This window comes from Adiantum capillus-veneris, chromosome 2 (genome assembly GCF_014529385.1).
Source record: "Adiantum capillus-veneris isolate H3 chromosome 2, ASM1452938v2, whole genome shotgun sequence".
In the NCBI taxonomy this organism is placed as follows: Eukaryota; Viridiplantae; Streptophyta; class Polypodiopsida; order Polypodiales; family Pteridaceae; genus Adiantum; species Adiantum capillus-veneris.
Window position 1 is genome coordinate 155,451,180 of NC_140932.1, and position 144,179 is coordinate 155,595,358.

The 144,179-nt window shown below is 43.7% G+C and overlaps 1 protein-coding gene and 1 pseudogene across 9 annotated transcripts; one reads left to right on the forward strand and one right to left on the reverse strand.

Moving 5' to 3' along the window:
* The first annotated feature begins 8,017 nt into the window (after positions 1-8,017).
* On the forward strand, positions 8,018-9,447 carry LOC147463904 (uncharacterized; annotated as a pseudogene).
* Positions 9,448-18,174: 8,727 nt separating this feature from the next.
* Positions 18,175-98,733, reverse strand: PMS1 (DNA mismatch repair protein). Of its 9 annotated transcripts, none has more exons than XM_086491876.1 (13): positions 98,594-98,733; positions 95,822-96,151; positions 95,397-95,720; positions 94,172-95,308; positions 93,835-94,085; positions 93,620-93,749; positions 87,556-87,675; positions 69,855-69,923; positions 69,692-69,765; positions 69,509-69,574; positions 19,342-19,445; positions 18,568-18,794; positions 18,175-18,470 (listed from the first exon to the last, which is right to left on the reverse strand). In XM_086491876.1, the coding sequence occupies exons 2-13, from the start codon at positions 96,050-96,052 to the stop codon at positions 18,348-18,350; spliced, it is 2,856 nt and encodes a 951-aa protein (XP_086348002.1). In that variant the 5' UTR covers positions 96,053-96,151; positions 98,594-98,733; the 3' UTR covers positions 18,175-18,347. The 9 variants fall into 9 exon arrangements, 7 of the variants coding, with proteins under 7 accessions (XP_086348002.1, XP_086347988.1, XP_086347993.1 ...); XM_086491862.1 differs by having other exon boundaries at positions 93,620-93,752; XM_086491867.1 differs by lacking the exon at positions 98,594-98,733 and adding an exon at positions 96,249-96,553 and having other exon boundaries at positions 93,620-93,752.
* Between the last annotated feature and the right edge of the window lie 45,446 nt (positions 98,734-144,179).

Here is a 144,179-nt window from a genome sequence, read left to right on the forward strand (position 1 = left end):
ACATTCATCATACCAACTATTCAAAGACATAGAACGATTGCCATGTCTCTGTGTACCACATGAGTGGGAAAAGGTTGAAGGTGCAGCCACATGAATAGCATTTGTAAGCTTGTGGATATGCTCTATCAAAGGTGCATGGGGATCCATGTGTGCTAACAGTCGGTTTTCATCCCATCAACTAGATTTAGAGATCGATGAATTGATACTCTTCTTCATTATGCACTCAATGGGTTTTTGTTGCATACTTTAAGTATAACAAAAATCACCTTCCATAGGTCATTCTGTAATATTACATTGATCTCCTCAGTGGCAGATTTCCTAGAATGTCTCGCACAATCTCAAGCAATGATAATTTGTATCCTCTCGTGTATACCTCGCCTATGAAGAAACGTTCAAGGCCTCGAGTGCTAAGAATGGCAAAGCTCCATGGCCCAATCAAGTACTACTCCTCTTTTCAAGAAGGAATCTGGTAGTGTTGCTTGAAAGTCTCACGAGTAATTTCGTGAAAAAAATACGTAACCAACATGTCTCTGTGTGTTGTTCTTTTGCTTCTCAAGAGGTGTCTGTGTAAGCTGATGTCTCATCCTCCCAATACCTTCACCATCTTGAGTAGTGTATATCCCCTATCAACTACCATGGTACGAGGATTCTGTTTTAGTTGATTTTGGGGATATATGTTGTCATAAAATCTAATACCTAACCAACCCAAATGATTTTCTCATATTAAACTGATAATGTGGGAGAATAAACAGGAACAAGGGTTAGAGCTTAGACATGTGCTTATGGATCTATCTCAACATTGGGCCAAAGTTAAGGGGTCCAAATGAGAGATGGTCTGTCAAAGAGCAATGCTAGCTAATGGAGCTTGAAAGACCTTAGGGTTAGCTTCATTAAAGACCTCCAATGGTTAGTGAAAACGTCCTTAGACCTTAGGCAAGCTAGGGTTGTGCTTGAGGTGGGAACGCGGCCTAAGCTTGAGGTGCTTTTCATGCTTGCAATGAAGGTGCTTGAGGTGCTTTATGAATAAGGTGCTTGCGGGGCTTAAGGTGTTCCTAAAGTCAACCACATCCCTACTCATGGGGGAGGCGAATCCTAATTGTAGGGGCATGAGAGAGAACACACACATTGTCACACAAGGCAAGCCTAGTGTAAAGAAGCAACAAGAACACATGTCAAGTTCCTCTCCATGTTGCCCTCATAAGGTGCCTAAAGCCTATTGGTTGGCCTCTAAAGGGGTCCAATGATAATTTAGCTAATCAAATTAATTGTTTACGCATTTATCAAGTTCTCTCTCTCAAAGGGGAAAGGGGGAGACTTGTCCTTATGCTAGCATGGTTGCTTGATATGACAAAAGCATGTGATTGGCTAAGCTTGTAGGGGTCCAATCAAATTAAAGCTTGAGCTACAAGGAGGGGTCGACCAAGGAAGCTGGGGGCGTGCTTGCAGGGTATACTCCCCCCCCCCCCCCCCCCCCCCCCCCCCCCCTCGCGCCCCCCTCCACTCTCTCTCTCTCTCTCTCTCTCTCTCTCTCTCTCTCTCTCTCTCTCTCTCTCTCTCATTGTAAAAAGTGCAAAGTGCAAGAGCTCTATCTCCTTCTCTAAGCTTGTTGAGAAGTTGAGATCCTACACCAACACTCTTGGCTATGGAATACAAATCCAACCAAGAGCCATGCTCCAATGCTTAAGCTTGTCATCTTCTTCTTTATCATTATTTGCTATTATGCTATGCTATGCTATGCAAGAAGAGTGATGATAAGTGAGGAACTATCTCTTTCTCGTATGTTACTTCTTCTTCCTCTTCCCTACCCTCATTTCCCGCTAGCTCTCTCCACCTTCGAAGGTGTTTGAGGCCTTGAGACTGAGGCCGGGGATGGTTAATGCTTTTACAAAGTTTATGTTATGATCGTGTTGCATGAAGTTTTCCATCTTCATTGCATCACCTAGGCACAAGGAACACAAATATTGTATTGTACCAAGTATCTCTTTATGGGAGAATCTATAATACAAAAGCCTATTGGAGGGGGAACCTGCTCCATGTAAATCCAGTTCTCAGTTGTTGTCATGTTCTCTAATTCTCTCTCTTGCAAAAGTATTGTTTATGCCAAGTTAATTAAGTATAATGGTTGTGTTGCTACTGCTAATTAAGTTCACCCTCTATGTTCTCAAAGTAGTCTTATAAAAATGCTCACTATAATTCTCTTAATTCCGCTATCCTCAATGTTCATAGACCATTTCATTACATTGGTATCAGAGCTATTGTTTTCTCTTTTCTTGCTTAAGAAGAGAGGTCCTTAAGTTATCTATGAAAGGTCGGACATGTTCATTGCAATAGGGTAAGTGAGACATGGATCTATTATCTTGGTTGAAAAGGACTTAGTTCGAGGTACACCATTGGGAACTATAGTCTTAATAATGGAATCTCTCGAGGCTTGCCTTTGGCTTAACCATTATTGAGCTACTAGCAAGCTCAACATGAACCGTAATCAATCGAGAAATGTTAGACCCTCTCCACTAGTCTTTGCAATCAACAGTGTCTAAACCATGGGTGCGACTACTTGAGAACTAATTTTCAAAGATAAAGAAGAGTAGCGACTAAGGTTTTTGAGGGTACCAAAGCACAAAGTAATTTATACATAAGTTTAATTAGCATGGCTGGCAACTCCCAACGGCTTGGTTCTATCATCAAAGTACTCCACCACACTATGGTTGCTTCACGCATCAATTTCTAACAAGGGGATAAAAGGAATGCCAAGCCCATGGAAGACAGAGATCGAAATGATGCAAAGGGGAAGAACAATGCCCAAAACTCTTCCCAAGGCAATTCCAACAACAACCAGTCCAAGGAGAAGGGAGTTTACAAAGGTAAAAATAAACTCTCTCCTGAAGAGCTAGAAACTTTTTGTAAGGACCACAAATGCTTCAAGTGTGGGGAGCAAGGACATGGCTATTGTTCTTGCACCAAAAGAAATGCCCGCAAAGAGACTCCTAGAGCTTCCATGATCAAAGCTCCAAAAGAGGATGTTCATTGCAAAGGATCACCTCTCTCCTATGCTTGGGAAAAGGTAAGGGAGCATGATGCCTTCATCCTGTTTGACCCTGGCTCTACTCACAATTTCATATCCACAGAGTTGGCCACCAAGTTAGGCATTCAAGCTCATGAGATGGGAGATGTTTGTAGCCAATGGAGCCTTCAAGGGGCAAGAAGCCACAGTTACCCACTTGATTGGGAAGTTCAAGCTTCATGTCCAAGGGTATGTTAACAAAGAATATTTCTTCATCTCTCCTCTCAAGAATGAAGATGTCATCTTAGGGGCACCATGGTTTGACCGTATGGCTGTTAATGTAAAGTTCCCTGAAAGAAGGTTATATTTCAAGTATAGAAAAAAGAACATGTATATAGACGCTAATGAGCTTGGTCATATCATACCCCTTGTAAATTCTCCTGCTTTTGACAAATCGATGAAAAGCTCAGTCTCTGCGTACATGATTTTTGTCAAACAATCTATAAAAGGTCCTAATGTTTTATCAAATGAAGATGGTAGGAATCAAGAAGAGATCAACTTGTCTAATTTTTCAAATGGATTTCAAGATTTTTTTATCAATGATATCCCTATGGACTTACCTCCAAAACAAGGGGACGATGACCATGGAATTCAGCTCCTACCAGGAAGCTCACCGCCTAACAAGCCTCCTTATAGATTTTTCCAAGCTCAAGAAGAGGAGATCATGAGGCAAGTACAAGGATTGGTAGACAAAGGGATGGTGAGACCTAGCTCCTCTCCCTTTTGTTCTCTAGTCGTTTTAGTGCAAAAGAAAGATGGTACATACCGCATGTGTGCGGACTATCGAGGTTAAACCATATCACTATCAAAAAAAGATTTCCCGTACCACGGATAGAAGCTTTGTTTGATAAGCTACAAGGTTTGACCTACTTCAATATGATTGACCTTAAAAGTGGCTATCATCCAATAAGGATAGTGAGTGAAGATATTGTAAAGTCCACGTTCTGTACAACATTTGGTCTTTATTATGAATATCTTGTCATGCCTTTTGGTTTGACAAATGCTCTAGCCACATTCAATCGTTTGAAGGAGAAAATCTTTAGACCCTACCGCAAATTCATTGGATTGTTCTTTGATAATATCATCGTCTACTCCAAGTCCTTGGAGGAGCACAAGCAACATCTCCAAGTAATTTTTCAAGCTTTGAGGGAGAACAAGCTTTTTATCAATCAAAAGAAGAGTGAATTTTCCTTCAAGAGATTCAATACTTAGGTCATATTATCTCTTGTAATGGTATCTATACGGATCCATCTAAGTTAGAGGTAATAAAGGCATGGCCTAATCCAAGGAATCTACATGAGCTACAAAGCTTTATTGATATGTGTGCATACTATAAACGCTTCATAGCGAAATTCTCTCAAATAGCAGGACCATTACATGACTTAACAAAGAAGAACGTTAAGTACTCATGGACTGCTAAAGAGCAAAATGCTTTTGACAAGCTCAAAGAGAAGATTACCTTCTAACAATGCTTATGCTTCCGCATCTCTCAAAGCCATTTGAGGTCCATTGTGGGTGATTGCCTTGGAGCAATCTTGCTTCAAGAAGGGCATGCCATAGCATATGAGAGCCGAAGGCTCAATATGGATGAATGGGTCTTGAGCATATATGAAAAAGAGCTTTTAGCTATTTTACATGCCCTAGACACATGGAAGCACTATCTATTGGGGACTCCATTTATTTTGCAAACGGACCACCAAAACCTCAAGTACATCATGATGCAAACCAAGCTTTTCTATAAACAAATGAGGTGGAAAAATTTTCTTTCGCAATGTTATTTTCATATTGCTTACATTGCTGATAAGCAAAATCAAGTGGCCGATGCACTTTCACGACGACCAAGAGTCAATGCGATGTTTATAGCAACTCACAATGATCTATCTTCTATGATAGATGAGTATGCTAGTGACCTTGACTTTAAAGATATAATGCTAGCCCTTGCCTTGGGAAAGAAAGAAGAACCATTCACCTTGCAGGATGGTTATCTTCTCCATGGCAATAGGCTATGTGTTACTCACTCTCGTGAGAAAGTCATGTATGAATCCGATGCTCCTCCCTATGCAGGCATTCAACCTACTCTTTGAGGTGTAGAGACATACTTCTATTGGCCTACCATGAAAGTAGACATACAAGAGTATGTTTCAAAATGTGTGGTATGTCAAAAGACCAAGTATGATAGAGGGAAGCAACTTGGCTTACTCCAGCCACGGCAAATCCCTAATTCACCATGGGAGAGTATATCCATGGATTTTATCTTTGGATTGCCCAAGTCTATCCATGGGAATACCGGAATATGGACAATAGTTGACAGTTTTAGCAAGCAAGCACACTTTATTCTTGTCAAAACGACTATTAAGGCACACCAAATCGCAACTCTCTTCATATCTCAAATTTTCAAACACCATGGATTGCCAACATCCATTGTGTCAAATAGAGATCCTAGAATGACTACTAATTTTTGGAAAGGTCTCTTTGAAAAGTTGTTCGGCCTATCACCCACAAACGGATGGTCAAAGTGAGATAGACAATCTTACGATACTCGATCTACTAAAGACGTAGGTTACAGAAGTAGATCAACGCTCACAACGGAAAAAGTACTTACCTCTTGTAGAGTATGCGTACAATAATATTTTCCATACTACTATGAGAAAAGCACCTTTTGAGATCATAGAGGGAAGACCTAAAAGTCCCTTGCTACTTAAAGTACATGGGAAGGTCTTCGCTGCCTATGAGTATAGCCATGACCTACAAGAATCTTTCCAAAAGATTAAGGAGGCTATATCTATCTCTCAACAAAGGCAAAAGGCTATTTTTGATAAGCACAGAAGGGCCTTAACGTTCAAAGAAAATGATTGGGTCTTACTTAAGTTTCCCAAGGCTTGATTGAGGCAAACGATGGGTAAAAATCTTATGGGCCATCAAAATTATTATGCTAAACTAGCAAAAAGATACTCTAGTCCTTTTCAAATCTTGAAGCTCAACTCCAGTTGTCCAACCACTGGCTCATACACAATGCTTTTCATGTGAGCCTACTTAAGCTCTACTATGGAGAGCCACCAATAGACTTAATTATTGAAGACCCCCCAGAAATCGAAGACCAAGAAGAGGTGCTATAACCTGAAGCTATCCTTTGGCATGAAGACAAGGTTCTACGGCATGGTAAGATTATCCGACGATATCTTATTACGTTCCAAAATTATCCTTTGGAAGATGTTAGATGGATGCAAGGAATACACCTTAAGGATAGTATCAACTTTGTCAATGCTTACAATTCTACATTAGAGTAAGCAAATGTAAATGCTTCTTTTAAATGATCAATGTTTTTCTCTTATAAGACTAATTCTCTTTTTCTTGTGCACAAATTTAAGTAGTATGCATGCTTAGAATCATGTTTGTGATGACGATGTCTTTCAAACACCAAGTAGAATTTGTCACTCTACTTTGGGAGAATGAAATGGACTCAAGGGCAGGCATGCTTGTGCCAGCTAAGTCTCCCAAGCCCTAAATGGATTAGTCATTCATCTAGGAGAGAGATGAAAACCAAGACAACACCAGTGATGAGTCTTGAACTAAAGATGTTAGCGAGGACAAGAAGAAGAAGAAAAATTTTAGCATAAACAAGGAACAATCCCAAGTGTCTTTTGAGATCTATCCCATGAGTCTTGAACTCATGACACATGCCGAGAGAGAGAGAGAGAGAGAGAGAGAGAGAGAGAGAGAGAGAGAGAGAGAGCAATGGTAGTTTCAAATTTGAGATACAACACAAGCAAAAACATACACAAGGCAAAACATAAACATATCCAAGATCAAGTACATGCTTGTGGTGAGGGTCTAAGCATTGGCAAGATGTCAAGAGGATTTTCCGCTACCTTAGTGGCACTTTACATCTTGGCTTGTTTTATCCCAAGGGGGGATCATTGCCGCCAGACTTACATGCTTTTTCGGACTCAGATTGGGCTGGTTGTTTTGACACGCGAGTGTCCACAAGTGGTTTTTGTTTCATGCTTGGCAGTTCATGTATATTATGGTTGAGCAAGAAGCAACCTATTGTGGCCACTTCGAGTTGTGAGGCTGAGTACAGAGCAGTCTTCACAGCTACGGTTGAGTGTGTATGGCTCAGACGCCTTATGGCTAATTTGGGTGTTGGAAAGGACACTGCCAACACTATCTACACTGACAGTCCGAGCCATTGGCAGCTGCAAGGAACCCATTTTTTCATGCTCATACAAAGCACATTGAGGTGCATTGCCACTATGTCAGGGAGAGGCTGCAGGAGAGATCAGCTTGGCTTATGTGCCAACACGGGACAACCTTGCTGATCTTTTCACAAAGGCATTGTCTCGTGAGAAGCTTGAAGCTTTCCACAAAGCTGTGGGCTTACTCCCCTTTGTGGACTGATCATGTCCTCAAAGCATGGCACTTCCCTTTACTCATGTGCCAGCTCTCGTTCACCGCATCACTCCAGGGGGGATTTGTTACCATATACATGTGGTAGTGATGTGTGTGAACACACTACGACCGCCGGGGCATTTTTTCCCTCTTTAGGAGGTTTTTTCCCCGAAGCATTGTATATACGCCCATCACTCTAGGGCTATCTATCTTTCCATTGCACACTAAGTAACACACTCTCTATTGTGTGCCTTGAGCTTCCTTCGTCTTCTCCAAGCTGTGCGTTTCTCTGCAACCCTAATTCCAACACATGGGGTGGTGGCAGGTGACATCGATTGGACTGAACATATGGAATCTATTTCTATGCAAAAAAGGGCTAGATTTCTCGCAAGCTTCATGCCACCACCTCAATGGCATCATTAACAGAACTACTAGTACCTTTGTCATAAGCACTGGCTTCTTCATCTTTTGGAGGGATCGCACCTTAACAGCCTTCAAGTTGCATCCTTTCAGTAGAGATGGGGACACCGACCTCAAGATGCCCATTATCATGTGCAGTTAGGAAGCATGATATATAACGCAGGTTAGTCAGCAAGGAGGCAAGAAGACATAATTGCTGACCGAAACAACTTACAACACAGAGAGAGAGAGAGAGAGAGAGAGAGAGAGAGAGAGAGAGAGAGAGAGAGAGAGAGAGAGAGAGAGAGAGAGAAGGTTGCATGCCCATGGTTGCCCCTTGAGAAGCATGAAGTGGAGACTATAGTCATTTTGCATAGGCAAAAAACTTCAAATTGGAAAGAGATGGCGAGAGCTTGCTATACATGCGGCACCCTCTTGCACATTTTGAGATCTCTCCCACGAATCGTGAACATATGACACATGTCGCGCGCACGCACACACACACACACACACACACAAATTGTAATTTTAAATCCAATAGACAGTGCATGCAAAAACACACACAAGGCACCTCTGTATAGAGAATAAGATCAACTACATGCTTGCTGTAAATCCATCGTGATGGCTTCTGCTGCTTGCTTAAGGCAAGGGGTTCTTGTTTGTACACACACACACAAACACACACACACACACACACAAGGTTGCATGCCCATGGTCACCCCCCCCCCCCCCGGAGAAGCATCAAGTGGAGGCTATAGTCATTTCACATGGACAAAAGACTGAAGAATGGGAAGGGATGGGAGAGCTTGTGGCACACTCGGGTCTCATATAGCCTCTTGCATACTCATGCTCAGCACTCTCGGCCAGTGCCCAACAAGTCTCTCCCACCCTTCCTCTCATTCTATCTTTTGGCTTGCCCCCGCGTTAGCTGTAATAGTAGCAGAATCTTATCTTCAAATGGTGCCACCGTCTTGTTGTCTTCTCTTTGATTGTGAAACTTAACTATGGAGTCTAACTTTCTTTCACTCATCCTATAGGCGCGTGCATAGTGCTAGAGGCCTTAGTTCAGGGAAGCAAAGTTCATTTAGATGATTTGTTCTTGATAATGTCAAAAAAAAAATTGTCATCATCTTCTATTCAAAATACTTAGCTGTGTGATTCTGCGAATCTTGCACTTTGTTTGGCAACTGATCTATAGCAGCAAAGTAGGGCAACATTGGAGAGCATGATTGGGACCATGGAGGATGGTCATAAAGCCTTTTTTGTTCTTTCTTTTGATTTCTAGTTTCAATTAGCATGAGGAGTTGCTTCTTTGCATAGGGTAGATAAGATGTGGACTGCTTTCTCTCATTCCAAAACAGGATGATTATGCACATGAATGCTTAATGTTTTAGGTTGTCCATGAATTGGATGTTGTAAATAAATTGTCCACCATTTTTGCTACAACTATTGGACATCATACACAAGCTGGATTTAGATGGATACATGGAGCATCCAATAAAGATGAAGTCGGAAGGTCTTTATCCCTAAAAGGTTTAGTTAATGGGGATGGAAAATTTGGCCCCACAACCCCCCACTCTCGTTTCCTTGATTTCTAACAATCTTTATTGATGGCCTCCTCTCAGTAACATTTTTCCCCTTGAGAGTCAATTCTTTTCTTGTCCATCTCTCATGTATTCATGCCCATTCCAATTATCAACTGGTTTGACTCATCTCTCTCTCTCTCTCTCTCTCTCTCTCTCTCTCTCTCTCTCTCTCTCTCTCTCTCTCTCTCTCTCTCTCTCTCTCTCTCTCTCTCTCTCTCTCTCTCTCTCTCTCTCTCTCTCTATGACACTCATTGTACAATCCTTCAATGGCTTCACTCCTACCTATTCTGAATTTTGAAATTTGGCCCCACATTCCCCCACTCTCGTTTCCTTGATTTCTAGCACTCATGTTTGTAGGAGGCCTCCTCTCAGCAACCTTTGCCCCCCTGAGAGTCGATTCTTTTCTTGTCCTTCTCTTAATTACCCATGCCCATTTTAGTCATCAACTGGTTTGACTCGTCTCTCTCTCTCTCTCTCTCTCTCTCTCTCTCTCTCTCTCTCTCTCTCTCTCTCTCTCTCTCTCTCTCTCTCTCTCTCTCTCTCTCTCTCATTTTTGGTACTTTTTGGGTACTTAGACATTGTATCAAATTCACCGCGTTGTAACTTTTTGGTCTCATAGGTCATCTTGGCCTTTTGAAGATGCTAATATAACATTTTATTTGATTTCATTTCTCTCTCTCTCTCTCTCTCTCTCTCTCTCTCTAAATTGCACGGGCTTTCATGGCATCCCTCTCCACCTTTTCCTTTCCCAAAACCCTAAATGTAGTCCTCCACACACACACACACACACACACACACACACACACACACACTAGACCACACAATTATGCCGCACATTTACGTACACATACACACCTATGGGGTGGGTTACTTTTTGGGAACACACATGAACAGATTTTCTAGGCATGGCAGTAGAGGGGACGGAGGAGATGAGGAAGCGAACTTTGCAAAAGCTAGTTGTGAGCGCGGAGCTTCCCATGGAAGCTTTCTATGCACCTATCAATAGTTGCGGATGTATGCTCTGCCATTGTGAAGGTGTGGCCATAGAGCATGGGCTTTGGATAGTTGAACTCTGATTCTAAGGCCTTCTCTTCATGCATGAAAGCTCAACCTTAAAATTTATACACGAATAAGGAAAGAAACCTCTCTGGTCTGGTTGAACCTTTTCTCACATGAATGCAAGTTTTTGTTCTTGTTCTTATCATCTTAAATTGGCTTGGAGTTCTACCATTTTATGCATGGGCCCTATCTTTCTCGTGTATGTGGGGTGTATGGATCTCACCCAATGGTTCACTACCCTACAAGGGCTTTCGCGGTTCAGATTGGAACTCATATGTGCGTGATGATTGGGGCCTATGGTTTTGCAGTCCCTTTGTGTTTGGCTTGGCCTCACAACTAGGGAGAACCTTGCTCACATTGGATCTCTTTTTTTTTGTGATATTGTCTTCAATGAAAATGCATATGGCACAGGTCACGAGTATTAGTTATGAATTGCCACTTTGGAGATCAAGGAAATAGGAAACAAATGTCTTATCGTATTTGCACACTTGCCAGGTGTCTTCAATGGGTAGTAGCTTCCACTAATAGCGATGCTTGATTATTGAAATCCTTGTATTGAAGTCTCCCATCTTTCAAGCATGGAGGAGAATCTTATAGAGATGGGCCAGTTGTAATGGAGCTAGTTCTATCTTTGATTAAGTTGCCTTTTTTCCTTTATTTAAGGCGTACATTGGAGGACACATACTTCATTCTTCTATAATCCACATACAAGATGGTACATTTGAATCATTTTTAGCACATGGCCCATATTATGTGTGAGTCACTAGATAAAGATATGGTTCTAGTGTCTTTGGGGTGAAGACTTGAAGAAATGTTAAAGCCAAGTATGTTCGTGGCTATATAAGGGCTCTTCTTGTGCATGTTTGTTTTAAATTTTGAACATGGTTTTTCGTGCACAGTTTTCCAATCATATAGTTTCCATGCACATGGAAAATTGATATGCACAGCAGCGCAATGCAATATATGATGCACATAAACATATGGGTGTCACAAGCTCATGGTTGTGATGCAACACGATGCTTGTTGGAAGACCTTGAATATTTGACATGTTGAGTTGAAGAATTGGATTTATGAAAACATGTATCTTACATAAGAAAAGATCTCTTTTGTGCCCAATCATTAGGAAGAGAATGAGGTCTAGGAGGGCCTCCCTCGGGACTAAGTGACACGGGCAAGGGAGGGTGGGATCTATGACAGGGGGATTGTGGGCCGTAGATCTGGAATGTTGTAATCGAGAGTAAAAAGTAATATAGGGTACCCGTGTTTCAAAAGTAATCTAGGGTACCCCATTTTGCGAGTGTGGGATTTGAACCCGTGACCTCACCCATGAGAGACGCATGTCCTATCCACTTCGCCATGTGCGCATTCTGAAGCGTGGGGGGCCTAATTTACTTAAAACACGTATGCAAAGTGGCAACAGCCGAAATTAATCTGGGGTACCCTATATTACAAAAAGTAATCTAGGGTACCCTAGATTACTTTTGGTGCCGCCACCCAGATCTACGGCCCACAATCCCCTCGTCGTAGATCCCACCCTCCCATGCGCGTGTCACTTAGTCACGAGGGAGGGCCTCTTTATTTGGCAGTTTAAGGAAGTCAAACCTTTAGTATTAAGAAAGTAATCAAAGGAAAAAGATTGAATTCAAACATGCAAAACGACTAGTTTATTTGAATTTAAAAATTTCCCCCGAAATGGAATTCAAATCTAGCGGGTAAAACCATATCATGTAGCATATCTATGGAAAGAGCTCAATGTGTAGGTTGAAAATCTATAATCTCCGCTCAAATTGAAGATCATATGTGGGAGTTATGGAAGACCAAAAATCATAAAGTTATCCACCTCCTTTTTGGAGGGAAAAGTGCATCCTTTGAACACTCTTACACAACTCTTACACACCCACCATTCTTGTACACATGGCATGCACCTATTCATCAAAATGTTAATCACCTCCATAGGCTCATGGAAAATAAAGAGGCCCTCCTAGACCCCATCCTCTTCCTAATGTTTCATGTTTTTGTAGCATGACATGTTATTGTAACTTACAACGTGATTGCAGGTATGGGGCAAGTTCTTCGGAAAGGCATATTGCAAGGTTAAAGTTGTGCTAGATTGAGAGGCTCTACTTGTAGCATGTAGGTTCCTCTTGATTCCAAGTGGTATAATCTCTTGAAAGTCTCGATCAAAAATTGCAAAGGACATCGTAAACCACTTTTTTAGCATCAATTGAGATAGCATATGAATTAAATATCACTACAATGGCAGTAAAGGCCTCATATCTCAAGATGGTAGATAGGGTAGAAATTAGATGAGACCAAGGGAAAATGTAGCTTCACCTTAACAAATGTTGCTCATGTGGCATTGGGCAATAACGAGGGCTTGCACACATGATACCTTTCAAAATGAGTTGGATTGAAAAAGGTGGGATCTTTGTGTATAAACGGAAGCGTTTTGTAGAAAATACTAATCAAAGTTGTGAATATCAACGTTCTCTTACATCCCATCAAGGGTTTATGATGCACCAAAGATTATGTACTTGAAAACCATGCTAGTCACTCTTTGTGAACGAGAAGATGGACCACCAATTGAGGAATGGTCTTGTAAGTTTATCGATAACCTTACAACCCAGAAAGTCATTTGTTGATTTCTTTTGGAAAATTTTATAGCTTCTTCCTCATGGGCATTTGCGAACGAGAACAACATCATCACGGGTATTGGAATCACTATTGTTGGACCAGTGGACCTCAATGTGGTTACCATTGTATATCTCTTAAAGATTTGGGGAGTGAGGATAAAATGGACACCTCTTCCAACAACAACACCCAAGGTGCAACTCCATGCGAGGGAAGTATTCGACCTGGTTGATGCAGTGGGTTGAGTATAAAAGCTCCTATGACAACATGCTTACCATCACAATCTCCAAAGGGCAAACCTTGTGATTTAATCACTTGTTTTTTTCATGATGTGGTTATGGTTTCCTTTAAAAACTTCTAAAGTTTCAATTTTCAATAGCTTGGTCAAGGGTTCCCTAAAGCTTACATATAGAACTTAAAACCTTTCTCCCATTCTCTGACACATGGACCTCGGTGACACCCCCCCCCCCCCCCCCCCCCCCCTCTTTTCTCCTTTTCCCTCGTTGAGGTCAAACTTGAACTATCGGGTCGAGGACATGGGACATGACGCAAGTGATGGTAGTAGCAGACAAAGGCATGAAGCACAAGATGGACATGACGCAAGTGTTAGTTGTAGCACAGGTGAGAGCGTCAACATGCAATGAGAACCATCTATGCCTGGACCATCTCCTCGATCTTTAAAAAATCTAATTATATTTGGAACTATATTATTTATATTAAGATCTTCTTTACAAAGATGATCGACTATGTTTATTTATTATAAGAAGGGTTTGAAATTATACATAAAAATTACATAAGGGAGAACTTAATGCATCCAAAAACTTACATAGTGTTTTTAAAATGGCCTCTTTTTCACAAGTGATATACGGTGTTTTCTCTAAGTGGACACCCCGGGATTGCAAGTTATTGCAAAAACTAACAAGAACTTGGAGAAAAAAATCATTAATGCTTGAGGATGTAGCAACCAACTACACAATGCTAATTGTTGAAGGGCCTCAAGATGAATTTGATTGCTCATATCCTCCCTTCTTGCACGACAAGAAAAATGGAATAGCTGAAGAGATGGAGACTAACATGCACACATTGGCGAAGTGAAACATATTATTGTTCGCATAGGTTCAAGCCAGGCTAGATCTATTGGCCAATGAATGATTTTAAAAATGTATAGGAATTTTTTGTATCTGGACTATATGAATTTTGGCAAAGTTAAGATTTACCAGTCCCCCCCCAAACACACTTATGGTAGCCATTGGGAATAAGTCGGGGTTACCCCTGTTGTATACACTTATGGCACCCTATTTAAAAACCCCCCTTCCTTACATTCACATGATACCTTACAGAACTAAATCGTGAATCCCCCAGATTTCTTTATGGGAACTTTTATGCTCTCCATGCAAACTCCCACCAAACCATAGTCGTTTTGAATAATGATGGAGTTTTGTCTAGTAGACACATCAAATGTGATTGGCAAGGTTTAATTTCATTTTTTCAATAGCATGGAATTGTGTACTAATGATCTCAAAAATTAATGCAGCTTAGAAAGTATGCATTAGGTTTCTAAAATATGTTTGGCTTTTGGGAATAGATTTTTACCTTATGTCACTAATACATGGGCTTATTTTGTCATTATGATGGAAGATTGACACCATGTTGTTTTACTACCATCATTTATATCTTTGCAAAGGCATTAATAAGAATGATGAAATCCTTGTGATACCTCCCTCAAGGGATATTCTATGCTCTCAATGGAAACTCTCAGCATACCACACTAACTTTAAACAATGATACAACTATGTCTTAGACACATCAAATGTGGTAGGTAAAGATTAATTCTATTTTAAGTTAGAAATCTCTACTAGGAAATTTAAAAAAAAATGTAACTCAAAAGGTGTGCATAAGATTTCTTAGGAATGTTTGGCTTTTTAGAATAGAATTTTACCTAGTTTTGCTAATACATGGGATTATGGTATTGTTATGATGGAGACTTGAGATAATGTTGTTGTACTACCGTCATATAAGTCTGTGCAAAGGAACTTATAAGAATGATGAGATCCTTGTGTTCCTCCTTCAAGGGATGTTATATGTTCCAAATGCAAACTCACACCATACCACACTCAATTTAAAGAATGATAGAGCTATGCCTTGGACACAACAAATGTGGCTGGTAGTATTTGATTCTATTTCTTCAAATGTCTACTAATGATTTCAAAAAAGTAATAACATTTGTTCAAGGATTCTCATTAATACTTGGGCTTATTGTGTTGTTCTGAGGGAGAAATGAGATCATGTTGTATTACTGCCATCTTATATTTCTTTGTATAGGCAATTATAAGCAAAATGGATTCCTTGTGAGGCTTTCTTCATGAAATGTTTTATATCTATGAAAAATCCCACCATGTAACACTAACTTAAATAATGATAGAGCATGGAAATGTGTACCAATGAATCTATACTAGTATAAGGGAGGCGGGGGGGGGGGGGGATTCCGGCCCCCTCCCCCGGACACGTGGCAGCAGCTCCTTCAACCGGCAATGTCTCCTACAACTCTGGCAACATAGGGGAATGAGCGCCTGCACACACACACACACACACACACACGGCCTTTGGCCATACTAGTTCTAAATAAGTATAGCGTAGAAATGTGTGCTAGTGAAATCAATGGAATGTATTATCATGTTGATTTATTGCCAGCATATATTCCTTTGTGAGCAAAAAACTTAAAAATTACACAAGATGGAAAGTCACATTATCAAGTGACCATTGCAATCATCCAAGGCGGAAAGAATAAGATGATTGCTAGAAAGAATCGACATTATTCACCTCATCTCTTCCTTGATAAACCTCACTCTCAGTTCTACATGTATTAATATTTCTCTTCTTTCAGGAATAATTATGCCAGCTACATTGATGGCCATCCCATTTCTCTCTCAATGCTTATTATCGTTCAAGTGCTTGACTTGCTTGTGTGTGTGTGTATGTGTGTGTGTTCTAGGCAACATAATATTTGGTTTGCAATGTAGTATGCACTTGCATACAAAGAGACAACACTGTTCATTCTCACAAATGCTTGAGGCATCCTGGGACACTCGGCACCCTATGGTTTGCCTTGCTTAAGATGATAGGTACAACCCTCATAACATCCTCCATTTGCAATCATTGAAGCCATTCAAGGGTCTCACTAGGACACTAGGAGCCCTAGAATCTCATATGTTTTTTTATTGCCATCATAAATGCCAAATTTTCAATTTCATACGTTCTTTTATTGTCATCATATATGCCAATTTTTTTATTTTTGGAAACTCTAAACAAACAATTGATAACCTGCAACATTGTACCCTTTTGCTGATAGCATTGAACCCTCCTCTCTAAAGCCACAAAGTTTTGCACAGGCAAGCCTCGTGATCTACCCTACTTGCTCCTACGCTTATCTTAAAATCTAGTTGTTGCCCTTACATGTGACTAAACTAGGGAGGCACTTTGCAACAACAAGCCTTGCTCAACCCGTACAAGATTTGATACAGAGTCTTGGGAAATCATACCCAAGAACGATTCAAGCACAAAGCAACGAGGAGTAGGTGTAACCACCTTGATCTCTTCAACTATAGAAGGGGCCAAATGTGTTGGGGTTAAAGCCGATACCCTAGACGATGTCCAACCGCCCAATGACTACATTGACTTACCCTTATTCTTTATATACATAGAAGAATATTTATTCTTAGGAGCGAGGGCTTCTTGCCAATCTACTCCACCTCTCTCTCTCTCTCTCTCTCTCTCTCTCTCCCCACCCCACCCCTCCCCCGCACCCTTCAACTTGATTTACATTTAATGGCTATAATGGCAAAAGGAATCTAGGGATCTTCGCAACAACTCAATCGAAGCAAGACCTCCAAGGCACTCAAGCAAGAAACCTGTGTGGCTTCAAGAAAGTGTGGAGGCCAACGGTACATCAACTACAAGAACAAGCACCATACAACAAGAATTGGCATGAAAATGATCAGCCAAAGTGCAATGACTTACAACAACTCTTGCCAAAAACCATCAAATACATGCGTAAGCTCTGTAAGGTATTGGTCCTTGTCTATGGAATTGAAGGCCCGCCTTGAAAACATGTTGGTCGGCTGATGAGCCTGTTTCAAGAGTACCAAGTTAATATGGGATGTTGAAAGGGTTTTCCGAAGAGTAAACAATTGAAACTAGTAACAAAAATAAATGGCAAGAATGCGTAGGAGACCATAAAAAGAAATGCACAACTATCCTGACCCACGATACTTTGTTATCTGTAAATTTCCTTTTTTTTTTTGTTTAGCTTACCACCTGTCTGTGTTGAGGTTATAAGTATGCAACTCTTCCATTCTCTCTAATTCATGTTTTCTTTTTCCCTTTTTTCATCATGGTGTAGACCTGCTAAAAGAGCTCTTATTCTTCGCTACACAAAAAATTGTGCCCTCACAACATCCTCCATTAAGGTGCATAAAGTGACTATCCAATATTCAAACCCACTAAAATGCTCAACAAGGACATTCATCTATGATTAAACGCACAACTTGAATCTGAAATTGAAATGTGTGGTGTGATTTACTTCCATTTTCGTTTCAAAAAATGTTATGGCATGCAGCTCCTCAAAATAACTGTTGACAAACACAGAAGATCGCCTTATCAATTAGTCAAAGGCCGTATTTTCTAACAAGGACCAGAAGGTATATAGTGCACTTCCACACTCTCCTGTATTTACCTTCATCTCCAACTAGTGCGAGGAAGTGCATATAGCAGATCTCAATCATATGAGAGATGCGTGTCCATATACCTAGGGTGCACAATAAATCCATCCACAATAGTGTGAAGAAGATGCTTCCAGTAGAAAAGCAATTACAAACCAACCCGGAGCATTTGAGTAGAAATCTGTTATTTTTTGAGATGTAACAAGCATGGCATCAAAAAGAAAATAAATATCTGTTGTTACTCACAGCATATAATTTGAATATCATTGGTTATTCTAAACAAGCACATCAATCCCAAAATAGAGTGAATTATGCAATATCTAGTTCAAGCTGAGGCTAAAGAGGCAAGGCCAAAAGACTGCATATTAAGGAGCACAATTACAGCGTTTGACAATTCCTCTGAAAGAGAATGTCCAATTTCACAACAGTGCCACAAAATTCTCTCTTTAAAAGTTCTATGCTCACTAGTGTACAATGGAGTTTAAGGACATGTATCTGTACATCCTAAAGTCCTGCATTTAATCTAGTATACATTTTTAAGTTTGTAAGATCAGCTAAATGTCTCATGGTAGGTCTGCCATGCGGGCAATTCCATGGAGAGTCCAGCTCAGCAAGATTGCTTAGAACCTGCAAAGAAAAGCATCAAAATTATGGCAACTTTGCCCAAATCATGGAGAAGTGAACATGCAAGATACATAGGTCTGAAAGGTGCAATCTGCCTTGCCTTTTGCATTTCCTTTTTGCTAAGTGGATCTCCTATCATAATCGAGCTCCGACAAGCTCGTGAAGCTAACATTGCTCGCACTCTTGAAGGGCGTATGAGTGACTTGACACAGGATAGACTGCAACCTTGCGCTTGAGAGCCATCCTCCTGTTGAAACCCTGCCTGATCATCATAACCACCACCAGAGGTTGGCTCCTCTGCGAGCAAGGAGACCAGCTCCTGCACATCTGCACCATTGCCACAAGCTTAAATTTGACCCTTCCATGTGATTGCATTATTCAAGCGCTCAACTTTGATGAGCACACCCAACATTTCAATATTTGGAGTGCAATGCACTCATGCACACCATTGCCTTTCTTTGGTCACTCAACCCTCAGACTCATGAAATAGCAGACATATCAACCTATTTTGAGTTAGTTGTTCTTTTTCTGACAGAAGGTTTATATTGTCAATTTTTGTCAGTCGAAAAATTATACATGCTACAATCATACATTCAAAATGCTCCCTACGACGCTTGACACCTGGAAGACACCAAGGATAACAAAAATTGCATATGGGAATATTTTTGGTGTCAAACTTCTGATACATGAGAGACTGCTAATCCATGACCTGATAAGCATGAAGTGCAGAAAACAGCTGGTGATCTTCATTATACCACTTCTCCCAGGCACTATCACATAGAAAAACTTTAAAAGATATCACCGTTGATCACAAACACATGCCTTTAGGTGGAGCTTCAAAAAGCAGCTAGGCTTATCAAATGTAGTATCATACCATTGTTGCCAAATGTGACATTCTTGCTGAAAGGAACAGCACTCAAAAACAACCGTCGACCTGGAGGTCCGTCTCTTTTTTCGATAAAGTCGAAACCATTTTTCCTGGATAAAAGAAAAATAAGATATTGTTCGTTTGGAATCAGGAACACCAAGGTCGTTGGATAAACTATACACATTCATAAGCCTAGTGTGCAAACCTTACTTAAGGTGTAGAGAAATTTTCACTTTGGAGTATATATAGCAAGGGAACATAACATAGGCAACATAGAAAAGTGAGTTGAGTGTGTGAATGTGTGTGTGTGAGGGGTGTGCGGGAAAGCCTCCCCTGCATGCCGTCAGCTTCTGCGCCCTGCCCAAAGCCCTGCACCCTCTGCCTCTGCGCGCTGTCCAGCATACGACCTGCCCTCGCTGTAGCCTCTGCAGCACTACTCAGTTCCATGCGCAGGCCTCAGCACGGCTCTGTAGCAATTCTGCGAGCAGATTTCAGCACAACCCTGCTCAGTTATTCGTGCATAAGTGTCTTCTGCTCTAGCCATCGGGTTCCTTTTTGGCAGAGGTTATCAAGGCAGTGCTCGATTGCAGATGTATGCCCTTTGTGGTGGATGTATATAGAATTGGGGTTTCTGTACATAGTTTAAAGTAGACAAAAATCAAAGCACAGTTCTTTGCAGTGTATGTTTCGCTAGGCTTGTTCTTTAGCTGGGGTTTTGCTACTGCATGTCAGAGTTTCCGTGTGTGTTCAAGCGTTCGAAAGCTATGGATAATTCTTCGGAGGCCGCCTCTGAAATCAAAACCTGTTTGTATTAGGACGCCGAAGAGGCACAAAAGACTTGGAATGGTCAAGCACCTGCTCTCAAGGTGTGTATTCCTGTACACTTGAGTCGACATGGCCCGGCGTAGTTCCATGCCTAGAGATATTGGCCCCAAAGACTTGGAATGGTCAGGCATCTGCTCTCAAGGTGCGTATTCCTGTGCACGACCTTACGGACCCAGTTGCGCAGTGTGCCATGAATGCAGTCGTCTTGTTGTTCCCGGGCGAAATGCCTACTGCGCAGGATGTCGGACAAGGGGTTGATTTTCTTCTCAAACGTCATGCTATCCGTGGCGTTTATTTTGGTGCTCCTGGATTTTATGAAGTCTTATTGACAGATACTGAAGCCAAAAACCTTTTATTGGAGATGTCTCCCCTCTTTTTTGGTACGTAGACAACTCATGTTCTATCGTGGGCACTCACTAAAGATTATCAAAGTCTTATCGTCACGAATGCCCGGTGTGGGTGGAAATTGTTGTTTTCTGTAACAAACTTGGACACTCAAAGTCAAAAGATTCACCGTGACACAACAGAGATTCACTTCAAAAACAGTTCACAATACACACTTGAGTCGCCACGGCCCGACGTAGTTCCATGCCTAGAGATATTGGCCCCAAAGACTGGCGCCCCTTTCGGGTTTTTTTTTTTATTAATCTGTGTTCAAAGTACAAAAGAGTGGATAGGTGCTCACTCTCAGACTCTGCGTCCAGATGCTCTAAGAATTGAGGCCCTACCCACTTATTTATTGGTTACAAGGGATGCCCAAAAGCAGAGCCCCAAAAGCAGTAAGTGAAAAGCTTCTAAAAATACAGCATTGGCGCCAAAAGCTGCCATTAATTTTCAGCTAGCGCAAAATCAGGAATTCCCTACACCAGCATAATAGGCGGAAATCCGTATGCTTTGCCACGTCAGCAAGTCAGCACAAAAAGCAGGATTTTCCATACGGTATTGCCGCGTCAACCTGCCGCCACATTTTACGAGCTTGTACCCTACTGCCAGCCGGTGTGAGTGTGTCCGGGCATGCCACGTCACCAGTTTGTGACATACCCCCCTCTTGAAAGCATTGTAATCGCCCTCGATTACGCCTACAAAACAGACAAAGGCCATAAACTGTCTTAGCAGACACTAGCTGTTAGTACCGACGCACTAGGAACAACACATCTAGCACATATACCAATCGACAGTCACATCACAAGACATCACATGATAAATCACATTCAAAATTTAGTCCAAATCTCAGACCATAATTAATCAGCAACGTATTTAGCAATCGCATCTAAATCCTGTCGAGACCTCACAGGTGTCCGATTAACTAATCCATATTGCAATCATGTCTATAGAGATTTATGAGACCGAAATGCTGCAGTCATTTCGTCTATCAGTTCCTGCACCTAAACAAGTTAAGTACAAATCAATCAGTATCATTTTCATTATCGGGAATTCCACTGCATAAAGTCATACAGCAGAATACTGTCAGCTCAACAGTATCCCTGAAACCCAAAGGGACATCAATGACTCTATATCAAAATATCGGGGCAATTTGTCGACAAAGGAGAAGAGTGACTCCCCTCTTGTGCAAACCCGCTGCACTAGATTCGTCCATGCTGAAATCGGGGTTCTATCAGAGTAGACTATGCTAAACCAAATGCTTCAAGGTAAAGTTCCACAATCTGAGGAGTATCTGCTAGGTCCTCCTCCATCCACTTCGCATCCAAAGCGGAATAGTTCTTGAATTTAACCAAGAACCGCCTCATCACTTTACCTTTTATCTTTCTATCTTAATGTGTCAGTATCTGTTCTGGAACGAGTATCTCCTCACTTTCCTCCACTTCGGGTTGCTCATCTGGCTCCCCATCATCGCGCACATCGCCTTTAAAAGGCTTCAAGAGACTCACATAAAAAGCATTGTGAATTCTCCAAGTATTGGGCAGCTTCAGTCTAAAGGAGACATCATTTATCTTTTCTTTTATCTGGAAAGGTCCATAGTATCTCATGCTAAGCTTTGGAAAAAGCCGCTCCTTTCCCTTTTTCTTTCTCAAGCGTGCCTTCTCAAAACGTAAGAGCAATCAATCGTCTCCCTTTAATTTCAAATTGCGACGGTGTTGATCTGCTGCCTTTTTGTGTCTTTCTTGAGATTTCTCTAAAGCCTCCCGGACCTTGGCAAAAGCAATGTCCAAGTCCCTCGTGTACTGGTCGGCTTCAAAAATCTTATCTTTCGTGCTTAAGAAGGGTGGAACCTTCGGAGCATCTTCAATAATCTCAAATGGTGCCTTCCTTCTCAAAGAGTGAATCGTGTTATTGTAGGCAAATTCCACCAAAGGCAAAAACCTTTCCCATTGAGTCTTCTGATCCGAAATGTAAGACTTCAATAAATCCAGTACGACTGAATTTGCAATCACAGATTGCCTATCTGTCTACGGGTAGAAAGATGACGAGAACAGCAACTGTTTGCCAATGTTCTCCCAAATAGCCTTCCAAAACAAATTCGTGAATCGGGGATCTCTATCAGAGACAATTGTCTCAAGCATGCCATGTAATATGAATATCTGGACAATGAACAGTCTTGCTAAATGATCCGGCTTGACTGTTTTCTTCACTGGAATGAAATGAGCTTGCTTGCTAAATCTATCACTAACAGTCCAGATACCATCGTGGAACACTCTATGTCTTCGGGAGATTAAAAATGAAATACATAGCAATACTTTCCCAGGGGCGGGTGGGAATGGGTAAAGGTTGTAACAATCCCTGTGCTTTATGCCTGTCAAACTTGACCTTCTGGCATACCAAGCAACTGCGTACAAAATCGTCCACGTCCTTCTTGAGTCTCGGCCAAAAGAAGTATCACTCATGCCGCGGTGACCCGTAAATGGTGGACAGTGGCATTCTGTTAGAACCTTTTCTCTCAACGGCTATGTAACGCACAACATCGTTTTCTTCATCAAGTAGCCATCCCGAATGGAATATACCGCTACTACCTCCTCATTCTGTATTCGATTGAATACATCTGAAAAATCTGGATCTATGGCGTACTGATCGACCGTGTCCTCGAAGCTTCTATGATGTATAGCGGAAATAGCCAAGACCAACGGCTTCGGGACAAAGCATCTGCACATGCACAATCTGGAAGTGAAACTGTGACAAGATGTTAGCCCACCGTGTCTGCTTTTCCAATAGCTGCTTCTGTGATAAGTAGTAGCGCAAACTCTGATGATCAGTGAAGACCGTAAAATCGGCTCCAAGTAGGTAATGTCGCCACTGAGTAAGAGCATGGATAACCGCCAAAAGCTCTTTCTCATAAATTTGTGTTGTCAATTCCGGCCTTGAAAACAATCGGCTCTCATAGGCAATGACATGGCCTTCTTGCATTAAGCCGGCACCCAGACTACGACCACAAGCATCACAATATATTTCGCATGACTTTTGCAAATCCGGCAAAGTCAAAATTGGTCTTGTAGTCAATTTCTCTTTCAAAGTCTGAAAGGCAGTCACCTCTATGGGTCCCCACAAGAAAGGGACTCCTTTTTGTGTCAAGATATGCAAAGGGGAAGCAACCTCTGCAAACTTTCTAATGAACCGCCGGTAGTAAGAACATAAACCCAAAGAAGATTCTAACTTCATGGACATTCTTCAAATCAGGCCAATCACAAATAGTCTCTATCTTGGCTGGCGGATCCATTTGCACTCCTCCTGCTGAGACAATGTGTCCCAAAAAGTGTATCTCTGGTAGGAAAAATTCACTCTTCTTTGCATTGATCACCAACTTGTGATCTCGCAATGCCTAAAAGACCTGTAGCAGATGTTCTCTATGTTCTGCCTCATCCTCATAGAAGACTATAATGTCATCAAAGAAAGTGCCAATAGAAGATCTGTACTCTCTGAAAATCTTGTCCATCATTCGGTTAAAGGTCGCTGGAGCATTGGTAAGGCCAAAAGGCATCACCAAAAATTCATATAAACCAAAGCTCGTCCGAAAGGCTGATATCTCCCGGCGCGATTCGGATCTGATGATATCCGCTCTTCAAATCAATCCTGCTGAAACAAGAGGATCCCTGTAATCTGTCAAGAATATCCTCGGAATAGGAAATCTGTTCTTGATGGTGATTTTATTGAGAGCTCTATAATCAATGCACATTCTCTAATATCCGTCTTTCTTCAAAACCAACAACACCTGAGAGCAGTAAGGTGAAGTACTCGGCTGGATAAGACCCTTTTCCAAGAGGTCTTTCACTTGGTTCATAATCTCTTCATTTTGGGCTCGGCTCACACGGTAAGGTGGTCGGTTCGGTGGTGTGCTTCCAGGTATCAAATCAATGGTATAATCCTCAGGACGAGCTGGTGGCAACTCGCCTGGCAGGCCCTCAGAACAGCAATCGACATGAATGTGGAAAAAATCTTGGCATTCTTTATCAAGTTCGGACATATTTGTCTATGTTCATCATTCAACTCTTTCAAAAAGATTGAGTAAACAAACAGACTGGATTTCATTAATTTCGAAATAGCCAAAGCCGATACAATAGGGACAGACTCGCTCTTTAGTTTCACATCAAGTACAATGTTTCGGCCCTTTTCAATAGTCAATGTCGCTTTCTTCGCCCGATAATCGACCACGGGTTACCAAGGGACTCCCAGGAGGACACCACAACCTTCCAAGGGCATTATGTAGAAGTCCTCGTGCCCCAAATACCCCTGACAATGCAACCGAAGTTTGCCAATGACAGTGTAATGGCCACGTCCTTGTCGGATGCCGCTAGAACTGCCTCTGTTTGTGGTCCCATCCGATCGGGTGTAATCTCGAGCCGCGCCGCCAATTTAGGTGAAATGAAGTTGGCCTTGGTTCCTCCATCAAAGAAAATCAGGGCTTCTTGATCTTTCACTTTGCCTCAAGCTCGGTAAAGTTTTGTACTTTCATCAATCGTGCTTGGGTCAATACCCATGCAATCTGAAACCAGTCTAGCTTTCATCTTGCCTTTTTGTCCACGTTCCTCAGCTGCTCGCGAACTTTCTGGCCTGTCTTCATTCTGTTCTTGCTATGCCTTTTTAGGGCACTTCGTCGAGATGTGTCCATGTTCCCCGCATCCAAAGCACTTCCCCTCTTTGATGTAGTTGGCCCTCTCCCGAAGAGTGAGCCGGGGTCATGAATCCTTTTCTTGGGGACTCTTTTTCTTTCTACTTCCAATATTAGAAGTCTGTTGTGTTCTCTGAGTTAAGATCTCATTAGTGGGGTAAGTTAGATTGCCTGAATGTATGGCAAAACCCCGTTTCGCATGACCCATCAATTTTTTAATAGAATTTGACTTTTGTTCTAAGCACTGATCTCGGATCTCTATAGGAAGTCCGCAGTAAAACCGCTCAATCTGTTCTTTAAACGAGATCTTCTTAAATGAAGTAGCTAGTAGAAACGAGCTCCAAAATCTCTTGCAATATGCGTCCAAAGAATCTCCCTTGATCATCCGAAGATGATTCCAAGCAAGTCGTATATCTCGTTCGTACTCCCGAGTCAGCTAAGAAGAAGTAAAAAGCCTTTTGAATTTCAACCATTTAACCAGGGCTTCCTTGTTCAGTAGAAGGAAGGACCACCATGTTTGAGCATTTCCCTTGAAGAAAGAAAGAGGTAGCCCTCCGAATCTTGGAGTGCTCTAAGTAATGCCCTCCAAAGAAAGCTATGTCAAACTGTTGTATGAAGGCCAAAGCCCTCGAAGCATCTCGAAATCCAGAGAAAGTGTCAAACTTAATTGACTGTCCACCTTCTTTAAATTCTCTCAAATTTCTTGCTTTTATCTTCAAGGAAGTCATACTGGTTGGCTTTATAGAAATGCTTCTTCTTAACGTAAAACCTGTGATCGTCAGAGTCCGAACTATCTGAGGATGAGTCTCTATAGAACTGTCAGAAACTAGGCGAAACTTAGGCTTCTTTGCCTTTTTCTTGCCGTTTCCGAAGCTTTGCTTTTTGCTTTGCTTTTTCCCTTTCCTGTCTTCTTCGCTCGAGTCAAAAGAGCTAGAAGAATTGTCAGAAGAAGAAGAAGAAGAATTGGATAGTCCTTCAAATCGTACATGCTTCTTCTGCTTTCTTGCCAATGCAAAAGTAGATTGACGACCCAAATAACATGGGAAGTCAGTTCCTTTCTTTTGCTTTTTGTCATGCTTTTGGGCTTTATTGTTCGCGTTCAAAAGCCGACTGATCCACGTATCAACCACCTCTTCCAATTCTTGATTTGTAACCATCCTCAGAGCAAGAGGTTTCTTGAGTGCCGGTTTGATGGGTGGCTCTGTGGCCTTCTGCCACTGGGTGTACACTTCTTCGAAGAATTGCCGAGTCAAAACATTTTGCAAATTTTGGATCCTTCGCAATGTTACTCATCATCTTTGTTGCGTCGTCAACCAATTGTCGATGTTCCATCTCTTCAATCTTTGCCTGAGTAGACCGGGGTGGGCCGTACTCTTCGTGAGAATCTTCTTCGTGATCTCTTCCCACATCCCCAAATGCAGAAAAAGTCGATTGTTCTCTGTTGGAATCCATAAGTGTCGCGAGAAAAGGATCAGATTTCCCGATAGAAGAGCAATCGGTCGCGCTCTGATACCACTGTAACAAACTTGGACACCCCAAGTCAAGATTCTACCGCGACACAACAGAGATTCACTTCAAAACAATTCACAATCTACACTTGAGTTGACACGACCCGACGTAGTTCCGTGCATAGAGATATTGACCCCAAAGACTAGCGCCCCTTTCGGTATTTCTTTTTGTATTAATCTGTGTTCAAAGTACAAGAGAGTGGATAGGTGCTCACTCTCAGACTCTGCGTCCAGATGCTTTGAGAAGTGAGGCCCTACCCACTTATTTATTGGTTACAAGGGATGCCCAAAAGCAAAAAAGTGAAAAGCTTCTAAAATAAAGCATTGGAGCCAAAAGCTGCCCTTAATTTTCAGCTAGTGCAAAATCAGGAATTCCGTACCTCATCGTAAAAAGCAGAAATCCGTACGCTCTGCCACGTCAGCAAGTCAGTGCAAAAAGCAAGATTTTCCGTACGGTACAGCCACGTCAGCCTGCCGCCGCGTTTTACGAGCTTGTACCCTGCTGCCAGTCGGTGTGAGCGTTTGGGCATGCCACGTCACCAATTTGTGACATTTTCCCTTGCATGTGAAGATATTTCCTATCGTTGTTGGCTGCACAGCTTGGTAAGGTGATTTGTCCCCCGAAATTGGATGCGAACACCAATAGATTTTACATTCTTTGGATTACTGACAAACAAACCCTTGAAGGAATTATGGTTGATTCAAAGGCCCAATGGATAGGCAAGCATCCTTTAAACTTAAATGGGGCAAATTTGCAAATTCTTGCTTCCGATGTGGCAAATTCAATCACATGCAATCTGAATGTCCAGAACCAGTCTTGCAACCCCCTCTTTCAGCAGATCCTTTGTCTACCCCAATGAAGCTAAGCAAAACGGAGTCTCTACTGCTAAGGTGGTTACCAATGTGGAAAAAGGGAAAAACAAGACTCCTCAGTCTGCTCATCCTGGGAATAGGAATGCTGTGAGAGGCAAAAATGTTGGGTCCAATGATGCTAACATGTGAGTGGTGCCTAAAAAGACTGTGAAGATTCGCACCCCACCCTCCTCTCGTAATTATGTTCCCCCTGTTAATGCTAATAAGAATGCATCGTTCAAACAACTTCCATGTAATGACAATCACACGTTGATTGACGAATGGGAAAAGGCGATGCATTCTTACAAAGATGTACTTCTTGGTGAGGCTTCCACCCTCATGCAAATCTGATGGACACCTTTCCTGCATTGACTCAACAGAGGGTTCTGGTATGGATGTGGCGGATGGAGATGTATCTATGGGCACTTCTACTTGATTCCTATGTTCTTTTGCCTCTTGTATATATGATTCCCAATGCATAAACGCATCAAATGCATCTCATACAATGTGCGTGGGTTATGTAACCTTGAAAAATGGCGACCGACCTGGCACTATGTATATACATGTAGGGCAGACATAGTTGTTTTGCAAGAACATAATCTGCATGAGTTTACTGGTCAATGTTCTTATTTTGCCGGTTATTGGATTGCGTATGCTGGCTTGCATGATTATTCGGGTTTATTGATGCTGGTTCGTCAAGAGCTTCAGCTTGTTCTAGTGCGTAACAATCCGAGTGGCTGCTGGGATGGTTGTGCAATGCTTGTTGAATGATCAGGTATATGAATTTGGAGGCATACATGCGTATCTAGCCTCTGGGCAAAGGGCCGCTGTCACAAGACGGGCATCACGTGCCAATAGAAAAGAACAGAGTGAACAGACTTTTAGCACTTCAATAACAACCGAACTGAGGGAGACAGAGAGAGAGAGAGAGAGAGGCGACACGCGACAAGTAGAAGTGCCGAAATTCCACCCCAGAGAGTATTGGCCCCAAACCTTAGCACCCCTTTCGGTATTTCTCTATATTGCATAAACACAGTACAAGCCGGTACTCCAAACTCTCCACCTTCTCCAGGAAGCATCCCAGAGAATGAGCCAATGGCCTCATATCTAAAGGCCCTCGGCCCTAAAAGTAGTTTACATGAAAAGCCTTCAAACTCAAAAGCATCTGGTCCAAAAGCAATGCCCAAAAGTTTTTTTTTTTTTTTTTCCCGAGAAGAAGATCCTTCTATTAGTTAATGAAAACTGCCCATAGGGCTACATCCACCTCTGCAAGAGAGGGCTACAACAAGCATGATGGGGAGACTCTCCCAATGAAAAAACAGCATATATACAATGAGGCTAAATCAAGAGATGGGAGGAGGGAAGAGCCACACAAGTGGACAGTAGTGCCATCTGAGCACCCCCTGGACTATGGTGTAGAAAGGCCCAGAGCGCCAGAGTCAAAGGAAAGCCTCGCGGCGCTCCCGCAAGCGGTCGGAGCTGCCCTGTAGTCCCTCAAGCTATCCTCTGAGAGTATGGATCAGCTCTAGCCAAAAGTCATGGACAGTCTCTGCTAGTGGCACAGGGCGAGCCTCAAAGATACGGAAACAGCGGGCCCGCCAGATGAACCAGAGAGCTAGGCCACTGATGAGCTCCCAACACTCCTCTCTCTCACTGCACCACTCCTATGGAGTAAGCTCTGTAGCAGGCTGGAGTGTAGGTCGCCCCCCCTGCATCACTATCATCCTGCTGGTGGAAGATAGCTCAAACTGAAGTGCCGGGCCCGTGAGGGTGGACCAAGCCGCTGCCCCCCAAGTGTACAGTCGAGCCGTGGAGAGGGCAGGCATCAGCGGAAGAACTCGTAGCCACACCTGCAGGGCCGAGGGACAGTCCCAAAGACAGTGACACTGACTCTCCACCAACTGGTCACAGGCTGCACATGCGGCCGAGAGACCACTATGCACAAGCCAGCTCCCTACTGCTGTGGCTCTGTGTGCAACCAGCCACTGGAGCAAAGTGACGCGTTTCGGCTGTCTAGAGTCCCACAGCCTCCGCCAAAAAACTACCAAGAACTCGACTGTGAGGCCCTCCTCCTACCAATGACGTGCTGCAACGGGGCGGGCCTCTCTTTGTGCTGCAAGTATATGACGTCCAAGCCGAACAGTGTACTGAAAGAAGGGGACTCCTGGGCGGTCTGCAGAAGAGAAGGGGTCCCTCCATAGCCACTCCCAAGATCCCACTGTACTTGTGCAAGTGGACAACACTCCCAAGCCCATAGCCTCCAGTGTCCAGTCTCAAGAGCTGCTGGGTCAGGGTCTATGACGCAAGTCCTCCCACAGATACCCACAACTCGGATCCTCTGGAAACAGCACTCTGCTACCTGCGGGGCCTCTAGTGCAACTCGTTGCAATCGTCCCCCACCCTGAAGCTCGAAGAACAGGGCTGGGACAGTCTCTGAGCAAGCCCTGACTGAAATGAGAACCTCCAGTCGTGTAAAGGCTCCCATCGACCGGGGTGCTACTGGTCGAGAGGCGTGAGCCACTCAGCTGGAACTGACTCTGAGATGTCCTGACACATGCTCTGCACCCCTCTCATGCCCTGTAGCTGGACAGCCTGCACGTCCTCTGACAAACCTGTGAACTCTAGCCAGTCACCTAGAGAGCGCGCTGGACCTGCTGCCATGGGACCCCAAGAAACATGAGGCCAACTCCCAACCAAGTGGCCTCTCTGAGTGCTAACCATGGGGTTCCAGACGAGGGGCTGCCGTAGGCGCTCCTCCGTGTACTCTCCTCTAGGCCACGCCGTAAGAGCTCCCAAGATCGAAGAAAACTCACAACGAATCGGTCCTCCAGTCTCCTGCTCAAACCAACTCGGCGCAACTCTGTAAAGATCCAGCTGGTCGAAGGTTGCCAAGGGCCTCCTGACTGAGGCACCTTGGCACGAAGCCTCTGCAGCAAGAACTCCTTCCAGGGCTCCTCGCCTGGAAGAAGTCCTCTGACGACGAACTTCCCAAGAAGGGCTCTGCTCTGCTGTGCAGGATCAATGATCCCAAGCCCTCCCTGAGAACAAGGAAGTGTGATGACCGACCAAGCCACCTTGGCTCGGGCAATCTGAGTGTCGCGACCTAACCAAAGGAAGTTCCTGATCAGCCTCTCTACCTGGCTGATATAAGAACTCGAGAAGATCCAGCAAGAAGTGATGTACCACATAGTCGCCAACAGCACCTAGTTGGCAACTACTACTCTACCAGCCAGCGAAAGTCGTGCTGAGCTCCAATGTAACAGCTTTCTCCTGACGGACAGGAGAAGAGGAGCAATCTGCTGCTCGGGGGACAAGTCCAAACCAACCTGACAACCCAAGTACCGAACTGCAGTCCCTGGAGGAATCCACGTGAAACCCTCTCCTGGCATCCAATCTAGCACAAGAGCACTGCCAATCGAGAAAGCCACTGTCTTTCTCCAGTTGATCAGTGCGCCCGATGCACAGCAGAAGGTCTCCAAAGCCTGCTCACATCTGAGTAGATTGGCTTCCTGGCCCTCTAAGTACAAGGTTGAGTCGTCGGCAAACTCAGCGTCCAGAAGCTCATCTCCCCGTATAGGGAGTGCTAAGCCCCTCATACCAACCTGCTGTGACACCAAAAATCTGCTCATCGCCTCCGCATAGAACAGAAAGAGAAAGGGGGCAAGAGGACAACCCTGTCTGACAGATAGTGTGAGCATGAAGCGCTCACCTCTACCTCTTGCCAAAAGCACCTGACTGTGAGCCTGTCTGTACAAAGCTGACACCCCTCTGATCCAAGCATCTGAGAAGCCCATCCTGCGTAGCGTGCCCTCTAGAAAGTCCCAGTCAACTCTATCGTATGCCTTCTCAAAATCGAGAAGAAGAATCACAAGGTCCTCCCCACGGAGCCGTGCCAGGGCAGAAGCCTCCCAGAAAGTGAAGATGTTGTCAAGGATACTGCGTTCCTTGACAAAACCTGTCTGAGTCCCATGTATAAGGCTCTCCAAAAGTGGCTAAATCCTCAAACTCAGAGTTGAGGATGGTGATGGGGCGCCACTGTCGAATCTCACCCAAGGAGCCACCCTCCTTTGGAATGAGGTAAATCAGGCCCTCACTCATGCTATCCAGCATCACTCCTGTGTGTAGAATGTACTGAAAGGCACTACAAAGATCTGGGCCAAGCAGGTCCCAGTACTCCAAGAAGAAGCTGGGAGTCAGCCCATCCTCACCTGGACAGCTACCACGAGGGAGGGCCCTAAGAGCCGTGTGCAGCTTCTCAAGCTGAAGAGGCATCTCTAGCCTCTGGCGCATCTCCTCAGTCACAAGACAAGGCATTTGTGCCCAAACCTGCTCCCTGCATGCATCCTGTCGCTCTGACTGGGGCTCAGCCAACAATAACTCACGGTAAAAGTCAATAGCAACTGCACGCATATCCTCGGGCTCACAAACAACTGACCCATCGAGTCTCCTCAACTGATTGACCTTGGCATGCGAGTGCCGAGGTCCCACTGTCTCAAAAAAAGCACCTGTCACTCTGTCACCCACCTGAGTCCACTGAGATGCCTGTTGGTGAAAGGCAAACTGGTGACGCCTCTCCTTTGTGCAAGCAAGCTCCTGTCGAGCCTGCTGTAACTGCTCCTCCAACCATGGACTGTCTGAATGTTGCTCCTGCATCCTCTGTAGTGAAGCAATGCCTCGTCTGAGACGTTGCTCCTCCTCTCTCGCTGCAGCCCGTCAAGCCAGAGACTCCTGGAGAAAAAAGTGGCTAAGCTGAGCTAGGCCTAGGACCACTCTGTCTGCAGGTAGAGCCTGGTTGTCCATGCCCTCTGTCTAGAGAGCCTCTACCCTCTCTCTCAGTGCTGAGTCCAACAAGACCCGCTCTGGGATGCGAAGCATCGTGCTCCCACTCCTCTACCTGTCTGCCACTATGAGGATCACTGGTGCATGGTCCGAGAAGGATGTCCCTGCCAGGATGCCCACTGATCCCCCCAAGTCACTGAAGTGGTCACTAGTGTAGAAGCGATCTATCTGCGATAGATTCACTCCTCCCACTCTGCGGTCCGATCTAGAGAAGGCAAGACTCTCTGGAGGCCTCACAAAGCCAGAATGTTGCCTGCCATGTATCCGAGACCCTCAAAGTCATACACAACCTCTCCCAAGCTGCTAACTCGACTCCATGCACAGTAGCATGGCTGCCTCCGATCCTGTCAGAAGGGTCCTCCAACATGTTGAAGTCCCCTCCTACACACCAATGGTCAACCTGTGGCAAAGACTCAACAATCTGTGACCAAAACTCTGCACGAGCACTCGCCACATTGGGCGCACAGATGTTTAAGAAGCCCACAAGGCCACCCTAAACCTGCATAGTAATCCATTGAGCCCTGCCTGGCACAATAATCCCTCTGCCCACAATGGCCTGCTGCAATGAGTCCGCAATAGTCATACATACCCCACCCTGGATGCCTCCAGGTCCAAAAGCAGCTGACCAAAAGGTATCATAACGTCCACGCAAAATCTGACCACATCGCCGAATGCGGCTCTCAGACAAATGGTGCTCTTGAAGCATAAGGAGATCAATCTCTCCTCCCACAAGGCAACGCTGAAGCTCCTGACGCAATCGGCCCCGCTGTCGCTGAAACTGGGGCCCACTTAGTCCCTGCACGTTCCACGAGACGATCCTCATGGGAAGCGAGAGAGAACAGATGCTGTCGCAACAGCAAGACGGGCTATCTTCGAGGCTGGCTTGGATGGGGAGTAATCCACATCCAAGCGTCCTCTAGATAGGCGAGACTGCAGTGAGTGCCTGGCCCAAGCCCAAGCAGAGCGAGCCGTGCGTAAAGCAACCTCCTCTGTCCAGGAGTCCTCATGAATGTATACATAGCAAGGCAAACACTGCATACCAGCAAAAAAGTACACCACAATGTGCCTACATCCTGCTGAGTCTGGGGGTGTCACCGCAAACTTGGCCAGTGGCCACAAAGTCTGCAGCAAATCTGTAACTCCAAGTTCTCCCATGTGATGAGAGAACTCGAGAACCTGTGTATGCAACCATCCCACCACTGAGTCGAGGGACCACTCTGTCTCGGTCCTACCACAGAGGGGGAAGGAGAAACCAACTGATGAGTCCAAGGCCTCTGTCCCCCTAGCGACGAGGAACAAAGCATGGACCCTGAAGCAAGCTGCCTCGTGGTCTGCTGCGAAATCGTCGAGCAAGCGAGTGAACCCGTAATCGAAGAAATCCCAACGGCGTCGGAGGTCAATGCTCGTCAGACCACGAGGGATAGCTGCAAGGGAAGATGTCTGAAGCTGCAGAGGGGGCCGCAAGAAGGGCTGACCCTCTCTCGCTAGGCGACTCGTGGCAAAAGCGCTGCCAAGAGATCTCCTAGCCGCCGGCGAGGGAACAGTCTCCTGAGTCGACTGTGGTACTGAAGCAGGAGGAGGGAGAGGAGCTGGAGGGGGCGGAGTAGAAGAGAAGCGGGGTGGGGCGACAGAGGCAAGGGGGCGAGGTGCAGAGTGGACGGGAGCAGAGGGCGGGGGGGGGGGGGGGGGGGGGGGGGGGGGGATGAGGAGGAGGAAGGGAACTCTCAAGGTGGGGCGGCTGGCGAGGGTGAAGCGGAGGTGGAGGCTGGCGTAGGGGGCTCCTCCTGCTCAACAGGACCAAAGCGGTTCCCCGTGGGAACCCACTGCTGCTGAGTAGGCACCTGAGGGCCACTCTGAGTGCCAGGCTGTCGCTCGAGCCCCACGCTCGGAGGGTGGCTCTGAATCTGTGCGCTGTGCCGCTGGCTATGGCTGCGGCTGCGGCCTAGCCTTGGCAGGCTGGGGTTGAGGCTGAGGTGCAGGTCGTGGCCTCCTCCGTGGACAGGCCTTGGCTACGTGGCCCATCTGTCTGCAAATGAAGCACTGGTTCGGGAGACCCGAGTACTCCACACTCTGTCTAAACCAACCCCCACTCACCCGAGGCAGAAGGATGACCTTCGGGAGCGTGTGGGTATCTCTCACCAAAACTCGAACTGAAGGGATGCCAGCCGCCTTGGTAGCTACTGATGCTGCCGTACAAGGTGTCTCCAGGACAGTCCTGATGGCGGAGCCAATCGTGGAGAGAAGTGGAAGGTACTCCCTCCGTAAACCCGGAAAGCAGACTGAGATGGGGATGTCTGCCTCCTCTACTAGCACATCCGAAGTCGGGTCAAAACCATGTCGCCACTGTCGAAAGTGGGCACGTGATGCTCGGATGGCCAGTGGACTCATAGCTATGACCTTGGAGGCCATCTCGGAAGTCTCGAACTCGATCTGGTAGTACCCCCGTCCAAGAATCTGGACATCCAAGATCTTGCCCACCTCTGCGAGAAGGCGGGCCTGGAGAAGGTCTCGCAGCTCTCCTCTGCTAGGTCGGGTGCCGAGAACCTTGCAGATGACCGAAGTCGCCTACAAACGCTCTACCTCTGCGGCAAGGCTCGCTTGCTCTGTCGGCGAAAGAGCAAGTCGAATGGTGGGCTCAGCGGGGTCGGGCGAGGGGGCTTCAGGCGAGTCCCTCTGTGGCGAAGCTGGAGCCTCCATCTGTGTCTACTGCTGTGGCGTAAGAAGAGGATGGCGGGCGGAATCTGCAACTTGGCACGCAAAGCACTGCCCCAAAACGGAGTTAATGCTGTATGTACCGATATGCAGGATGCAATTGTGAGGAAAAAGAGCACGCGGGGGGGGGGGGTGGCAATGAGTGGGGACGGCTAATGCGGGAGCGCTAGCAGCAGCGGGCAGGGGCAATGGTGGGAGCGGCTAACAGGGGGTCGGTAGCGGATGGCAGCGGCGGCAGGGGCGACAGTGGCGGGCGGGGCTGCAGCAGCGGCAGTGTCGCGAGCTGCTACAACAGAGGTGGGGCAACGCGCGGACAAGCAGGGCAGCGAGGACTGGCGGGGGGGCAGAGAGGGCAGCCGGGCAGCGCTGGAGAGGGGGGGGGGCGATGGCGCAGCGTAGGGGGGACAACAGCAACGAGCTCTCAGCAATGCCCAAAAGTTGCCAGCGGGATTTAATGAAATCTGTACAACTGCCACGTCAGTAGTCAACGCAAAACGCGAAAATCTGTATGGCTTGCCATGTCAGCATTGTCAACGTAATTTCCGGAGCGTCCGACTGTTGCCACGTCATCAGCTGCGCGTGTGTGTGTGGGTGGGTTCTGCTTTATTTTAATTCCTTTATGTCACTGGGGCCCCATCGGGACGGGGTCCCCATAAGTTGGTAGGACTTCTTCTTCTGTTACTTGTTCTTCTTAGAGTTTAGGCCCCTCGGCCAGGATCTGCAAGTTGGCTCCATTCTTCAGGGCTTTGACACGTCAGCAGTTTGTGACATCCCCCCTTCTTGAAAGAAAGTAATCGTCCGCGATTGCAGCATATCTACAAAACAACTCAAGTTCGCTCAAAAATTTTCCGAGGGACAATCAGTTCGCTCTTTTTTTTTTGTTAAGGAGTTTGCCTCTCCTTTCGGCTCTTTTGATCAAGGAGTTGGCTTCTTCTCTCGGCTCTTTTGATCAAGGAGTTGGCTTCTCCTCTTGTCCAGGTCGGAACTCTTGATATTCCGGCGTAGTAAAATTAGCCATCACACCCAGACCACACTAATCTTCCACGAGTGTCTTGATGCACTAAAATTACATACCCAGGCAATCTCATCCAATTAGGAAATATTTAGTGGTTGGCACATCACAATGCAACACAAATGCTCATATCTGCATGTTACAAGACATAGAAACATAAAGTCGCCGATCAGCACTCCTCCTGCATAACCTAACAAGGTCCGGGCCGGAAGATATTCAACGACTCCCTCATCACTCCTCCCGCATAACCTGAAAAGGTCCGAGCCAAGAGATATAGAGGCCTTTTACAACCAAACGCCCCCCAGACTGCAGCCTGCATCGTTTGGAGGTGCTAAGAGTAACCACTGATCAGACTTCTTAATACTCCTCTCGCATAACCATCCAGGTCCAGTCCGGGAGTCACAACAACAATATTTTTCAAGCATACAACCAAACGCTCCCCAGACAATCCCGTCTACGTCATTCCGAGGTTCAAACAATACCAAAAACAGTATTTCTCACTTCTCCACATGGGAGCAAAAATCACCAATCAATGAAACCAGTATTAAAACCAGAGTCAAACATTTCAAATCGGCACAAAAACAGGTTCAAAACAGATACCATACATTTCAAACAAATTCCAAACAGGACCATCAAACAAGTTCAAACAAAACTCAAACTTAAAAAGCAATCTCGACATCAGTCGAGCTCGAAAAGTCAACTGACTTTCCATCCTGAAACCTGCATCAAAAATTAGAGTTAGGTTCCTTCCATAAGGTCGTAGACCACCACAGCATGGTCCATCAGCTCTTGGACAGATAGTGTTCCTCTGGCGGCGATGGTAGTCCCAAGACATAGCAATCACACCGAACCTCCAAGGTCACCAGCTCGTGAAGAGACATCTACTGGGAGATGTCGAAAAATTTCAAGTTATAATCTGCTAGGGTTTCTATGGCAAGCATTTCAAGATACCCCACTCTGCCAGAAGTTGCACTCCGAAGGAAGATGTCAGAAACCAGATAACTTCGGGCAAAAAAAATTCTTGAAAGCTTACCAAGTCCTTGGAGTGTGCGGCTTGGTAGCTATAGACATCCATCACTGCATGGCACTGCATCTAAGAAAATCAGGAACTCGAAACAAATCTTGGATCCTTCTCTTGCAAGTGATCTTTATGGTTTATGCCTTGTAAGACATGAGCGGTGAAGACGTGAGCGCGTCCGATGCGCGATGAAGTAAGGGTGGGAGTGGCTAATAAGTCCGAGGTCGGAGCACGAAGCTCAAATTTCCAATGAATTTTCGGAGTCTCCTCTTTGGTAGGACCCGTATGCTTTCAGAAAGCACACATCTGATGCTCTGATACCACTGTCACAAGACGAGCACCGCATGCCAATAGAAAAGAACAGACTTTTAGCACTTCAATAACAATTGAACAGAGAGAGAGAGAGAGAGAGAGACGACACACGACACGGAGTGGTGGAATTCCACGCCAAAGAGTATTGGCCCCAAACCTTGGCGCCCCTTTCGATGTTTCTTTATATTACATCAACACAGTACAAGCCGGTACTCCAGACACTGCACCTTCTCCAGGAAGCATGCCAAAGAATGAGCCCATGGCCTCATATTTAAAGGCCCTAGGCCCCAAAAGCAGTTTACATGAAAAGCCTTCAAACTCAAAAGCATCTGGTCCAAAAGCAATGCCCAAAAGCTGTCAGCGGGATTTATGGAATTCGTACAATTGCCACGTCAGCAATCAACGCAAAACGTGAAAATCCGTACGGCCTGCCACGTCAACACTGTCAACGTAATTTTCAGCACGTCCATACTGTTGCCGCGTCATCAGCTGTGCGTGTGTGTGGGTGGGTTCTGCTTTATTTTAATTCCTTTATGTCATTGGGGCCCCGTCGGACGGGGTCCCCATAAGTTGGTACGTCTTCTTCTATTACTTGTTCTTCTTAGGGTTTAGGCCCCTCGGCCAAGATCTGCAAGTTGGCTCCATTCTTCAGGGCTTTGATATGTCAGCAGTTTGTGACAGCCGCCTTATGGTGAGACATCTCTTCTCATCCATGGATCTCCAATGCATTCCTCAATGGTGACTTTAATAATAACCCCGATACGAATGATAGTGTCACAGGCAATTCACAAATGTTGCTTGCAAAAAGGCAAGAATGGAATCATCTCTTTGCTTCTGCATAGATGATTGATTTATAGCGGTATTTGGATGCAAATGCTTTTGGATTTACCTTTCAGCATGCTGCTCACTCTTCTTACCGCACACGATTGATCATTGGTATCTCCTCAATTCACAACAGTATGATGATTTTGTATGTGATATGAGAATGGATTACACCTTGCAGTTATTGAATCATTACCCTATTTTGTTGACTTTATACTTTGGGCAGTCTCTTTGTGATCGGCCTGTTTCGCGGAAACGTCTACTAACATATTAACAATGCTTATCTCACTCATGAGGTCTTTTGAGACATGGTTTCTGATATTATTCCCCCTTTGCTTGCCCACATGCATCTTGATCTTGATGCTACCTGGCATCGCTTTGTCGTGAGGGTACAATGTGTTATTCACGACTATGGCACGCATTACACTCGGGGGGGTGTCAATGTTGCGAACCAGGTTTGTTAACTGCTACAAGTATTAGCTGATTCGCAGCCTTTGTCCAACTCTGAAATGTCGGAGTTGTGTGAAGCTTGTGTGCATATTCAACATAATGATAAGCGGAGAATTGCTAAACGGCAGACGCATGTCTCTCAACAGGCTTTTACAGATAAAGGTGGTGCTTCAAAGCAATTTTTTAAGCATCTGTCACAAAATGATGACATGGGATGACTGACCGCGGATTGCTGACGTGGCCACTGTACAGACAGGTGACATAGCTGATTGTACGGATTTTCGAAATCTGTCACAAAGTGATGACGTGGCTACGGACATCAGAAACCCTAATTTCTGCCAGAAACCCTAAAATTCCTGCAAACCCTAATTTCCGGAAATCGCGAAGGCTTCTTTTTTTTTTTTTTTCTTTTGAGAATGATGAGTGACGCAAATTTTGCTTTTTCCCTACAATATGAGAAAGAGAGAGAGAATGCTTTTGCTTTCAAGTTTTGACTCTCTGTGAGAGAGAGAGAGAGAGAGAGCAATTGCTTTTGATTTGAAGCTTTTGGGGCTCTGCTTTCGGGCATCCCTTGTAACCTTTAAACTAGTGGTGAGGGCCTCACTTCTTAGAGCATCTGGACGCAGAGTCTGAGAGTGAAACCCTAGCCACTCTCTTGTACTTTGATTTGATTAATATAAAAAGAAATACCGAAAGGGGCGCCAATCTTTGGGGCCAATATCTCTAGGCACGGAACTCCGCCGGGCCAGTGTACATCTATAGTGATCTGTGACTTGTTTTGAAGTGGTTATTTGGTGCTGTCGCGGTTGATTCTTGACTTGGAGTGTCCAAGTTTGTTACAGTGGTATCAGAGCACGGCCGATTTCTCTTCTACGGGAAATCCGATCCCCAATTTTTTTTTCCGCGGCACCTATGGCTTCACGCAAGGATCAGTCGACTCCCTCTGCATCTGGAGATGCGGGCAGGGATCACAACGAAGATTCCGGCAGAGAGTATGGCCCGCCTTGGCCTACTCAGGCGGAGCGGCGAGAGATGGAGCGTCGCCAGTTGATCGACGATGCAACAAAGATGATGCTCAATTTTGCCACGGACCCGAAGATGGAACCAGACCTCTTTGGAAGAGGTACAGACGGAGTGGCAGAGAACCACAACACCACTCCCAAAACCCGCTCTCAAGAAATCTTCTACCTCCAAGAAATATACGGAGAAGGAACTGGAGAACGTGGTTGATGCACGGATTGCTCAGCTTTTCGACGTGCAAAAGAAGAACGAAAAGCACGGCAAAAAGCAAAAGAAAGGCACTGACTTCCGGGGATATTTGGGTCGTTGGTCGACATTCGACAAGGCAAAGAAACTGAAGAAGCGCGTGAAGTTTGAAGGCCTACCCAGTTCTTCTTCTTCTTCTTCTTCTGACAGTTCTTCTAGCTCTTCAAACTCGAGCAAAGAAGACAGGAAAAGCAAAAAGCGAAGCAAGAAACAACGCTTCGGAAAGGGCAAGAAAAAGGCAAGGAAGTCTTAAGTCTCGCCCAGTGAGTGATACTTCTACAGAGGACTCGTCTACGGATAGTTTAAACTCTGACAACGGGAACTTTTATGCGAATAAGAAGAATCTTTACAAAGCCAACCAGTATGACTTTCTCGAAGATAAAAGCAAGAAAGTCCGACACTTTAAGGAAGGTGGCCAAGCACTTAAGTTTGATACATTTTCAGGATACTCCGACGCTTCGAAGGCTTTGTCTTTTATACAGCAGTTTGACATCGCTTTCGCGGGAGGACGCTATTCAGAGCACTCCCAGATTCGGAGAGCTGCCTCTTACTTTAAGAAGAATGCTCGTACTTGGTGGTCCACGCTTCTTTTAAACCAGACTGCACCAGTTAAATGGCTGAAATTTAAAAAGCTTTTTATTTCTTCTTGGTTGACGCAAGAATATGAACGAGCTGTACGATCTGCTTGGAACCATCTTCGAATGACCAAGAAAGATACAATCGATGCTTATTGTGAAAGATTCTAGAGCTCTTTTCTACCTGCCTCTTCATTCAAGAAGATCTTGTTCAGAGAACAAATTGAGCGGTTTACCTTGGGTCTACCTACAGAGATCCGAGATCACTGCTTGGATCAGAAGTCAGCTTCTATGCAGGAGTTGATGAGTCATGCGAAGCGGGGCTTTGCCATTCACTCTGGCAGTCTGACCTACCCCACAGATGAGGCCATGACACAACGAGCCGAACAGACTTCTGGGAATGAAAGTAGAAAGAAAAAGAGCAACCTAGAGAAAAAGGATGCACGACCCAAGCTTACTCCTGAGGAGAGAGCTCGCTTCATCAAAGAGGGGAAGTGCTTTGGATGCGGGGAACATGGACATATCTCCGCGAAGTGTCCTAAAAAGGCACAGAAAGAACAGAATGATAAAGACGACGACAGGCCTGGGAGCTCGAGAGCAGCTGAGGAACGTGGCAGAAAAGGCAGATAGAAAAGCAGAACTGGTACCACATGGCGTGGGACTTGCACCGAATCAAATGAATGAAGGTACAAACTTTGCCGCTTTTTGGGGCAAAGTGAAGGATCAGGAAGCTCTTTTGAAGGAGCCCAGGCCAAATTCTTTTCACTTGGAATTGGCGGCTCGATTTGGAATTACGCCCGACAGACTGACGCCACAGACGGAGGTAGTTCGACTGGCACCAGGATGGGATGTTGCCATTACACCGAGCATTGCAAACTTCATTTGCAATGACAGGGGTGTTCAGGGCACGCAAGTGACGTTCTACTCAGGATCCCTTGGTACCACAAGAACTACGCCGTGGTTGACTACCGGGCCAAGAAAGCGACTTTGATAAATGAAGGGCTTAGAGATTGTACTTGATGAACTTCAGTTTCTTACTCATTCTTTTGGGAGAGAACTGAACGATGGATAAAGGTTGAATATGTTTTGACCTGATCAAAAGAACGCCAAGATTTTTCTCCACACTCATGCCAATTGCTTTTCAGAGGGCCTAAAGATCAAACCATTGATCTGATACCTGGAAGCACGCCACCGAATCGGCCACCTTACCGCGTGAGCCGAGTACAGAATGAAAAGATTATGAACCTGGTGAAAGACCTCTTGGAAAAGGGTCTTGTCCAGCCTAGTACTTCGCCGTATTGCTCTCCAGTGTTGTTGGTTTTGAAGAAAGACGGATCTTGGAGAATATGCATCGATTATAGCACTCTCAACGAAATCACCATCAAGAACAGATTTCCGACTCCTAGGATCGATGATATACTCGACAGGTTACAAGGATCCTCGTGCTTTAGCAGGATTGACTTGAAGAGTGGATATCATCAGATCAGGATAGCGCCAGGAGATGTCTACAAGACAGCCTTTCGGACGACTTTTGGGTTATTTGAGTTTTTGGTGATGCCTTTTGGCTTAACCAATGCTCCTGCGACATTTAACCGGATGATGGACAGGATTTTTTGAGAGTACAAGCTATTTGTTGGCACTTTCTTTGACGACATCATTGTTTTCTCCAAGAATGAGACAGAACACAGAGATCATCTGCTTCAAGTCTTTCAGGCATTACGAGATCACAAGTTAGTGATTAATGCAAAGAAAAGTGACCTTTTCCTACCAGAGATACACTTTTTGGGACACAGTGTGTCAGCAGCAAGAGTGCAAATGGACCCGGCCAAGACAGAGACTATCCGTGATTGGCCCAATTTGAGGAATGTCCATGAAGTTAGAAGCTTCTTGGGACTGTGTTCGTACTACAGGCGGTTGATACGAAAGTTTGCAGAGGTTGCTTCCCCTTTGCATACCTTGACACAAAAAGAAGTACCTTTTTCGTGGGGACCCACAGAGGTGACTGCCTTTCGAACATTGAAAGAGAAATTGACTACGGGACCTATTTTGACTTTGTCAGACTTGCAGAATTCATTTGAAGTGTATTGTGATACTTGTGGTCGTAGTCTAGGTGCGGTCTTGATGCAAGAAGGCCATGTCATAGCTTACGAGAGCCGTTTGTTCTCTAGGCCGGAGATGACAGCACAGATCCATGAGAAAGAGCTTTTGGCGGTTATCCATGCTCTTACTCGGTGGCGGCATTACCTACTCGGAGCGGATTTTACTGTCTTTACAGACCATTAGAGTTTGCGCTACTTCTTGTCACAGAACCAACTTTCGGAAAAGCAGATGCGGTGGACGAACATCTTGTCACAGTTCCACTTCCAGATTGTCCATGTGCAGGGACAGAAGAATGTGGTGGCAGATGCTTTGTCTCGGAAACCGTTGGTTCTGGCTATTTCCGCAATACATCATAGGACCTTCGAGGATATGATCGATCAGTATGCCACAGATACAGATTTTGCAGATATTTTCACACGGCTACGGGATGGGGAGACAATAGCTGGATACTCCCTTCGGGAAGGCTACTTGATGAAAAAGACTATGTTGTGCGTTACACAGCCGTTGAGGGAGAAGGTTATGACTGAATGCCACTGTCCACCTTTTACGGGTCACCGCGGCATTGCTACCACCATGAAAGGGGTAGAGAGATATTTCTTTTGGCCGAGACTCAAGAAAGATGTGGAAGAGTTTGTGCGCAGTTGCTTGGTATGCCAGAAGGTCAAGTTTGACAGGCATAAAGCACAGGGATTGTTACAACCTTTACCCATACCCACCCGCCCTGGGAAAGTATAGCGATGGATTTCATTTTTGATCTCCCGAGAACACAGAGTGGTCACGATGGTATCTGGACTGTTATTGACAGATTTAGCAAACAGGCTCATTTCATTCCAATGAAGAAAACAGTCAAGCCGGATCACTTAGCGAGACTGTTTGTGGCCCAGATTTTCAGATTACATGGCATGCTTGAGACAATTGTCTCCGACAGAGACCCCAGATTTAGAGTTTGTTTTGGAAGGCAATTTAGGAGAACATTGGCACGCGGTTGCAATTCTCGTCATCGTTCCACCCCGCAGACTGACGGGCAATCCGAGATTGCCAATTCAGTGGTTCTAGATTTATTGAAGTCTTATATCTCAGATCAGAAGACTCAATGGAAAAGATATTTACCTTTGGTGGAATTTGCCTCCAATAACACGATACACTCGTCGACGGGGAAGGCGCCATTTGAGATTGTTGAAGGTGCTACGAAGGTTCCACCCTTCCTGAGCACGAAAGATAAGATCTTTGAAGCGAATGAATATACACGAGATCTGGATACGGCTTTTGCCAAGGTTCGCGAGACTTTGCAGAAGTCTCAAGAACGACAGAAAAAGGCAGCGGATCGCCATCGTTGAGACATGAAATTGAAGGAGGATGATTGGGTGCTCTTACGTTTTGAGAAGGCATGCCTACGATAGAAAAAGGGATAGGAGAGGCTTTTTCCAAAGCTTAGTATGCAATACTACTGCCCTTTCCAGATTACTGAAAAGATAAATGAAGTCTCCTTCCGACTGAAACTACCAGATACTTGGAGGATTCACAATGCATTTCATGTGAGTCTCTTGAAATCTTTTAAAGGTGATGTGCCTGATGATGGGGAGCTTGATGAGCAACCCGAAGTGGAAGAAAACGAGGAGATCCTTGTTCCTGAACAGATTTTGGCACATAAGGATACGAAGAATAAGAGTAAAGTCCGAAGGCGGTTCTTGGTTAAGTTCAAGAATTATCCTGCACTTGATGCGAAGTGGATGGAGGAGGAGGACCTAGCAGATACTCCTCAGATTGTGAAACTTTACCTCGATGCTTTTGGTTTAGCATAGTCTACTCCAAATGGAACCCAGAATTTAGCTTGGCCGGAGATCTGGTGCAGTGGGATGCACAAGAGGGGAGTCACTCCACTCCTTTGTCAACAGATGGTATGTCACAAAGTGATGACGTGGCTACGGACATCAGAAACCCTGATTTCTGTCAAAAACCCTAAAATTCCTGCAAACCCTAATTTTTGCCAAAAACCCTAATTTCCAGAAATCACGGAGGCTATTAAAATATATATATATATATATATATATATATTGTTTTTTGAAAATGATGAGCGACGCAAATTTTGCTTTTTCTCTACAATATGAGAAAGAGAGAGAGAATGCTTTTGCTTTCAAGTTTTGACTCTCTGTGAGAGAGAGAGAGAGAGAGAGCAATTGCTTTTGATTTGAAGCTTTTGGGGCTCTGCTTTCGGGCATCCCTTGTAACCTTTAAACTAGTGCTGAGGGCCTCACTTCTCAGAGCATCTGGACGCAGAGTCTGAGAGTGAAACCCTAGCCACTCTCTTGTACTTTGATTTGATTAATATAAAAAGAAATACCGAAAGGGGCGCCAATCTTTGGGGCCAATATCTCTAGGCACGGAACTCCGTCGGGCCAGTGTACATCTATAGTGATTTGTGACTTGTTTTGAAGTGGTTATTTGGTGCTGTCGCGGTTGATTCTTGACTTGGAGTGTCCAAGTTTGTTACAAAATCTGCGCCAACATGCTGACGTGGCAGACAATATGGATTTCCGCGTTTTGCACTGACAGGTAGTGACATGGCAGCCTGTACAGAATTCAGCTTTTTGCATTGGCTGATTTTACTGGCAGATTTTGAGCCAGTTGCTTTTGAGGATTATTGCTTTTGAGTTTGAAGCTTTTGGGGCTCTACTTTTAGCACCCATTGTAATGTTTTTAAGTGAACAGAGGGGGGCTCACTTCTCCGAGCATCTGGACGCAGAGTCTCAGAGCGAGCACCCGCGGGAGTTGTACTTTACTCAAAGATTAATACAAAAAGAGATACCGAATTTGTGCTTTAGTTCATCTCATTCGGGTCGGTCCCTACGCAATGTGGTGCCAGTTCTGCTTTCATCTTTCCTTTTCTTCCGCACTCGACGGCTACTCTTTAACTCTCAAGTTTATCTTTTGGTGGTCCTTTGGTTCATCTTCTTTTCAAAAGTTCTTGTCCATCTCTTTCTGCGAGTACAGGTTCCGCTTTTCTACACTCGTCTGTCCTTCCAGCTTTCCTATCTACTGAGAGGAGAAGCAATGGCCACACGCCATCTCGGGTAAATCTTATCGATCAAGTAATTCTTCAGTTGTTTCGCAAGTCTCGTGTCTATGGAGTACTTGATCAATCTTTTCACAGATGTGTCAACCTGTAAGTTGACGTTGGAAAAATTTTCCACTCTTTCCAAATCTTCATTCTTTTCTTCAGTTCCTGCGCCGGATTTGAAATTTTCTTTTGCCTGCCCCTCTCTTATCTTTGTCAGATTCTCCGAGAGAACCCATATGTAATCTGGGATTCTTTATGGCTTTATGCCCTGTAAGACAAGAGCGCGCCCAATGCGCGATGTATGAAGGGGGGGAGTGGCTAACAAGTCCGTGATCGGGAAGTCCGGATTTTCTTTCACAAAAACTGCGTGTGTTGCAGAATGATCGGATCCTCCGTAGAAAGAAGAATCTTTCTGTGCTCTGATACCACTGTAACCGGCTTGGACACTCTAGGCGAGAAATCAATAGCAACACACGACCAGAAACTTCATGATCACTGAACTTTAATAGAAAGAGAGAGAGAGTCCACACGACCCGACGGAGTTCTGTGCCTAGAGGTATTAGTCCCAAAGACTGGCCACCTTGCTTTAAACCATAAGTCTAACTCCATTCAGAAAAGGCAAGAGCCAGTGAAGAGAATGAATCAAGGGAACCAGATGACAGCTCATCACCTGACTATGAAGAATCAATGGCTTCCGACAAACTAGGGGAACCAGATGCAAGTTCATCAAACCATTCTAGAGAACGAGGAATTAGATGATAGTGCGTCTTAGGATTTCGATGATTGACACTGACGTGCCAATGGACAGGCGAAGCGAAAGACGCTACCCGCAGGTCCCAGGGCACAAGGAAAGAAAGGAAAAAGGGAATCGGCTGGTAGATCAGAACATTCCCCAGACCCAGAACAAGATTTCTTTTTGAAGCTGACCAATACACGAGGGACTAAGACACTGCTTTTGCCAAGGTCCGTGAGGCTTTAGAGAAGTCTCAAGAACGACATAAGAAGGTAGCAGATCGACATCGACGAGACTTGCAATTAAAAGAAGACAATTGGGTGCTCTTACCGTTTGAGAAGGCACGCCTAAGGCAACGGAAGGGAAAGGAGCGGCTTTTTCCAAAGCTTAACATGAGGTATTATGGCCCTTTCCAGATTAAAGAAAAGATAAATGATGTCTCCTTTCGACTCAAGCTGCCCAATACTCGGAAGATTCACAATGCATTCCATGTGAGTCTCTTGACACCTTTTAAAGGTGAGGTGTCAGGTTATGGGGAGTCTGATGAGCAACCCGAAGTGGAAGAGAGCGAGGAGATACTTGTTCCTGAACAAATTTTGGCAGACAAGGAAAGAAAGATGAAAGGTAAAGTGATTCGGCGCTTCTTGGTCAAATTCAAGAACTATCTGGCATTAGATGCGAAGTGGATGAAGAAGGAGGACCAAATACTCCTCAGATTTTGGAACTTTACCTTGAAGCATTCGGTTTAGCATCGTCTACTCCAACAGATCCCCGAACTCGGCAAGGTTGAATCTGGTGCAGAGGGATTGCACAAGTCCGCTCCTTTGTCAACAGATTACCTCGATTGAATAAGGTCACTGATGTCCCCTTTGGGTTTTAGGGATACTGTTGGGCTGACAATATTCTATTGAATGACTTTATGAACGGAATGCTCGAAATTGAATATGAATGATTTGTACTCTCTCATTTGACTTGTTTGAGTGCAGGAACTAAAAGACGAAATGACTGCACCATTTCGGTCTCATAAATCTCTATAGACTTGATCACAAGGATTATCAGGCATCAGTGAGGTCAGGCATGGATCTAGATGCGACAGTCATGGTCTGAGATTTGGAATGAATTTTTCTAATCACCCTCTGGCGAGTAGCAAAAAAATTTAGACCAATGCTAGGAACCAAAATGATATGAAGCATCTCCTGTAAGAGCCCTATAAACAGAGGGCACTACGTGCCAACGAAAATGAACAGACGAGACAAACTTTTAACACTTCAATGACAACTGAATTGAAAGAGATGCATGACACACGGGACGCGGAGTGGAGGAGTTCCACCCCAAGAGAGCACCCGCCCCAAACCCTGGCGTCTCTTTCAGTATTTTTTTATATTGCTTCAACTTTGTACAACGCTATGGCTCTGCTCTACATCTACTCGCAGTAGAATGCCAGAGAGAGAGAGAGAGAGAGAGAGAGAGAGAGAGAGAGAGAAAGAGAATTACAAGCGTTTGGCATGAATCGTGGAGTGTGCATACAATCCTACCACGTCATTAGCTTCATCCGCAATTGTGGGTCTGCTTTATTTTAATTGTATGGGCACCATCGGACGGGGTCCCATAAGTTGAAAAGACAATCGAATGTTTGGCCCCACTCGACGAGGATCTGTAAGTTGGTGAGAACTTCTGCTTCTTCTACTTCTTCTAGGGTTTAGACCCCTCGGCCAGGATCTGCACATTGGCTCAAGTCTACAGCGGCTTGACACGTCAACAGTTTGTGGAAAGCAATCGTCCGCAGTTACAGTATATCTACAAAACAACTCAAGTTAGCTCAAAAATATCGAAGGGTCATTCTGAGAGACATTTAGTTTTCTCATTCCATATCGAAGCTCTTGATATTCCGACGTAGCAAAATTAGCTAACGGGTGTCTTGATACACTAAAATTACATACCCAAGCAATCTCACCCAATTAGGGATATTAAGTGGTTGGCACATCACAATGCAACACAAATGCTCACATATGCATGTTACAAGACACAACAAATAGCGTGGCTAGGCACTCCTTCGAGACAGATGGTCTACGGCATGACTCGATGACTACCTCGTCACTCCCCCCGCAAATAATCTAAAAAGATCAGAGCCATAAGCTCAGAGGACTGATACAACCAAACACCCCCCAGACCGCAACCTGTGTCGCTTGGAGGTTTCAAGCATTCAACTAAACACTCCCCAACCACCCGGTTTGCGTCGTTCAGAGGTTTTCCAGTGTACAACGAAACGCTCCCCAGATGGTCGTTCCGAGGTTTTCAAGCATACAACAAAACGCTCCCTAGACACCCTGTCTGCATCATCTTCTACATTGCATGATGTTTCTACATTGCATAATGTTTGGGCTCCTAGCTTGAAGAAGGTGGCAGAGATTGCCGAGGAACGTTTTTTTACCAATGCAACATTGCATTTCATGCTACACGCACGAGGGCCTACAAAAGATTTGTGAATGTTGTCTCAGCCGTTGCAGCTACGGGAGCACCAATTACTCCTACCAGATTCGCACTAGTAGATTGACACGTCAAGTAGACATGGTACATGAGCAATTGCATGGTCATTTTATAGAGAGTCTTAGGCAATATATGGATGTACTATCATATCAAATGGCTAGAAAGATGTGCGAAAGCGTCACTTACTCAACATCCTCGTCTCTTGTTGTACTGACACAACAGTTTTTGGGAGCCATTGATGTGTCGGGAGTTGGCATACGCATTATTGGTATGTTTCTTATTTTTATTTCTTGGCACTTGAAAATCAAAGCATAGAGCATCATAGTTCAAAGTGAAGTGCTTCTTACAAGATACGAATCCCAAATGTGCTAGAGAGATCATTTTTCGATACATTCGAGATGCTATCGAGGAGGTTGGGTCACAACATGTAGTGCAAGTGGTAACAGTCAATGCAAGCACTTGCAAGCTTAAGGGCGAAATGGTCGAAGCGGCATACCCACACATAGTATGGAGTCCGTGTGCAACACACTCCATTGATCTTATGATGGAAGATATTGGTGCACTACCATGGGTGACTACACTAGTTGATAAAGCTCTATAGTTTATCAACTTCATTCATCAAAAATCATTTGCTCTAGGGTTCTACCTAAGTCAGGTCTTGGCGGATGAACCTGGTGATCTCGAACTGTGTAAGAGTCAAAGAGGGTGCATCCAATGAGTACTAGAAGGGGGGCAATTTGTCTATGCTGAACCCATGAATGGAACCATGATGTTATCTCCCCATACCAGCATGATGTATCTCCCTGCATGGCGCTAACTGTCGAGAGGACTCAAGTGCTAGGCGGGCATATCTGTCTCTGGGAAGTTCCCATGAAGGAGACTGATCTGGTGAGCGCATCAACCACTAAAGGGGGGACAACTAGCTCTGCTTGGATAATGTCACGTGGTACTAAAGCCTTGGCTCTAATAAGCCGCGAGATCATAGAGAGTAGAGGCTTCTCCATGTCTCCCCATCCATCAGTGCGACCCAACCTCCCATGATGATCCAATGAGGATCCCCAAATCTCAGCTCCAAAGAGCAATACGAAAGCCACCAAAGTGTCAAAGAGCCAAAAGCCAAAGCTTTGTCCGAGGCTCTTGAAACTGAACCTATGAACATATCCTCTCCAATCTACCCTATGTTGCATGGGCTCTGGTTAGTCTAGTCTCTGCTACTCTCCTCAATGAAAAGTGCGACCCAACCTCCCATGACGATCCAATAAGGATCCCCAAATCTCAGCTCCAAAGAGCAATGCCGAAGCCACCAAAGTGTCAAAGAGCCAAAGCTTTGTCCAAGGCTCCTGAAACTGAACCTATGAACATATCCTCTCCGATCTACCCAATGTTGCATGGGCTCTGGTCAGTCTAGTCTCTGCTGCTCTCTGCAATGAAAATGTTGGTCCACTAAAGACCACCCCAAGGTAGGTGTAAGTATTTGTATACTCCATTATCTCCTAGCCATATGTGAATGCGAGTACTGACCTCCTGATCCACTGTGAGGTGGTATTAAACACCATAACCTTGGTTTTACCAAGATTGACAGACAAACCACTTTCATGGGCAACCCTATGCAAAGCATCCAAGTGGCGTTGCATCCCCTCCGGAGAGTCGGAGATCAACACAATATCATCAGCATATAACAATAGTGGAATACATGTCCATGCCAGCTGTGCACCTCTATCACCATCTCTCTCATTATAGTCTAAGACCTCATCCACATACATACCAAATAGAGTAGGAGAGAGTGGGCAGCCCTACTTCAGCCCAATAATGGAATGAACCAATGTAGATAGACCCTCTGAGGTGCGTACATGCCCCACTACTGACCTATATAATGCCATGATCTCCCAAATGAGCTCTGTGGGTACTCCCATCTCCTATAGTTTGCGCATCAGTCTAGCTCTAGCGACTATGTCAAATGCTTTGCGGAAGTCCACAAAACTACAATAGATCCGTCTCCCATGTTGATCTACCCTCCTCAATAATGGCTCTGAGTGTCATGATATGGTCAAGTGTAGAAAAACCTCTCTTGAACCCTAGCTACCCGGTTGCTTGTATCCCCTCCCTCTCTGCCCATCAACTCAACTGCTGCTCAAAAATGGATGCGTACAACCGTGCCAATGTGTGTCCAATCATGATAGTGCGATAATTCCCACGCTCCATAGGGTCTCCTGACTTGAAGATAGGTATAATAGTAGATAAGCTCCAAGTATCAGGCGAGCCCTCACACATGGCACGTTTGAACATAAATGCTAGAAGCTCTGCTAGTAGATCTCTGGCATGCATGAAATACTCAGCCACTAAGCCATCATGATCATATGCTCTCCCAGTCCTCGTCTTGTCAATGGCGTTCTTTACCATCTCAGTGGTGAAAAAAGCACATGTGTGGGCATGGATCAGCGGGGCAGGTAGGGGCAGCTGTCCAGGAACTCTGTACAAAGATGATGCGTACTAGCCCCAAGCTTCTGTAGAGGTAAAAGCGGGGGGTTGGGGGCGGGGGGGTTGCTCATGAAAGAGTCAGCATGCCTCACGTGAGTATTGACTCAAGAATAGCTGGTATAGATCCTGCTCTACTCGAGCCAGAAATGCTATCATCTTCCGCCTCGGAAGTCAATCTGTGATTGTCTGTGATTGATGTCCCCCAAAAGCACCTCCCTCTGAAGTCTCGCTCTTGTCTCGCGGCATTCTTCATCATACCAGCTATTCTGGGGCATGCTCCCAGAACACAGTCTCTGCTCAGGCTGCGTGTGTGGATATGCCTCTGCCGTTGCATCATGTAATGTCTGTGTCAATATAGTAGTAAGCTCCTCCAGAGGTCGCCCTGGCTCCTCGATGCACAAGAGTCTGTAGATCCCATCTATGTATATAAAGTCAGTCTCCCGCATGAAGTTGTAATGGGTAGGGGCTGCTACCTGTGGCCTGTGTGCTACACTAAACTGGAAACAGATGGTCATCGACACAAGGGCATGATCCACTTCCACACCAACAGGTCTCGGTCCAACCGTGAGATCCTGGATACTAGAGATGAATCTCGGCTGTGCCATGACATAATCCAATGAACTGGCTCCATGTCTGTGTGGAAAGCATGTAAAACCTCCCGCTGTGGGAAATCTTTGTAGGCCATTCAAGATGGCCAATCCACGTGCAGTCCCTATGTCTATCAAGTGTCGTCAATACTCAATATGTTCCACATCCTTTGATAGTCTAGACAGGCCCATCTCTGCAACATCCAGCTCTCTCACATCTCCTCTGAAGTATCATAAAATATTGTCTGGTGATGTGCAATCCTAGCATTGAAGTCCCCTAGGATGATAATGTCACTATCTCTAGAGAACTCCCATATGTCATCATCCAAAATAGAAAAGGAGGATTGTCCTCAGGGTGGTGCATATACTGACATACTCGGGGGAAAGTAGCAAATAGCAATGTAAAGATACCTTCCTGTCTCTGCTCTCAATCTCACCCACAAGTACCTAGCCTGCTCATCCCTGCGGGCTAAATGTATCAACGGCTGTAACTCCTCCCGGAATAACACTACCACTCCCCTTGAGCCCCGCCCTCTGTGCTTTGATCGTGTCTCTTGTCTACAGGCTGTCTCCAATTTGTATCCATTGATGTGAGCATAGACTGCCCAGGGGCTTGATGTGTCTCAGAGTAGAAAACGGCGTCTCTCGCAGTAAAACTATCCTCAAAAGCACCCACATCAAGGCGCATGGATCCATTACAATTCCACGTAGAAACTTTGGGTGTGGTCCCATAGGTCTCGCACTATCATGTGGAGCGTCGCTCCAATATCACCACTCTTCCGTCTCGGTAAAAGGCAATTTGTGGCCCAATGTTATGAATAAAAGAGAGAACATAGATGTGTGTGGATGGCTTACTCGGTAAATTTTTGTTGGTGACTCTTCACGTGTCCCTTACCTCGGGCGACACCCTTTTGAACCCGCACTTGCACCCCTTCACGTGAACGAGCACAAGACGGCAAGCTGCCACCACTTCCCCAAAGTGATCGCACCCGTTCTTCTCCCTTGCTTGCACCCTTTCCCCAATCGTTGGGCTCAGAAGAAGAATCGATGGGCTGAAATGCTACAAACCTTTTCCTGGAGTGTTTTTACGTAAGAAACCAGTAGCACGATACTTTTGAATTACCCAATCAACCCTCTCAAGGGACCCCCACACCGTTGCCGATGTGGTATTTGCTTTAGATTGCGTAAATGGAATGTACACACATGCAATACCTCAAGTGCAAACTCTACTGACTCGAATGACAATTGTCGTCGCAGTAACTCCTCAAGACAAGGCACCTCTCGGGCTGATTTGATGCACCTTTGGATCGTTCTCAATGTGGGATTGATGATGGCCACCAAGGGGTAGATCTAGGGTTGAGGCAGTTACTACAAGATTTTGAACCAAAAGTCTTACATCACATGAAGGATTTTGAAGATCAATCTCTTGTTCTAGTTGACATGATTAAGCCACGTTATAAAAAGTCTTAGAACGATGCAATGACGTGGAATTTAGCAATCAAAGCATAATGGTTTTGCAAGAAGCAACAGTTCAAGACAAAAGTTCCAGATAACTCAAAGACTAAAGAATTTTGGAAATTCAATGCTTTTCCAAAAGTCTATCAACAACAGAAGTCATTCCTTTAATCGAGGCTCTCATTTTAAATGGGAGGAAATGTCACGATTGTGACAATGTTACATTATTACATCTAGTCCTAGTTGCAGATACAAGAAGTGACATGCCAAGGAGGACCCCTACGCTTGATGGTCACGACTTTTCGCTCTAGAGACATGCATCTTCGCCAAGAAGCCACACTCCTTCGTCAGCTGGTCACACCCCTTCAACCAATGGGTGCAGCTCTTCGTCCAAAGGATGTGTCTCTACATCTAGAGTCATGTCTCTTCACCATGAGACTTGTCTTTTCATTTGTGACGCTTTGTCTCCTATATAAAGAGCCTATTGTACTCAAGTTCAATAAATCAATCAAACACACAGTCTCTTTGAGTCTTAGTTTAATCTTGAGTATGAAGTTTTAGTCTTAATTCTAGGATTAGCACCACTAATCCTCACAGGCTGATCTTTGGCGTTGGCTCATCTGTCCAAAAACGTTGGCTCTATTGCTCCCTTTACAGAGCAAGATACTGGTTATGAACTTTTTAAGACTTAGGCAGGGCAAACTGTCCACCAAACCCAACAAAATAAAAATGATTTATTAATAAATTGGACCAAGGGGTCAGTTTTTAGGTGAAACTGTCGTACATTTGTCCACCCGGGAATCTGATCGACACGAGGAATAGCTCGTTGGATTCCTCTAGCCTAAAACTACATACACGTCATGCCAGATGCCCACCGTAGTGTAATAACATATGTCAAACGCATGTACAAACCATTTACGCAAGAGGGTTCCAAAACTGAAAGACCTAATCTAGTGAACTCATCCGGACATGCACGTCCTACGAAAATTGGCTCAGGAAGTCAATGAAGCATGTGCATGTGGCACACAAAGCCATGTTGCACTTGACACTATGTCATCCCATTGAAGTTCCCTACCAAGAAAACCTCCTTTTTGCCCCATGAAGTGCAAAATGTCTGTAGATCATATAGTGACCCCCCCTGCTCTCTCATGCCAAGCTCTCCCCTCTTCCTCTTTTCACCCTCGTCTCCTCCCTCCACATATCTGGAGTCCTATGGTGCAAAATAGCGTATGGGGATAAAGCATACTCTCTCACGCATATCTACACTAACGCATAAGAATCTTGCTTGCTCATCTCTCCTCACCACCGATAAGCAAGACTATAGCTCCCATCTGTATAGCACCGCTACTCCTCCACACCCTCTAGTATCTCCTCCCCATCGTGTGTAATACCTAAAAACCGCCCCTCACTTATATCCCTCCACCTTCAACAATCCCCACTCCAGCCTCTAATGCGTCTCTGTGAGGCATAAGATGTCTTGTCCCTCTAGTAACTCAAAGCATTCAAGGTCTAACCATATAGCTCCATATTGCCATATCTGTATCCCTGTCTCATAGGCACGCTTCCCTATTTGGCCTCTTGACCATCTCTGTAGAAAGCTTCCTTTCCCTCCTCCCATGCCTTCCTCACCTGAGCATCATCTCTCTCCTCTCCTCCATATGTGCTCTCGTGAGGTCATCGTCAAGTTAGATCCTGTCACCATGTTGGCCACGAAGGGCTCTTCGTCGGCATAGAAAATCCCAACAGCTCTCTCCATCCGTAAACTGTAGAAGGGGAGGCTCCTTGCTAGTGTCAATTCTCGCTCTCCATACCTTCACAAATACGCCCTCTTTATAACGGAGACGAGGGTGAGAGAGAGAGAGAGAGAGAGTAAGGTGCAGCGGAAGTGAATGTTGAACTTTTCTCAAGATGAGTGTTCCGAACTATGCTCAAGGGTTCCTTTTACTTACGGAAGGGAGAGCCTTCCGTTCCTTTAGTGAGAGAATGCAAATGATCACAAAACAAAGTGGTAAACACTGTGAATGAAGGTGTTGAGACTGAGAGATATAGAGAGAAGAATACGACACCAGAATGTTGTCAAACCCTCCTCCAAGGGCCCCCCTCTGTATGGCAAGAGAGGTCTACTATTGATTGCACAAATCTCTACAATGGTCTAAATGCAATGGTCTTGCCGACGATGTCGACGACGATGATGACGACAACGAGACGAGCTGAAAACTGAAAACGCTAGGGGCTGAATTCTGCAAATCTGCTATCTGCTGAATTCTGACTCTATGTCAGTGACGACGGCGATGACGATAACGCAACAACAATATGCTGAAAACGCAGATGCTGAAATCTGCGAATAGCGGGCTGAATCTGCAAACGCTGGCTAATCTGACCGTGCGGCGAAGATCTGCTGCGGGAAGGTGAGGTCTGCGAGGTTTGGGGGCTGCGGTGCGGAGTTTGACTCCTGAAAACTGAAAACGCTGATGCAAATGATGGTTCTGTCGTCGGGAATCTCCAAAACATTGATGGTAATCTGCAATTGCAAAAACGATAGGCTGATCTGCTAGAAACTCCTAACGCCAGGCTGATCTGCAATCTGCAAAACCCTCCGGCTGATCTTGATGAAAAACGCTAGCTACGTTGCTGCAGAAAACACTAGGGCCATCTGCTGCAAAAACGCTAGGTGGTCTTGTTGGCTGAAAAACGCTAAGTCCTCCTGCCAGTCTTGTTGAGAAGGTGCATTGCCAGAACGGGGTTCCCTGCTGCCTCTTTTGCCAGAAAGTGCTAGCGCTAGCTTTCTTATATATTGACTTAGCCAAATTGGCCTACCCACTTTCCCAACAAAGTCACTTAATAATAATAAGTGAAAAATGACTATAGGGAAAATGGGTTCTATGCACTGTAAAATGCTCCTGATGGGTATTGACTATAATCTGATGATCATGCTGTGTGCAACCAGAGGAAATGCAACTACTCTAAGTGTCTGGACATGCACGGTCTGCGAACAGACTCACAAAGGTGCCAGAACACTTCCTAAGCTAACTAAACCCTAGACATGAAGTAGCTTCTCCACATGCACATAGGCCGTGACATCCCCTCCTTTTTAAAGTGAGGTACTGGTACCGAACTGTATGGCGTCGAGGGAGATAGCCAACAACGTCTGGATGAATCCTGGGAAGGTCTCTTCGCTGGCCCACTCAAATGTGTGGGTCGTGCAATACTTGAACTTCATAAAGGTCTGCAACGCTTGCTTCTTTGGGCCCCGCGGAAAGCGACAGAAAGTCATATGTGGCTGCTTCAATGGTCCAACTGCGTCTATGGACGTAGGTCCACCTTCTTCAAGAATCTCCGAGTATGAAAATTCTTGAAAGCACTTCCAACACAAAAACATGAACATACCCATTCCATGTAGAGTGACTAGAAAAAGACTATTCTTCTGAAAAGACTGTGCATGCAATACAGATGAACAAAGTGACGGAGTGTCAAACCGTTCACCAAAAACATGCAACAAATGGAATTTCTTTATCTAAATCTATCAACTGTGGCAAATCACAATGGAAATGGCAATACTTGATGCTCGATCCTTCTTGTGCTCTTTCGGATACTGTGTCGTGCCAAGGAAGAGACATGGAATGTGAATTTCTTGAATGCAAACATTTTATCTTTTCATGAGGAGTCCGCATACATCCGTGCTCATTCATGAGTGAATCGTATTCATCGTACAATATGGCATGCCGATGAAAAGGGAATACATAAAGACGGTGACTAAAATACAAGAAACCGTCACGAATGAAACACTCGAACAATGCGTATTGACTAATCATGCGCATACACAATACTTCCTATGGGGGTTCCTTAGATCTTGACTCGAGAGCCAAGATCGGTTCTTCGTGATTGATCGAATCTGCAATGAGGTTAGCTTCACTAGAAAAAAGCATCAACTAAACCATCATCCTTGTGAACAATCACATCTTTATCCTGCAAATCATCATGCTTGTGAATAATCACATCTTGATCATGCAAATTATGTGTGTCGTGCTTTGGAGAAGAAAAGACTGAGAGAGTCTCCTTCTCCTGATTCTTTTCAATCTTTGCATGCACATTAGAAATGAGAGATAAAGAATGAACAACTCCCTCCCCACGAATGACAATGGGAGAGTCACTTCTGGCATTGAAAGTGAAAGTATTTTCTGCCCAATCAATGAGACGGTTATGCTCACGAAACCATCGAATGCCTAAAAGCATATCACACCCTGAGAGAGGAGATACTACAAATTTTCTGCGGAAGGACGCTTGTTGAACAGTGAACAACACATCAAGGCACTCTTGCGTGATGAAAGAGTCCGTACCGGGAAGCGAAGCCTGACACCTTGAAAGAAGATGTCTTGCTAACCTCCAAGCGGGCTCTTCGACAAGAGTCACTAATCACATCATGTATACCGTCGGGATCAAACAATATGACAAAATGCTCACCCTTCACATGACCATAACACTTAATGAGAGACTCATCAATGGGAGGATCATGAGAAACTTGGGTCACACTCGTGTTCTCATTTATGACATTAACAGAGAATGTGGGTTTTGTGGGTTCTTTAGATGCTCTAGATTCAATCTTAGGACATGTTTTCTTTATATGACCTTTGATGTGACAATGATAACATCGACCTTCCTTAGAATAAATGCTTTGTTCTTCTGATGTTATATATCCTCCTAAAATTCCTTGTGTTGCTTTTTTATCAGGAGTAAGCTTAGGTTTAGCAAGTGTGTTAGCCTTGCCCTTAGATTCATTGTGTGAGTTCTTTTCTGAGCGACTAGAGGAAGATTGGTTAGAAGAGTTACCATTCTTACCGTTCTGAGGGTTCTGAGGAGTCTGAGAGGTACTTTGAGAAGTGCTTCATCTCTTGTGCGAGAGCAATCGCTACCGCGATCTACGAGGTCGAGGACTTCGACATCAAACCTGATATAGTCGTCCAACCCGAAAATGAAAGCCTCCTTGCGCTCATCATCCGATTTGCGTAATTGGGTGCCGAGCTGCAAACACGATTAGAGAAAAACATAACTGGCAAACCATTTTGCTTGAGACTGTGCCAATCGTCTTTCAACCGTGCCAGGTACTGTGGTGGCATAAACCGCGCCTTGAGCTTGTCTTGGAAGTCGGCCCAATTGAAGAAAAGGGGCGCGCCTTTGTCGGCTTCCTCTAGGTGCGCGGCCAACTGTGTCTCTTGCCATGTGTGGTACCACTTAATGGCATCACCGGCAAGGTACATGGCTGCCGTCAAAACCTTGCTATTCCCTGTCTTCTTAGTTGTCGCAAAATAAGCATTAAATTAATGCAACCAAGAATGAATAACACTAGCATCCATATTACCGTCAGTCATACTTACTGAACGTGATCTTCTCTCTGACAAGGCTGTTGGAGTTCAAGTCTTTGCTACTTGATGAACTACCAACATCTTTGACCGGCTCGGGTTTGGAGGTTAAGTACCTGTAAACCAACTCTTGCATGCGTTGGTCTCTCTGCACCTCACGCTCTAACTCCAAGGCCGCTCGTCTATCTTCGGCCGCCAAGCACGCTTGCTCACGCTCCAAGGCTACCCTTTTGTCTTCGGCCGCCAAGCGCGCTTGCTCGCGTTCACACTCCAAGGCTAACCGTCTTTCTTCACGCTCGCGATCCAATTCTGCCTTTCTTTCTTCGACCGCCAAGCGTGCTTGCTCGCGCTCACGCTCTAAGACTTCCGTTCTTTCTTCGCGTTCACGATCCAATTCTGCCTTTCTTTCCTCACGCTCGCGCTCCAAGGTGGAGCGTTGCACTTCTTGCTGTAACATCATGTCCATCATTGTCTTGACCAAAGCCTCCATAGGATTAGGTGCAATCCTTGGCGTAGATGGGGAAGGGGGAGGGTCGGAAAAACCTCCTGGTGGGGAAAATTCTTCTTCGCCACCTCCATGCTCATCACCTCCATGCGAAGTATCCATTCCGCTTCGGGTGATGACCATACACCGAGATCTTTGGTTCTCAAGTTCTCGAGGAACTTGGGTTCTTGTGGTTCTTGGATTCTTGAGGTTCTTGAGGGTCTTGAGTTCTTGAGTTTCTTCAGGTTCTTCTTTAGCTTGCAATCTGTGTTAGAGAAGGATCTTCTCTTACCGGAGCTCTACTCTTCCCTACAGGTGCACCCTTGGCGGCCTTGCGCTGACACCAAGGTTGCTTTTTCCCACCTCACGTCGATTGGCCGGCCACTAAGTGCACGGTCTGCTCTCAATGAGTGAAAAGAGGAACAAGGGGAGGCTAGACAAGCCCTTCTTTCTTGGGTTTCCTGTCACTCTTCAAAAACACGATTAGGAACCGACACGCCCAAGTGGTCTTCGGTTTCATGGACATCGGCGTTTGCATCATAGTTACCCGGAACGCGGAACGGGAACGACAACGGGATCCCCGCGGAATGGGGGAACGGGTAGGGGTCCGAAACGGGAACGGCGCGGAACGGGAGGTATAAAAAACACCAAAATAGTGCATTTTTTAGCTCCTTGTGTTTAAATACAAGGAGTATTAGAGTGCTTTGACTCTAATTCTCACAAAAAACTCGTTTTGAAGACCATTCAACCTTGCTATGACTAGATGATGAGAGAGAGAGAGAGAGAGAGAGAGAGGGAGAGAGATTTGAGAGAGTGGGAGGGAGAGAAAGAGAGCTTGAAGGCTTGAAGGCTTGAAGCCTTGAGCCTTGAGAGAGTGAGTCTTGAGAGGCAGAGATCTTGAGAGTGTGAGAGGGAGAGAGCTTGAGCCTTGAGGATTAGCTTGTGGAGAGAAAGGGGGAGGGGGGTGCATTTTATGAGTCCTTGAGGCCTTGCACACTTCAAAAAGAAGCCCAAACATTTACTTCAATTTTTTCAATTTTTGCCAAATTTGTTTGTAGCCGTTGGTCATTCCAGGGGCATTCCGGAACGTTCGGGGGGCGTTTCGGAACGTTCCGGAACGGCCGTTCTGGTTTGCACTGGCCACCGGGAACGTTAGACGTTCCGAGACGTTTCGGAACATTCGGGAAGGGAACTGCCCCCCGGAACGCCGGAACGAGGGCTAGGGAGCGTTCCCCGGTAACTCTGGTTTGCATATGCAGCCATTCTCTTTACGAGCATCGATCCACTTTGCAGTTTGGTTCACACCATCCGAGTTGGGGCAGCAAAGGTTATTGTTGGCCGATAACCACAACGGCATCCTTGATCCAAGAGGCAGTCCATTGTTTGCAAGTAGATGCATCATCACCATCCTTGTGTTTGGGGCATTTCCACATCACCCAGGGAAGCCTCTCTCAAAAGTCTCCATGGAGACATCGTCTACAAGGAACTTCATCAGAGACCATCTTATGGCGTGCATGGAGTTCACTACCAGTACCTCACCTTAGGGACGTCACGTGCACATGGCTCTGTGTGCCACATTGACTTCCAGAGCCAGTTTTCCCCTTCTTCATAGGTAGCAGTGTCTAGAATCCTAGGAGGATAAGTACCGTCAATTTTGTGAGCCTGTTCGCAAGACCTGCATGTCTGGACAAGTCCATTAGATTAAGTTTCCACTTTTGGAACCCTCTTACATAAATGGTTTGAATACGCGTTTTGATCGATGTTATTACACTAAGGTGGGCATTTGGCATGACGTCCATGTAGTTTTAGGTTAGAGGAATCCAACGAGCCATTTCCCACGTCGATCAGATTTCTGGATGGACAGATGTCCAACAAGTTCACTCGGAAAGTGACCCCCTCGCCAAACCTATTAATAAATCATTTTTGAGATTTATTTTGTTGGGTTTGGTGGACAGTTTGCCCTACCTAGCCCTTAGCAGATTTATAAGCCCAATTTCAGCCCTAGAAAGGAAACTGGGCAGCCAAGCATTGGAGCAAGTTGCAGAAGAAGAAAGCGCTAGAGGAGACTAGAACCCGCGTTTTACCAGATTCAGCCCTAGCGTTTTCAGCCAGCAGCATCGTTTTGGTTTTCCTTGCACGATCAGCCCTAGCGCCATCAAATCTGCACATTTGAGCCCTAGAGTTTTCAATTGGCAGCCCTCCCTCGCTGCATCGGCTCGCATTTGTGTTTGCTAGCTCCTCCCATTGCGGTCCAGTACTTCGGCAGCCCATCGAGCCTCCTCTCAGCCATTCCTTCGCGGGCATCGAGTGCTCATATTGCTGTCCATCATCGGCATCGTCGAGATCTGCGTTTTCAGCCTTGCTTTACACGACACATCTGCTGCGTTTTTCGCGCCAAACCTGCATTTTTGCAGCCAGCTTTCAACCATTCATTCCTCCACACCGGGAAGGCTACCACCACCACTAGCTTCAACTAGGGAGAGGCTTGCAAGTGGCACAGAGGGACAAACAGTGCTCCCTCCAAATTATTTGGACCCTTCTGTTGGAGTTCAAGTTAGTGACATTTGAACACGTGGGTCAGAGTTCAAGGCACATGCATCTGGCAAGGAACCAATCAACCGTATCTAGAACACTATGGATGAGTGCACCAATTCATATTGTTGGCCGGATTATGGATAGGATATGTTTCAAAGTTGATTGTCGAGGAGTGTTTGGACGTGATGTGTTCACAATTCATGAATGAGGATTCTTAGACGTAGTGTGGTCTACAGTTCAACTTTCTAAAAGGCAATTGGTGCTCAAGATGGCATATTCTCAAGTGACACGTTGATTCTAGCAAATCTGAGGTGTATCCAGCATGGAAATTGTCGTTGGGGTGTCCATGGTAGCTTCTTCAACAACTTGGTTTCATCATTTATGTCCACTATGAGCTTCAAAGAGGGTGTTAAAGTTTATGGCATCTCAAGTGAATAGCCCAATGTGATCCCAATCTTTATTTTGGCTTTAGGTATTTATTTTCCTTACTTGTCAAATCTTGGGTAGGGCAATTTAGCTAGGTGACTATATATGCAACCCACTGACCCCATTGTAAATCTATCTATCAGTTCATTGCCAAGGTTGGTTGGTTCAACAATATCTCTCTCTCATGTATTCTCCCCATTGCTCTATGCTTCGGCATCGTCAACTCTGACATTTCTTTCACGTAGGCTTCTATAGCAAGATTGGCCTAGGTAGCAATGCGTAATTTTAGCCATGTTAGACCTATTTTTTTCCATGTAGAAAAATACATCCCATGCTCTCCTCCTGTCACGTGACACATCCAACCCTATGTGTCCATGGACAAGCTACAGCATGACCAGGGTTCAATTCAGTCAAGTCAGTCTAGAATAGGAAGTGAGCTGGCACTTTTGTGAGTCTGTTCGCAAACCATGCATGTCCAGACACTTAGAGTAGATGCATATCCTCTAGTTGCACACAGCATGATCATCAGCATTACCATCACAATCCATCAGGAGCATTTTTCAATGCACAAAACCTATTTTCCCTATTTTTGACATTTTTCACTTATTATTTTAAGTGACTTTTGTTGGGAACTGGGTAGGACAATTTTGCTAAAGGTATATATAAGCAAACCTAGGACTAGGCTAATTTGGCAGAAGAACAAGGAGAACACAGGCACAAGTGCAACAAGTTCATCCCTCTCTTTCTCAAGCAAGATCTCCCCACCTAAGCTGGCGTTTTTTCACCAAGCAGCATCAGCGATTTCAGCCCTGCCTAGGCGATCTCAGCCCAGCGTTTTCAGCAAGGAAATTCAGCAGGCAAAAGCCCCTGCAATTAGCGTTTTTCAGCCAGCAATACAGCGTTTTTAGAGCAGTATTTCAGCATCAGCAAGACAGCGTTTTAGAGCAGCATTGCAGCACCATCAGATCAGCCTTTCCAGGAGAAAATCAACGACAAAAACAGCCAGAAGAATCAGCGTTTTTCTGCAACAGCCATCAACGTTTTTGGATCTAGCAAGCCGTCAAAAGTTTTCAGCCTTCAAGTTCATAGCAGAGATAGAGGTCGTCGTCATCGGCAACGCCATCTTCAAAGCATTCAATCTCCCGCACTTGCATCGTTTAGCTTCAATTTACACTTGTACCAGATTTGTGCAATCAATAGTGTAGACCTCTCTCGCAATCGAGAGAGGGGCCCTTGGAGGAGGGTTTTACACATCCCTGGTGCCGTATTCTCTTCTCTCTCTATCTCTCAGTCTCAACACCTTCTCGCACAGTGTCTATTCACTTTGTTTGTGATCACTTGCACTCTCTCATTAAAAGCACGGAAGGCTCTCCCTTCCCTAAGAAAAAGGAACCTTGAGCACAGTTCGGAGCACTCATCTTGAGCAAAGTTCAACATTCGTTCCGCTGCACCTTACATCGGTCAGAGCTTTGGCAGTGTTCTGTATCACTCAAGGAAAGAACCACAAGAACCACATAGTTTTTTTTGCTTGTTGGGGTCGCACGTAACCCAAGACCTCTCGAGCGTGTCGATTCCTAATCATGTTTTTGAAGAGTGACAGGAAACCCAAGAAAGAAGGGCTTGTCCAGCCTCCCCTTGTGCCTCTTTTCACTCATTGAGAGCGGACCGTGCACTTAGCGGCCAGCCAATCGACGTGAGGTGGGAAAAAGCAACTTTGGTGTGAGCACAAGGCCGCCAAGGGGTGCGCCCGCGGAAAAGAGCAAAACTCGGGTGAAGAGAAGATCCTTCTCTAACAAAGATTGCAAGCAAAAGGAGAACCTCAAGAACTCAAGACCCCCAAGAACCCAAGAACCCAGACCCACAAGAACCCAAGTTCCTCGTGAACTTAAGAACCAAAGATCACAGTATATGGTCATCACCCGAAGCGGAATGGATACTTCGCATGGAGGTGGTGAGCATGGGAGTGGCGAAGAAGAGTTTTCCCCACCAGGAGGTTTTTCCGACCCTCCCCCTTCCCCATCTACGCCACGAGTTGTACCAAGTCCTATGGAGGCTTTGGTCAAGTCGATGATGGACATGATGGCACAACAACAAGAAGCGAATCGCGTTGCGCTGGCACAACAAGAAGCGACTCGCATTGCCTTGGAGCGTGAGTGTGATCGAGCGCGCTTGGCGGCCGAAGAAAGACAAGCAGAGCGTGCGGCACAGAGTGAACGATGCATGCAAGAGTTGGTCTGACATGTTCTCGCCTCGAAGTCTGAGCCAGCCAAAGATGTTGGTAGTTCATCAAGTGGCGCAAGCCGAGATTCGGACTCCAACATCCCAGTCATAGAGAAGTTGACTTTCAGTAAGTATAATGGTAAGATGGATGTTATGGGTATTCATTCTTGGTTGCGTCAATTTAATGCTTATTTTGCGACAACTAAGAAGACAAGAAATAGCAAGGTTTTGACGGCAACCATGTACCTTGTCGGTGATGCCATAAATTGGTACCACGCATGGCAAGAGGCACAGTTGACCGCGCACCTAGAGGAAGCCAACGAATTCACGCACCTTTCCTTCAATTGGGCCGATTTCCAAGACAAGCTCAAGGCGCGGTTTATGCCACCTCAGTACCTCGCACGATTGAAGGACGATTGGTACGCTCTCAAGCAAAATGGTATGCCAGTTATGTCTTTCTCTAATCGTGTTTTGCAGCTCCGCACTCAATTACGCAAATCGGATGTGGAGCGCAAGGAGGCATTCCTTTATGGATTGGACAAGCATATCAAGTTTAATGTGGAGGTACTTGATCCAATTGATCTCAACAAGGCGGTAGCGATTGCTCTCGCACAGGAAATGAAGCACGACAAGGGAAAGCCTAAGGAGAACAAGACTTCTCAAGGAACCTCTCAAACTTCTCAGAACCCGCAGAATGGTAAGAACGGTAAGAATGGTAAGAATGGCAACTCTTCTAGCCCATCTTCCTCTAACTTCGGAAAAGAACTCAAATAATGAATCTAAGGGTAAAGCTAAAGCACCTGCAAAACCTAAGCTAACCTCGGGTGAAAAAGCTGCACAAGGAATTATAGGAGGATACATAACGGCTGAAGAACAAGTGATTTATGCTAAGGAAGGTAGATGTTATCAATGTCACGTCAAGGGTCACATTAAGAAGACTTGTCCTAAGACAGCCCCCCCTAAAGAACCAAAGGCACCCACAGCAAACACAAGCACTTTAATAAACCAAGCCGAATCTTCTCATGTCTCTGACACACACATTGATGAGTCTCATGAAGTGTTATGGTCATGTAAAGGGTCAGCGTTTTATCATATTGTTTGATCCAGGCAGTATGCATGATGTGATTAGTGCCTCTTGTTGAGAGAGCCCGCCTAGACCTTAGTCAAAAATCTCCTCTCGAGGTTTCTAGCTTCGCTCCCTTTATGGACTCTCTCATCAAGAAAGAGTGCCTTGATGTGTTGTTTACAGTTCAGCAAGCTACTTTCCGTAGGAAATTTCTCGTGTCTCCTCTTTCAGGATGTGATATGCTTTTGGGCATTAGATGGTTTCGTGAGCATAACCCTCTCATTGATTGGGAGGCCAACACTCTCACATTAAATGCCAAGACTGACTCACCCATCATCATTCCTGCTGAGGAAGGTCTGCATTCTTTGCCTCTCATTTCTCATGTGCAGGTAAAGCGTGAATTACGACGAGGAGCACAAGCGGCATTCAGTTATGCTGCTCCAGTTTCCCAGAGCATTCAGGCTCCAGACAAGTATTCAGATTTGTTTACCAAGTTTAAGCATCTCTTTTTGCAGGATGATCTTCCACCCCGTCTCCCACCCGAGCCGCCAGAGGACCATCGCATCGAGCTTATGGAGGAGACATAGCCTGTCAGCAAGGCTTCCCTACCGTTTGAACAAGACACACGAGGAAGAGTTAGAGCGACAACTCACGGAGTTGGTGGTCAGAGGATTCATATGTCCTAGTGTAAGTCCTTTTGCTGCTCCTATTTTGTTTGTCCGAAAGAAAGACGGTTCGTCTCGTTTGTGTGTTGTCTACAAGGCATTGAACAAGATGACCGTCAAGAACAAGTTAACGATGCCTCGCATTGAGTATATCCTTGATAGGCTCAATGGGGCAAAGGTTTTCAGCAAGGTCGATCTCAAGAGTGGATACCATCAGGTACGAGTACTCAAAGGCGACATCTTCAAAACCGCTTTTCGCATCGAGCGAGGGTAATGGGAGTATGTTGTTATGCCTTTTGGATTGACAGGTGTCGTGGGTACATTTAATCGTCTCATAGTAGGCCGTTTCGGCGATATGGTCCGTGTATGTGTGTTCATCTTTTTGGATGATATTCTCATTTTTTTTGGATCGTGGGAACAACATGAAAAGGATGTCGAAAGGGTACTAACCCGTTTGGATGAGTGTCAGTTGTACATCGCAGCTAAGAAGTCTGAATTTTTTCTTACTAAAGTCACTTATCTGGGTTATATCATTTCTGCAGAAAGCGTCAAGCTAGATCCCGCAAAGGTGGAAGAGGTTCGTAATTGAGATTTGTCCAAAACTGCATATGATGAGCGTTCTTTTCTTGGTTTATGTCAAGCATATAGTTTGCACATAGAGAATTTTGCACGCATTGCCACACCTATGACTGGTGTTTTGAAAGGGGTAAAGACTCGCCGTCAACACGTAGACTTGCCCGAAGCAGCCATTGAGGCTTTCGCAGCTCTCAAGGTTGCGGTGACAGAAGCACCGTGTCTTATCCTTGCCTCTTGGGATGACCCCTTTGAGATATGGACGGATGCGAGCAATGTCGCCATAGGCGCTGTGCTTCAACAGCATGGTCGTCCTGTAGCTTTCCTTAGCCGGAAGCTCAGTGTGAAAAAGAACTATTCAGTTTATGATAAAGAACTTTTGTCTGTCATTCACTCTCTTAAGCATTGGAAGCATTTTTCGTACGGTAGAGAGTTTACAGTTCGCACAGATCGTCAAGCCCTCAAGTGGCTCCAGTCTATGCCTAGTGCACATTGGAGTGATCGCCAAGCCCGGTGGTCACAATTTTTTGAGCAATTTGGAGGTTTGATTGAGTGTGTGCCTAAAAAAGCTAACCCTGTTGCAGATGCATTGAGTCACAAAGGACAGATTTTGGCTCTTGAGTCAAGATCCACATTTTCTAAATAGGGTGTGTCTTTCGACAGCATGAAGAATTAATATGCGGATTCCGAGTTTGGTAAGCAATGGTTGCAGACTCTTGCTTCCCAAGGGCCAAGCAACTATCTCATTCGTGATGGTTTGTTGTATTTTCGTTAACGTTTATGTGTGTTGCCCTCTCTCAGGCCAACCATATTGCATGATGCACATGATTCTCTCATGGGTGGGCACAGGGGAATGAACACCACTTTGGAAAAAATAGAAAGATTCTTTTATTGGCCTAAAATGCGCAAAGATGTGTTTCGTTATGTCACACAGTGCACTATATGTCAAAAGGTAAAAGCTCCTCGGAGTAAGCAGCAAGGCCTCTTGTTTCCGCTCCCTATTCCCGATGGACCTTTTCAAGATATTTCCATGGATTTTGTGACTAATCTTCCACCAAGTTTACATTCAAAGAACACTCAATGTTTGACAATTGTTGATCGTTTCAGCAAGTTTTGCATGTTGATTCCTTGTAAAGCTACAGTCACTGCACAAGATGTAGCACGGTTGTTCATTAAGCATTGGTACCCCCTCTGTGGTTTACCAAAATCGATTGTTTCAGATAGGGATGTTAAGTTCACGTCCAATTTTTGGCGCACACTCTTTAAAAAATTTGGCACTAAGTTGAATTTTTCATCGGCTTTTCATCCATAGTCGGATGGTCAGACAGAGATTTACAATCAGTTGGCTTTTGATGTTTTAAAGTCATATGTATGATCAGCAGTCTCATTGGGAGCTCTATCTCCCATTGGTTCAGGCTATTTTGAATCTCTTTTTTCTCTGTCATTGGTCGAACTCCGTATGAGGCAGCTTTTGGCCGTCTGTTCCAGTCACTTTTGACTTGCTCGGTCAATAAAATGCCTGATGCCAATGCTGAAAGTCAATCATTGCATGAGATTTCTGAGAGTGTGAAGCTTCGGCTAAGCAAGGCTTAGGAATTTTCAAAGCATTCAGTCGCCCGCACTTGCATCATTTAAGTTCAATTTACACTTGTACCAGATTTGTGCAATCAATAGCGTAGACCTCTCTCGCCATTGAGAGAGGGGCCCTTGGAGGAGGGTTTTACACATCCCAGGTGTCGTATTCTCTTCTCTCTCTATCTCTCAGTCTCAACACCTTCTCGCACAGTGTCTATTCACTTTGTTTGTGATCACTTGCACTCTCTCATTAAAAGCACGGAAAGCTCTCCCTTCCCTAAGAAAAAGGAACCTTGAGCACAATTCGGAGCACTCATCTTGAGCAAAGTTCAACATTCGTTCCGCTACGCCTTACACCTCCTTAGCAGGGGCAGATAGTTGGATCTTCTCTTCATTCCTTTGGAGCTCCGGTGAGGTGGAATTTTTGTCTTGGGTGTCTTGTAACCAGACCTTTCACCAATCGGGCTCCTGCTGTGGCATACTTTAATGCTATCTTTGAAGTGAAGCACCTTATGCTTGATTAGTGGGTAGGGGAGGGGTGCTGCCCTGAATGGGTGGCCATCCCTGCAACGCACAGCCCAAGTACACACTCCCAAAAAAAACACGATCGTATCTTCATAAAAATTCCGGCCATCATTTGCAAGTGGTTGCACTTCCATGAGCAAGATCCAAAGTGTCTAGCTCTTGAATTCGCTTTGGAAGCCAAATATGAAATTTATGAAATACTCTAAGGAGATTATCTCCAATAAATTGTGCAGCAATTTCTCAAAAAGATTGGCTTGCCCTAATGAAAATGTAACTCATCTTGCAGCAATCAAAGATGCATGTGTTTGCTTGGCTTCATGTATGTCCTTGTCTTGCCCACATATGCCAGGTGCACTATAGGTACAGCTCAAAGTGTCAAAAAAGTTCAAACGAGTCATAGCATCCGGAAGTTTCTTCATCTACAGCATGATGGGTATGCAAGGGATCTGCAGAGTACATGGCTGAATAAACAGATCTGAAGATGATCGTAAAAGAGCATACATTTAGCACATACAATCAGAACAGCAAATATGCTTTTGCAACAAGGCTGCCTATTAGTAAAAGAAAAACCAGTGTCATTCAGAGGAAAATTACCTCACCTAAAGGTCTCTATGTGTGTCATGACAACCACCTCTTCAGCCGCAGAGAAGTCTAAAGGCAGTGGCCTGGAAGAATGAAAAATGCTATTAATCTTAGCAATGGCCAGGGCTAAAGCAACACTGCCAAGAACAGTGAAAGGCCCTTCATAAAAATTTCTCTATAATTAAAACATTAATAAACACCTGAGAAGAGGCTGACGATTCAGAACTGTTGTTTTAGAAAGCCGCTCAAAATTGTACTTTTCATCTGATGCATGCTGCAAATCCAAAAACCATCAGGACAGTTGATTAAATGAAGACAAGTGCCCACATCCATGCATCTATACACATCGAGCATTTAACTGACCTGATCAATGATAAATAGATCGCCATTGAGCTTTGCCAGAATAAATCCAAGATTGAACTGCCCTAGCACCTGTAGAATCAAATATCTTCATTATTTGGGTGTGCTACACCAGAACTTTTCTGTTTGAGCTAGCCCAAAACTAAGAATATTCTACTCAAAACGAGCACAAAAACTGTGAGCAGCAAGACTCCTTTCCTCTGGTGGAAGAAGTGGAGCATTGGACCTCCAATCTACTCTAACACTATGATTACCAGAACTTTTGTGTACAAGGCCCACTGCCCAGGATGAAGAGGTCACACAGTAGACTATTTTGGCAAAATTTACAGTTTCCTTTCCTTTTTCATTTTGCACCGGAGGTGGTCCTTTTTTTTTTTTTTTTTGGCGGGGGGGTGTTGTTGTTGGGTTGAGTATAGTCTCATATATCTGGGATCTGCAAGTGGAGTATTCGGAAGATACCCTCTGCATCAGTATCGTCTCTCCTGCATGCGCTGAGAGAAAAATCAAATGAAATGAAATGTTATATTAACGTCTTCAAAAGGCCAAAATGACCTATGAGACCAATCTATTACAAAATAGTGAATCTGATACCATGTCTGGGTACAAAAGAACTAGAACAAAGATACTACTACTACAATCCATCCTCATCTGCACTCTCGATGTCAAGAGAGTACTCTGCTGTAGTCTCCGTCAATGCTGTGTAGCACCTCTCCTCAATCGTGGCCATTTGGATCTCCGTAGCTCCAGTGCTCGGTTGATGAGAGTGCCGGTAGTGGTCGAATGAGTGTGGGCCGAGCTCTACAGTGATGGCTTCTCCTCTAGCTGTCCCATATCTGTGAAAAGAAATCTGTAATCCATCTATGGGATAGTCTCTCTCTAGCTCTCCCCAGTAAAGTGTCTCTATATCTGAGTAACTTAAGTAGATATAGCCCAAGACATCTCTAACCTTATAACCCATGACCCTAGAGAAAGGACCGAAACCCTCTCTGAATAAGCAGTGGAAACGGGCCCGTATCTCATAGTACGTTGTGCAATGACATATGTAATGTAGCTCTATCTCCGGCTCTAGCTGGCATAAGCGGCATATCCTGTTGTCTGCTGGTATCCCTCTGAATCTACCAGTCTCAATCTCCAGCTGATGTGAGGATGTGTGTATGACCAATGGCACACCGCAAACCATGAGACATATGTGTGTCCATGTAGCTGGATCGAATCACAAACCCATCTCCCATGCGGTGGAGAAGATGCTCTCTATAGAAAGCCATCTTCGTGCCCAACTCCTATGGCGGCTCTATCCATGTCCTCCTGGTATCCAACTGGATCAAATCCTGACGAATGAGTCTAGTAATCTCCACCCGTGTAAGAGACATCGAGGGTGCCTGAAGAGAGTATTGGAAAGGGGGCAGCCTGTCCATGGTGAAGCCATGCATCTGAAACCATGATGTCATCTGTGCATATCAGCATGAAATGTCCCCCTGAAGAGCTAACTGTCTGGAAGGCTCAAGGGCTAGTCTAGCAAATCTGTCTCTAGTAGTATCTCACAAGCTGTGCACAAGGGAGACTAGTAGATAAGCGCCTCAATCTCCATAGGAGGGGCAGCCAGCTCTGCTCGAATGATAGTCAGAAGATCATAGATACCAAGGGCCTCTCCATACGTCTCCAACCCTGGCCTACAGAAGGTCCCCATATCTGCACCCCATACAACATAGCTTAGGCTACTAAAGCATCAAAGAGCCATAACTATGTCTGAGGTTCCTGGAACCTCTCCAAGCCTCCCAAGGCCGCTTAAGCTCTAGTCAGTCTAGTCTCTGCTGCTCTCCCCAAAGAAAACCTTGGCCCAGTGAAGACAACCCCAAGGTAAGTGTATGCATTTGTATACTCTACAATCTCCTGACCATATGTGAAAGTCGTGCTAATCTCATGATCCACTGTGGTGTGGTGTTAAACACCATAACCTTGGTTTTACCAAGGTTTACAGATAATCCACTATCCTCTGCAAAATTGTGTAATGCATCCAACTGTCGTTGCATACCCTCTGGTGAGTCAGAGATCAACACAATATCATCAGCATATAACAACCATGGGATCCACGTCCCTGCCAGCTAGGCACCTCTATCACCCTCTGTCAATGTAATCAGACACCTCATCAACATACATCCCAAATGGAGTGGGAGACAATGGGCAACCCTTTTTCACCCCAATGGTGGAGTGATCTGTATAGAGCCATAATCCCCCAAATCAACACTATGGGCACCCCCATCTCCTGCAGTCTGCGCATCAATCAAGCTCTCGGTACCATGTCAAATGCTTTGCGAAAATCCACACAGGTACAATAAATCCGTCTCACATGTGACCTGCCCTACTCAATGATGGCTTTGAGTGTCAGAGTATGATCAAGAGTGGAGAAACCCTCCTGAAACCGGCCTGGCACTTTCCCCGTACACCCTTACCCTCACCCTCTTCCCAATTTTTCTATTATTGCTCAAATATGGATGCATACAACTATGCCAATGTGTGTCCAACCATAATAGTGCGGTAATTCCCAGGCTCTATGGGATCACCTGCCTTGAAGATAGGCACAATAGTAGACAACCTCCAAGTGTCAGGTAACCCCTCACACATGGCACGATTAAACAACAATGCAAGAACCTCTACTAGCATATCTCTAGCATGTATAAAGTGCTCTGCTACAAGACCATCATGATCATATGCCTTGCTGATCCTCATTCTGTCAATGGCTCTCTTTAGCATCTCAGTGGTAAAGAAGGAGCTGGTAGGTGGGCATGGCTTTGTAAGATCTAGAAGGGGGTCCTCTCCAAGAACCATATATAACAATGTCGCATACTCGCTCCACATATCAGGAGAAGTAATCACTGGGGGAGGGGAGTGCTCATGAAAGAATCGCCATGCCTCTCCTAAGTCTCTACTCAAGAACAGCTGATACAAGTCTCGCTCCATCTAGGCCAAGTAAGCTCGTTTCTTCCGTCGCACAAGGTGTCGGGAAGCAATCCGAGACTGTCTGTAAGTGATGACTCCTAAAAGAAGATCCCTCTGAAGCTGGGCTCTCGTCTCCCTGTGGGCTATCTCCCATTTGTATCCCACCACATGTGGCATAAGTTGTCCATGGACCTGATGAGTCTCTGAGAAGAAAACAATGTCCTCGTCTTTGAAATTGTCCTCAAAGGCACCAACGTCCAACCTCATAGATCCATTACAATTCCAGGTGGCCATCTTCAGTGTGGTCCCATAGGTCTCACACCGTCATGTAGAGTGCCGCTCTACAATCACCATCGGACCATCTCAGTAAAAGGCCATCTTTCCCTTCTCCCTTGCCGCCGTGTTCTTTGGCATTACCTCTCTCATGTGCGCAAGCTGTGAGAGAGTGAGATCATCATCGAGGGAAATACCTGTCTTCTTGAGAGTAAGCGTCTTTCTCAAGAATTCCTTCTTCTCTTCCAAGGAGGGGAAGCGTAGTATGAGAGCTCTCTCCTTTGAAAATTCTCTCGGGCCATCACTCTTCTTGCCCACTCTCCATGCCTTTGTGTGTCAATAAATTGCATCACACTAGCATTAGTGGTCCGAAACAGAATTTGCTTCGCAAAGATTTGCGTTCTCATGTAGATCGAGATGTGGATGCACTTGATGTAGATGTGGCAAGTAGTTACCTGGGGATTCTCAGACATTTTGGGAAACTGCAATAGGCCAACTGTACTCTAGCAATGGTGTATGCATTTTGTGGGACCTCTTGGCAACATTGTGTATGTGACCATGGTACATAGTACATATGTGGATTACTCTAGAGATTGATGACTCCTTGGTAGGTGTGATGAAACCTTTATGTACATTAAGCACAGAAGGTGAATCACAATAGTAAACACTTCTACTTGAAAATAGAGAGAGAGAGAGAGAGAGAGAGAGAGAGAAATCAAACATGACACAGGAAGACGAAATTCCTTCACTAGAAGCGTTGGCCCTCAAGACGAGCGCCCCCAAAGGGTATTTATTTTAAATTGCAAAAGATGGCCAATACAAGTTGTTGTCACAAATGCTCAAAGCCTTCTTGATCTTCACAAGACTCAAGCCTTTATCGTCTTCAAGAAATGCTCAAAGATAGAGATCGCCCAAAAACTAATGATCCCCACAAATGGCCTCGAGAGGTCTTTATATAGGTAAAAGCCTACCCTTATGGGTGGCCTTGACCCTTGGCTTTTCAATTGTTCGACCTTTGGCTTTTCATCTGTCTGACCTTTGGCTTTTCATTTGTCCAATCCCTTTGTCACGTGACACATCCAACCCTATGTGTCCGTGGACAAGCTACAGCATGACCAGGGTTCAGTCAGTCAAGTCAGTCTAGAATAGGAAGTGATCTGGCACTTTTGTGAGTCTGTTCGCAAACCGTGCATGACCAGTCACTTAGATTCGATACATATCCTCCGGTTGCACACAGCATGATCATAAGCATTCCCATCAGAATCCATCAGGGAAATTTTCCAGTGCATTAAACCTATTTTCCCTATTTTTGACATTTTTCACTTATTTATTAAGTGACTTTTGTTGGGAACTAGGTAGGGCAATTTTGCTAAGATAATATATAAGCAACCTAGGACTAGCACTATCTAGCAAAAGAAGAAGGAGAGCATCAGGCACTCAAGTGCAACAGGCCTCTGGAGACCCTTCTCAGCAAGACGATCCCCCCCCCCAACCTGGCATTTTTGGAGCCCAGAAGGCCAGCGTTTTTCAGCACTGCCATCAGCGTTTTCAGCCCTTGCATAGGCGCTTCCCAACCAACAGATTCAGCGAGAAGCAAGGCCCTGCAGATAGCGTTTTGCAACCACAGCACCTAGCGTTTTTCAAGCAGCCCAAACCAGCGTTTTTGTAGCAGCCAACAGCCAGCCATTAGCGTTTTTGAAACCAGCCACTTCAGCGATTTTGGACAGCGTTTTTGGTGAGCAAGATCAGCGATTTAACATCAGCAAATTCAGCAATTGAAGAGCCAGCAAAGACAGTGTTTCTGACATGCAAAGACACAGTAGCAAATCAGCCCCGACTTGGAGCAACGGTACCAATTCGAAGCACTCAGTTTTCAGCCTCAGCATCGTCCTCATCGTCCACTCCGTTGACATCGACATAGCAAGCAATTAGGATCATCGCATAAGCCATTGCATCAGATTGTGCAATCAATAGTAGACCGCTCTCGCCATAGAGTGGGGCCTTCGAGCAGGGTTTTGACAACATTCTGGTGTCGTATTCTCTTCTCTCTCTATCTCTCAGTCTCAGCACCTTCACTCACAGTGTCCATTCACTTTGTTTGTGTCCATTGCACTCTCTCATTAAGAAACGGAAGATCTCCCTTCCCTAAGAAAAAGGAACCTTGAGCACACTTCGGAGCACTCATCTTGAGCAAAGTTCAACATTCATTCCGCTGCACCTAACACCCTTCGCTTATAAAAAGGACACCCCACTTTCTAGGGTTGATTTGTGTTATGCACCTCACTTTCTGATTTGTGAAGCGACCCATTTGGCTGTATACATCATTGTGCCTTCTCACGCTTGCAGAGAGGCGATGAGCTTTGTTCCGCAAGGAATGAGAGTTACAGGATCGATTGGGATGCATACGCCGACAGCTTAGAGGAGTTTCCAAGAGATGAGTTTCTAGGTGAGCACGACTTTTAACACCAGAGAGACTCTTAGTCACATTCAGACTGAGAAATCCAAATTCGCCTATCATGCTTCGGTATCAACATGGATATCCAAGGCGGATAGGATGAATAAGAATCTTTGCACATTTCAAGGAACGTCCCAAGGGGCCTTTGTAACAGACTTGGACACTCCAAGTCAAGAATCAATCACGACAACACCAAATAACCACTTCAAAACAATTCACAGATCACAATAGATTTGCATTGGCCCGACGAAGTTCCGTGCCTAGAGATATTGGCCCCAAAGACTGGCGCTCCTTTCAGTATTTCTTTATGTATTAATCAGATCAAAGTACAAGAGAGCGGTTAGGGTTTCACTCTCAGACTCTGCATCCATACGCTCTGCAGAGTGAGCCCAAAACGACTTATTTAAAGTTTACAAGGGAACTCTCTCTCTCTCTTATTGCCAAATTACGTCGCCAAAAGCTGAAAAATCAATGTCAGTAAAATCCGCCACAAAACCCGAAAATCCGTACTGCTGCCACGTGGCATTTCTGTCGCCAGAATTAGGGTTTTGACCACAGTTAGGGTTTCAGCAACAGTTAGGGTTAGGGTTTCCAAAATTAGGGTTTTTGCAGATTAGGGTTTCTGGCAGAAATTAGGGTTTGCAAGTTTAAGGGTTTCTACAGAGTAGCCACGTCATCACTTTGTGACATACCTCCCTCTTGAAAGCATTGTAATCGCCCTCGATTACGCCTGCAAAACAGACAGAGGTCATAAACAGTCTTAGCAGACACTAACTGTTAGTACCTACGTACTAGGAACACAGATCTAGCACATGTACCAATCGACAGTCACATCACAGGACATCACTAGACATCACATGACATTCAACATTCATTCGGATCTTAGACCATGATTTATCGGCAATGTAGCTAGCAATCGTATCTAGATCCAATTGGGACCTCATCGATGTCTAATTGACTAACCCCTATTGCAACCATGTCTATTCGAGATCAATCAGACCAAAATGCTGCAGCCATTTCGTCTATCAGTTCCTGCACTTAAAAGAAGTCAAGAACAAATCAGTATCATAATCAGGAATTCCATTTCATAAAGTCATACAGCAGAATACTGTCAGCTTTCAGCATCCCTGAAGCTCAAAGAGACATCAGTGACTCTAGTATCTAAATCAAGGCATCTGTTGACAAAGAAGCGGAGTGACTCCCCTCTTGTGCATCCCACTGCACCAGATCTCCGGCCAAGCTAAATTCTAGGTTCCATTTGGAGTAGACTATGCTAAACCAAAAGCATCGAGGTAAAGTTCCACAATCTGAGGAGTATCTGCTAGGTCCTCGTCCTCCATCCACTTCGCATCCAATACAAGATAATTCTTGAACTTAACCAAGAACCGCCTTCGTACTTTACCTTTATTCTTCGTATCCTTATGTGCCAAAATCTGTTCAAGAACAAGGATCTCCTCGTTTTCTTCCACTTCGGGTTGCTCATCAAGCTCCCCATCATCAGGCACATCACCTTTAAAAGATTTCAAGAGACTCACATGAAATGCATTGTGAATCCTCCAAGTATCTAGCAATTTCAATCGGAAGAAGACATCATTTATCTTTTCACTGATCTGGAAAGGTCCGTAGTATCGCATACTAAGCTTTGGAAAGAGCCTCTCCTTTCCCTTTTTCTTTCTCAGGCGTGCCTTCTAAAAACGTAAGAGCACCCAATCATCCTCCTTCAATTTCAAGCCACGACGATGGCGATCCGCTGCCTTTTTCTATCGTTCTTGAGACTTTTGCAAAGTCTCGCGAACCTTGGCAAAAGCAGTATCTAAGTCTCGCGCATATTCATCCGCTTCAAAAATCTTATCTTTCGTGCTTAGGAAGGGTGGAACCTTCGTAGCACCTTCAACAATCTCAAATGGCGCCTTCCCCGTCGAAGAGTGCATCGTGTTATTGTAGGCAAATTCCACCAAAGGTAAGTACTTTTCCCATTGAGTCTTCTGATCCGAGATATAAGACTTCAATAAATCTAAAACCACTGAATTGGCAATCTCAGTGTTAGGTGCAGCGGAATGAATGTTGTATTTTCTCAAGATTAGTGATCTTTATTGCTCAAGGTTCCTTTTAGTTCTTAGGGAAAGAGAGAGCTTTCCGTCTTGTAGAGTGTTGTGGTCACGAACAAAGTGAGTGGATATTGTGCGTGCGAGTGAATGAAACTGAGAGAAGGAGAGAGAAGAGATACGACACCCGAGAGGTTGTAAAACCCTCCTCCGAAGGCCCCACTCTCGTCGGCGAGAGTGGTCTATTCTTTGATTGCACAAAGGTGTACAATGCGTATGCAATGGACTATGCAACTTGGTCTATGCTGATGACGACAACGATGACGATGACGACGACGACGACGATGGTTGAAATCTGAGATCTTCTAATCGCTGAATTTCGGGACTGTTTCGGTGGCTGAAAATGACTGTTTTGGCTGCATTTTCTTGGCTGAAAAATGAGGTTTCTTAGGGCTGAAAACTGATGGTCTTTATGGGCTGAATCTGCTACACTTTAGGTGAATAATGCCGGTCTTAATTTGCTACTGAAATCCAAAAACGCCAGGGGCTGAAATTGGTCCTTTTGTCGCCGGGGTTCTGCAAATGCAAAAACGCTAGGCTGATCTGCTGTGTCGTGATGACGCCGGGGCTGATCTGTTGTGCACAAATCGCCAAGGCTGATCTGATGCACAAATGCTAGGTCTTCTGTGGAGAAAACGCTAGAGTAGTCGCGGGGGTTGGTCTTGCTGAGAAGTTGCCTGTTGAGCAAGGTGCTCCTGCTGCCTCTTCTGCCAGAAAGTGTGAACTTTGGTTTGCTTATAAATTAACTTAGCAAAATTGCCCTACCTACTTTTGTTGGGAAGTCACTTAAAAATAATAAGTGAAAATACCAATAAATAGGAAAATAAGCTAAATGCACTCGAAAATTCCCCTAACTGATGTTAATGGATTCTAATGGGAATTCCGATGATCATGTTGTGTGCAACCGGAGGATATGCATCTATGCTAAGTGACTGGGCATGCACGGTCTACGAATAGACTCACAAAAGTGCCAGATCACTGCTAATCTAGACTTGACTTGACTTGACTGAACCCTGTTGTGGTGTAGCTTGTCCACGGACACATAGGGTTGGGATGTGTCAGGTGACATCCCCTCCTTTTCAAAGTGAGGTACTAGTACCGAACTGTATGGCGTCGAGGGAGATCGCCAACAGCATCCGGAATCCTAGAAGGGACTCTTCGCCGGCCCACTCTGCTGTGTGGGTCGTGCGGTACTTGAACTTCATAAAGGTCTGCAACGCTTGCTTCTTTGGGCCACGCCGAAAGCGACACAAAGTCTTTTGAATCTCCTTCCTTGCTTCAACTTCGTCTAGAGTCCTGCTTCTTTCGTCTTCAAGAATCTCCATGGCTGAAAATTCCTGAAACCATCTCCAACACAAAACCATGAACATACCCATTCCATGTAAAGTGAAGGAAAAAAATCTTGTCTTCTCTAAAGACTATGTATGCAATGGAGATGAACATAGAGACGGAGTGACAACCCGTTCATCAAACACATGCAAACAATGAGGTCGAATCTTTTCTGTTGGATGGAAACCAATCAACTGTGGCAAAGCACAATGGAAATGCCCACGCTTGGTGCTCATACAATCATGTGCTCTTTCGGAAACTGTGTCATGCCAAGGAAGCGACATGGAATGTGACTTCCTTACATACAAACTTTTCAACTTTTCATGAACAATCCGCATACATTCGTGCTCATCCATGAGAGAAACGTGCTCAACATACACTATGTCATGCCTAAGAAAAGGGATCACATAACGATGCTGACTAAAATACAGGAAACCGTCACGAATGAAACACTCGAACAATGCGTGCGTATCAATCATGCGAACACATAATACTTCATGTGATGGCTCTTTGGACCAAGGCTCGAGAGCCAAGATCGGTTTTTCCTGAAGGGGTTCTTGGGCCCAAGGCTCGAGAGCCAAGATCGATCCTTTGTGATTGATCGAATCTGCAACGAGGTTAGCTTCGCTAGAAAAAGCATCCACTAACACATCATCCTTGTGAACAATCACATCATCTTCATGCAACTCATCATGCTTGTGAGAAATCACATCTTGATCATGCAAATCATCATGCTTGTGAGAAATCACATCTTGATCATGCAAATCATCATGCTTGTCATTGTCATCCAAATCATTATGCAAATCATTGGCATCCAAATCATCATGCTTATCATTGTGCTTCAAATCATCATGCAAATCCTGTGTGTCATGCATGGGAGAAGAAGAGACGGAGAGAGTCTCCTTTTCCCGAATTTCGTGTATCGATGCCTGTGCTTGAGAAAAGAGTTGCAACAAGGCGGCTTTCCTTTCTTTGTACTCATGCTTTATGGCAGCCATTCTTTCTTCGTGTTCACGCTCTCTTTCTGCTTTTCTTGCTTCTCCTTCTAGCTTCTGTTTCAGAAAAAATTGCTGCAAAGCCTCCATAGGAGTTAGTGCAATCTTTGTCGTAGATGGGAAAGGGGTAGGGTCGGAAAACCCTCCTGGTGGGGAAAATTCTTCTTCGCCTCTCTCATGCTCATCACCTCCAAGCGAAGTATCCATTCCGCTTCGAGTGATGACCATTCTGCAATCGTGGGTTCTTGGGGTCTTGGGGTCTTGGGTTCTTGGGGTCTTGGGTTCTTAAGTCCACGAGAAACTTGGGTTCTTGCGGATCTTGGGTTCTTAAGTTCACGAGGAACTTGGATTCTTGAGTTCTTGGGGATCTTGAGGTTCTTGAGGTTTCCGTTCGCTTGCAAATCGCGTTGGAGAAGGATCTTCTCTTCACCCGAGTTCTACCCTTTTCTGCGGGTGCACCCCTTGGCGGCCTTGCGCTCTCACCAAGGTTGCTTTTTCCCACCTCACGTCGATTGGCCGGTAGCTAAGTGCACGGTCTGCTCTCAATGAGTGAAAAGAGACACAAGGGGAGGCTGGACAAGCCCTTCTTTCTTGGGATTCCTGTCACTCTTCAACAAAACACGATTAGGAATCGCAACGCCCAAGTAAACTTGGGTTCGTGCAATCGCAAAAAGCAAAAAAATTCTTGTGGTTCTTGTGGTTCTTTCCTTGAGTAATGCAGAACACTTCCAAAGCTCTGATACCAATGTTAGGTGCAGCGGAATGAATGTTGTATTTTCTCAAGATTAGTGATCTTTATTGCTCAAGGTTCCTTTTAGTTCTTAGGGAAAGAGAGAGCTTTCCGTCTTGTAGAGTGTTGTGGTCACGAACAAAGTGAGTGGATATTGTGCGTGCGAGTGAATGAGACTGAGAGAAAGAGAGAGAAGAGATACGACACCCGAGAGGTTGTAAAACCCTCCTCCGAAGGCCCCACTCTCGTCGGCGAGAGTGGTCTATTCTTTGATTGCACAAAGGTGTACAATGCGTATGCAATGGACTATGCAACTTGGTCTATGCTGATGACGACGACGACGATGACGACGACGACGACGATGGTTGAAATCTGAGATCTTCTAATCGCTGAATTTCGGGACTGTTCCGGTGGCTGAAAATGACTGTTTTGGCTGCATTTTCTTGGCTAAAAAATGAGGTTTCTTAGGGCTGAAAACTGATGGTCTTTACGGGCTGAATCTGCTACACTTTAGGTGAATAATGCCGGTCTTAATTTGCTGCTGAAATCCAAAAACGCCAGGGGCTGAAATTGGTCCTTCTGTCGCCGGGGTTCTGCAAATGCAAAAACGCTAGGCTGATCTGCTGTGTCGTGATGACGTCGGGGCTGATCTGTTGTGCACAAATCGCCAAGGCTGATCTGATGCACAAACGCTAGGTCTTCTGTGGAGAAATCGCCAGAGTAGTCGCAGGGGTTGGTCTTGCTGAGAAGTTGCCTATTGAGCAAGGTGCTCCTGCTGCCTCTTCTGCCAGAAACTGTGAACTTTGGTTTGCTTATATATTAACTTAGCAAAATTGCCCTACCTACTTTTGTTGGGAAGTCACTTAAAAATAATAAGTGAAAATACCAATAAATAGGAAAATAGGCTAAATGCACTCGAAAATTCCCCTAACTGATGCTAATGGATTCTGATGGGAATTCCGATGATCATGCTGTGTGCAACCGGAGGATATGCATCTATGCTAAGTGACTGCGCATGCACGGTCTACGAATAGACTCACAAAAGTGCCAAATCACTGCTAATCTAGACTTGACTTGACTTGACTTGACTGAACCCTGCTGTGGTGACACATAGGGTTCGGATGTGTCACGTGACACTCAGATTGCCCATCAGTTTGCGGGTGGAACGGTGACGAGAACTACAGCCGCATGCCAATGTTCTCCCGAATTGCCTTCCAAAACAAACTCGTAAATCTGGGGTCTCTGTCGAAGACAATCGTCTCAAGCATGCCATGTAATTTGAGAATCTGGGCCACAAACAGTCTCGCTAAGTGATCCGACTTAACTGTTTTCTTCATTGGAATGAAATGAGCCTGTTTGCTAAATATGTCAATAACAGTCCAGATACCATCGTGACCACTCTGTGTTCTCGGGAGATCAAAAATGAAATCCATTGCAATACTTTCCCAGGGGCGGGTGGTTATGGGTAAAGGCTGTAACAATCCCTGTGCTTTATGCCTGTCAAACTTGACCTTCTAGCATACTAAGCAACTGCGCACAAACTCTTCCACATCCTTCTTGAGTCTCGGCCAAAAGAAGTATCTCTCTACCCCTTTCACGGTGGTAGCAATGTCGCGGTGACCCGTAAAAGGTGGACAGTGGCATTCAGTCATAACCTTTTCCCTCAACGGCTGTGTAACGCACAACATGGTTTTTCTCATCAAGTAGCCATCCCCAATGGAATATCCCACTACTGGCTCCCCATCCCGTATCCGTGTGAAAACATCTGCAAAATCTGTATGTGTGGCATACAGGTCGACCATATCCTCGAAGCTCCTATGATGTATCGCGGAAATAGCCAGAACCAAGGCTTCCGAGACAAAGCATTTGCCACCACATTCTTATGTCCCTGAACATGGACAATCTGGAAGTGAAACTGTGACAAGATGTTCGCCCATTGCATCTGCTTTTCCAATAGCTGCTTCTGTGACAAGAAGTAGCGCAAACTCTGATGGTCTGTAAAGACAGTAATATCCGCTTCGAGTAGGTAATGCCGCCACTGAGTAAGAGCATGGATAACCGCCAAAAGCTCTTTCTCATAAATCTCTGCTGTCATCTCCGGCCTTGAGAACAATCGGCTCTCGTAAGCAATGACAAGGCCTTCTTGCATTAAGACCGCACACAGACTACGACCACAAGCATCAAATATACTTCAAATGACTCCTGCAAGTCCGGCAAAGTCAAAACTGGTCCCGTAGTCAATTTCTCTTTCAATGTCTGAAAGGCAGTCACCTCTGTGGATCCCCACGAGAAAGGGACTCCTTTCTGTGTCAAAATATGCAAAGGGGAAGCAACCTCTGCAAACTTTCGAATGAACTGCCTGTAGTACGAACACAATCCCAAGAAGCTTCTAACTTCATGGACATTCTTCAAATCGAGCCAATCACGGATAGTCTCTATCTTGGCCGGATCCATTTGCACTCCTGTTGCTGAGACAATGTGTCCCAAAAAGTGTATCTCTGGTAGGAAAAACTCACTTTTCTTTAGCATTAATCACTAACTTGTGATCTCGTAATGCCTGAAAGACCTAAAGCATGATCTGTGTGTTCCGCCTCATTCTTGGAGAAAACAATGATGTCGTCAAAGAAAGTGCCAACAAATAGCCTATACTCTCGAAAAATCCTGTCCATCATCCGGTTAAATGTCGCAAGAGCATTGGTTAAGCCAAAAGGCATCACCAAAAACTCAAATAACCCAAAAGTCGTCCGAAAAGCTGTCTTGTAGACGTCTCCCGGCGCGATTCTGATATGATGATATCCACTCTTCAGATCAATCCTGCTAAAGCACGAGGAATCCCTATAACCTATTGAATATATCATCGATCCTAGGAATCGAAAATCTGTTCTTGATGGTGATTTTGTTGAGAGCTCTATAATCGATGCACATTCTCCAGGATCCGTCTTTCTTCAAAACCAACAACACTGGAGAGCAATACGGTGAAGCACTAGCCTGGACAAGACCCTTTTCCAAGAGGTATTTCACTTGGTTCATAATCTGTTCATTCTGTGCTCGGCTCACACGGTAAGGTGGCCGGAACAGTGGTGTGCTTCCAGATATCAAATCAATGGTATGATCTTCAGGACGAGCAGGTGGTAACTCGCCTGGTAGGCCCTCTAAGAAGCAATCAGCATGAGAGAGGAGAAAATTTTGGCGTTCTTTATCAAGTTTAGACATATTTGTCCTCTCATTATCGCTCAATTTTTTTATAAAGATCAAGTAAACAAACAGATTGGATTTCATTTATTTAGAAATGGCCGAAGCCGATACAATAGGGACAGACTCGCCCTTCAATTTAATGTCAAGTACAATGGTTCTGCCCTTCTCTGTAGTCAATGTCGCTTTCCTCGCCCAATAATCGATCACGGCGTTGTTCTTGTGGTACCAAGGAATCCCTAAGAGAACATCACAACCCTCGAAAGGCATTATGAAAAAGTCCTCATGCCCCAAATACCCCTGACAATGCAACCGAAGTTTGCCAATGACGGGTGTAATGGCTACGTCCCTGCCGGGTGCCGCTAGAACAGCCTCCGCAAGTGGTCCCATCCGATCGGGAGTGATCTCGAGCCGCGCCACCAATTCCGGTGAAATGAAGTTGGCCTTGGCTCCTCCATCAAAGAAGATCAGGGCCTCTTGATCTTGATCTTTGCCCCAAGCTCGGCAAAGTTCTGTACTCTCGTCCATGGTGTTGGGATCGGTACCCACACAGTCTGGAACCAGTCCTGTTTTCATCTTGCCTTTTCTTCCACGTTCCTCAGCTGCTCTCGAACTCTCAGGCCTGTCGTCGTGCTTATCATTCGCTTCTTTCGGTGCCTTTTTAGGGCACTTTGCGGAGATATGTCCATGTTCCCCGCATCCAAAGCACTTCCCCTCCCTGATGAAGCGAGCTCGCTCTTGAGGAGTCAGCTTGGGCCGTGCATCGTTCTTCTCTGGGTTGCTCTTTCTCTTTCTACTTTCATTCCCAGAAGTTTGTTCGGCTCGTTGTGTCATGGCCTCATCGGTGGGGTAGGTCAAACTGCCAGAGTGAATGGCAAAGCCCCGCTTCGCATGCCTCATCAACTCCTGAATAGAAGCTGACTTCTGTTCCAAGCATTGATCTCGGATCTTTGTAGGTAGACCCAAGGTGAACCGCTCAATTTGTTCTCTGAACGAGATCTTCTTGAATGAAGAGGCGGGTAGAAAAGAGCTCCAGAATCTCTCACAGTAAGCATTCACTGTATCTCTCTTGGTCATCCGAAGATGGTTCCAAGCAGCTCGTATATCGCGTTCATATTCCTGTGTCAACCAAGAAGAAATAAAAAGCTTCTTAAATTTCAACCATTTAACTCGTGCAGTCTTGTTAAAAAGAAGCGTGGACCACCAAGTTCGAGCGTTCCCCTTAGAGTAAGAGGCGGCTCTCTGAATCTTGGAGTGCTCTGAGTAGCGTCCTCCTGCGAAAGCGATGTCAAACTGCTGTATAAAAGACAGCCTTTGAAGCATCTTGGTATCCTGAAAAAGTTTCAAATTTGATGGACTGTCCGCCTTCCTTGAACTCTCGGACTTTCTTGCTTTTATCTTCCAGAAAGTCATACTGGTGGGCTTTATAAAAAAAATTCTTGTTCGCATAAAATTTTCCGTCATCGGAGTCTGTACTATCTGTAGACGAGTCCTCAGTAGAACTGTCAGTGATTGGGCAAGATTTAGGCTTCTTTGCCTTTTTCTTGCCCTTTCCGAAGCGTTGTTTCTTGCTTCGCTTTTTGCCTTTTCTATCTTCTTCGCTCAAATCTGAAGAGCTAGAAGAACTGTCAAAAGAAGAAGAAGAAGAAGAATTGGGTACTCCTTCAAAGCGAACACGCTTCTTCTGTTTCTTTGCTTTGTCAAATGTTGACTGACGACCCAAATAACCCAGGAAGTCAGTGCCTTTCTTCTGCTTTTTTGCCGTGCTTTTTGGCTTTCTTCTGCACGTCAAAAAGCTGAGCAATCCGTGCATCAACCACCTATTCTAGTTCTTTCTCTCAATATTGCTTGTGATCAGAAGGTTTCTTGAGAACGAGTTTCGGGGGTGGTGTTGCCACTGCGCATGCACTTCCTGAAAAGAAGTCTCGCTCATATTTTTGCCAATTTCGGGTCCTTCGCAAAACTGAGCATCATCTTTGTTGCATCGCCGATCAATTGACGACACTTTATCTCTCGTTGCTCCGCCTGAGTAGGCCGAGGCAGGCCATACTCTCTGCCGGAATCTTCGTTGTGATCCATGCCCACATCTCCAAATGCAGAGGGAGTCGACTGATCCTTGCGTGAAGCCATAGGTGCCGCGGAAAAAAAATTGGGGATCGGATTTCCCGTAGAAGAGAAATCAGCCGTGCTCTGATACCACTGTAATAGACTTGGACACTCCAAGTCAAAAATCAATCACGACAGCACCAAATAACCACTTCAAAACAATTCACAGATCACGATAGATTTGCACTGGCCCGGCGGAGTTCCGTGCCTAGAGATATTGGCCCCAAAGACTGGTGCCCCTTTCGGTATTTCTTTATGTATTAATCAGATCAAAGTACAAGAGAGCGGTTAGGGTTTCACTCTCAGACTCTGCGTCCAGATGCTCTGCAGAGTGAGCCCAAAACCACTTATTTAAAGTTTACAAGGGATGCCCTAAAGCAGAGCCCCAAAAGCTTCAAACTAAAGCAAACTCTGTTTCTCTCACAAGCCCTCTTTAGGGCTTTCCATTAAAATAAAGCAATGGAACTCTCTCTCTCTCTCTCTCTCGTTGGCAAATTGCGTCGCTAGAAGCTGAAAAATCAGCACCCGTAAAATCCGCCGCAAAAGCCGGAAATCCGTACTGCTGCCACGTGGCATTTCTGCCACCAGAATTAGGATTTCAGCCACAGTTAGGGTTTCAGCAACAGTTAGGGTTAGGGTTTCCAGAATTAGGGTTTCTGCAGATTAGGGTTTCTGGCAGAAATTAGGGTTTGCAGGTTTTAGGGTTTCTGCAGAGTAGCCACCTCATCACTTTGTGACAGCCTTCTATTAGGGCCTTACCTGATTGGTTGCACATAGATTCTAATGAGGTCCTTAACATAGCTTCAAACTATTTTGAGCATTAGTTTACTATAGATAAGCTGATTAATGATGTTCCGAATGCTAGAGAGGAGGTTTGGTCTCACGTTCAGCCAGTGGTTATGAAGGCTGTACGTCACAGTTTACTGGCCCATTCACTTTGCAAGAGATGCATGATGCAGTGGTCGATCTTGATGCTGCATCTTGTCTTGGAGAGGATGGGTTGACTCCGTAGTTTTTCTTGCAGTTTTGGGATGTACTCAATCCCATTATGCTTTTTGGCTTACAACACAATTTTTAACATAGGAGAAATGTCTGCCACTATGTCTTTGGGATTCAATCCTCTTATACCGAAAGATGGAGATGCATCGTCCCTCCGACAGTGAAAGCCAATCACTATCATGTCTTCCATGTATAAGATCTTTGTCTCTACGTGCAAGGAGTTGTTTTTGGGTTTTGTGTTTGTGCATTCTCAAATCCGGGTTGTGTGTATGTATGTGTGTAGGTTGCAAGCTATACATTAGCAGGCTTCAGTTATGAAATAAAACAGAGGTTAAAAAGCCACAAAATTCAATTGATATGACTATGGTTTGAAATACAAAGAGGGGGAAAAAAAGAGGGGTTCCATCCTTAGGGCAGTAGAGTTCTTCTTTTGCAAAAGCACTTCTATACCTGCCAACATCGCAGCCAACAACAAAAGGATGAGTTTTCAGTGGAAGACAGGTGTCAACAAAGCAACCCACGTGCTATAGATGTCAACTCTAAATACACTGCAAAATTTTTCTTAAAGTCTTGAAGGGGAAACCTGAGCAGAGTTCTCCATTTCTGTCTTTGGTTGTATGTAGGAGTAAGGACCGAGAAGCTTTTCTGTGAATTCCAGAGTCGTAATGTCATGCACTACTGCTCTCAAGTAATAAGTCTCTCTCTGCACCAAGTCCGAGAACCATACCTCCTTTAAAGCCATGGCCACACGTGCACAATAAGATGGTGAGGTGGAGCCCCCACCCTAACTGAAAAAGCAGGGTAGTAGGAGCTGCAGGCCGCAGGGTGTGGGGAGTAGAGTTGAAGGCATGCAGGTCAAAAAGCGGGGGGTAGTGGGAGGGGGTTTCAATAAACCACACGCAAAAAATAATGGCCTTAACATGAGGTGACTTAAGCTTTGAAGTAAGGAGGCATGCACACCAAGTGAGTGTTCTTTGGGTTCAGAGTAGAGTCTTATGTCCAAGCAATATTGAATACCCAGTCCAAGGTGCCTGAGACTTAGAGTAGAGCATTAATAAGTTATTTGGGCTCAGTTTTTGTATCCCTCCATCCATGCCCATACTAGGGGAATGACTCAATGAGAGTATGGTTGGTTTGTTTTTGTTTCCTATTTTTTTGCAGGTTTTCTTCCATGTGTTGGGTCCCCTCCCTATGAAGGCTTCTTGTTGGTTTGGACAAATGAGAGCCTCCACTCGAGCTTTTGGACCGGTGGTTTGACACATTGCTGATTACCTTTCAGTTGCCTTCGTCCTACTGGTGGTTATCTTGCTCGTTTTCGACATCAACCTTGCTAGACCCTCTTTCAGTGGTGCTTCTTAGCGGCTACTTAGTAGTTGACCACAGTCCAAATATCCTCATCTAGTATCATGTATGGTGACTCCCGCTTGGGCCAAGCATAATGAGATGTGCTAGGAGGGATGTACATACCAAAATGTAGAGAGCTCTACCGTCCTCCGCTCTCACATATAGCGGGCACTCTCATCTCTAGAATGAGACTCAAGTCGAATAGATGATGCATATGACAAAGATCAAGTATCACACAAACACGATCCCATTTAGGGCACTTCCGCACACAGGCAATTCTTTGTTAGAGGCGACATCACCTACTTCTACCGCACGCTTGCAAAAGCGAACAGAAGTCGCACTTGAGCTTATTGTGTAGTGCAGCTCTCATGCACAGACAAAACCACACCTTCCCCCTGCGTGCAAACTGCCCCGACTCAGTCCCTTCTACTAGAACATTCCTTTCCCCTAATGGACTACATAGATACATAGAGAAAGACACACAGAGAGGGTAAACTTGGGGGTGTCAAAGTGGCAGCGGAAAAAGAAAATCGGATGATGACCGAGTCTCCAACCAGTGTAATGGCTCTCTCGATCAGTCGACAGCCACCAAAACTCCAAGGTAGCCTCGTATTGTGGGCAGCCCCCTGCACAGATGCCACTCCATCAAGGGCAGCCCCTCCTTGCCTACAACCTGAAAAAGCAGGAAATGCTGCAAGGGAGAGAGTGGGTGCTGAGAGGGGAGAGAGAGAGAGATCGCACGCAGACATGGAAAGAGGAAACGCTACGGAGGCATGGTCACACACACACACACACACACACACACAAAAGAAGAAGAAGATTGTTTTAACGTCGAGAGAGAGAGAGAGAGAGAGAGAGAAGAAGAAGAGAGTTTTAACGTTGTAGGAAACTATCCCAAGAGACCTTAAAGATCTAGCTGACGAGGAGAGTTGAACAAGAGAGAGAGAGAGAGAGAGAGAGAGAGAGAGAGAGAGAGAGAAATGAAATGAAAATGAAATGTTATATTAACGTCTTCAAAAGGCCAAAATGGCCTATGAGACCAAAAAAGTTACAATTGGTGAATGTGATACCATGTCTGAGTACGGAAATTACAAAGGTACAAAGAACTAACACTAAAGACGGTAAGGAGAAAGGAAATTGGGGGGGGGGGGGGGGGGGGGGGGGGGGGTTGGGGGTTCAGATGAAATTTCTCATTGGTCGCTGTCGGATCTCATCGACCTCCTCCATGGTCAGTACTCTGGTAGGGCGTCTTGCATGTCGAGCTAGAGTGATCTGTATCTTTTGTTGCAGCCTTCGTCTGTAGTGGGAGACCCCCCGAGTTCGTGGACGTTTGGATCTGCCAAGTTCCGTGGCTCGATCAAGTAGTGTACCTCTAGTATGAGTAGGCTCTGAGATTTGTTGTAATGACTGCTCCGTTGGCTCTCCTGTGGCTGGTGTAAAGAAATCTGTGATTCGTCTCTGAGACTGTCTTTCCTCTGATGTTCTCAGCAAGCTCTCCCTAAGTTTGCGCAGCTCTAGCAGGAACAATCCGAGACACCTCTGATCCTTGTATCTCATGACTCTAGAAAAAGGTCCAAACTTTTCTCTAAACAGGCAGTGGAAGCGGCCGCGTATCTCATAGTATGCCGGGCAGTGACATGTGTAGTGCAGCTCTGTCTCTGGCTCTAAGTTGCATAGGTGACATATCCTAGCTCCTGTCGACACCCCTCGAAATCGGCCAGTCTCGATTTGGAGCTGATGTGAGGATGTGCGTATCTGTCCAATAGCGCGTCTTATCCCATGAGATAAGTGTGTCCATGTATGCAGGCCTAGTCACAAAGCCGTCCTCCGTGACTTGGAGAAGATGCTCTCTGTAGAAGGCCATCTTCGTACCCAACTCCTGGGTCGGCTGTATCCATGTGCTCCTGGGATTTAGCTGAATCAGATCTTAACGTATGAGTCTGGTAATCTCTGTCCGTGTGAGAGACAGGGAGGGTGCATCCAGAGAGTATTGAAGCGGAGGTAATCTATCCATCTTGAGACCATGCGACTGAAACCATGCCGTCATCTATCCATACCAACATGCTGTATCGCCTTGTAGAGCTAGTTGTCGAGATGACTCCAAGGCAAGCCAAGCGTATCTGTCCCTGGGGAGATCCCATAGACCGTGCATAAAAGAAACTGATCTCGTCAACGCCTCCACCACGAGGGGGCGGGCAGCTAGCTCGGCTTGGATAATCTCATGTGGTACTGACGCCTTAGCCCGAATCATCCGAGCGATCATTTTGAAAGAATGGAATGAGACCTGGCTGGGCCATAACATAATCCACTGTGCTGGCACCATGTCGGTGTGGAAAGCAAGTAAAACCTCCAGCTGTCGAAAATCTTTGTAGGCCATTCAAAATGGCCAATCTATGTGCGGTTCCCATATCTATCAAGTATCTGCCATATTCCGTGTATTCCTCATCTTGTGATAATCTGGATAGACCCATCTCTGTATCGTCCAGCTCCCTAAGCATTTTCTAGGAAGTATCATAAAATATTGTATGGTGGTGGGCAGTCCTAGCATTGAAATCCCCTAGTATGATAATGTCACCATCCTTAGAAAAGTCCCATATGTCATTATCCAGAATAGCAAAGGGAGATTGTCCCCTAGGTGATGCATATACCGACGTACTAGGAGGAAAGTAACAGATAGCAATGTAGAGGTATCTGCCCGTCTCTGCCCTGAGCCTCGCCCACATGTACCTAGCATGCTCATCCCTGCGCACTATATATATCAATGGCTGCAACTCCTCCCTAAATAAAACTGGCACTCCCCCTGAGCCTCGTCCTCGATGCTCCGATCTGGTCTCTTGTCTGCATGCTATCTCCCATCTATATCCGCTCACGTGTGGCATGGATTGCCCAGGGGCTTGATGCGTCTCCGAGTAGAAGATGATGTCTCTCCCTGTGAAGCTATCCTCAAAGGCCCCTACATCAAGACGAAGTGAACCGTTACAATTCCAGGTTGCCATCTTCAGTGTTGTCCCATGGGTCTTGCACCGTCATGCGGGACGTCGCTCCAATATAACCACCTTTCCATCTCTGTAAAAAGCAATCTTCCCCTTTTCCCTTGCTGCTCTAATTTCCGGCATTACTTCTTGCATATGAGCAATCTGCGAGAGGGTGAGGTCATCTCCAAGAAAGATGCCAATCTTCTTTAGAGTCGGTCTCTTCTTCAGGAAATCCTTCTTCGCTTCCATGGATGGGAAGCGGAGAATGAGTGCCCTTTCCTTCGAGGTTTCTCCGTTGCTTCCACTTTTCTTTGTGCCCACTCTCCAGGCCCTCGTATGCGTCTGTTCATTGACCCCCCATCAGAGTCATGAGTTCTTTCACCTCTTCCTCCACATTATCTTGGTCTCTGAGGCCACATATCCTTACATGTAAGGCACGCACACGTCTCCTTTGCTCCTCTTCTAGTGTCAAGTTGAAGATGGTTGGTGTGGGGGTGGGGGTTATTTCCTTACCTTTCCCTTTCTTGACGATCTCGATCCACTTTTCGGCCTTTTCTGCTTTTTGTTGGGTCTTTGTGATGACATCTGTCGTCATTTCTTTTTGTTGCTCCCCACCTTCTTTGATGACCCGCACTTGTTCTTTAATCGTGTTAAGCTCTTCAATTACTGAGGGTTGAAGCTCTCCCTCTTCGAGGACATTCTGCGATCGCACCTCTGCAAGCTCTTTCTTGAGTAGTGCGATTTCCTCATCTTGAGCCTTCACGCGATCCTCGAGTGTATTTATCGTGTTTTCCTGTGCTGCCACGCGCACGTCGAGTATGTTGATAGTACCTAGGAGGTGGCGGTTGATCATGCTAATGGACTCGCTCAGTTCTTCTTTGCATTTTTGGATGGCATCCTCCACCGGGTCATCCTTGCCACTTTGCTTCCTCATGGTCGGAAGGCCGCCTCGGGAGAGGTAGAAAGTCTCCCCGCAGTTAAGTTTTTTTTTTCTCTCTCTCTCTCTACGCGGCTAAGTTTCTTTTTTTGAGAGATGTTATATTAACGTCTTCAAAAGGCCAAAATGACCTATGAGAGAGAGAGAGAGAGAGAGAGAGAGAGATGAAACGAAACGTCTTCAAAAGGCCAAAATGACCTATGAGACCCCAAGGAGTTACATCTCCGGAGAATCTGATAAAATGTCTGGAAAAAAAACTAAAACAACTCAGAGAGAGAGGATGCTGAGCCAAAACGCTGGCAAAGCACAGTAAATTATGAAATAATAGAAAGGGGCTGGGTCCCTCCATAGGGACCCTACTCATCTATCCCACGACCCATAAACAGGGGGACGCCTCCTGGAAAATAACTCAGCTATAGAGGTCAGAGTCTCTGCATGTTGAGTTTTCAGCCATGTGTCACTTTTAGATGATGTGGCTTAAATGTGCCACTTGGCACATTTATGGTGATGTAAGCTGTAGTATCCCGCAAAGTCCTAGGTGTTGGGGTGCTGCCTCGAGCTAGCCTGCCCGATGGGCACATGCATGGCTTGCATCGCCACATAAGGTACGTCTACCTCGGCACAACCTCAAAACAGCCTTCACTCCCTCATTTGCTCCTGGAAGATATTGGATCGACCACCAAACAGGAGGTGAAACTCTAACATCCCCTCTCAACTCCTGGATGGGGAATCAATCCAAGGGAGCTGAAGTTAAGGGATAGTGTCGGCTGTGGAAGAGGTTTGGTGAAGATTCCAGCTAGGTTATCAAACATTGAACAGTCCACGAGTCAAATGTTACCATCCGAGGTCTTCTCTCAAACAAAGTAGCATAAAATACCCCATTCCTGCAATAGCTATACTAGTCTTGTTGTTCGGCTAAATTATGATGGTCTGCTGCAGAAAAACAAACTCCAAAAGTAACCTCTGAAGCCAAACAAGCTCACATCTAGCACTACAAGCAGCACGGTACTCAGCCTCTGTAGAAGACAAGGCAACAGTGGGCTGCTTCTTGCTGCTCCATAAAATCGCTCTTGATCCATAAGAACAGGTTGTACCATGTACCCTCTTGATAGAGGAGTCATCGCCCTATGGGGAGATTATGGGCAGTTTCAAAAAACTAATGTAAGGATCTTTTTCAAGCAAAAAAAAACAAAACAAAACAAAAAAAAAAAGATGCTCCTATTGTTTACTCCAAGCACATGGGTTGGGGACAATAACTTTGGAACCTGTCTTTTTGAACTCGGCCTTGTTAAATTGTTTTGTTAAGCTTGAACAAATTAACTCCTCCCCCACTGCCACACAATTTCTGTATACACATATAGATAACAAAAAAAAGGGATTAACTTTGAGACCTTCATCTTTTTGAAATCAGCCTTGTTGAATGTTCTTTCAAGCTCCCTTGTAGCTGCCGCGAGTGCTTCTTCTTTGCCTGAATCACCAGTTGCACCATAATCTAATCCCATGGATGCAGCCAGGAAAGGTCTTCTAAGTTGCAAAAAGCCCAAGATGGATGGTTAGAAAACAAGCTTTTTGTGTGGATGGTGGTCAACATAATAGATAGGCGTACCTCTTTTCCCGCGGACACCTTCCCCTGTTGAGACAACTATCGTTTCTTACAAAGCCCTTATCAAATCTCGCCCGGATTTTCTCGAAGTCAAAATCTACAGAATAATCAGCTAGTACTGGCTCAGACTCCTTCAAAAGAGAGGCTGAGGATTCTTTGGGTGCCTCTGTCACAAAATCACAGGAATCTTCTGGTACTGACACATTGTCTGAAGACTGAATTGAACTGCTTTTCTTCTCCAGTAGTTCTGTATCCTTCATGCAAACGGAGCAAATGTAGAAAATCCACCTACTCACAAAACGAGAAAAGATGCACATGCAAACAAAGAATTTTCTCTTACTTCGATTTCCTTGACAGCAATGAAGCTGCCACTTTGTTCGTGATTTAAGGACAAAAAGCTACTCCTGTCCTCAGTAGCAGCATCAGTGGTTTCTGACTCACAATTATCTGTCTGTAAATTGCCACTCCTGTGACCAGGTTCGTCTCTGTTCTCCCCAGCCCTATGTCGCGATAACAGCCATTTTTTGAGAAGAGGCTCTTCACTAGAAAGAGATGTATCTTCTACTGCCCTTTTTACAGGCAAGACAAATCCATTTAACTTGGACTGAACCACTTTTTGCTGCAAGGTGGCAGCCTTCTGCTTCTGATTCAGTTTACAATCTGTTTTTTCATCCTTCTCTGTGCTTATGGAGCCACCTTTTGAATTTGTTGATACAATGGAAACACCACATTGAAACGAATCAAGTACAGCAGGAGCTGCACTGCAAGTAGTGGATTTCTTATATGAAGAATCATCCAAATTTTCTTCCACCACAACCTCTTTTAAAAAGATGGGATCCTCATTCTTATTTTCTGATAGCTCTACCTGAATAGACCCAGTCCTTTGAGATAACTCTTCAAAATCACACCGTTGGGTCTCAAACTCTGGTAATTCTCTGAGCATACAACTATCTTTTTCAAAACTTGTATTTTCAAGTTTCTGTACTGCAAAAGCATACCTCTCAGGTGCATACACGCTTTCTAATGACTGTCTAAATGCCTGTAAAAGCTCACTCTCTGCATGAAGAAAGACCTTGCGCTTATCTGGTGTTACATTAACATCATATGTCGTAGTGGGAAGGATAAAGTTCAGCACAGCCATAGGAAATTGCTGAGAATTAAAGGATCTATACAGCTCATTCAGCATTTTGCTAACCTTTGGAAGTTCAACAGGTCGGCTATTGATATAAAAGAATTGACGATCTCCAGAGGGCCGGCCAGAGCCAGAACCTGGTTTTGAGACAAAACCCTCAATTCGACATTCACTACATACGGAAAGATCCACCGGCTCCAAGCAAGCTGCCATCTTTGTACCAAAAACAGTTATTATGTTGTCCTTTATGGAGCTGGTTCCTTGAGTCTTTAAGATCATTGTTCGAGTTTTCCCAGTCAAATGTGTACAAACTAGTCGGACATTCTTGGCTATCAAAGCATATCCCTTCAAGACAAACACTAAAGGCTTGAGTGAATGTTACAAGTTCACATACATCAAAGACACCAAAATATTTCTCTGATCATAACCTCACATGTAAAACCGTAAGAAGTCGGCTGTACTCCCGGCGTATATTTTTCATGAACTCTTTGTGACGAACCGGTAAAGATTTGAATAACCCGCTTACGATGACAGTAGTCCCAACTGGCCGTGCTTCACTCTTCTGTGAGATGATAGACCCTGAATGATCAAATTGCACGTGTGTAGCAACAGTTTCATTCTTAGTCCTAGTGACAACATTCAAATCCCCTAAAGCACACAGGGAGCTCAATGCTTCTCCTCTAAATCCAAAGGAACACAACGACTGCAGATCAGCAAATTCTGAGATTTTTGACGTATGGTACTTCAGTGTCAAAGCCTGGAAGGGCAAAGCAACAATAAGTAGGCATTACCAATAGAAGAAACTACCATTCATTAGAATCACAGCATGCTAAGATGAATGAGTTATCTGTCAAAAACCTGATAGTTATCAGGAGACACTCCACATCCATTGTCTGCCACTTCCAAACTATCTGCACCATAGTCTTTAAGCTTGATTTCAATGCTAGTAGCCCCTGCATCTAAACTGTTTTCTACAAGCTCTTTTACTGCCATTGACAGGTCGAGTATTACTTGGCCAGAACATATCCTATGCACGGAAGCTTTATCAATAGGCTTAATCACCGCTACTCCTTTTCTATGTTCCGCCATTGATAATGTTGAAGAGATCCCTTAGCACACTCTTAATACAAAGGCATTTTCCAAACCGCATGTAAACAGCTACAATCCTTTCAGTCAACGATGTTTAGGCTACAAATGAAGATCATCTCACATCAGTAATAGTGAGTATTTGAACCAGACTAAATTCAAGTTCAAAACAAAACACTTGACCATTTAATCCATCTACCTGATTGATCTAAGACCACTTTTGAGTTGAGCAATTTGTAACCACTTCTAACGAGTGGTCAGATGGAAAGATAGCAGACTACGAAATAGCCCAGACTTAAATCAACTTTAATACTTTCAAAATAATTGAACACACTGAGCTGAATAAGAGTGAAAGGAGATGGAGAAGATGGTGGAGCAGATTGCTCATGCACGAGAGTCTGTGGCCATGAACTGCCACTGCAGCACCCCCGGTTGAGTATTTGTTTATTGATTGAGTTTGAGTCCAACGGATGGCAAGAATCTGTGAGTCCTCTTGAGCCTTCAACCTTCAGACTCGTGCCTAAGGCAAACTCTATGAGTACCTGTGTCACAGTATACCTAGATGAATCCAAGATAAGCGGAGATTCGCCTTTAAAGGAAAGTGCAAGGTGTAGACTAATGGTAGTCATCAACAAGACAATATAACCATCAACTCCATCATGCAAAGTATTGACTACATACTACGAAATTCCCACTAACGTCGTCAGAACTAGGTACACAGACACACACCACACATACGAGCATACATCAACAAAGATCTGCATACTAAGTTTCTGTCATAACTCAAGAGAGGAAGGGAAGACTCAGCCATAACCAAGCCTACCTGTGTCAAAGTGTCTACTCTAAATACTATTATATAGGTTCTTGGCTTTAAAAGCTTAAAAGCAGTTGCCTACCTGTGTCAAAGTGCCTACTCTAAATACTATTAAATAAGTTCTTGGCTTTAAAAGCTTAAAAGGAGTTGCCTACCTGTGTCAAAGACTCAAAGTGCCTACTCTAAATACTATTATATAGGTTCTTGGCTTTAAAAGCTTAAAAGCAGTTGCCTACCTGTGTCAAAGTGCCTCCTTTAAACAATATAATATAGGTTCTTAAAAGCTTAGAGGCAGTTTCCTAAAAGCCTTGGGCCTTTAAGCCCACATACACACAGACATGCTTTAAAGCAAAAAAAAAAAACTCCAAAAACAAAAGCACCAAAACAAGAACTCACACGAAAACAAAATACTGATGTGATTCCCGGCAGGGCTCGTCCTAGATATCGGACTCTCCGCCGACGTGGCAGGGAGGTCCGCCCACCGGCAACCGGCCCCATTTAAAAAGGTTTAAACACCCCCCCCCCCCCCCCCCCCCCCCCCCTCTCGGTTTAAACCATATAACCGTTTGAACACGGGCTTGGAACAAACCACCGTGGCTATGCTAGTGGTTGAGCATCACGTCTCTCACCGCGGGTACCTGAGTTCAAACCTCGTTGCTGGAGTTTAATCACCTTTTTGGATTGAGCATTTGGCCTTTTGTGCAAACCAAGGCCGTTGGAAAAAAAACTAAGTGTCGAAAATGACCTGCTGAACCGGCCCAGCAAGTCAACATGCGCGCCACTTGGACGACTCTCCAAGGTGCCACATCCTTGAGAGTCCAATATCTAGAGAGAGCCTTCCCGGCAGTATGCCACCGAACCGGCCACCTTATAGAGGGTGGCCTTCTCGTATCCACACGCGTCAAGAGGGGAACCTCTTGGCACTCGATGATCTATAGTTAAATTAGAAGGCAGTGACTTCTTGCCTCTCAGTATCTGGATTCTTTTTATCTGCCCCTTACAACACTCCCCATTCACTTTGTTTGCTAGCCTAGCCTATAGGACCTTGGGGCAGCCCAAATGTTTGTATTCAGATTGAACACATTGTGACCTCTAATGTTCCTTTGTTTAAGCCAGGAAGCAGACCTGCCAACAGCCTGCAGACATAGCTAAAGCAGTCCCCCAAGAGCTGCCTAGATTGAAGAGAAACTTACTGGGGTGTCAGCAATATGATGAACCCAAGAAGGAGGCCTGAAGACAACATGCTAGTCATGATTTGGTTCTCCAAAGTCCACAATATAGTCCAGTACACCCATTGCATGAGCATCAGGTGTCACCTTGTACTCTTATCGATAAAGAGGAGAAAATTATAGATGATGACAGATACAGATATGTCTAAGTCAATTCATGTGCATATGGTAAGCAACTCAAGCTGTCAACATGGCTCACGGGAGAGATGTTAAGCATCCGAATCCCAATATCCAAGAGTGAGACCCTTGCAGGCCTGAAGAGCCTTGCCTTTGGTTTCTCAAGGTTTAAGTGCTTAGCTCCTGAGACTCAAATCACTAACGTTAAGCATGCTGTTGTAGTGGATGAAAGCATTGTACTCAAAACCAAAAATCAAACGTGTTGCAGGGATGTTGATGAGCCTGCCAAAAATTACCCACCGTTGCTTTCAAGCTTACCTCGAATATGATTGTTGAAATGCCAAAAACTAACAGGGGATTTGAAGCTGAGGATTGAGTTCTTACACTGATTGGTGTTGTCAACTCTATTTGAAATCATTTCTTTCTGCAAGAAACGGGAAACGTGAAATGAGCATGTGCGCACAACAGGATTCCATGTATCCGTTTTCTGCTCAGACGACTCTCTCTCGGCACCGTGAACGACAGTCACACCGGCTGCCGCTTTGCGCACATTGTAATCCTCGTTGCAGCTTTTGCAGGCGCTCTGTAGTCTTCCCGCCCACCTCAACGTGGTGGGTGGTTTCATTACGGTGCGATCGTTGGCTGAGCCGTTTGTAGACGGACAGGGGCGCCGACGCTTCTCCACCGAACGGACCTGTCGAAGCTCCTCGGAAAGGCGGGAGCTGTCTCTCTCTCTCTCTCTATTTTTTATTTTATGTATATATACATTCATATATATCTCGATCAAATAGTGAGGAGTATGAGATTTGAACTCTTTCCGCCATACCTTGCAGGCACCTTTGGAATGGCCTTGAGTGATAAACTATTTAAGAGAGGCATTAGCACGCCCATCATTCTGTGTATGTCATTATGACTATTCGCATAGTTATCAAAGGGTCAAAAAAAGGCCATGTGACTTGTCACTTGTTTAGTTGGCATTGTAACTTGAGAGGCAGCATATCAAGGCAATCTAGCATCGGTGAACAATTTTCAAGTTGTTCTTTACTAGTGGAATGTTGAAAGCTTGTGGGCAATACAAGGTCATGCTAGGTAGTGGTAGCATCCAAGTTGGTCTTGTTTGGCATTAAGTTCTTCTTTGTACTGGATTTTCCGGGTTCTCTATAAAAAGCCTGGTCTATGGACTTATTTATGGTTTGATTCTTTTTGGCTCGTAATTCTAAGAGGGTGGCCCACCATATCATAGCCCATATCTTAAACCTTGATGCACCTCCTAAGTTCTCATTTTGTTGTTGCTAGCACTATGTTGTGTACCCTTAGCAAACACTCAAGTGTCCTCGTGGAGACTACATTAAAAAAACACCAAAATTTTTTGTTAAATGTGAATTGGATTTTCTTTCTATATTTTTTATAAGATGCTTTACAATTCCATGGCTAAACAAGAAATGTACTTTGACCCCAAGAAGTCGTTGCTCCTTCTATCCAAATACTAGATCTAAGTAATGTTGATCAAAGGTAGTAGGCATAAAATTGCATGTTCCATACTTTACAAACTCCAAAAAAATCCATGTGATTGAACATGAATGCGTTTATATAACCAAAATATACACATCCTTGGAGCTTAACCTTTTTCCTTCTATGTTTTAAAATTCATACATATATATAGTTGTTATTTTTCTTTGCAAAGAAATACAAGGTACAAGGTATAGAACCACACATCGAAACAATACTTAAAAACTTTACCACATCAAGAGTAACACCAAAATATAGATTAGAGTACCCATGGCAAGGTACAAGTGTGAAATAAACAACTAAAATATAAATCTCGTTAAGAAATTTGATAGATTGTATGATTTTTTGCACAATATTGTATATGAATTTTGTTTCGAGTAATGATTGAATACATGGTGCACGAAGTTTTTCTCGATTTGTCTCCATGCACTTGAAGTGTGTAAACATGCAAGAATGGACATCATATACCAAGCATGTGGCACAGGATTGAACCCATAAAATTGTTCATTTGCACAATTTTATTTATTGCCCTTCATGAAAAAGCCACAAGATTCAATTGCATACATTGCTTCATGGAGACCACAATTAAAAAATGTAAAACATGTTGGCAATCCTCGGGGATTCACTTTATATATAAAACGGGACGCCACCTGTGAACGGACAACTTTGATAAAACCCTTATATACGACTCATACTAGGGAATATGATCCCCCTTTCTACGCTTATACGACAATCAATGAAGAAAACTATCATACCCCTATCTTACTTATAAAATTTATGCCACACATGATCTAACTGAGTAAAACTAGTCTAAGAGTGTGTAGCATAGTGACCCCGAGGGATTCACTATTAGTAATGGGAGGATGTCACCTGCGTACATCCAAATTAGAGAAACCTCCATATGTATGGTATCTAACATGCTAACCTACTCCCCTACATACGGACAACATATGGACATTTTCGTAACGAGCCGTCCCCCCATACAAATTTCGTACAAAATGTAATGGCCCACTATTTTATGTATACTAGTAACATGACAATTTTAGAAGCAAATGCTTTGCGAAAATACATGTTGAATTGTAAATGAACAGAAGTGTAAATTGTAGTGTGCTCTCGTTTGAGAAAACAAACCACCATGAAAAGCAACAAATAAAATGAATACTATATTAAAATAAACCAATTGATTCAATTTAATTTCTCAAAAAACGAACAACATTTCCCTTGTAAATTGATACAAATCTTAATCTCAAAACAAATGATACTAGCCACCTACTTAGTAGGCTTCCGACATGGGATATAAAGCACGTACAAAATAGATTTGTCAGGACAAGGATCAAACCTAAGGACTAGGGTGGTCATGGACTTCGGCCAGGGGCCGGGCTAGACAGTGTGGACAGGGGATCTGTCTAGGGCAAGGGGCTAGGAGCCCGTCTATATTATGGGGGGTTGGGAGGAGGATCCTATGTCTAGCTTTCCCTAGTCCTTATACCGGTATCAGAGCTCAGGGAGGAGCGGGCTATGGAGGAGGGGGGAAATGCTTTGCATGGTTTGGAATTCTCTCTCTCTCTCTCTCTCTCTCTCTCTCTCTCTCTCTCTCTCTCTCTCTCTCTCTCTCTCTCTCTCTCTCTCTCTGGGGCAAGCCGTCATGGCTTGGAGGACTCAGCTCGTGAGGGTTCGACATGAAGAGCAATTCTGTGAGCAAGGTCCCTTGGTGAGAGGCCGAAGACGGGAAGACTGTGTGCAAGTGCCCTAGGAGGGGGATAGATTGAGCAGCACATGGCGGGACAGGACGCTTGTGTCGGGATGACGCCATGGTCGACCTACGACGATTGGCTCATGCTCAGGCTCAATGGATGCGCAGCGGCAAGAGCAGTGATTTTCGTCTCTTGAGCGCATCATGCAGGAGCTTGTAGCGGCCGTGGTGATCAACGCTGAGAAGGGTGCAGGTTGTTGCGCTGTGGACGCCAGCTTAAACCTTGGCTTCACATTGAAGCCCTCTATTTGCAACCTCTGCAGCGCCCAAAAAAACCCCTCAGTGGGTTGTTCCCACATGAACAAACCTCCATGAGTCCCGATGTAGGATGAGCTCGTGCTTGTCGGCCTGATCGTCGCACAAGGAGCTCAAGGCTAAGTACGAAGTCTACAAAATTCCACAGCAGGGAGAATTACAAAGTAGACGAAGCATATGATCTTTCAATTTCTTGCAATCTCTCCATGGCGGGATTGAAAGCGAAGTCCAAGGCATGCATGAAGAGCAGTGCTCAGAAAGAAAGGCTTCCAATTCGCCATGACATTAGGGAAACAATGTTTCTAACTTTGACATGGATTGGGACTCACATGCAAGGCATCACTAGCGAATGCCGATTTTTTTTTAAAGGAATCCGGCAAATTTCTAGATTCAAGAAGTACCAAGTTTGGTACAGATTTGATAACCCCAAACTCGAGAATTTACGGATCTCACGAGAGGGATCAAGCACCATGCACAAAAAGGTCATAGTTTGGCAACTTGGAGAGGCTTCAAGGTGCATCCACTAACGTTCCAGGTACTTCTAGCATTACTTTTTGAATTTTTATGCAATCATCTGCACTTTGTTTGGTTTTGTGAATTTTGACGTGCAATGGTTGTCTCCCAAGATATAGGTAGAATTTATCAAGCAAGTCTTGAATGATTTTACGGCAACACTCTTGTTTAAGTCAATCACTTCCATTTCTCGACATGGTTTGGCAAGTGTGCTTGATCATTCATTTACAAATTTGCACGATTTCTGCATCTGCAGCATCCTTATCATTTGCATTGTTTGTTTAATGCATGCCATGCTGTTTCAAAATTTTGAAGATTGCCGACAAGCACGGCTTGTATTGACTTTTCAAATGATAAGTATTTGTTGAATTTATGCGTTTAGTATGATGCTCCTGGCATACATTGTTGGCATAGCGATTAGACTCACGCATGGCTTGCGTCTATACCGCCTTGACTTGAAGCACGACTCGTCTGCATTTCAATTTGATGCAAATGCATAGCTAATTTGCAGTGTTTTTGGACTCTCAAGGAGACAGTCACATCATGTTGCTCGACTTCATGCAGGGGGCAAGTTGTTCGGCATGGCCGACTCCTTGTCACTATTTCTAGCAACTGCCAGAGGATGCGCAGCCACATAGTATTAGTTCATTCCAGTTGAAATTGCTCGACAAGGTCAATTCCTTTTTTCATGCTCTCTGTATGTCAATAGCCGCATCAATTGGCTATTACAACTAACAGATTTTGGTGAAGCAAGGCTTCAATTTTGGGATCTTCCATTGCGGCTTCTCCCCTTTGGCATATGCTATGAGCATATGGATTTGGGAGGGATTAGGCAATGGGCTTGCAAGTTATTTTATTTTGTGCCTGACAGGGCATATATGGCGCAAGAGGGCAAGTTGTGTATACGACAACTTCCACTCGTTGTGTATACGACCACTCCCACTCGCACAGCCAATATGGCTATGAGCCATATTTGCACAAGTTTCTCCTACGAACTCTCTGGACAACTGGTTACATCAACCACCAGTTTTACTTCTGCCAAGGTACTGCCCATTGACTTGGAATCAAGGGCATTGGTCCACCAGTTCAAGGAACTGGCATAATAGGGATATCACATCACAGAATCCCTACCAGTTTAGAATGTGCAAGGCCTTTAAGGTTTTGGCTCTCACGGTTGAGGCCATCACTTTTGCCAAGGGCTTAAAATTTTGTGTTTGTGTTTTTCTTTTACCTCTCTCAATGAGAGTGTCATAGCAAAAAAATGTTGCATGCTTATAGGATAAGCTGCACGTTAGGCATAAGATGCACAAGAGCATGTCAATCAACTATACACGTCATAGTCGTTTAAGGGAAGTTCCTCAGCCTAGCATGCTCTTCTTCTCTCTCTTTCTTATTCCTCTCGAAGAATAAAGAAAACTTTTTATGAATATTTTGATACATGTTTTGCTCGTGAGTTCTCCTGAGCTAAGATTCTCTAACTCTCAGCTAGACATTGGGCAAGATGCCATCCACATTAGTCTTCAGCGGTTCGACGATTGAACACTAATTGCCATGAGGGCTACGAGCCACACATGCTGGCTAAGAGCCATTGTTAAATCTAGGGTAAGACCCAATTGTTGGTATTTCTTGGATGATTGTTCTCAAGATCGAACAGCTCTACCAAGTGGAGTACACATTGACGTTAATTGGCAAGGAAGAGTCCTGTCATTATGAATGTTTAGAGTATCATTTTGCACTGCATGGTTTCAGTGCGGTGCTCGAGTTGAGTTTTAGATAACCTTAAACTCCCATCAGCTGATCTCTACCACGGAGTCTAAACGCAGCAATAGGTTGAGACATCATGGCTGTCCATAAGAGCTAGCCATTTCACTTGTGTGGATATCCGGCTCCCTCTATAGCACTACAGATTTCCTATGGACATACTGTTTTGGGGTAAGACCCGGCCAGTGATTGCTACATCTCCCTATAGGCATTGAGGATCACAATTTGATCTACTCTTGTTATACTTTCAAGGAAAGAAGCCCGCAATATAGTATGCGTAGCAGACGAATTCAACTTCTCCAGTTTATTCCAATCATTCTGTATACGGTTGACTACGTTGGTGACTGTTACCTGCTAGTTGAGCAGTTTCTACAAAGAGTCTTACCAAGGGGTTTGACTACGTAGATTCTAATCCACGGGCTTGGATTGCAAAGGCAACACCTAGGGTTCCCAGTGCAATGTTGTTTGTTTGTTTTTTTTTCAGGTAGGGGACGTGCTCCTCTCCACTTGAATACGGGTAAGTGAACATTACGTTCAAATCTCCAGGTACGCATCTATTGATTTGGTGTTACTCCATTTTTAGTATGCTTTGCTTGGTTTTTCAAGACGTATAAGTACGCTTGAATGTTCCAGAGCCATGCCAAGGGCATGTCGGCACACAGTATTTTGGGCCAAGTGTCCAATCTATCTTTCTGCCTTATGCTGTTACGAACCTACTTTTAGGGTTCAATTTGGCACATGTTGTCACATGGGATAGGAACTCAAGGAGTTCGGCTTAGCCAGTGTGGAGCAATGATAATGAGGGTCCCTCTCACTCGCGTCGCGGAGTGTTCATAGTTTCCTCCACACACAAGTACATCTTGTACTTGATGGATGTCGCTTTTTCGGCCATCCTTATTTGAGACATATTCCACATGTGGAGAATATGATTCTCTGGGACTGACATTGGCACCCGATTTTTAATGATGTGTCGCGACGAAGTCCCTACGTGCTGGTCGCATCCGTTTATTAGACCATTTGGAGCACACCGTATCAGGAAAATTGTCGGGTACTAAGTACAGACTTGTTGTGATTACAAGTGCTGTGAAACCACCTTAATGGAGGATCGTTTCTACATATAACAAAGTATGCTATGTTCATGAGAATGTCTCATGGTTGGTACCTAGGTGTGACCGAGTTGTCACATTCTATTAATGGTCCAACTTTTGTTGCAAGACTTTCACGTATGTATCGTGGAAAGTCTCATCATGAAATTGCGATTCGGATATATTTGTGTTAAATTCATGCACACTAGGTGTTATGGGCCCTAGTGTTTAACACTGATTTACTTGGAGTGGCATGCTAATTCATGGACTTTTTTGTTTCTGCAATTTTTTGCACTTCAAGTGCAACTTTTCACGCAGATTTATGAGTTTACACCCTACCGTACAAGGTAACGGCTACGTATGGGTGTCTGTAGTTGGTTGGTTTAAACTCTATGAGCTTACTCCACTCCAAACCGCTTTCAACATAGTTGGTTCTCTCCACTCCATATCAAATATATGGCTAGATACTCGATGATTGATTCCTCGTTTATTGACAGTCGTGGAAGACTGTCTGTAAGTGGTTGGGGAAAAGCACCTCACTCTTACTGCTGCTCGTGTTGGATGGGCAACTTACAAATATTTCTTTTGCTAAAGGATCTGCTAAGAGCATACGTTAGCACAACGCATTTATGAATAGATGGTTTTCTCCCTATTCTAGAATTTGCTTAAGTAAAGGTTTTCAACTTTGAACACCTGTTGTGGTGGGGTTGGATATTGTTTCAATAGTTTCATAAGTCAAGGACTTACCAGGTGTGTTGACAAAGTATGTTGGCAAGTAACCTTCATTAGGGATGAACATGTAGTTCTTTGTGTTCCAAACTATTCAAAAGTCTGACAAGAGGACACTCCCTATTCTATCCCTCAGTAGCTATGAACTTTTCAAGATACTCATGCGAGTAGGAAATCTGGCTCACAACTGCATGGAACGTTACGCCAAGGTTTTCTTGCATTATTCCAGTACCTTCAGAAGATCTGAAAACTGGTTATGCCTTTGGATAACTCTTAGTTGTGGTTACTCCTTTCAAGTACTCAAGTAAATTACAAATTGAGTTACCAAATCAATACAAGTGGTTGAAAAAGGACAACAATGTTGAAAATCAAGATATTGCTCTTGGTTTCATTGAACCTCCTCACTGCACCAATTATCGGACATACAGATAACTAGCCCATGTATGGGACGTCAATAAGGAAAACATCCGTATTCTTAAGAAGATATTACTACTTGTGTTTTCGAGGACGAAAACTCTTCCTTAAGGGGGGAGTAATGTCAGGACAAGGATCAAACCTAAGGACTAGGGTGGTCATGGACTTCGGCCAGGGGCCGGGCTAGACAGTGTGGACAGGGGATCCGTCTAGGGCAAGGGGCTAGGAGCCCGCCTATATTATGGGGGGTTGGGAGGAGGATCCTATGTCTAGCTTTCCCTAGTCCTTATAGGATTGTTCTCTATATAACACATAATGGCTGGTCAAGAGCAAGGGCAATATGTTGACGTAATCTAACATTGTGGCAAGCCATCATGCATGGAAACATCATGTAGCCTAAGTGTAGGAAGCCCTGATCATGCCATCCACTTCACCATTTCATTATCACTAATTAGTTGAAAGCTTGTTTGTGAGACCTACATACATGTGTTGTTGTCGCCTTATGTGAACAATAAGGTGGGGGAAAAGCTTTTGTGCCTCTTTTACCAACGATCTTATCTGAACCCGCCACAGGACTCCACTCTCTTCCTTCTTTTCATCTTTTGGTGTGCCTTGCAAATTACAAGTACTGAAAGACTCATGCTTCTTATTGCTAGCAATTATTATTTGACAAGAGATAAAGAAAAACAGGGATGCAAGAGAGAGAGAGAGAGAGAGAGAGAGAGAGAGAGAGACTTTGTGCGCGTGAGGGAAGGGATGGGCATTGAAAATTGATGTAGACCCATCCCCTCCCTCTTTGGGAGTTTCCCACATGGCTATGGCTCTTAAATTTTAAGAATTTGTATTGCACCTTTCAAGAGTCCGCCTTTCTTCTATAGACATGCTCAGTCTTGCTACTCGTCCAAGTGTCCATGTATTGGCTTGGGTTCAAAGTGTTGCACATAATGCAGCTTCTTGCTAGGCTCCCACAAACAAGAAATTGGTGTAGAGTGTAAAAGCACAATTTTTGTTGCTAATTTCTATCCGAATGCATTTAATAGAATAGCTTATGAAGACATACGAGATGTTTTCTACATTGTCACATATGCTAAAGGTTCATAGATACAGCCAAGTGTCCACATATCCTACTCCCAATGGCCTCTTTTAGACTTACCCATGGCCAATGCCACGAGTTTACATATCAACTTTGTCTTTGAGCACAACCTCTACTTTACAATCCAAGACTTCTGTTTACAAGAAATCCTACGCATATATCACATAAGATGAAAGTGATTACACCTAAAGTGTACCAAGAAAATGTTGAATCTTGACATACCTGGCTAAGAATTCCATTGTTGCCATAGAACATCCAAAAAGAAACATACAGACATTTGAGATAAAACTTATAGAAAAATAATATACAAACACTATGTAATAATTGAAAAGATTTGGAAAAAATGCATCCGTTGATGTGTCTTTGACATGTCAACCATAGTCATCTAGAACGAAAACAAGATCAACAAGGCCATCAGAGACAAAAACGACTTGCTCATTTCACTAGAACGGTTTCAAAATGGCTTTATATAGGTATATTGTGTATAAAACATTTGAAAGTCCCCAAAGAAATGGAAAATAAAAAACGAGAAATAGGGGACGAGTTCCGATCTGATAGGCTCTTAAGGGAAGTTTCCTTGTAATTATGATATCAAGCAGGACATGAATCATATCAATGCATCGACATAGATCACTCGACTAACCCATGAATTGAAAACAATTGAAGTGCCTGTGAGCATGGAGTGAATGATGGGTGAAGGACTGAGCACATTCCCAAATACAACAGATAAAACTGTAGTAAAGTAGCATCCACTACTACACAAGTACAATTCTGCCTCTTAATTTGTCGCTGCATGCATTCTTATAAACCAAAATATTTCAAGCAGCTAATAGAAATTATCCCTACATGTTACAAAAAGAGAAATTCATTTTGCATTTAAATTGCTAACCTTGCTCTGGTTTGAAGCTAAAGAAGAAATTTGCTATCTTTCTTGTTCCGGCAGCCAGTGGAGCAAGCAATGGCATCTTCGCTGGCTTCGACTTCTTATTGGAATGCCCCTTCGAGTTCGGATTCTCATTTTCTTATGCGCAGAGGCATGGGCAGCCATCGCTAGATGCTCAAGGAATATCTATGAAGCATCTTGTCAAGACAAATCAAAGAAGTTGGGACTCTATAGTCAGTAGGATGTCCACATATGTCATAGGCCTTTAGAATTCAGAATGCATAACAATGCTAAAAGACATGCCCATGTTAAATCATATGCAAGAGCCCCAACTTAACATCACATTTGTTATAATCTCTGATAAAGAATATCAAGAAGAAAACTCAAGTGCTGAGTTACCAGCCCTAGAAAACAAAGACAAACGGGGAAGACTGGCTGATGCTTTGAAGCTGGCAAACGGTACTCTGTGGATTGCTACAATTGCTGAGGCGAGTAAGTCGGGATTTGATGAATTGGAAGGTTCTCAAAAGCGGCTATTTTCTGCTAATGATGCAAAATTCCTCCTCCCCACCATATACATTGTCTCTTCTATGTGATGACCGATCCGCATGCTCCTTTACTCCTTTCATTTCTATGTCTGCGTCGACCTTTGTGTTGGGGTTAAGGCCTATGTGCCTTGACCGGTCGCCCAGATCATGGGCGCCCGCCCACTGTTACCCTATACTTATAGTGAGTATACTGTATAGGGGGAGCTGCCACTTCACAGTCTCCTCACCCACATTGTGTGTGTGTCTCCTTCTCTCTCGCTCACTCTCCGTCTGTGGTGCTCCCCGATCCCCTTCAATTGGTATCAGAGCTATGGTGACCGCGGAGAGCACGACGGCTTTGAGAGCTTCGAGGCGATAGCTCGCTCTCTCTCGACGGTAGAGAGATTAAGAAAGCAGAAGACTTGCTGTGAGAATGCAATGGGAGCTTGTGAGCTCAGTTGAGAGTGATGTATGCTCTTGTGGAAGCTCAGAAAGGAGTGTGGAAGATTGTGTGTAAGTGAAGGTGCTGCCCTAAAACTGTGTGCGCAGCAGCACAGTTTTCAGATTTGTTTTTCTCCTTGTAGAATGCAGATCTGAGAATTTTGTCCGTCTAACCCATCCGTTTCGACGTGGTCTACAACTTTGCAGAAGAAACTTTTTGCAAATTCCTCACCGTTTTGCTGATATTTAGCTCAGACTGATTGTATACAGAAATTCCAGATTTTCTGTTGTCGCATTGTGTGCGAGTTTGATGCACTTTTGGAAGCACGGGAGATGCTTGATGTTGAGTGCATAAATTCTGAGCTGAAGATGCAATTGCAGCTTGTGTTAAGCTTGTGGTTTGAGGGTTTTTTGGTAGACTTGGGCAACGAAGTACGGAGGCGTTTACATACCATCGAGGCGGTCTCTTGAGAGACGCAGTTTTTTGGAGCACACAGGTGGAGCTTCTTTCACTGGTTTTCACACGATACTTTGGCGGTGATTTTGTGCTTGGATTCATGGTCTTTGCGGATGGTTTGCATATGGTTGATGCCCATTATACATGCATTTTGACGAGCACTTTCAAGTGCCGGTGAGCTCTCTTGAGAGCATTGTTTTCGCATTGAATAAGTTTCCGGATTGCAAATCTTTTGGCGCTTGCTTATGCGCGGTCACTCCGTTGATGTACGTTGAGTGCGGATTGCCATTGTATGTGAAAATGTGAAGCCATTTTGGCATTTCTACTCATTGGCATTGAGTAGTGTTATGGTTTATGGTAGAGATTGTACTTGAGTTTTTTGCTCAGTTTTCAGGGGAAATTCTGTCGGATTTTTCCCAGATTCTTGCCATAGTTTGTGATCGAGTGTTTACTCTCACTTTGACAGGTTTTGTCAGTTTGGACACAGTTTTGTGTTTTTTGTATCCACTCTCGCAAGAGTGAGGAGTTGTGTATCTTTCTTTGCTTGAGACAGTGGTTTGCTCTCAGGTGGGAGAGTCTTGTGATCTCGAGCATTGTTTGCCATAGTTTTGCAGAGCTTATGCATGTATATTGAGTGTAGTTTGATGCGCATTGATTGCTCATTGTATTGAGCTTGCAGGACAATGGTTATTTTGTGTTGATAGCCATTGTGTGTCAAAACTCTGGCGAAATTTTCCTAGGAGTTTTATGCGTATCATTTATGCGATCTAGGTAGAGATTGCGGGTTGCACTCAGCATTTGCATGCGGTGTTCTCTGCAGGTGGGAGATTTGTGCGTGTGTATGCATCGATACCGCACAATGTGGGCTTGGTGATTAGCTCACAGATATATGCTTTATGACGGCGTGTGTGCAGGTGATCTTCAGACCGAACAAGTCATAACTTCTTGGAGAAGTTTTGGGCTGATTCTTTATGCGCTACGGTTGGTAGTGTGGGGCTGAATTACGGACTGTTTTTGGCCATGCAAGAGGGCTGAGAATTTTGTAATTTTGGGCTGAATTTCAGGGCTGATTCGGTGAAGATTATGCACAAGTTTATGGTCGTCATGAATGCGTCTTGTAAGTAGTGTGTTTGATTGCAGTGTGATACTAGAGCAGGCGAGGCTTGTATTGACATTGCGGGAGCTCTATTTTGGAGTGTGTCTCACAGGTTTTACATTGTGTTTCTGGCCATATTTGTAGACAGTTTCCAGGTGTTGTTGGTGAGGTGATTTTGCTTTCTAGTTTGCTACATTGTGCTCATGGCAGAGACAGGTGATCGCTCAGATTATGATCTCTCCGAAATGCGCATGTTTGATGGGTTAGACTTTGCAGCATGGAGAGAGTGTATGCTTGACGCATTGACACGGCGAGGGTTGCATGGACCATTGAGTGGTGATGCAGGTAGACCTTCATGCTTGTCTGACGATCAGTGGCAGGAGCTAGAGGAGATGGCACTATCTACACTCTCTTTGCACCTTGCGGAATCTGTATATGCTCTTGTTATGTATGAGACTACTTCGAGAGCACTTTGACGCAGATTACATGATATGTATGATAGATCTGAGTCATCAAGGACTCGTGTGAGACATGTACATTCACGAGTACGCCGACAGGTGATATGTTGGTATTGTGGTCATTCTAGACACGTTAGACGGCGCTGTTTTCGTCGTATGCGACATCGTAGGAGACATGGCAGTCTCGGAGATGTATGTAGTGATGCCATGGACTTAGTTGCTTTGACAGTTGAGGCACATGTAGTGTCGGAGTATACTAGTGACGGGGATGTCACTTTTACCTCGAGTTATGCACGAGATGCTATACATGTGGATAGTGCACTCCCTTCGCAGTGGTTGCTAGACGCAGATGCTATGTTTCATGTCACGCGGCATCGTGCATGGTTTTGTAGCTATTCTAGCGGGATGCTTGGCAGTGTACGTTTGACCGATGGATCGATGCATGCGATAGCAGGTGCAGGCGATGTGAGACTGTCATTACTGAGTGGTGCATCTTACTTGTTACGACATGTGCGCTATGTACCAGATTTGACAGTGAGTTTGATCTCGATTGGTCATCTTAGAGATTGTGGATGTCAGATTTCGCTACGAGAGCGAGATTTTGTGATGCATTTGGGTTCGCTAGTGATTGCGAGAGGTGCCAGGAGTGGTACACGTTACCCATTGCATGTGGATCACGGGAGAGACGGTGTTGTCTCTGTGATCATGCAGCCAGGTAGAGAGCGAGAGAGCAGGCGAGTCTCTTTTGCTTGTGGGTTGCAGGATGCTTTGCATGGAGTGCAGAGCAGCGACCTTGTTGTGCAGGTTGCGTCTACGGATGCACAGGTAGAGCAGGACAGCTCTAGTGAGTCACAACAGGATGAGTCATCAGAGGTGATGACAGAGATGACTCACATGGATGCTGAGATGTCGGATATTGTGGAGTCATTTCTTGATATGCTTATGCCAGAGCTTGATGCTGATTCAGGACAGATGGATACTCTTGGTACACATGTGATATGTGGTGGGCACGAGGAGTCACTCCAAAGCTCGGAGTCAGAGTGCCATGGTCTCTATGATAGGGGACAGGATTGCCATGAGTTGAGTTCTGAGTTGGAGGTGGCAGAGGTTGCCAGGGTTGCATCAACGTTCGGTGTCCTCATGTACGAGATGCTGATCTCAAGGCCCGACATAGCAGCTGCAGTGGGATCATTCGCAGCAGGGTTGATTAGTTGTTCGATGACTGATCTCGGCATAGAGCATAGGGGAGGTTTGCAGGTATTGGACCGATACTTGCACGAGTGCATGAGCTCTTGTAGACTATTTGCAGAACTTGGAGCTAGCTATGTGTGGCTTCCGCAGCAGCGAGATGTTTGTCTATCAGTAGAGCCGGATGCACTAGCTCATCGAGAGTCAGTGGGCATAGGTTGAGAGAATATCTCACCTTCTATTAGTTGTACACTAGTAGCTCTTGCTTAAAGGCACATTGGCCTTTAAGTGGGAGGTTGTTGGGGTTAAGGCCTATGTGCCTTGACTGATCGCCCAGATCATGGGCGCCCGCCCACTGTTACCCTATACTTATAGTGAGTATACTATATAGGGGGAGCTGCCACTTCACAGTCTCCCCACCCACATTGTGTGTGTGTCTCCTTCTCTCTCGCTCACTCTCCGTCTGTGGTGCTCCTCGATCCCCTTCTCTTTGCCTCTAATTTTTTGATGCACATATGCTCCAAATTAGCTGAAGGCTGCTTAATTCCATCAATTACTGCCATTCCACCAAAGCAATATGGTCAAATGAGGTGTTGATGAATGCTCTGGGGAGTTTGAAACTACATCACTGCCTTCTTGCTTGCCTAACTGTCTTCTGCTTTGTTATGATCTAATGTGACACATACAATTGCAGAATGCTGATGGAAATCTAGCTGTGAGGAAGTCTCATGAAGCCTTGCAATAGCCCCTTGTGAAATCCTAGACAAGAACTGAGAAAACGTGGTACTTCCCTTGCTCTCCTTCTTTGCCTCGACTCCTCCCCCTCTTTGCCTCAGCATAGGACAAAAGCATATTGCTACGCATAAAAAAATAAGTACATCAAAGCCAGGATGCCCTACCAAAAAAAAAACTTGAAGTTACAAATCCACTGCACCAGAGTCAAGAATTAGATGAAAACAAAATGCGCAAGGAAGTTGCATGCTAGTGCAACATCATGTGATTGCAAGATACTTTCACCTTGTACTTCTTTAACAGACACAGTAAATTGAATACATCAACATACCTTGAGTAGCATGTACATGTGAAGCTGGTAGCCAACCTGATAGAAACACAAGAAGACATAACTGAAGCAAATGTTCTCCACTAAGTAGAAGAATGATCAACAGTGACGGCGAGATCGTGCAATTTTGATCCGTCATTGAACACCCGAACACCAATGAAGACCAACTAAGATTAGGCATTTGCACTGCAAGCTTCCCAGCACCAGCATCTTACCACTCAAAACCTATGACACTTGTACGAACCTCTCCTACCGTAGCTACAACAAGCCCGATGAAGATATTTCTAAGTGAAGAAGCACGTGTGCGTGTATAGAATATGTAGAACCAAACAAGCTCTTTGCTTCAACCAGTAGAAGAACAACAAAACTGACATAACAGAAGCCCTAAAATGAAAAACAAAGCTTTAAGGAAAAGAGACGTGACCCATCTCATCTAGTCTCAGAGCACGAGGGAATAGCTTCCACCAAAACCACCATGATGAGGGGAAAAAACATCAATACATCGGTGTGCACTCTGCTTCGGGGAAGTCTTGGAAGAACTCACCACATTTGTCGCAAGTGTAGCAAGCATTTCCACCTCCACCTCTGCCTCCACCACCATCGGCTGAGCTATAACCTCCACCACCACCTCTCTCTCTCTCTCTCTCTCTCTCTCTCTCTGTAGAGGTGGGCAAAATGAGCAATAAGTGTCATGCACGCCAACTTGCCTGTGCAATCCCTTGTTGGTCTCGATGTTCCTAATCTACCTGTCTCGATTTGCATGTGTTTGCCTCGCCAAAAACCTGGTTTTATTTGCAACACAAAATATGCGAGGGAAAGAGTCTAAAAGATTTGTGCAATGAGTTTTGAACTCAAGACTTGCTTTTAAGAGCCCCATCCCACCCGAGGGTTGGGTAGGTACGGCTTGTGATGTCCCTAAGTAATTCATCTACTCACACTCGCAAATAATTTTTGGAAAAGCATAATACAAGTTACCGACTACAGCCATTTTACCAATTTTCCTCAATTTTGGCATTCTTTTTGCCACCCACCTTCTAACGTAGAGGGAGGGAGCTCTGACCAAGATAGTTATCCACATTTGTGCATTGCAGAGAGAGAGCAAGAGAGCTCTATGTGAATTCTTGTAGTGTAACCACTGAGAGCTCTATACAGTCCTTCATCGTTTTCACAGAGAGAGAGAGAGAGAGAGAGAGAGAGAGAGAGAGAGAGAGAGAGAGAGAGAGAGAGAGAGAGAGAGAGAGAGAGAGAGAGAGAGAGAGAGAGAGAGAGAGAGACGGGCACATGTCGCCATGGAAAATACTAGTAGGGAGAAAAATGCATTGCTTGCCATCATCCCAACTATCATAATCGCGATAGAGCAAGCCAAAAATTTGTGAGACAAAGCTCTTGCCTTCGATGGAAACTGAAGGTAACGATTCCATCGAGCTCATCTACAAGCATGTTGCATCTTGCACAACATGCTGATGGATCTAACGATGGAGCAAGAGGTCGAGGTGTGTCAATGACCCACTTCTTGACAATACAGCCTTTAGAGACATGTTTGAGAGGTGCTTCAAGAGGCGGCAAAGAAGCAACCATATTAGATTTCTTATGAAGTGTTGTCTTTCTCCTACTTCTTGGTTAGAGTCAGCCAAGAGAGACGATGTGACATGCCCTAAGGTTCTCACTGCTCAGCACTCACACTCACAAAGGAATATTTGAAGATGCGGGATAAGAAAATATGACAGAGCTTGTGTCACGTGTGCCACAAATGTTGAGAGAGAGGAAGAGAGAGGAATAGAGAGTGAGAGGGGACTCTCAGACAACGCTCACAAGTGACAGGCTCACAAGGCAAATTGCAAAGAGGCGGGATGATACAAAGGGGCGGGAGCCTTGCCAACCAAAAATAATGTTTATTAGATTTGAACGTTAGCTAAGCCTAATAGCAACAGTAAAACCTTTAAACTTTACATGAACCTAATTAAGGCATCCTGATTCCCCATTCCCACTATCCTTAGCCCTATTCCTCACTCCAAGAACATAGTGCACTTTAAAATTTAAAAAAAAACTATATAACTTTTTTATTTTCCCTTACATTTATCTTATCCCTGTATAGTCAAAAGGTAGTTTACCTCCTCTTCCTTTGCACACACCTAAAAAACCTAATAGGTTCTTTTTTTTCTAAGTTTCCAGAACCCACATAATTAATTTCAAGAGGTAAATTTCAAAATGTGTAGGTGGGAATACACTAAACCTAAGTTTGTTTCTAGCACTAGCATGTGGTCTTCAGTTTCGGTTCAAGATAGTCTAAAAGATATAGGCTAGATTTTCAAGCATCTAGAACATGATAAAACAAAGAAAAATATAGGGAATAGTATATGTGCCCCCCCCCCCAATAAATATGATACCCCCTCCCTTATTTTTAAGCTTGGGAGATAAATTATTGGGGGCCTACCCCTAACTTATACGCTTATGTAACTTGTAAAACCCCCCCCTCCCCTGCACTTACGTGGTGCGGTAAGTTTTCCATGGTGAATCCATCGAAAATTGGACCAAGAGCAAGATAGAAGTCATCTCCTCGAACCATGAATTTTCACAATAAGAAATACAATATTAAGTCATCAGTTACATATTGTGCCATACAAATTTGTATGCACATTATGAAATCCAAATAAAATAAATCAATCAAAATTATCTTCCCAATTGACATTATCTTCTATGTTGTTCGCCGATAGTTGAATACATGTAGCATATCCTCACTAGTTAGCTTTCTCTGATGGATAAACATATTGTGGTTCAAATCAAAGCCGAAAGAGCGAAGGAAGATGTAATAAATATGCTTGCATGCCATGTATGGTTTGCTTTGCACCACTTGTTTGGCAAAATCTCCACATGTACACATCGGGCTACTGGCAACATGAACTTCATACTTCTCTCCCTGGACTTGGGAAGAAGATGTCTCCACCATGAATTTTTCATGCATGTGTGCCTTCACTACAGTGTGCTGAACAATTTGTGCCTCCATGGTTGCGGCCGATTCAATTCTTTTTGAGGCTTGAATTGACACTTTGGTTTGATAATGTACGTTGATTATTTCCTTTGCCGCAATTTTCTTGAATGTGAAGCTTCCCGTCTCCAATTCCAGTAGCTCTAAAGCATTCAAGTTTGTTCCCCTCTCCACTGGCCAAGTGTTGGGGACTCTTGCAGGGCATTGGGTGATCGTGCTACAAATCCTCTATGCGTGATCCACATTATTATTGCAGAACCATATGAATTGTGCCTTTGTATTGGTCCCTTCACCAATGCCATCTCCTCTCTCCCAAGTGTGAATCCCCCAGAAGGATGGTGCAATTGAACCCGCACCCGTATTCTTTATATTTTTTTTGCATTTGCCAAATCTAGAACCTAACCACCCCTGGCATTGTACCCTACTCCCCTTCGCAATACGACGGATTGCCCACATTGTTTTGTGAGTAATTGTCTCCTCAACCATCATCCCACCTTTTTGTTCTTCGACCATGTTATTTGGTCTAATGGATGTTTTTTGTGGTCCCCCATGACTTTGTGGGATCTTTGCTAATTAGCTCCTCCCCGTTTTCTTGAACCATTGTCCCCATTACCATTTGCTTTTCCAGATTCAATTGCAAATGCCTAGGTCCAGGACTGGTGTTTCAGACACCGAAAAAACAGGTCCAGTTGAATTCACTAAGCACATAGTACACAGTGCAGGGACACTCTCGCAACAGAACTGGACTATTACCACAATGGAAGCAATCGAGGGTTCCATTTTCGGAGCTCAACATAGCAACCAATATGCTATTGATGTTAGAAACTTTCCTATCCAAGAAGTCTCATTTGGTTGCCCGTCCATTGCATTGATTGAACATGAACTATTTTTGCAGATGAGGTGTCCGCCACATTTACTTCAGACTTTTGATCAATGTTAGATACCTCATTCTAGAATGAGCAGACTTTACCTAGCAATGACCATCATACTTTTGTTCCATTCCTAACAATTTTTTGGACACCGTCTGGCAAGACCTCCAGCTCATAGACACAATCTGAATTATACACTTGCGGAACTTCATCAACGCGCTTCTTAATTGAACATCTAGAAATCATCCGACTCAACTTGGGATACTTGTGGCTATTGAAAGCAATGTACTCCAGCGTACTCTGAGAACTACAATTATTGAGGCGTAAAGCTGTGCTTAGACTTTTTAATTTACAAAAGGGAAAATTACTAAAATACCCCTCATGTGAGGAAATTCCCAAAATATCGATCAAATTTCACAACTTCCCAAAATACCTTTGTAACATTGTTTGACCAAAAGGTCAATCCTTGCGCTACAATTATTGACGCTGAAAGACGTGCTTAAACTTTTTAATAAACAGAAGGGAAAATAACTAAAATACCCCTTATGTGAGGAAATTCCCAAAATACTGCTCAAATTTCATAAATTCCCAAAATACCCTTGTAACTACTTTGGTTGGATTGTTTAAGTTTTTTTTAATATTTATTCCTTTAACTTGTGAGCATTAGATTTAAGGGAAAATTAGAAAAATACCCCTCAAATTAGTGGAAATTCCCAAAATATCCCTCAAATTTCAAAAATTCTTGAAATACCCCCAATATTTTGTCGTAAATTTCACCAAAAATAAAAAAATTGTAGCTTTTCATAAGAAGATTGATTGTCTATTGTAATGGAAACGGCCTATGAACTTTGAGAGTAGCGGAATTAGGAAATTAGGTGAAGCACTTTTAAGAGATTTTTTTGTTAGCATAGCGGTTGAACTTAATTGATGGTAGCAACATAAACATGGTACTTAGTTAACTTGGAATGAACAATACTTTTGCAAGAGAGAGAGTTTAGAGAACATGACAATAATTGAGGACCGGATTCATATGGAGCCGGTCCCCCCTCCAATAGGCATTTGTATTATAGTTTCTCCATTAAGAGAGACTTGGTACAATACAATGTTTGTGTTCTTATGACCTGAGTGAAGCAATGAAGATGGAAAGCTTCATGCATCACAAGCATAACATAAACTTGTAGAAAGCATTAACTATCCCAAGCCTTAGTCCCAAGGCCTCAAAACGCCTTCGAAGGTGGAGAGAGCTAGCAGGGAATGAGGATAGGGAAGAGGAAGAATAAACATTCCATAAGAGAAAGAAATAGTTCCTCACTTATCATTACTCTTCTTGCTAGCATACATAATAGCATAGTAATGAAGATGGAGAAAATGGCAAGCTTAAGCATTGAAGCATGACTCTCGGTTGGATTTGCATTCCATAGCCAAGAGTGTTGGTGTAGGCTTTCACTCTCACAAGCTTGGAGAAGGAGGTTGTGTTCCTCAACTTTCACCAAGTGAGAATTGACTTTCCAAATGAGTGTGTGTGGAGTATATCCCCCTAGCACCCCCCTTTCTTGCTTTGGGCGAAAATTCTACTTGCTACAAGCTCATTGGACCCCTCTCCCCTTAGCCAATCACATCTAGCATGCATTCAAGCATATGGGTAGTCTTTTGACAAGTGTCCTCCTTACCCCTTAGAGAGAGAGAGCTTGAAAATATCTAGATATTCATTAGATGGAAGTAGAATCTCATTGGACCCCTCTTTAGCCCAACCAATAGCATTCAAGCACACCATGTGGTTAAGCTTAGTGAGAGTCTGACATGTGTCCCATGTGCTCTTTTAGAATTCCCCTAACTTTGAGATTTTTATGCATAGGAAGTTTCTCAAACAACTTCCTCATTAAGTGAGTAGGTTCTCTTTTTGACTCAAGCATCTTACCCCCCATGTATAGGAAGCTTCTCAAGCAACTTCCTCATTAAATGTGACAAGTACCTTAGTCATCAAGCATGACAACCACCTTAGGTGGGGTTCCCACCTCAAGCACAACCTTAGCTTGCTTTAGTTTAGGTCGGGTTCCCACATCAAGCACATCCCTAGCTTGCTTATGTTTAGGTCGAGTTCCCACCTCAAGCACAACCCTAGCTTGCTTAAGTTTCCCGCCTCAAGAACAGCCCTAGCTTGCTTAAGGTTCCCACCTCAAGCACATCCCTAGCTTGCTTAAGGTTCCCACCTCAAGCACATCCCTAGCTTGCTTAAATTTAGGTTGGGTTCCCACCTCAAGCTCAGCCCTAACTTGCTTAAGGTCAAAGGACTTTTAACACTAACCATTGGAGGTCTTTAATGAAGCTAACCCTAAGGTCTTTTAAGCTTCATTAGTTGCACATTGCTCTTTGATAGACTACCTCCTTTTGGATCCCTATTGAGATGTAACCATCTATCCTCTTGGTCCCTTGCTGAGGTAAGTCTAGGAGCACTTATTGCACATTGCTCTTTAATAGACCATCTCCTTTGGACCCCTATTGAGATGCAACCATCTCTCCTTTTGGTCCCATGTTGAGACATGTCTAGAAGCACATGTCTCTATTCTAACTCTTGTTGCCGTTTATTCTCCCACATTAAATGATGATCTTCCCTCTTTAACCTCGAAAGGTGCTTTCCCCATAGAAGTGTGTACAATGTCATTGTACACATACTCTATAAGAGGTAGGTACTTCTATCATTGAGAACATTGATCTACTTCCATGACATAGGCTTTTAGTAGATTCAAGGATCATTAGATTAGTTATTTCACTTTGGTCATCCGTTTGTGGATGATAGGCCAAAAGAGAAATTTAATCTACTTCTTAGATTCCAAAAGAGACCCTTCTAAAAAATTATTGGTCATTCAAAGATCTTTGTCCGACACTATAGATGTTGGAAATCCATGATTCTTGAAAATTTGAGATCTGAAGAGGGTTGCCATTTGATGTGCCTTAATAGTCTTTTTGACAAGCATAGAGTGTGTTTTCTTGTTAAGTCTGTCACAACTGAAACGATCCAAGTTTCTTCCCTCGATCAATTTTCAACTTTTGGTATACCACGCATTTTGAAACATACTCTTGTATGTTTACTTTTCATGGTAGACCAACAAAAATACATTTCTACTCCTTGAAAAGTAGACTATGGAATCCCTCTTTGCCCCGAATAAGGAGAAGTATGGGATTCATACATGACTTTCGTACTATATGGGTGATTAACACATAGCTTATTGCCGTTTGGAAGATAACCATCCTTCAAGGTGAATGGTTCTTGTTTCTTTCCTATTGCAAAGGCTATAATTACATACTTAAAGTCTTGGTCAGTAGCATACTCATCCATCATAAAAGATAGATCATTGTGAGTTGCTATAGACACCACATTTACCCTTGTTCGTTGTGAAAGTGCATCGATCACTTGATTAGGCTTGCCAACAATGTGAGCAATATGAAATTTAAATTGCAAAAGAAAAATTTCCCACCTCATTTGTTTGAAATGGATGAATGGACTCCATTCATCCATTCGTAGGATGAATGGAGTCCCCAAGAGATAGTGTTTCCACGTGTTTAGGGCATATAGAATAGCTAATAGCTTTTTTTGTATTTGCCTACTCACTTATTGAAGTTGAGTCTTTGACTCTCATATGCTATGGCATGCTCTTCTTTTAAAAAAAAAGCTCCAAGGCAATCACCACAAGCATAAGATTGGACCTCAAATGGCTTTGAGAGATCTAGTAGTGTGAACACACGTTGAGAGATAAACTTCTCAAAAGCTTCTTGCACTTTTGCAGTCCATGAATACTTAACGTTCTTTTTTTTGTTAAGTCATGTAATGGGCTTACATACCTACAAAGCTTCGTACCTCTTGTAGATTCCTTGGATTAGGCCATCTTTTTATTACCTCTAACTTTGTTGCATCCATACGGGTGCCATGTTTAGAGATAATGTGACCTAAGTATTGAATCTCTTGTAGAAAAAAATCACTTTTCTTTTGATTAATGAAAAGCTTATTCTCTCTCACAACTTGAAAGGTTACCTGGAGGTGTTGCTTGTACTCTTAAAGAGAATTTGGATGGTCTGAAGATTTTTGTTCATCCTGAGTTTGAATGCATCTGGAGCATTTGTCAGGCCAAAACTTGTAAATTATGAAATAGATTTTCTACCCGTGGCACAGGAAATCTATTTTTGATAGTGATCTTATTTAGTGCTCTATAGTCGACACACATGTGATATGTGTTGTCTTTCTTTTGCACTAAAAGCAATGGTGAACGAAATGGAGATGAGCTAGACCTCACCATTCCCCCCCTTTTTTTTTATTAACGAATTCATGCACTTGCCTCATGATCTCCTCTTGTTGAGCTTGTGAAACTCGATAAGTAGGCTTGTTAGGCGGTGAGCTTCTTGGTAGGAGCTCAATTGCATGGTCATCATCCCTCATTTTAGAGGTAGCTCAGTAGGAATGTCATCAAAGAAAACATATTGGAATCCATTTAGGAAATTAGATAACTCTAATTCCTCTTGATTCCCTTTATTGCAAGGATATGGTGTTCCCCGACTCATTAGCATCTATATACATGTGCTCTTCCCTGTAGGTGAAGTAGATTCTCCTTTCAAGGAACTTCATGTTGGAAGCCATGCGGTTAAACCATGGTGCCCCAATGATAACATTCTCATGTTTGAGAGGGGAGATGAAGAAATCCTTTTTGTACACATAGCTTTGGACATGAAACCTTAATTTTCCAGTGAAAGAAGTAACTGAGATGTCTTGCCCCTTGATAGCTCCATTGGCTTTCAATGCATCTCCCATCTTGTGGGCGTGTATGCCTAGCTTAGTGGTCAACTCCGTGGATATGAAGTTGTGAGTTGAACTAGGGTCAAACAAAATAAAGGCATCATGCTCTTGAATCTTTCCCCAAGCATAGGAAAGGAGAAATCCTTGGCAATGAGCATCCTGTTTTGGAGCTTCAAACATAGAGACTCTAGGAGTCTCATTGCGGGCAATTCTCTTGGGGCAAGGACGATAACCATGGCCTTGCTCCCCACACTTAAAACATTTGTGGTCCTTCAAAAAAAACTTCTAGCCCTTTAGGAGAGAGTTTATATTTATCTTTGTAAACTCCCTTCTCCTTGGACCAATTGTTGTTGTTATATGGAATAGCCTTGTAAGAATTTTGGGCATTGGTTTTCCCCTTGGCATCATTTTTGTCTTTATTTTCCATGGGCTTGACATTCCGTCTAGCCCCTTGTTGGAAATTGATGCGCAAAGCAACCATGGTGTGGTGGATTACTTTGGTGATAGAAGTAGGCCGTTGAGAGTTGACATACTCGGCCATCTCTTTGGGTAATCTCGCACAAAATTGTTTCTTTTGCACAACAAAGTATATCTTTTGAAAGATAGTAGTCTTGAGATGTAAATCCCAAACTTGTCTACATATTTGTGGACAAGACTCATGAGAGAGAAGCTTTAAACTTCACCATTTGGTAAGCACTTTGTCCTTTGCATCACTTGCAAGGAATTGCTTCATGATGGAAACTCGTAGAGTTTTCCATGTCTTTGGGGCTTTTTCGTTGCCACAAAAGCTAGCCCACCATTGATGAGCCGATTTTTGGAAGTGCATAGCTACATGGTGTAGCTTGGAGGACTCCGTGAAGCCCTCATCTCCAAAGGCCGCATCAAATTTTTGGATGAAGGCCAATACTTTGTCGGTAGCACCGAAGGTGCTATCATAGGTGAGAAAAGAGAAACTCTTTCCTCCCTCTTTGAACTTCTTTAACTTTGTGACCTTCGCTATGCAGGGTAAGATTTGCGATGTCCTCCCCTCCTGTATTCTCTAGGAGAATAGCCATAGCTTTCATCGGTAGAGGAGGAAGGTGAAGAAGAAGGAGAAGAGGGTGACCTCTTTCTTGCCCTTTTCTTCCTTTGTTTCCTCTCTTCCCTTTTAGAGTGACGAGGAGAAGGACTATGGGTTAACCATTTCCTCTTGGGAGGAGTTGGCGATTGTCTAGACCACCACCTTCATGGAGCCACATCTTTTGAGGAACCTAGGGAGTCATTTCTTTCTCGTTCTTTGGATTCCTCCTCTCGTATGGGAGAGAGTCTTCTTTTGGGGGTCTCACCAAGAGGCCTCCTAAGTTCTCTCTCCTCTTTGAGAGGAAAGAAAAACCCATAAGCACGAAGTTTTTGAGTAACTTAGGCTTGCAAAGAGGGGTGCCCATCGCTCGTTGCAACCTAGAACAAGATAATTAATAAACATTGGGACATCATCATTAAAACCTTCATGTGCAAAGTCAAAGCTATCAATGTTCATTCTACTCTCTTGGTTATTGTCAGCCATCTTAGTTAAACTTAAGTGTTTACTTAGTGTATGCTTTGGCAATTCAAAACCTTAGTTGCTACTCCTCTTAGCCTTTGAAAATAGGCACTTAACACTACGTTGGTAACCTAACAGGACATAAAAGTGTCCTTTCAGGGTTTTGAAAAAAACCTCCAAGACCATAGTAGATCCACTCATTTTGTAAAATCCTTTCATGAGGTTATAGTTCAAGCCCTACTCCACATGGAAAAAATAAGAAACTTGTAAAATTTCTCATCTTTTGGTCACACCAAGCCTCCAAAGTTGATGGACCAGTACATTTTCATCAAAACGGTCATTTCTTATGTTTTGTTGCATAAAAATAAGATTAGGGATTTTTGTAGGACTTGAGATAAATTCCCTAGTTAACTTCAATGGGATGGTGATCAGAACATATGATTGCTTCTCACTCACTATTTTTTGTTTTTCCAAAAGAAATAGGTACAAAAAAGTTGAATTTTTACCATTCTGCAAACCTATCATCAAAGTTTCTATAGCCACGCTCAATACAAATAATATATGCATGTTTTCTTAGTTCCCTATTGTCCTTTAGGTTCATAAGGAGCCATGGAGCATGTCAAAAGAATAATACATCTCTTACCAAGGGGAATCTTGGGGACAAAGATGAAGTGCTAAATACAGCAAACATGAAAAAACTGGGTTCAACATTATGAGTTGTAGAATCCCATAGAAACTATTCAATATCTAGCCAAATTTGATCCTTATGACTAGATATGGTTACTACCTAAAAAATGCATGTAGTTTTCACAAGAATCTAACAATATTGAAAAAGCTATACTTGATATACTAGAATGTTTTGTTTTCTTCTATAATTAGAAAAATCAACCATCGTTGTCTACTATGCAAAATAGGGTATTAGGTGCCCCAAAACTCAAGGAATATTAGCTTTATGTTACAATATGGGACATAGAAAATCAAAACTGCATTTGGATATCATGAAAGCCACCAAAAAAATCATAGAAGAGCTAAAATTGGCTAAAAAACAGGATTTGACAATTTTTGTAATTTGGTCATAACTTACAACTTTAACATTTATTTCTCCCTAGAAGCATCAGGACATGTTGAGGACTACTGAAGATAGTTCTCTAGCATTATAGACCTCACAAACATGAATTCTAGAGTGGTATAGTTGCAAAAAGTTGAAAAAAGACAAAAACAGGACCCGTTTTTTCACACAGTTTAGGTTGTGAAATGTTGTGCAAGGACAAGGTAAAAGATGGAATTGATATTCCAAAAAAATGTCGAGTTTTTTTCAGCTCATGAGACAACTTTCTAGACAGATAGCACCTTAAAATCCATTTTGAAACTCTTGACATAATTCAAGGAAAATGGTCACTTAACAGGACATAAAAGTGTCCCAGGACATAAAAGTGTCCCATTACCAACCTAGTGTTAAGTATCTACACCCACGGCTCGAATTGGTTAATTATAGAGAGTAGTGGAGTGAGTCTAACATAGCGAAGTTGCCGAGGGATAGCTCCTTTCGGACTTCTTATGGCTCAATAACGGTAAAGCTGTAGGCAAGTCTAAAAAGACTCCATTATTAAGACCAAAGCTCTCGAGGTGTGCACCATATCCCACATAGTGTGCTCAACAAAAACGATAATAGATCCCAGTCCCACTTACCCTAATATAATTAACAAAATCAACCATTAATAGGCTACTTAAGGAACTCTCTTCTTAACACTAGTTCTGTAATTGGACACTTAAGTGTCCTGAGACACTAAAGTGTCTTGTTTTCCTTCCAAGTTTTGGCAATTTATTTGTCAAGCTAGAAAGAAGTTTTTTATACCTTGCTTCTACCATAGGTTGGTCATGAGGGAAATAAAACACTTGATTTTTCTCCATGTCAAAATACAATCCATATGGATAGAATTCTGGTAAGTTCTAAGTCATAAATTTTAGTACAATTTCATGTTGTTTTGCCCAAAAGATTATAAAATTCTTATATCTTTTTGTAGAGATGGCCCTTTTTATGTTTATAAAAGCCAAGTGTTAGCATTTAGTGTTACAAAACAATGGAATGCACTTTAAAGACAAGTCACATGCAAGTTATAGACATAATTTCATAATTGAGCACGTGCTGAATTAGAGCATAATTTTGGTCTTCCAAAGCTCCCCTCATGGAATTGGGGCTATTCTAGTGCAATTTGACAACTACAAATGACTTTATATGTTGAAACCAAGAAACTGCATATTTTTTGGGTTCCCTAACTCAATTAAATTTCGTTTCTTGAACTCTATCTTGAATTTTTTATCGTGAAAAAACTCTTGAAAATCTTGAGTTCTCCATAATAACATTAAAACCAAGGTTTTGGGAACCCCAATTGTGTATGTACCATGTACTTTGATACATTTAGTTGATCTATATAGAAATTTTGATATTATTTGAGGTTTTGAATGCTTATGTCTCAAGAATGAAAATATCAAAGTTTTCTCTTATGCTGTTTTGAACATTTAAAATAATCCAATAATTGTTGCATACCAAAGCCCTTCTATTTGCCATCTTGAGTCCTAGATGGAAAGGGTAAGTAGTGTATCACTTTCTAAAACTCATAAGAATTTTTTATCGTGGAAAAACTCTTGAAAATCTTGAGTTCTCCATAATAACATTAAAATCAAGGTTTTGGGAACCCCAATTGTGTATGTACCATGTACTTTGATACATTTAGTTGATCTATATAGAAATTTTGATATTATTTGAGGTTTTGAATGCTTATGTCTCAAGAATGAAAATATCAAAGTTCTCTCTTATGCTGTTTTGAACATTTAAAATAATCCAATAATTGTTGCATACCAAAGCCCTTCTATTTGCCATCTTGAGTCCTAGATGGAAAGGGTAAGCAGTGTATCACTTTCTAAAACTCATAAATACATCAAAAACATATTTTTCTTTGTATACAACGATATGCTTGAAATGGCTATATCAAACACATAGAACTTTTCATTATTTTATATACTCCCAAGTCAAATTTTTTGCACATGAAACTTTCAATTATATATAGCAAAATTGTGGAAAAGACAACTAAAATTTTCTACAAGGTCGCTTCATTTTTTTCTTGAGCTTATAAAGTCCATTTCTTAAAACCATCAATCGTAGTCTTACCAGGGTCAACTTGATGAGTATAGTATCACTTTCTAAAACTCATAATACATCAAAAACATATTTTTTTTGTATACAACGATATGCTTGAAATGGCTATATCAAACACATAGAACTTTTCATTATTTTATATACTCCCAAGTCAAATTTTTTGCACATGAAACTTTCAATTATATATAGCAAAATTGTGGAAAAGACAACTAAAATTTTCTACAAGGTCGCTTCATTTTTTTCTTGAGCTTATAAAGTCCATTTCTTAAAACCATCAATCGTAGTCTTACCAGGGTCAACTTGATGAGTATAGTTCTTGATCATGGTAGATTCTAAAATGCAAGGTTGTATTTTTAAAAGACCCTCTAGCTAACATATAAAATAATATCAAGAGGGTTTTCTTAAATAAACTGTTTAATGCAAGTAGCATTTAAATTTGTAAAAAAATGACACTTACGTGTCCTGTTTTGGTACCAAGCTAGTGTTAAGCAAGAAAAGAGAAACCTAATGCTCTGATACCAATGTAATGGAAACGGCCTATGAACTTTGAGAGTAGCGGAATTAGGAAATTAGGTGAAGCACTTTTGAGAGATTTTTTTGTGAGCATAGCGGTTGAACTTAATTGATGGTAGCAACATAAACATGGTACTTAGTTAACTTGGCATGAACAATACTTTTGCAAGAGAGAGAGTTTAGAGAACATGACAATAGTTGAAGACCGGATTCATATGGAGCCGGTCCCCCCTTCAATAGGCATTTGTATTATAGTTTCTCCCATTAAGAGAGACTTGGTACAATACAATCTTTGTGTTCCTTATGACCTACGTGATGGAATGAAGATGGAAAGCTTCATGCATCACAAGCATCACATAAACTTGTAGAAAGCATTAACTATCCCAAGCCTTAGTCCCAAGGCCTCAAAACGCCTTCGAAGGTGGAGAGAGCTAGCAGGGAATGAGGATAGGGAAGAGGAAGAAGAAACATTCCATAGGAGAAAGAAATAGTTCCTCACTTATCATTACTCTTCTTGCTAGCATACATAATAGCATAGTAATGAAGATGGAGAAGATGGCAAGCTTAAGCATTGAAGCATGACTCTCGGTTGGATTTGCATTCCATAGCCAAGAGTGTTGGTGTAGGCTTTCACTCTCACAAGCTTAGAGAAGGAGGTTGTGTTCCTCAACTTTCACCAAGTGAGACTTACCTTTGCAAATGAGTGTGTGTGTGGAGTATATCCCCCTAGCACCCCCCTTTCTTGCTTCGGGCAAAAATTCTACTCGCTACAAGCTCATTGGACCCCTCTCCCCTTAGCCAATCACATCCAGCATGCAGTCAAGCCCTCTTTAGCCCAACCAATAGCATTCAAGCACACCATGTGGTTAAGCTTAGTGAGAGTCTGACATGTGTCCCATGTGCTCTTTTAGAATTCCCCTAACTTTGAGATTTTTATGCATAGGAAGTTTCTCAAGCAACTTCCTCATTAAGTGAGTAGGTTCTGTTTTTGACTCAAGCATCTTACCCCCCATGTATAGGAAGCTTCTCAAGCAACTTTCTCATTAAATGTGACAAGTACCTCAAGTACCTTAGTCATCAAGCATGACAACCACCTTAGGTGGGGTTCCCACCTCAAGCACAACCTTAGCTTGCTTAAGTTTAGGTCAGGTTCCCACATCAAGCACATCCCTAGCTTGCTTATGTTTAGGTCGAGTTCCCACCTCAAGCACAACCCTAGCTTGCTTAAGGTTCCCACCTCAAGCATAGCCCTAGCTTGCTTAAGGTTCCCACCTCAAGCACATCCCTAGCTTGCTTAAGTTTAGATCGGGTTCCCACCTCAAGCTCAACCCTAGCTTGCTTAAGGTCAAAGGAATTTTAACACTAACCATTGGACGTCTTTAATGAAGCTAACCCTAAGGTCTTTTAAGTTTCATTAGTTGCACATTGCTCTTTGATAGACTACCTCCTTGGATTAGTTGCACATTGCTCTTTGATAGACTACCCTAAGGTCTTTTAAGTTTCATTAGTTGCACATTGCTCTTTGATAGACTACCCTAAGGTCTTTTAAGTTTCATTAGTTGCACATTGCTCTTTGATAGACTACCTCCTTTTGGATCCCTATTGAGATGTAACCATCTCTCCTCTTGGTCCCCTGGTGAGGTAAGTCTAGAAGCACTTATTGCACATTGCTCTTTGATAGACCATCTCCTTTTGGACCCCTATTGAGATGCAACCATCTCTCCTTTTGGTCCTGTGTTGAGACAGGTCTAGAAGCACATGTCTTTATTCTAACTCTTGTTGCCGTTTATTCTCCCACATTAAATGATCTGCCTATACAGGAAACAAATAAAGAACATGAAAGTGAAACAGAAAACTACAAGGATGGTAATCATATTGGTCCATAGAGAAAGTGATTTGCATATTACATCATAAAATGTTGACTGCGATGAAGGATCGAAGAGTATCAATGTGGTATTTTTATAGGATAAAGACAAGCATAATGTATGGAATCATGGTTTCTTTTTGTGGAGAGAATGATGGAAGGGAGAGATGAAGGGAGGAAGGGATGGAGGGGGGGGGGGGTACGGAGGGAGAGAGTGATTAGAATCATTTAGGAATCATAAGATGAGCGGATGAATGATCCGACCAAAAGCAAAACCGTGTGCCCACTATGAATGATGCAGGGGGATTTTTAATCCAAATATGATCGAGTTTTGAGTTGTACACAGTGGTGGCTACATCATGAATTTGTTGTGTGTAGCCATGTTATTGGAGCTCTTCTTCCAAGTAATGATATTGATTGTTTGTGGGGTCATTGTCTGTATTAAAGTCTCCCATAAGGACACTAGGTACGGAGTTGTGACACTAACGAGGCTCAAGAGGTTTTTGGAGATTTGTAGATGCAAATGATTTCCTAGTCAAGGTGTTCATGGATGACTAAGACAACTTGAATGATCTCTATTCCTGGAGCTAGCAGTGTGTTTGCAGACTGCAACTTCATGCAAGCCTTGTAGTAGATTGAAACACCAATTTTGTTGTGGTGATGGACATGATTAAACTCTGATGCAAGATCATTGGAAGGATTTTTTTGTTTTATTTCTTGGAGGCACAAAATGTCAGAACTTACAAAATTCGAATCCTCTTTGATATGATAGAGATATTTTTTACTAGATTCGATGTTCAACGATTGAATGATATGATGTGTGTATTTGTATGCGAATGGAAATTTTGTCAAGTTTTCCCATTTGGCTTCATTGCTAAGGCGATCAAGCTCATCAAGGAATTTTCTTGATTCGAGATGTTGGATGGATTGATTTGAGTTGTTGAGTTGGATGAAGAATGTGGAGGATTTGATGGATCTTTGATGCAGCTTGATTTCCACAAGTTTCAGAATTCCATTTGCGCCATTCACAAGACCATATGAGATATCGATATTCCCACCACAAACCTCAACAATCATTCCTACTTTAAGCTCCAAGGTCGAGGCCAAGCCTGCAGTGTTTTGTGGGTTGTTTGGCACTACAAAGTTTTTTGAGCAAGTTTTATGATGGTTGTCCCTTGCGTGGATGATGTATGCGTGAGCAGGCAATTTCTCAAAAACAAGGCAGTTATGTGAGTCCTTCAAGTTATTGGTGACGTATAAATGGGGTGTTGTCAATTTGTCAAAGGCATTATTGTTATGGTTGGTATTCAAGAGCAACAAATCCTCGCTTGTGTGTTTTTCTTTGCACACTCTATTGAGAATAACAATGAAGTCATTGTCTGATTGACGCATTATTTTTGTAAGCTCATGGCATTTTATATGGGTGTGCCAAAACGAAGGCAAGAGTAATTGCAGAGAATCTTGTGGCTTGTTAAATATCCAGCGGTCTTGAACTGGGCTTGCTTGGCTTAAGTCACCACCGAAAATGACATCGAGACCACCGAATGGCTCTACGTGATTGTGCTTAATTGATCATAGTCTTGTGTCTATGATACGCTAGAGTCTATTTCCAATCAAATATGCTTCATCAAACACAACTAGTCTAAGGTTTTTATAGAGCTACGAGAGTTTAGCAAGACTTTCAAAAGAAAGAGAAATATTTGGTTGGAAGACAAGGGGCAAGCTCAATGCTGAGTGAATTGTTGTGCCTCCAAAGTTGAAAGTTGCTTTTCTTGTATATGCCATCAATAATGTTGAGGGGAGTTCAACATCTAATTCAAGAGAGGTATTGTAGTGATGGATCAAGCCTTGAACGATTGCTTGCAAAGTGAAAGTTTTTCATGTTCCTGCACCCCAAGTCAAAAAGAGATGGATTGGTTGAGTTGGTTGCAAGCGTTTTCTATCACAATGTCATAAAAAAGGAAGCATTGCTCGATGTTCAACTTGGATACAAGTGAGTGGTACTCCTCATTGCACAATGCCAAATTTTGAAATGTTGGCAAGGATCTTGTGGTGGGCTTTCTTGTTTGAATATCAAGGGCCAACTCATATTTGTAAGGCTCATTATGCTCAGATCTTGAGAATGAGGACAATGAAAGTGTTTTAGTGCTTATTGCTCCAAGTTCCAACTTACTATATTTCTGATGATTTTCATCTATAATTGTAAAGTTTATGGCATGCTTGTCTTTCCAACATTCAACACTTGTCTCAAAGGTTTTCTCATCGCCAATAAATGGGAGGAACAACAAACAAAGTTCATGGTAATGCTGCTCTTTCTCCTTCTCCACATTGAAGTTAGCATACCAAATGATTCAAGGCTTCTTGGATTCACAAATGGAGCCACGTACGTATTGATAGTTGCTTGCTAATCAACCAAGCATATGTGTGCTAGCTTATCCGTACACTGAGTGTATTTGGTGACAAGCTCGTTAAAAAAAATGCTTGTATCATCAGGATTCAAAGTGTTCAATGTGGCTCTTTGTTTTAAGAGCAATGTGCGCTAGCTTTCAAAGTCTGCATTGATAAACACAAATTGTCTACTTGCACTATGTAAGGGCAATGAAAGAGAAATATATGTTGCTTGTTGTGATGTCATCTCTTGTATATTGATAAAAGCATTGCCGGTTTTTTTCAATCAATCTAAAGTTAGCACATTTGTTTTCTTGCAATCTTGTAGTATGTGCTTGATGGTTTTGCATGCGATTGAGTCATTCTTAATCATATATGATGTGCAATATGCAGCAGCGCCATGGCCATTGAAAATCAATTGAATGTCAATGTTTGCATCCCATAGAAGACACAGCTCTTTGTTGAAGTTGTTGGTGTAAATGTCCTTTGGATCTCTTTTTAAGAGCAGTGTTGGCTCTGTGATGGTTATAGAAAGGGATTGGTTGTATACTTGTTCAGTCATATCCAAAGAGTTCAACCATTCATCAGATGACGCAGTTGAATCCTGTCCAAGAGCAAGTAATCGATCGTCAATGCATTTTTTGATGGCTAAGAGTGTTTCTTTCTCTGTTTGAGATATCTTGGGTGGATATAGCACCAATGTTTCTCAAGAGGGAGGGCACGGGAAACCAAAGCAACACATGCTTTTGCCTTTTTTACATGTTTTGCGATGAAAGTGAGTTTGCACGCCTCTAAGAGACTCATCTAGCAGATTCATGTTAGTAGTGATATGTGTGTCAACAAAATGTATTGTATCATTATCTGGTGCACTACCAAAGAGGTGCATTTTTTACCCAAAGCAATCCATGATCATGTTTGACTCCCTCTATTTTGAAATTCAGTCACAAAAACTAATCTACTAATTCACCAAGGATGGTATTGTTGCGCTTCAACTCCTGCTTCATGGCTTGAAACCTATGTACGTAGTATCGGGCTGTTGTGATGGGATCGCATCGGACAAGTGCACGAATGAAGGAAGCTTTGTTTGGGTAGCCTGACTCTTTAACATGAGGATTCAATCTACACAAACAATCTTTCAAAGGGTTCCATCTTTGCTCCGCACATGAAAATGTAACAAATAAAGTCGGCTGGCCTAACTGACGAATCATTGCAAACACAATTTGCTTAAGTTTCACCTTGAGTGGATTGACGTGCGCAGTGATTGAAAGTCATGATAGCCTAGCTTAGACAAAAGTAGTTGTTCAATGTTAGTGCTAGCTTGAACATCTTTTGTTTGCAATTGTCTGTCGTGCAATTTCCCCTTGCGTAGGCGTACCCAAATGGAACCAAGGACTTTTGCAATAATAAATTTCATTGTTTTGAAGAATAGATTTTCAATGTTTCTTGCAAATCGTCTATCCACATTCTTAAGCTCCCATTGTGCTACTTTTTGATATTTTTTCTTTGCCAACACATGATACTTTCTTCTTTGACCAAAAAACAATGTTGGGAATGATAACTCCTCACAAGATTCATCATCGAAAATGCTTAGAGGACTGAATCCCTCACAAGGGGCTATACTTGCAAGTTGTGAATTATGATCCACAACTTGTTGTGCAAAGTAGATACCATGTACCAAAGTGTCCGTAGGATTAGTCTCATCTTCAACATCTTCTTGGTGTGGACTACAAGCAAGATCAACATGGAGTGTGAAAGAAAATGACCAAGACATATCAATTGTAATGCCATGATCAATGTACAATGGAGTGGCCAAAAGGTCAACCAAAGCCTGAAGAACACAGTTTGGGCGCACAATGCCACTCAGATATGCATAATCATATTCAAGCTTACATTTAATCTCTACAAGGATCGAAGCTTGATCATCAAAAAAGTGTGGCAACACTCTTTGAACCGATGACCGATCTGCCATTACATTCACAATGCTTCCACGTAAACTAAATTGACCTTTAAAGTTTAGTTCTCAAATTTGTGCAAATGTTATGCGCAAGGATACAAGACGACTCTCTACTGAATTCAATTTTTCTACGGTAGGTATTTTGCTATTAAAATGAACCTCTCTTTTAAAACAAAACAATGGCTCTTCTTGTTTCTTCAACTTAGTCTTGCATGAGTAACACACTTGCAACCCTTTTTTATCACCAATGACTATTGATTTTATTTGCTTGAAGCAAAAATTCTACCTTTGACATGCTATGCAAACTATGACGAAACATGAGAGAACCACACTAGGCACAAGCGAAAGCAGGGATATCTTCAATCATCTTGACATACAATAGAGTTCTACTAGATGAAACAATAGACTTTCTTTGGTGAATCCATGATGACTTGGACATGTTGTAAATTTTGGTCTTGACCTATTTGACACTCAAGCAGTTTGGATATAATTGCAAAACAATAGATGCACTTTTTTGAATAGCAATATCATGAGTTTCGACAAGCGTTGTTCGACGCAAGGTAGCTTCTTTACTCCATACACAACGTCTATGTTTGGGTGGTTGATCTCCACAAGGAAACCGTAGAAAACAACCATGTAAGCTCAACATAGCAAGAGTTGGACAAGTGGATGAAGATGCACAATCATGTGCAGCAAAAGAATAAACTTCACACAAAATTTCACCTTGGTAAAAGTAGAGTTTGCACATTGCAAAGAACATCTTGCAAACCACACTCACCAAGTGCACACTTAGCATCATCGATGAATGTCGGTTAGCTAAAAGCGACGTAAAAAATTATTTTTGATTAGAAGAAAATGATTGTACATCTACAATCCAAGGGTCAATCCAAATTTTTAGAATGTCATCATTTTTTAATGCTATTTGTTCTACAATTTCATCCACAAGTTTGGATTCAAGACATTGCAAAGAAAGGGCCAAGTGAAAAACATGTAGCAAGCTTAGTAAAACATCTTTGTTCTCTGGAAAATTACAAGTAAATATGGGATCAACATACATATTTCTACCATCTGCGCGCAAAATGAGATCATATTCCATAGCCCCAAAAAGTAAAACCTTGATATCAAAGAGACAAGCTACGCGCCTTTGAATGTAGTAACCTGTCCCGCCTTGTCAATAGTGAACCAACCGGCCTTTTTGAAGTTGAGGAGTGAAGATTTTAACTCTACCAAGCTTTGCTCAAAGAGAAGAAAGAACGAATGAGAAATCCAAGAATAGAATCAACCACATCTCCTTGCAAAATAACAGAAACAGGCTCTCCGTCTTGGGGATATAATTTAGTAGGCAACACGGGCTGCTTAGTGATTGCAGATTGTCTACCACAAGACTAGCAAAATGGGTTGCTAGCTTGCTGACTCACATTCAAATCTTTGCACATACCACATGAAAACTCGACGTCCAAGCTATTCACACTCACAATCTCTAGCGTTCCAAACACCTAAGAATTCAACAATGACCATGATGGAAATCTACCTATCAAGGGCAAACTTATCAATTTGTGATATATCCACAAGCAAAACATCTACAACGGTTCGGTAATGGAACCCTGCAAGCATTATCCAAATTAGCTTTGAATTAGGAAATATGGAAGACGGATTTGCTAACAAGTTCCTTAAACTTACCAACAGATCATGTGATCGGCCTTCTCTCCCAAGCCTCTTGCCCAAATGAAGACTCTGCAACAAACGAAGTAGTGTTTACCAATGAGGATGTAGTGGGCACATTTGAAGAGGGTAATGGTTGCCAAAGAGGACATGCCAAGCTCCGTAAATGGCACAATGGGAGGCATTGAAGAAGAAGGAGTGGGTATCCTTGACGTACTGGGAGGCTCCATTTCCCTTTCACCCTTCTTGAGTACATTCCTTGCTAGTGGAGTACCTTGAGAGCCACTCTCAACGGTGTTTTGAGTAACTCCTTGAAAATGGGAGGGAGAGACTCTTCTTGTGTCTCCTCTAAGTACTCATCACTCTCATTTTGAAACCCTTCACTCAACAACCATATAGCACAATATCACATAAGTTAGCACTAAAGTAAGACATATACATTCTCAAAAGAAAAGAGCCACTAGTGCTAAGGTACTTACTCTTCTGTAATTCAAACTCTTGCTTTGGAATAACTCGGAATGGATAATCCAACCACCAAGGACAAACATTGGCTTCCTATGTTGTAAGATTCCTTTCAATCAAAGAGGGAGAGAACATTGTATTCTCATCACATACATTAATCCACTCTCTAGTGAATAATGGGGCTTCATTCAATTCCTGCACCTCAACGATTGCATAACCCATCTACACAATTTTTAGAGCATCATCCACTTTGAAAAGCACATAAAATCAATGGTATAATAAATGTCATGTATCCAAAAAAGAAAATGCTAGAGTCTCCTTTGTATGGAGAACACTTTTTCAAAATAAACCATAAACCCTATCTTGGGCTCCCACAAGGGATTTAAGTGTTTTCAACATAGACATTATACACGTGCGTATTGTCAAAAAAACCATCCACCCCATATCAAGCTTCCACATGGAATTTAAGGATTTTTTGTAAACACAAAATGATATTTCATCATTCTCAAAATGACCCACTGTCACCAAACCATGGCAAACAAATGAAATGCTCTTTTTTTGCAAAGAGTGCAAGTGGAAGATGCAAACCTGTAAATCACTCTCTTAGTCGACAACACAAGCTCTGGCATCTTCTTAGTAGAGACGGAAGACTTCACCACATCCATTAGATAAATAAAAGCCTACATACATAGTAACAATTAAAAACACACACTCAACTTGATCTTGTGTAAATTAAAACATGTCTATATTCTATTAAAAACAATGGTCAAATGTCTACTTGCAAAATATGATTCTTCATGCTCATCTTGTAGAATAGGTCAAAAGAATTTGGAAGTTGTGGACTTTCTACTTGCAGCCTTTCAATCATAAGTGTAGCCTCCCCATGCAAGTGAGCCCAATAAGTCTCCTTTTTCATGTAACTTCTAAAAAGCTTGTAATCACCAAAATGAAGATATTGTGGACCCTTAGACTTAGTGAGGATCATGAGGTGCAAAATTATCTTCCTTCTACAAGCAATAAGAACAATATATCAATTAATCATATAGAAAAACGAAAATGGAACAAATACAATTAAAAATGAGAAATTAATGGCTTCAATACCTCTCAAGAGTGATTTTAGAGCTTGACAAACAATAGAGCTTATCTCTAGTGATCTTTAGCATTCCAAATTCATCCCATTTAATGCTAAAAAGCAACTTGAAAAACTCATCACCATTAAGAGGGTTGGTGATTGATAAGTACTTGTAGCCCCTATCTTTCAACTGTTCCTCTTCTATCTTTGTGGCCTTGTCCCCTGGGGGATTCACTCTATATATAAAACGGGACGACGCCTGCGAGCGGACAACTTTGATAAAACCCCTATATACGACTCATACTACGGAATATGATCTCCCTTTCTATGCTTATAGACAATCAATGAAGAAAACTATCATACCCCTATCTTACATATAAAATTTATGCCTCACATGATCTAACTGAGTAAAACTAGTCAAAGAGTGTGTAGCATAGTGACCCCGAGGGATTCACTATTAGTAATGGGAGGATGTCACCTGTGTGCATCCAAATTAGAGAAACCTCCCTATGTATGGTATCTAACATGCTAACCTACTCCCCGACATACGGACAAGATATGGACGTTTTTGTAACGAGCCGTCCGCCCATACAAATTTCGTACAAAATGTAATGGCCCACTATTTTATATATACTAGTAACACGACAATTTTAGAAGCAAATGCTTAGAAGCAATTTTAGAAGCAAATGCTAGCCACCTACTTAGTAGGCTTCCCACATGGGATATAAATCACGCACAAAATGGATTGTTCTCTATATAACAAATAATGGAAGGTCAAGAGCAAGGGCAATACATTGACGTAATCTAACATTGTGGCAAGCCATCATGCATGGAAACATCATGCAGCCTAAGCGTAGGAAGCCCTGATCATGCCATCCACTTCACCATTGCATATCACTGATTAGTTGAAAGCTTGTTTGTGAGACCTACATACATGTGTTGTAGTCACCTTATGTGAACAATAAAGTGGGGGAAAAGCTTTTGTGCCTCTTTTACCAACGACCTCATCTGAACCCGCCCCAGGACTCCGCTCTCTTCCTTCTTTTAATCTTTTGGTGTGCCTTGCAAATTACAAGTACTGAAAGACTCATGCTTCTTATTGCTAGCAATTATTATTTGACGAGAGATAAAGAAAAAAGAAAGAGAGAGAGAGAGAGAGAGAGAGAGAGAGAGAGAGAGAGAGAGAGAGAGAGAGAGAGAGACTTTGTGCGTGTGAGGGAAGGGATGGGCATTGAAAATTGATGTAGACCCGTCCGCTCCCTCTTTCGGAGTTTCCCACATGGCTATGGCTCTTAAATTTTAAGAATTTGTACTGCACCTTTCAAGAGTCGGCCTTTCTTCCATAGACATGCTAAGTCTTGCTACTAGTCCAAGTGTCCGTGTATTGGCTTGGGTTCAAAGTGTTGCACCTAATGCAGCTTCTTGTTAGGCTTCCACAAACAAGAAATTGGTGTAGAGTGTAAAAGCACAATTTTTGTTGCTAATTTCTATCTGAACGCATTTAATAGAATAGCTTATGAAGACATACGAGATGTTTTCTACATTGTCACATATGCTAAAGGTTCATAGATACGGCCAAGTGTCCACATATCCTACTCCCAATGGCCTCGTTCAGACTTACCCATGGCCAATGTCACGAGTTTACATATCAACTTTGTCTTTGAGCACAACCTCTACTTTACAATCCAAGACTTCTGCTTACTAGAAATCCTACGCATATATCACATTAAATGAAAGTGAATACACCTAAAGTGTACAAAGAAAATGTTGAATCTTGTTACCATATACATGTGGTAGTGACGTGTGTGAACACACTAGGACCGCCGGGGCATTTTTTCCCTCTTTAGGAGGTTTTTTCCCCCGAGCATTGTATATACGCCCATCACTCTAGGGCTATCTATCTTTTCCATTGCACACTAAGTTATACAATCTCTATTGTGTGCCTTGAGCTTCCTTCGTCTTCTCCAAGCTGTGAGTGTTTTTGTGCAACCCTAAGTCCAACAATTGGTATTCGAGCAGGTTGCTTCCTCCTCGACTTAGTCGCCAGCTGCTCTAGCACAGGCCTGCTCACTTTCTCCGATTTTAGTGAGCCCAAATCGAAAATCTGAGCAGACCAAACTCTACGAGCCCTCCCGAAGTATTTGTCGACTTGCGAACGCTCACCAAAGCTCATTTCGGCCTCCGTTTCCACTACAGGCAAGGCTGCACATGCAATTTCGTCATTTCGTGCAGAAATTCTGTCAGTGCCGTTTTCTGCATAACAGGTGCCATATATTTTTCTACGGTTTGTGCTATATAGCACGTGTTGTTCCCGTTCCGTTTCTCCTATTTTCGGGCAGTTTTCACATCAGGTGCAGCATTTACCATGGCTGACAACAACAACACAGATGTGTTCAAGATGTTTGCTGCTGAGGACAGGTTGGATGGGGATAATTACCCTATGTGGGCTTATATGATGCAACACGTTCTTGTGTCAAAGGGCGTCTGGAATATTGTGCAGGGCATTGATGTACGTCCTGGTTCTGAGGATGTAGGCGATGTTGAGGATGTTGCAGGTCTTGCCGCAAGGATTGCTGCTGTTAGAGTTGTTTTGCCTACGACAGAACAAGCTCGTTGGGATGTTAAGGATGCGCAGGCTCATGCATTGATTGCGTTGTCTGTGAAGCGCACCATTGTTCCTTGCATCCGTTCAACAAAATTTGCAAAACAGGCTTGGGATATTTTGGCTGGTCTTTATGCAAGTCGCAATGAGACTAAAATTGCTTTGCTGCGTAAAGAGCTGGAGTCGAAGATTATGCATGAGGAAGATGATATGGACACTTTCCTTGCTAGTGTCAAGGATATCAATGAGCAACTTATTTCTGCAGGTGAAGTCATTTCAGACAGTTCCCTTGTGCAGACTATTCTTGATGCCTTACTAGATTCTTACCAGACTTTTGCTAGTACTTGGAGACTTATGACCCAAGGAAATCCTGAAGCTGTCAAGTTTGATGCATTATGCACATTGCTGTTGCAAGAGTCACTTTCCAGAAAAAACAGGACTAGGCAGCGTGCAATTGAAAAGGCTTATATTGCTTCTCAAAGAAAGGGTGGTGACAACAATGCAGCCACTTCTTATGGTTCTGCTGCGAGCGGCAAAAATACTGTTCCTAATGCTTCTGTTGGCAGCACTTCATCTGGCAATTCTGTTAATAAGGGCAAAAAGAAGATGCGTTGCCACTATTGTAAAGCTAATGATCACTTGATCAAGCAGTGTCCTAAGTTGAAGGCAAAAGAGGCGAAGAAGAAAGAGGGTGGTTCCACTGCAAATGCAGCCATTGTCGAGTCTTTTGTAAAAGGAGACTGTAATGCTGATGTTGATGCAGAATGGGCTTTTACAATCCTGCTGTCCATGATGCATGCTTGTCAGTTGCTGCAGATTCGCATGTGTGGTATTTTGACAGTGGTGCTACAAAGCACATTACCTCACATCGTGAATTGTTTACCTCTCTCGAGTCTGTCCCTCATGGGAATTCAGTCAATTGTGCCAACAATGCCTCTTATCCAGTTCAGGGAGTTGGAAAGATTGTGCTTACTACTGCTAATGGCAGTTCTTTCACACTTGTTGATGCACTTTATGTACTTGTGATCAAGAAGAATCTCTTGTCTGTATCCGCACTTGCTAGACTTGGACTTGTAGTCAAATTTGTGGATGACAGATGTACAATTCATGATCTCAGTTTTGGTGATGAAATTGTTGCATCTGGCCTTTTGTGCCGTGGGCTGTATAAGCTCACTTTGTATGACAAGTGCAAATGTTGTTGCAGATTCAAGGGCTATTTTAGATGCAAAACTTTGGCATGCACGTTTTGGTCATCTGAATTTTGTCAATTTGCTGCGTTTGCAGAAATCTGATATGGTTGCTTCTTTGCCGCCTCTTGAAGCACGTGCAAACATGTTTGTGAAGGCTGTATTTTGGGTAAGATGCAGCGTTCTAAGTTTCCAAAGGATGGTTCAGCTCGGGCCACATGCAAATTGCAGCTTGTGCATAGTGATGTTTGTGGACCCATGCAAACTCCATCCTTGGGCAGTTACCTGTACTTCATGACTTTCATTGATGATTACTCCAGGCATGCATGGGTATTTCCACTTAAAGCGAAGTCTGAAGTTTTTATGTGCTTCAAACAATTTCTGGCTATGGCTGAAAATGTCTCGAAATGTACTATGGGCACCCTTCGTTCCGATCGAGGGGGGGAGTATATGTCTCATGAATTCAATGCATTTCTGGCTAGTTGTGGGATAAAACACCAATGTACAGTGCCTTATACACCTTAGCAAAATGGTGTTGCTGAGAGGAAAAACAGGTCACTGACGGAAATGGCACGATGTATGGTCAAGAGTCAAGCTTTGCCGCATTCGTTTTGGCTTGAGGCCACCATGTGTGCCACTTATGTACTTAAGAGGTGTCCTGCGAAAGCTTTGCATTCTATTACTCCATATGAAGCATGGCATGATAGAAAGCCTTCTATTGAGCACATGCGTGTTTTTGGCTGTGTGGCATATGCTTTGGTGCCACAAGTGCAACGCAAAAAATTGGATGATAAGGCTGTCAAATGTAATTTTGTTGGTTATAGTGCTGAAAGCAAAGGTTACAGGTTGTATCATCCGCAAACAAAAACGTATTCTGGTTTCTCGGGATGTAGTGTTTGTGGAAGATTCTGTTCAGCCCTTGCTGTCATGTACTAGAGAAAGTAATGTAAGCTCACAGGACATTTATGACACTTTGTTGGCTCTTTTCAGTGGTGGAAATACGAATGTAAGTTCCAATGAGGCAAATGTACAACCTATGGGGGTTTTTGAAAATATTCTAGATCAGCCTATTACTGATGCAGATGTACATGATGTACTTGATGAGGAAAGGGCTGAAAATGAGCAGGCTAGAGGTATGCCAAAATGGCTCGTGCACACTTTGTGTGACAGTAAATTGGATGCACCTTTGTCTAGTCGTACTCGTTCAGGCTCTCGCCATGCATCTTATGCATCAGATTGTTATGCTTTGGCTCTGTCTAGCTTACATGATCTTGAGGATCCTCTATCTTTTGATGAAGCACTCAATTCAGAAAATTGGATGGCTGCCATGCAATCAGAATATGATGCACTCATAGAAAATGACACATGGACTTTATGTGATTTGCCTCCTGGCAAAAAGGCCATTGATATGAAGTGGGTTTACAAGTTGAAACGCAAGCCAGATGGTGAGATCGATCGCCATAAGGCTCGACTTGTTGCAAAGGGTTATGCACAGCAAAAAGGCATAGATTATGAAGAGAATTTTGCTCCCACTTGTCGTATGACTACTGTGCGTTTTCTATGTGCATTGGCAGCTCATTTTGGTCGGGATGTACATCAATCAGACATTGTTACTGCTTTCTTGAATGGTGACATATTTGAGGAAGTTTATGTAACGCAGCCTCGCGGTTTTGTCATAAAAGGACAAGAGGACAAAGTGTGCAAATGTAACAAGGCTTTGTATGGGTTGAAGCAATCTCCTCGTGCTTGGTATGAGAAAGCTGACACTCATTTGGTCAAGGCTTTCGTAACAGTCCAACAGAAAGCACATTGTATGTAAAGCGTGAGGGTGATGTACTTCTCATTGTGGTTCTTTATGTTGATGATTTGCTGATCACTGGACCAAATGAGAGACATATTGTTGAATTTAAGGCTGATTTGAATGCTACTTTCAAGATGAAAGATTTGGGGCTGTTGCATCATTACTTGGGTATACAGTTTAAGCAGTGTGATGGTGGTATTGCCTTGTGTCAAAAAAGTTACATAGAGACATTGCTATGTAAGTTTGGACTTGAGGATTGCAAACCTATTGCCACTGCCATGGAAACAGGTTTGAAGTTGATTCTACATGATGCTGGTGATCCTGGTGATGTCACTCTTTACCAAACTGTTGTTGGTTGCCTCATTTATGTATGCAGCACGAGGCCAAATATTCAGTTTGCAGTCTCACAAGTCATCAGATTTATGCATAGCCCAGGGTCTAAGCATTGGCAGGCTATCAAGAGGATTTTCCGCTACCTTAGTGGCACTTTACATCTTGGCTTGTTTTATCCCAAGGGGGGATCATTGCTGCCAGACTTACATGCTTTTTCGGACTCAGATTGGGCTGGTTTTTTTGACACGAGAGTGTCCACTAGTGGTTTTTGTTTCATGCTTGGCAGTTCATGTATATCATGGTTGAGCAAGAAGCAACCTATTGTGACCACTTCGAGTTGTGAGGTTGAGTACATGGCAGTCTTCACAGCTACGGTTGAGTGTGTATGGCTCAGACGCCTTATGGCTGATTTGGGTGTTGGACAAGACACTTCCAACACTATCTACACTGACAGTCAGAGCGCATTGGCAGTTGCGAGGAACCCAGTTTTTCATGCTCGCACAAAGCACATTGAGGTGCATTACCACTATGTCAGGGAGAGGCTCTCAGCAGGAGAGATCAGCTTGGCTTATGTGCCAACACAGCACAACCTTGCAGATCTTTTCACAAAGGCAATGTCTCGTGAGAAGCTTGAAGCTTTCCGCAAATCTTTGGGCTTACTCCCCATTTGTGGACTGATCATGTCCTTAGGGCATGGCACTTCCCTTTACTCATGTGCTAGCTCTCGTTCACCACATCCCTCCAGGGGGGATTTGTTACCATATACATGTGGTAGTGATGTGTGTGAACACACTAGGACCGCCGGGGCATTTTTCCCCTCTTTAGGCGGTTTTTTTCCCCGAGCATTGTATATACGCCCATCACTCTAGGGCTATCTATCTTTTCCATTGTACACTAAGTTATACACTCTCTATTGTTTGCCTTGAGCTTCCTTCGTCTTCTCCAAGCTGTGTGTGTTTCTCTGCAACCCTAATTCCAACAAATCTTGACATGCCTGACTAAGAATTCCATCGTCGCCATAGAGCTTCCAAAAAGCAGCATACAGACATTTGACATAAAACTTCTAGAAAAATAATATACAAATACTATGTACTAATTGAAAAGAGTTGGAAAAAATGCATCCTCTGATGTGTCTTTGACATATCAACCATAGTCATCTAGAACGAAAACAAGATCAACAAGGTCATCAGAGACGAAAACGACTTGCTCATTTCACTAGAACGGTTTCAAAATGGCTTTATATAGGTATATTGTGTATAAAACATTTGAAACTCCCCAAAGAAATGGAAAATAAAAACGAGAAACGGGGGACGGGTTCCGATCTGATAGGCTTTGAAGCGAAGTTTCCTTGTAATTATGATATCAAGCAGGACATGAATCATATCAATGCATCGACATAGATCACTCGACTAAGCCATGAATTGAAAACAGTTGAAGTGCCTGCGAGCATGGAGTGAATGATGGGTGAAGGACTGAGCACATTCCCAAATACAACAGATTATATTGTAGTAAAGCAGCAATTTTGATCAACAGTGACGGCCGAGATCGTGCAATTTTGATCCCTCATTGAACACCCAAACACCAATGAAGACC

Bases quoted from the DNA above. Each gene is read 5' to 3' on its own strand.
- PMS1 (XM_086491862.1), bottom strand. From the start codon at position 96,052: ATGGCGGAACATAGAAAAGGAGTAGCGGTGATTAAGCCTATTGATAAA. The intron at 69,766-69,854 runs GTCAGTTAAATG...TTGGATTTGCAG, and splicing joins ATCTATTTATCATTGATCAG to CATGCATCAGATGAAAAGTA. The intron at 19,446-69,508 runs GTGAGGTAATTT...TCTTTTATCCAG, and splicing joins ACACACATAGAGACCTTTAG to GAAAAATGGTTTCGACTTTA.